This window comes from Stomoxys calcitrans, chromosome 3 (assembly GCF_963082655.1).
Source record: "Stomoxys calcitrans chromosome 3, idStoCalc2.1, whole genome shotgun sequence".
NCBI lineage: Eukaryota > Metazoa > Arthropoda > Insecta > Diptera > Muscidae > Stomoxys > Stomoxys calcitrans.
Genome location: NC_081554.1, coordinates 189,561,742 through 189,705,920, shown reverse-complemented (window position 1 = coordinate 189,705,920; position 144,179 = coordinate 189,561,742). Strand labels below are relative to the sequence as shown.

Here is a 144,179-nt window from a genome sequence, read left to right as displayed (position 1 = left end):
GCAAAATTTCAGCCAAATCGGACAAAAATTGCAGCTTCCATGGCCCAAGAAGTCAAATCGGGAGATCAGTTTATATGGGAGCTATATCATCATCTTGCTTAGCACAGTTGTTAAGACCCATAACAGAACACCTCATGAGAAGTTTCAGCCATATGGGACAAAAATTACGGCAGATAAGGGCTCAAGAAGTCAAATCGGGAGATGGGTTTATATGGGAGCTATATCTACCGTACTTAGCACAGATATTGGAAGTCATAACAGAACAAAATTTCAAACAAATCGGGAGATGGGTTTATATGGGAGCTACATCTGGTTATGAACCGATTTAGACCGTACTTAGCACAGTTATTGGAAGTCATAAGAGAACAAAATTTCAGACAAATCGGACAAAAATTGCGGCTTTCAAGGGCACAAGAAGTCAAATCGGGAGATTGGTTTATGTGGGAGCTATACCGAAATCCCAACCGATATGATCAATTTGCAATCCCCAACGACTTACATCAGTTAGAAGTATATGTGCAAAATTTCAAGCGACTAGCTTTAAGCGTTCGAACGCTATCGCGATTTCGATAGACGGACGGACGGACATTGCTATTAGATCAACTTAGATTGTTAAAATGATCAAGAATATATATACCTAACTAGCTGACCCGAGCCCGCTCTGCTATGCCTTCTTTTACTTTATATGAAACAAAGGTTTCCTTGGATTATTCATTTTCGACAATTAAAGAGCTTTCAGTGAAATACCATGCTACGAAAATAGTATATCGCTTGACTAACAGTTTAACAACATAAGTGCCTTTATCTGAATCCCATATGATCTTTATTGGTCTACGAATTAATGTTTGGATGTAAGGTGTACTCCTTTCTTAAAATACTTTATTTCAGCCCGATATTCTCATGATATCTGATTTATGGGTGTTTTCGGTGGGGAGGTGGGCCTTCAGACACTTGGCCCTGAAAGTGCCATTTATTTAGATACCATTTATCTTCTTTTTAAATATGGTCCCACATTTGGATATCAGATTCGTATTCTACTCGCAAATACCTTTCATTTGAGTCCCATATTACCATGGCCGGTAAATATGTCCTATTAAGGGGTGTTTTGGGGGTTGGGGGTCCTCCTAACACTTGGTCCGACAATTGGATATCAGATACGTTTTCTTATTCTAAATACCTTTCATTTGAATCCCATATTATCGTGATTGGTTTAAATATATGTTTGGTAGATTTTAGGGAGGACCAAATTTTTATTTTTAGAGTACTATACGAGAGCACATAAAATTTCGCTTAAATCGCACAACCCATCTCCGAGATCTCGCGTTTCTGAAAATTAGGGTAAGGGGGAAGGTCCAAATGGTGTTTATCCCCTCCTAATTCTGGCGACGCTTGTGAGCTGCTATGCCATATAAAAACTTGTCCCCAAAAAGTTGTCACACTGCAGCACGTCGTACGGACTCGGCTATAAAAAGTCCCTTTATTATTGAACTTTGACATGTATCAAACAGCACTCATTGATATGTGAGAGGTTTACCCCTGTGCCTTAATCCATCAACGACGAAGAGGTAGAAAAATACCCAAAAATAGAGCAGCCTTTAAAAAAAATTCTAGCTCGAGATGGGAAAGTGTTATCCTTATGAAATTTGCTTTTGCGTAAAGTGGATGAATTAAACTTGTTAAAAAAATTGTTACCGTCATATATAGTCATGTTTTAGGGGAGAATTGGCTTATCGAAAACCTGCTTGTCGAAGTGCTTTCGTTTTATTGACCTTTCAAATAAGTAAGTTACTCTGTCGCAACCTGTATATCGGAAATGGTGGGTTTACAAAGTTCAGCCCAAACGAGCTTATTGCGTTATTACTTGTTACATTTATAGGAGACCAACGTAGCGCAGAGGTTAGCATTTCCGCCTTTGACGCTGAACTCCTAGGCTTGAATCCTGGTGAGAACATTTAGACTTAAGTGACTTGCTACTTGAGTTGTCAATTAATTTTTGTTTGCTTTTCTATCCATTCATCGTAAACGAATTTAAATTGTATGTGTAATGGCAATAGTACATGCACCACCAAAGGCCATCAAAATTGTTACAATATTAAATCATTTTAAAATCTATGACAAAACCCTTATAAAATTTGATTTATTCAGAAGATCAATTTTTTTTTACCTTTTCCCTCATTTTCTTCCAATTGATTTTATTCAGTAATTTTTGTATGTTCCCTAATGATGCAGCATTGAAAAAATAAAGGTTTTAAATAAAAATAAATTATTCAATTTTCATTACCAATGTCATTTCCTCAATAACGAATCCAATGCCATTGCAATTTTCATAGCATACATTTAGGCGTACTGCTTTAAAACGGGATGGGGTAGATCTCGTTGAGTATACCCTCCCTCATTCTCGCTATTAAACTCAAAATCATTTGCATCTGCTATCTGGCCATTCAATTGTCATGGCCCATCAGCGAAACCGAAATTATTTGCAATCAAGCGTAAACCATAGAAACCACAGGAAAAAATGCAATAATGCAAAACTAATTTGCCAATCGTTAAACATTACCAACACAAGCTCATATGCACACCAAATAGAAAAAGGAAGAGTGTGCTTATGGTAAACTATGGCCAAACGCCTCACCTATACATTTACCATTAGAAGGACACAATGGGCCTATAGCACTCATGGGTTTGGCTAATCGCTCGAAATCGTAATGTTGCAAAAAGTTAACTTCATATATTTTTGGCTTTTGCTTGACCAAAACAAAGCAATTACTATAAGTAATAAAAACTCTAAAAGCTTTTTAGGGCTTAAATATTGTACTTTCGTTTTTTTGGGGGATTTTTAAATTTTGTAGTGAAAAACATTTTACCAAATGTTATTTTCGTTTGATTACAGGATTTTATAGAAATAACATGTTACTTTTTTGCAAAAGGATTTGTGTTCAATTAGCATTTATTAGCCATTGGTTGGTTTTTTTTTCTTAATTAAATACGTGAAAAAAAATTATTGAAATATTAACTTAATAAAGAGCAAATAAAGCAAATTAAGTCTAATCAAAAACGTTTATTAGTAATCATTTTGGGGGATTTGAACTTGTTTCATGCATTGATTGTATGACTGTTGTCAGATCTTTAATGCTATATGGTATTGCGAACTGGCGGACGGAGTTTCAAAAATTCACCTTCAGTTCTATTCTCAGTCATGTTAGATGTACTCCATTCTTGAAAGATTTTATTTCAGCCCGATATTCTCATGATGTCCAATTTAGGGATGTTTTTGGGGGTGAGGTGGTCTCCCAAACACTTGATCATGAAAAAATATCAGCATCGTGCTCTTCTCTCAAATACACCTTTATTAAAACCCCATATTGCCATTGGTTTAAGGAGAGTTTATAAGATGAGGCGTCCCCCAAACACTTGACCCCAAAATTGGTTATCAAATGCATCTTCTAATTTCAAATACCTTTCATTTGAGCCACAAACTGGCATGGTCGATAAATTTTTTACCCTTTGGGGGGGATTTTGGGTAAAGCGCGGTGCCCCAAATGGTCCCACATTTGGATATTCGTATTCTACTCCCAAATGCCTTTTTCAGCCTCATATTGCAATGGTTAGTAAATAATTGCTGTTTGTGAGGTATTTTGGGAAAGGGGTAGATGCCCAGAAAATTGGTTCCGAAATTGGGTATCAATTTCGAACTCTGCTTTCCTATACCTTTCATTTGAGCACCACATTGACATGGAGGGTAAATGTGCCTGATGTAGGGGTGTTTTGAGGAGTGGGATGCTCCCCCGAACACCTAGACCTAAAAATATATCATCATCGTGCTCTATTCTCATATATCAATATATCATTTGGAAATCAAATTCATTTTATAATCTCAAACCCCTTATTGCAAAAGTTAGCAAAAATATGTCCAGTTTGGGGTATGGTCCCTAAAAACTATTAATATCGAGCTCCACTGTCTTGTAGACCCAAATTGTCTTGGCGGGCAAATACGTCCTATTTGGGGGTTGTTATGATATTGGGACGACCCCAAGACAGTTGGTCCCAAACGTTGATATCAAATTCGTGGTCAGCTTCCATATACATTTCCTTTGAACCCTATGGGTTTGCCATAGTCGGCAAACATGACCGGTTTGGGGGGTGTTTTGGGGGAATCGGCGGCCACTGAGTGTCTTGGCCCTGAAAATATATATCGGATTCCTGTTTTACTCTAAAATACCTCTTATTTAAGCCCCATATTGCAAAGGTCAGTAAATACTACATATTTGGGTGGTGTTATGGGGGTGGGGTGGCTCCACAGACACCTTTTCCCGAATATTGATATCAGATTCGTGATTTACTCCTTTGAGCCCGATATTGCTATGGTCGTAAGTTTGTCCTCTTTGGGGTATGTTTTTGGGGAGGGGCGGCCCTCACAACCCTTGGTCACACATTTGGATACATGATTCGTATTGTACCCTCAAATGCCTTTTATTTAAAGCCCATATTGCCATGGTCAGTACAAAAGACCTGTTTGGGGGGTGTTTTGAGGAAGGGATGGACCCCCAGAAACTTTGCCGCACATTTGGATATCAAATTCGTATTCTACTCGCAAATACCTTTCATTTGAGTTCCATATTGTCTCAATCGGTAAGCATGTCCATTTAGGTGGGCTTTGGGGTAGAGAGTCCCCCATGGTTATTTGACCTAAAAATTTATAAAAAGTTTGTGTTACCATATGGTGGCGCACTAAATTTCGCTTAAATCGATGCGTAGATCCCCGAGATGTAACGTTTTTCAAAATTTTGGGTTATGTTGAGGGTCCGCTCCTCTCGCGGATATTACAATATGAAGTGCCAAACTTTCATGGCGGTGTCCAAAATCTACCATCTGTGAAATTTTCATGAAAATCGGTTCAGCCGTTTTTGAGTCTACTGGAAAAAAACAAACAAAGCTTAGCACATTGATTATAATACCCTCCACCAAAAGAGGGGGGTCTACGAATTTTGTCATTCCGTTTGTAACACCTCGAAATATTGATCTGCGACCCCATAAAATATTTGGTCGTCTTGACATTCTGAGTCGATTAAGCCAGGACCATACGTCTGTCTTTCGAAAACATGCTAACTTTCGAAGCAGTTAAGCTAGGCGCTTAAAAGTTTGCACAAATACTTCTTATTAGTGTAGGTCAGTTGGGATTGTAAATGGGCTATATCGGTCCATGTTTTGATAAAGCTGCCGTATAAACCAAACTTTGATCATGACTTCTTGAGCCGCTAGAGGGCGCAATTATTATCAGATTTGGCTGAAATTTTCCACGAAGTGTTTTGTTTTAACTTCCAATAATGAAACTAGGTATGGTCTAATTCGGTTCATTGCCTGACATAGCCATATAAACCGATCTCCCGATTATACTTCTTGAGCCTATAGAGGGCGCAATTCTTAACCGATTTGTCTAAAATTTTGTATGAAATGTTTTGTTATGGCTTCCCAGAGCTGCGTTAATTATGGTCAAAACCGGTTCATAACCTGTCATAGTTCCCTTATAAACCGATCTCGGTTTCGATTCGATTTGTATAAAATTTTGTATGAGGTGTTTTGTTATGACTTCAAACAATTGTGCCAAGTATAGTCTATATCGGTTTATAACCTGGCATAGCACCTTCATAAACCGATCTTGGATCTTAAATTCTTAAGCATCTAGAGGGCGCCATTCTTTTTCAAATTGGCTGAAATTTTGAATGAGATGGTTCGTTATTACTTCCAACAACTGTGCCAAGTATGTTCTATATCGGTTTATAACCTGACATAGCTGTCATGTATACCGATATAGGATCTTTAGTTCTTGAGGTTCTAGAGGGTGCAATTATTATCCGATTTGTCTAAAATTGCGTGAAGTGTTTTGTTTTACCTTTCAACAACTGTACCAAGAATGGTCAAAATCGGGTTATAACCTGATATTGCTCCCATATACACCGATCTCGGATCTTTACTTCTTGGGGTTCCAAAGGGTGCAATTATTATCGGATTTGATTAAAGTTATGTGTGAGGTGTTTAGTTTTGCCTTTCAACAACTGTGCCAAGTATGGTCTAAATCGGTTCATAACCTGATGTAGCTCCCATATAAACCAATTATATATCTTGAGCCTCTAAAGGGCGCATTCTTATTCGATTTGTCTAAAATTTTGCATGTGGTGTTTTGTTATGAATTCCACCAGCTGCTTTAAGTATGGTCAACATCGGCTAATAACCTGATAGCCTGAGCTCCCATATACACCGATCTCAGATTTTGACTTCTTGAGCTTATAGAGGGCGCAAATTATTATCTGATCTGGCTGAAATTTTAAAAAAAGTGTTTTGTTTGACTTCCAGCAAATATTCTAAGAATGGTCTAGATCGGTTTATAACTTGATATAGCTCCCATATAAACCGGTCATTCTTGATCCTCAGAGGGCGCAGTTCTTTTCCACTTTTTGCTTAAATTTTGCACAATAACTTCTTCTATGGGTTCCAATATCCAAACCCAGTATGCTCCGAATCGGTCAAAAACTTGATATTCATATCTCCACTCTTAACAATTATACTTTGTTTGTCCATAAAGAGATACCGGTTAAAGAACTTGTTATATAATTTATTTGACTGAAATTTGGTCTTCAAAGAAATTTGCTTTAGAGAAAACGTTTCTTTTATTTTGTCTTTGGAGAAATTTCTTTTTAGTTTTATTTTTAGATAAAATTTTACCTTGAGAGAATATTGGTGCATATTTTGTAATATCTGATTGTCATCCTAAGTTCTTTGACCTTGATTTGCTAAATTGAAAAACAGTTTATTTACATTTAAAATTCAGCCGTAAGGTATGCAACATAATTTCAACCTTATGAGTAATAATCTCTCATCCCATAGGTATATTATGCAGTATGTCAAACTTCAATTTCAATTTGTACCAGTATTATTTTATGAAAACACATTGGGATTAGGTTCTTAAAAAAATATGACCATATTTCCTCCTTTGTGCGTCATCAAATTTCCTTTCTTCTCTTGAAAATTGGACAATCATGAGTAAATATATTTTTATACTTCTCTCACAAGTTATGACTTGAGTGTGTGTGTGCACGGCATAAATCATGCATAACTTTACCTTCAAGGCATTTCAAACAAAAGAAAAAAAAAATAATAAACAAACACTGACACACATACAAAAATATGCCAAAAAGCCTAAGAATAAAGGTCTTATGAGTGTGAAAATCTCTCAAACATATTGTGAATAAATGATCAAACTCCATAAAAAGCCAGGCTGCTGTCGGTATGTAGGAAAAGGAAAATTTTTCAGCATTAACCGATTTTATGGACTTATGAAACCTAAAGCCAGCCAAGAAGACGAGATTCAAAAAAGAGCGAAGCATTCGAAAGAAGGCAAAAACACACACACACACAAAACAACAAAGCAACGCAAATTGACACAAGCTACACCACCAATTACGTTCACACTACACTCTAGACCTTTTTCGAGCGAGAAGTAGCGAACGAACTTGAGTATTACACGATTGCAGGCGGAAACGGAAATTGGCATGTGTGTGACAAGAGTATGCCAGAGTGTTTGTTAGTAGTATGTGCTGTTGAGTAAGTTGACATAAACAACCATCGAGGCGAATGAACATCGATGCTTTGAAAATTGCAAACCTCCCAAAAAAAAGAAAAAAACCAGAACAGAAAACACAGACTGAAAATGGCAAAAAAAAACTCAAACCCTGTTTTTCCTCAGCCTGCCCTAAGACCAAGGCAAACGTTTCGACTTAAAACGTACAACAATGAAAGTAGGATATCGAAATACTTAGGCTTTCGTTCCAGCCTCCAGTTTTTTTTTTCGGGCACCAAGTCATTGTCATCGTCGTGTTATAACAACGCTACACTTCAGAAGTGTACAAGGCCGGAAACAAAACAGGCATCGGAGCAAGCATAAAGGATTTCTAATGATTTTTCTTCCCATAACCTTCACTTGCTATGGCTTAGGTATTATACGTTAGGTATTGAAACAGAGTTGCCAAGGTGAAAATTTACCAAAAACAAGGTTAAGAAACATTGACGATGATTGTTTTTTTTTTTCGCAAAAATTATTTTTTTAAAATGTGTTCACTAGAACATAGCTGCCAAGGAAAAAAAATAATATAGAAACAAAACAAGTAAAAGCACATTAAGTTCGGCCGGGACGAATCTCATATTCTTTTCCCCATGGATCGCAAGTCACTAGTTCTGTGAGTGACCTTTTCAATTATACAGGAGCTATATCAAGTTTTCGACCGATTTGGTCCTTCCTTTTTTTTCTATCAACCAACACGCAGGGGATGTCCCCTATATATGCAGTGCATTGCATTGGAGAGGATAGTTAAGGATAAGAGGGGGGAAAGAGGGAGTAGTGTTTATTGATACTTGCTTTAAATTTATGGATGGCGCAAGTAGCGTGAAAAACATCAGCCGGAAGTCGATTCCACATACGAACCGTCCTTACGAAAAAAGAATTGTCTCGGTAGTGCATGGTTCGATCAGCTGGCCAGTCGATTACAAAAAATAACTCATGCAAAATTTCAGCCAAATCGAATAATAAATACACCCTCAGGGGACTCAAGAAATTAAGACCAGATATCGGTCTATATGGCAGCTATATAAAAACAAGGACTGGGCATATCACTCCAATCTACACTAATAGGAAATATTTGTGCAAAATTTCAAGCCCTTGGCTTTACTCCTACGAAAGTTAGCGTGCTTTCGACAGACAGACGGACGGACGGACAGTCGGACGAAAATCAGAAATCGACTTACGTCAGGTAAGGTTGGAAAGAGGGTGCAGATATTAATCCGCCCCATGCCACTATGGACATACACCTAAGCCAGTAATTGGCTTGTTTTGCGTTCTAAAAACAATAGAGTAACCTCTTAAAAGAAAATTTTAAGTTAGGAATTCCGTGCTACTTACAAAATCCTTAATTGTTTTCAATACCACTTCCCTAAGTTGGTTGGTATTGTGTCTCCACCTAAGTGCCGGCATCTGTTAGACGCGAAAGCCGGGCAATGACAAAGAAAATGCTCCATCGTCTCACCATCTTCCCCGCATACCCTACACATGCTATCACTTGCAGCACCGATTTTACAAAAGTGACCTCGTAACCCTGTGTGTCCCGTGATATGATACCAATAGCTATACTGACCTCCTTTTTACTTCCTTTCAGCAATAGCCTCGCCTTCTCACGATCTGGATCTCTCATAGGATTTTCGCCGTCCTACCGACCGTTTCGCTGTTTCACAATGTTGCATGTGCATCCGTCGCCCACTCCTTTAACTCGGACTGCGTCGACCTGAAAGGCTTCGTGTTAACGAAGTTTATTGACGGCGGTCCTCTGGCCTTCAACGCCAAATCGTCTGCCCTTTCATTTTTTCTTACTCCGTTGTGGCCCGGTACCATACGATGTGGATTTTGCCATCCTCAGAGAAGGCGTTAATCTCCTTCTTATACTGCAAGACTGTTCGTGACCTTACCGTCCTGATTGTTATTGCCCTTATGGCAATTTTACTGTCGGTAAAGATGTTCACACTCGACGTCTTCGCGTTAGCACCGCACCACTTCACGCGTACCGAGATCGCCCGGATCTCCGCCTGCAGGACCGTATTATGGTCAGGCAGTCTAAATCAGATCTCAGTCCCTGGGTTCTCAATGTAAACCCCCAAGCCCACTCTGTCCTCTAGTTTTAATCCATCCGTGTAACATTGTCTGCCAGATGGCAATACTAGGGTTCCGTCACTCCAAGACAGTGTCGATGGCGGCAGTCCCTCCCTCTCGACTTCAAGGTTCATCTCCGGTATCCTATCGGAAACCTCTTCCCTTCCTTCCAGGTTTCCTATCGTCGCCACGATTATACCGCGATGGTATGAGCTGCTCTCATCCTCAATCCATTCTCCCATCGCCTTAAGTCTCATAGCCGCAAAAGGCTGCCTCACACTTAATCTGTATGTCAATGGGTCGGATATCTAGAATAATCTCCATTGCCCTAATGGGCGTGGTCCTCATTGCTCCGCCTAAGCCAAGACAACATGTTCTCTGAAACTGTTGTATGGTCCTTATGTTGCACTTTTTCTCCTTCGCAGTCCACCAAACTACTGAGGCGAAAGTAAGTGTTGGTCTTATTACGCTCCTGTAGAGCCAGTGGACTATCCTCGGACTCAGGCCCTATTTCGAGCCTGCGACCCGTCTACCTAGTGCCCAACATCTGTGAGCCTTCTCAGTACGCTCCTAAATGTGACACCTCCAATTCAGTTTCGAGTCCAAGATCACACCTAAGTATTTGACTTTATCAGATATCGAAATCGTCTTATTAAGGAAACGTGGTGAGTTGAATTGACCCACCTTTGTCTTCCTCGTGAACAGGCATGTTTCTTCTCTGGGTTAACATTGAGACCTCTAGGTCTAGCCCAGTCATATGCCATATGCAAAAACCTATCGGCCCTTCTGCATAGCTTGTTCGGATCCTTACCCCTTAGAGGTATTGCAACATTGTCTGCGTAGCAGACGGGTTCAAATCCCTCCTCAGTCGGCATCCGTAATAGGTCATTTACGCCCTGTGGCGTGCCATATGCCTTTTACTCCCTTATATTTATGCCATGGGACACACAATTTATCCACCTGTTCCTAGGCATACGATTTATCCAGTCTCTAAGGACCGGGTCCACCCGTTACTGGTCTAAGGATTGGATCAGTGTTTCGGTCCGTTTGTATTTGAGCAGTTCGCTGGATGTCCTACTCTTTATCATGGTGTCCACAATACGTTCCATGATTTTGATTAGAAAGGACGTAAGGCTTATGGGTCTGTTGGCCTTTGGTGTCGCATAATTTGCCTTGTCGGGCTTGAATATAAACCCCACCCGCCAGGCTTGCGGAGTATATACAAGTCCTAGGCACGCTGTGAAATGATGGCCAGATGAGGCGCCAGATAGTCTGCCTGTTTCTGTAGTAACGCCGGGAATATTCCATCAGGTCCGGGTGATTTAAATAGTTTGAAGCTCCTCAAGAATTCCTTCACCATAAATTTCGTTATTATAAACCTTCGATATTCCGGTGTCTCCGTGAGTCCCGTCGTATCCTGTGGAAAATTGGTTTTCATCAAAAGCCCCAATATGTCCTCCGTTGTCTCTGCTCTCTTTCCCATGCAACTTTTTTATCTTGGCGGCGACATTAACGCTATTGACCCTTTCGCAGAAAAGCTTTCTGGAGGCACGTTTTGCCGCCCAGGTTATCTCATTCTATTCCTTGAGCCGTGTGTAATACACATCCCAATAAACTGCCGCTTTTTTACGACGTGCTCTGTTGAAAAGTCTGCGGACCTCCTTCCCAATATTGCGAATCTCCACGGTCATCCAGGGTTTTTCTTGGGTTGATTTCGTTTCCCGAAGAGGACAACTATCTTCGAAGGACCCCACCAGTGCAGTTGTAATCCTGTTGACATTTTCGTCAATGTCTAGTATGCTTGGACAATCTAAATTATCTTGCCCAAGTCTTTTTCTGAATATCCTTCCAAATTTTGTCAATTTATATGCCAATTGTTAGTATCTGTGTAGAATTTCAGGCGGCGTTCGAGCGACATCGTGATTTCGAAAGACGGACGGAGCTAGATCGATTGAAAATGTCGAGGCCATCTAGGTCTATATAAACTCTATGGGGTCTTTGTAAAATTTTTTGGCTGTATTACAAACGGAATGACTAGATTAATTTACCCCCATCCTGTGGTGGTGGTTATAAAAATGAGTCTGATATCTAATTGTGTGGCCAAGTGTTTGGGGGTCGCCCCACACCCCAAACACACCCCAAACCGGACATATTTCTGGACCATGGAAATAAGGGGCTTAAAGGAAAGGTATTTGGGAGTGGTTTACGAATTTGATATCCACTTTTTGGGGCAAATTGGTTGGTGGGTCGCCCCACCCCCATAACATCCACCAAATAGTACTTATTTACTGACCATGACAGCATTGGGCTGAAATAAAAGGTGTAAAAGGCTAAAATAAAGGAGTAGAGCCTGAATCTGAAGTCCACACTCAGGGCGAAATGTCTGATAGCCGTCCCACCGCCAAAGCTTCCCAAACATATTTTATTTATTATTTATGCACGGGTCTGTTCCAGCTAGTACTCATTAAAAATCCCCACAATATTTGAGTTTAAGAAATATTTTGCTGAAACAGGGTTGCCAAAGTGAAAAAAATTCAAAATTTTGTCTATAATTGGTTTTTAAGAATTTATTACGTAAACATGATTTTCATAAAAAAATCACTTAATTTCTAGTTTTAAAGTATTTTTTTTACCTATACATGAACCAGAGTTGCCAAGGGGGAAAATTAAAAAATACAAATGTTGTATTTTTAGCCTGCTTAGGTCGGCTTATTGGCTAGACTTTGGAATAGCCAGAACCAACATTCAAAGGAAAATAACGACATTTTCAACTGAAATGTGTGTGTGAATCATCGAAAATTGGGTCCAATGCATTGACAAAAGAAAACGTGCTTGCGGTGGCCATATAAACCAAATTGAGTTTCATTCATAAATGTATTAATTCATAATCTCAAGCCGATAGAAAAATTTTTGAAATTTTGAAATAAAAAAATTTTTTATAAAAAATCTTTATTAAGTTAATATTCATAAAAAAAATTTTTCCCTTGTTTTTCAAGAAAATACCACAAAAAATAGGGAAACACTATCCCCGATGTTAAACGCAAGATGGCCGACATTTTAGTTTCTTTTTTGCGTTATGTGACATAACTTTACATGTGTGTTAACGTGTTAGTGGGATACTTGGAAAAAGCATGACATTGTAGCAGAGTGTTTGTGTATTTGGCCCAAATTGATCACTGGGCCCTTCATTTTGTCATAGCCAAGTGCTGAAAATAGGGCCAGTGAGATAGATGCATACAAAAAAAAAACGTTGTTGGCTTTTCGTTGATTTGTTTTTCTTGTGTGGTTTTCATTTTTTTGTTCTCTCCACACAGTCTATATGCGGCTTATCTTTTACTTCTTCATCGTCGATTTCGACGTCTTTAATGCTGTTGTTGCTGCTGGTGCTGCTGCTGCAGCTATAAAAGCTATTTCGAGTGTTTAAGCTGTGTTTTTTGTAAAGGGGTGTGAAAATTGAAAAAGTTTTTGACAGTTTTTGGCGTAAACATAAAATACGGTTTTTTTTCTGTTGGCAACTACGTTGTCGTAGTACTCGGCTTAATTTTTTGGTACCGCGAATTTACCCACCTCCCACTAACTTGTATTGCCACAGACTGAAGTCTAAGGCCGATGTTCATGCAGCTGCCATTGAAGAGGATTTTAAGTGTGTTTTCATTTGAGATTACAAACCCGCAGCAACACCAACACCATCACCACCACCACCACCACCATACACAAGTGTTGGGTTCCAGCGAAAGTATATGGGAAACGTTTTTTGCGGTTTTTGTTGTTTTTTTTTTGTTTCTTAAGATTTATGGCATTTTAATGGATTTCTATAAGGAGTTTCATTATTTATTTTAAAAACAGATTTTTATAGGAGCTCATTGTCACTGGCATCTGTGATAAAAATTATGCCCAAAACTAGGAAAAGATTTTCTAGTTATCACTAAAAGAGATGGTACAAAAATAACAATGGGCCCATGAATGTAGGATAATTGGAATTTATTTATAAGAAAATTATTTAAAAAAAAATTGAAAAATTGAGGATGGTACAAAAAAAATACGAATTTGACCTCATTTGTTGGATAATAAAACAGAAGTCAAATCAAATAAGAATTGCGACTTTCAGAGGCCCAAGAAGTCAAATCTGTTTTTTTGATAGCTGTTAGGATTTAGAGGTCATCTTAGTACAGTGGTTAGCATGTCCGCCTATGACTCTCAAAGCATAGGTTCGAATCCTGACAAGAACATCAAAAAATATGTTCAGCGGTGGTTATCCCCTCCTAATGCTGGCGACATTTGCGAGGTACTTTGTCATGCTAAGACTTCACCTCAAAGAGGTGTCGCACTGGGACACGCTATTCGAACTCGGCTATAAGAAGGAGGCCCTTAATCATTGAGCTTAAACCTTCAAACGGACTGCACTTATTGATAAGTGAGAATTTTGTCCCTGTTCCCTGAGCTTAAACCTAGAATCGGACAGCACTCATTGATATGCTAAAAGTTTGCCCCTGTTCCTTAATGGAAAGTTAATTTTTAATTTTTTTCAAAACTTTTTTCCTAGGAATATTTAATCAAAATTTTATTAAAAGAAATGGAATGTTCAACGGCAAATTTGCATTTCGTTAAAATTTTATTTCTACTAAAAATGTTCACGAAAAAGTAATTTTTTAAAGAAAAAATTTGTCAAATTTAATATCTTACCGGAATCCGATGTGGAGTCGGTTACTGAGTGCCTTAAAGAAGCTTTGCTCAAAACTTATCCAAAACAGGTTAGGTTAGGTTTCAGTGGCAGTCTGCCATCAGACTCACTTAGACGTTTTCGTCCATTGTGATACCACAGGAACAGAAGATGGAAGATGCCTTCTAGTTCCTAGCGATGAACCATCCAGATCGCTTTAAAAAGCTAACAACTTGCCAACAAGTTGCGAATGTTCATTTCCGCTAAATCAGACAGGTTCTCAAAAAAATGAGAAACTAAAGTTGAACTCCTTCTGACTGCTAGTGCGGTACACACACACATAAGGTGTGCTTCTGCAAAAGTCGTCTGTCAATCTGTCAGCATGTTTTCCGATTAGACAGTGGCCTTCAGTCCGTCAGCAAGTTTTCCGATTAGACAGTGGCCTGTCATGACGGACACCATGACTGAGACGTCTGTTCTAGCCAATGAAAGCACAGCAGTGGACCTCTTCAAGTCTAGATTAGGCCAAATAGTTTTGGAATGCTCACAGCTCCCTCTTTGTGACCATCTATCATTCATTGTCCTTCGAGTCTGGTCCTGAAAACTTAGCTTACATGTCGCTAGAGGCATACCCTCCGATTCCAGTTTCCCTGGAATGTGTAGGGTAGATCCCAGTCTCGCAAGCTTGTCCGTTTTACAACTCCCTGGGATATCTCTGTGGCCCGGCACCCAGAACATGTGCATTTGGAACTGTTCAGCCATCTCATTGAGAGATCTGCGACAGTCGAGGGCGATTTTTGTGTTCAGAAATTCGTTCTCCAAGGACTTGACGGCTATCTGGCTGTCTATCTTAGCCATTCCACCACTTCCTTAATTGCAAGGATTTCTGCTTGATACACACTGCAGTGGTCGGGCAAACTTTTCGATATAACTAGTTCTAAATCTTTCGTGAGCACCCCAAAGCCCACCTAGTCAGTTAGTTTGGAACCATCCGTAAAGAAGTCTATGTAACTTCTGTTGCCAGGGATATCGTAGTTCCAATCGGTTCTATCAGAAATAGTGGTACAGTACTTTTTATCAAAAAGCGGCTCAGGTAGGATGTAATCCACACTGCCTGGAACATTGGATATTGTATCAAGGATAACACAGTGTCCGTAGCCGCCACATGAGAAGGCTCCCTTAACCTTACGGTAGTGGTCGCTAAAATTTGGGTAGCCACAATGTCCATAAGATGTAGCATTATATTCAGTGCATCAGATGGTGTCATCTTCAGTGCGGCTGTGATGCACAAACAAGCCGTCCTTTGGATCCGGTTAAGTATTTAGCGGTAGGTGGACTTTTGAAGCGCCGTCCACCAGACACAACACACTTATAGCGTTATAGGTCCTAAAAACTAAAGCATTTACCAGCATACATCAAAAAGACGTACCTGTGCCAAATTTCGGTTCAATATCTCAATTTTTGTAAGGCTGTAGAGTGATTACAATAGACGAACGGACAGACACACGGACATCGTTAAATCGTCTTAGAATATTACGACGATCCGAAATATATATACTTTGTAGGGTCGGAAACGGATATTTCGATGTGTTGCAAACGGAATGACTACGTGAATATGCACCCTATCCTGTGATGGTGCGTTTAATAAAGAAAGGTCATAAAACCCAATGAGCGTTCTGAACAATTTTTGGGCGGCCATAATACCCAAACATCAGAGTAGGTCATAACACCCAAAATGTTTATGGGCGTTATAACCGGTCACTCCTATGTATCGCAGCGCCCCTTTCTTACGCTTTGTGCCATCTTTTAACGTGACGGTGATCATTCTGGGTGATCGGTCATAACGCCCACTTTTTTGGGTGTTAGGTTCTCTTGTATTAGAGTCGCAATAACCACATTTTTTTGGGCGTTTTGTCTTACCTGTAGGCAGAAATAACGCCGAAAACAATGGGCGTTATGACTCATCACTTAGAATGACTACCGTCAGCTTAAAATCAACCTGAAGTGTTGGACACTGGAGCCGAAGGTACTCTGGAAGGAAATTGGAAGGATTTTTAATAAGGCAAAAATAGAGGACAGAGAACTGACGAATATCGTAAGGCCCTGAATAGGTTCAAGAAAAAAATTAAGAAAGCAAATTTCGGTTCAATATCCTTTGGATCCGGCTGTGTATTGAATAGTAGGTGGACTTTTGAAGCGTCCTCCACCAGACCACAACACCATCGCTGAACATCGGAAAAATTTGTCAGCGATGGTTATCCCTTTACTAATGATGGCGAAATTTGTGAGGTATCCAGCCAAGTAAAACTTTTCTACGAAGTGGTGTCGGTATGTTATGCCTTTCGGACTCGCGTATATAAAAAAGAAGATCGCTTATCATTGAGCTTGGACGAAAATCATTGGAGAATTAGAAGGTACTAGTGGGGCATTTAATTTAGGTTGCGCAAAATGCTATATAAGGTTCCCAGCACGCCTGGCTCTCTGACGAGGGAGAACAAAACTTAGACCGAGAGCAACCAGGAGACCGTGGAGCTTATGATGGAAATGCTGAGAACCTTGGAGGGAAACCACGCGCAAGCCAATTAGGATGGCCCTTCACAAAGTGGTACGTGAGGTCGATATATCTATCCCACTAAAGGAATATGCCTTGCCGGACTTTCATTCAACATTTTATCGATTTTTATAACCACACTACAATAGGATAGGGGTATATTCATTTAGTCAATACGTTTCTAACACATCAAATTTGTATTTCCGACCCTACAATACGACAAATATTCTTGATCATCATAAAATGCTAACAATTTAAAGATGTTCATGTCGGTCCGTCTGGCCTTCCGTCTTTTGAAACCTCGCTACTTGCAAATTTTGCCCATGAACATTCCACTAAGGAACTGGGGCAAACTTATCACATATCAGAAAGTGCTGTCCGTTTCAAATTTTAAGCTCCTTTTTATTGCCGAATCCGAACGGCGTGTCGGAGTGTGACCCCTCTTTGGGGAGAAGTTTTAACATGGCATAGTATCTCACAAATGTCGCCCGCACTTGGAGGAGAAAACCACCGCTGAAATTTTTTTCTAGTGTTCTCGCCAGGATTCGAACCCGTGCGTTCGGCATTATAGGCGGACATGCTAACCTCTGCGCTACGGTGGCCTTCACACCTCGCTACTGTCTTCTTAAAATGAGATACTGAGCTGAAATTTAGTAAAGATCCATATTTTGAAGAAGGTTGAGGTTCTTGAACTTAGTATCTTAAGCCCATAAAAGCAATATTTATCAGGTTTTCCAATAAGGTCATGATAAAACGCAAACCATTTGAAGCCCAAAAGTAGGCAATGCCTTTGGTTTTTCGTAGCCTAAATTAAATAAATTTAAAAAAATTATTTTAACATTTTTTTTCAATTTCATTAAATTGCTTAGTTACGATATTAACCCAATACCAAAGCTTACGTAACTTTCCTCTCCTATTTAAAATCTAAAAGTTATAGTCATCAATGCCCTAGCGTCCAAGGCCTTTACAAGATACAACTTTTCAATAATCATGATATTTATCCGAATGACCAAAAATTGTTTACTATATTGTAGCCATAATTCAAATTTGTTGTGTTGGTCAAACTTTAGGTCACAACTAAGTTTTGGCTAAACAATAACCAGCAACCTGCAACTAACAACTCCTCCTACAGCAGCAATGCATATGCCAAGAATATTTTATAAATGATGATATTTAAATTGAAGGTTTTTTTCATAATCAAGCTATAAATTTCGATATTGTTTTTATTTGGCAATGTATAATAGAAATTATATAAATATTAATAACTTATACCCAAAAGTAGGCAACATTATTTGATAAAACTAAAAGCAATTAGCAAAAAAACATTTGTGTACTATTTATGGTAGTTGGCAATAACTTTATGGAAAAAGTCTCCAAAAAAACTGATGGCCAAAAAACTATTTGGCCCAAAATATTTTTTGACATATTTTATGAAATTTAGAATGCATTGAAATCGAATTTTTGAAATAAATTGCAATTGCAATACAAATCCATTTGGCTTTTGGCCACAAAACATGTTGAGCAGACGAAATAAATCATAAAAATGTGTCAATGATTTGCAAATATAACAACAGTTTGCAAAAGAAATTGGTGGTGGTTTGCAAATGTAGAAAAATTGGTGGTGGTGGCGCCGTCAAACTATTGTTGGGTTACTGGAAAATCTTTAATCAAAAACTTTATTTGAGGCAACGCCTAAACATATGCTTTAATTTTTATTCTAATAGCCTACATATTGTTTTGTTAATATAAATTGAGTCCTTTTTTGGATCATTGAAGTGTAGACTATTGATTAAATTATTTTGATTTCCTTCACTATAACTTAAAGATTCCGAGAAATTCAATCGACACGTCTATCAAAAAAGGAAAAATAGTGGCCAAATTCATTACCCACCTAAAATGGCATCTGTGTAAACTAACACATATGGGCAAACAAGTGTGAGTTAAATATAGCAAGCTTTTCGTTTCCCTCCCTCCTTCTCTTCCATTCTTGATAGTATATACGCAGATGTTTATGATATGGACATATACTAGAAAACATTTCATAGTGGAAATGGAAAAGGAAGTGAGAGTGGTTCAGGCAGTTGGTTTTTTTTTTGCTTTTCCTACAAATTTTCATTTACAATTCCTTGTGTTGAAAAGTATAAATGAAAATTAATACGGAATGTTGGCTGCAACGGAAACGCCTTGCAATCAATCATGGTTGGCTTACATTTCAGTTAACTTAGTGAACTCTGATAGAGCCCAATATGGAATACGCGAATATATGCCAATACCAATGCACCACCACCACTGCAAACCGGGTTAGCATGGCGAGGAAAGGATGAAACATCCAACGAAACCTCCAATTTCCTCTACGATTCTCGCATATATATATACATGGATATGAATGTACATCATATGGAATGACATGCAATCATAGATTGATTTTCATACCAAAAAATACAAAAAAAGAACAGAAAACAGCAGCATGAAACTACCCTTTTCCATTTCACTTTAGCAATGAATAAAGTGTGATTTTTTAAGAGCTATAGGAAAGTTTAAAAAGAAAAAAAAACACACATAAAATTCAGAAAAATCCCATATAATTTAATGTTTGAATATTATTTCATGCTAATGTTAATCGTGACTGGTCCATGTGCTTAGACCAATTTGGCATATTCTTTCCAAAAATTCGGCAGGCATCTCATGAATAAATGCTTCAATGTTGTCTTTCAATGCATCAATTGAAGCGGGCTTGTCTGTATAGACGTGAGCTTCAACATAGACCCTCAAAAAATAATCTAAAGGCATTAAGTCGCACGATTTATGCAGCCAATTGACCGCTCCCGCAAGTGAAATAAAATGTTCACCGAACTCGCCTCTCAATAAGTCAATATTTAAGGGTGCTGTGTGGCATGTGGCACCGTCTTGTTGAAACCACAAGACCGTGCCATGCAAGCTCTTACATTTTGGGCAAAAAAAAAAGTTTGATATCATATCACGATAGCGCTCACCATTCACAGTTACGTTATGATTCTCATCATCTTTGGAGAAGTACGGTCCAATGATGCCACCAGCCCATAAACCGCACCAAACTGTGACTTTTTCTGGTTGCCTTGGTAGCTCTTGCAATGCTCCTGGCTGATCTTCACTCCAAAATCGACAATTCTGCTTACTTACGTATCCATTGAGCCAAAAATTAACTGCGTCATAAAATTGAGGGAGTGCTCTTTGAGCTTTCTTAACAGAGCACTCATTTTGATAATAAAATTCAACAATTTGCCAGCGTTGTTCATTTGTAGGATGATTCATGGTTAAATTATAGACCAAACTGAAGATGTTTGCTAGTGAAACAAAACACAAAACGTGCGTATGCTGTTTAAACCAGTGTTGCCAAAAAAATAATAGCTAAAAAATCACCCTAATATATGCATTGTCTGCTACAAATTGCTCTAAAATGGGTAAAAAATCTATACCCCTCCAAAAAAATACGATAAAAGAGTATTTGAAAATTGTACAAAAACATTTCTATTTGAAATGTAGCCATTTTTTTTTTTTTAAAGGCCACCATTGTTAGAAATCAATTTCCGTAATGGTATGTAAATGTTAACAATGCAATTCGTTTAACTATATTATAAAAAGGTTTCGTTACAATCAACATAAAATGTTCTCAATTCCATTCCACCATTAGCAATAAATGTTTGCCAGGAGGGATGACCAATCTTTTAAGGGAAATTAAAAAGAAGAAGTTTAGGATCATTAAAATTGATTTTTCTAAAAAAACTCTACATTTTTATAACTTCAATAATCATAAGATGGGGTATATCAACGTCGTCATTTTCTGGCGTAACCTGTAACGGTGAAGTGGGTACTATATAGTTGGCTCCGCCCGACTTTCGCCTTTCCTTACTGGTTTTTAATTTTTAATGTAATACCTAAAAGTATGCTACACTTTTTCTAAGAGTTAAGACAATGCATTTGAATATACCTTTCATATTTCACAAATTCAATGGAGATAATAAAACAATAGGAAATGGCTCTGACGTTTCTTTATTTCTCATAGTTATTAAGTGTGGTTGTGGCAAAGCTCATAAAAGGGTTGGAGAAGGGAAAACCTGAAGGTATGCAATGAAAAATACATTGAGCACAACTCTGTGCTTATATATATTACACGTTAAGTGTATACAACGCATACTCAGAATGGCTAATAGAAAATAATTAAGAAATGGTATATTATGCTGAGCAATCCTAAATGTATACTACAAATTTAACGTGGAGCAAATTACTGGTAAACCTTTTAAATCCACTATAGTTATAGCTATGGTTGAAACCCTCTCTATATTGCGGTTTTACAAAGATGAAGATATATTTTCCTTGACTAATTAGTTTTTTTTTATTTTATAATTGTTTTGGTAGTGTATGATAATAGTGCCGCATAGAAGGTTTTGTATTATGCCTCAAACTTTTTAACAAGAATATGAGTTTTAAAATTTTTTAATCTTTGTGGCATTTTTGTTATGGACAAAAAGCACGATTACTTACCTGGATGCACAGAAAAGAGCTCCACAAACAGCAAGACGCCCTCTGATTTTGTTAAAATTTTGACTCGTGTCAAAATATAAATTTGTTTTCATTTCCCCCACCAGATTTTAAGTTCCCCTTAAAGTATGCAAACTATTTTCTTTAATATTTACCACATTCTCCTTGCAAACAAATCGCATAAGTTTGAATGTCTTGAAAAGTGTCAACTAACTATAAAGAGCCTATTCAACTATTACCCCCCTATTCTTGGGTGCCAATACGAAATGAGACATAAGAAAAAGTTTTCAATCTCACATCCACAGTAAAACTCTTGGAAACTTCAATCATGCAACTTTATCAAATCCTTGTTTCCTCTAATCATCATGACTCAGCTTGGTTGAGCTCTGAAGAGGCCTAACACTAAGGATAACATACCATTTTGAGGAAACACGCAAAACTTTATAACAAACACAAAGCAAACAAGAAGGAAAAAAATCGATTGCCTACTTTGAGGCTTATTGTAAGTTAAAATTATCTCTTTGCCGCTGTGGTTAAAAGGCTCTTGACTAGATTTTCCAAACAGAAAAAGTCAATCTTTAGTCATGACTTTTGGGTCATGTGAGGCCTATGAGGTTAATATGAAAGAAGGAGCAGACAGACAGACTTTGCGAGAGTTGTTATCATCTTCCTTACCAGCACCCCAAAACTAGGCAATAGATTATAGTTTTGCTTTGTTTGAAAGAGATTTCAAATGGTTAAAATGAAAGGAGGGTTAAGTAGACTGAAGCGGCTGAAGATGGATGGCTGTCAATTCCCTTACCACTATGAAAAAAGATAAGATTTCAAAGGAAGCCCTGAAATTGAAATGAAAATTTTAATTAAAATTGACAACATTGGTTATGTTTAAAAACCAACCCCAAGAAGCCCTTATATATCGCAGTAAATAGAATGTTAAATGATTAATGAATGACATTCAAAGATATATTCGTCAATCACTTTCAAGTCATATGAATTTGAAACGAGAAAATTATTTCATTTCTGGTCTACATTGGTTGTCAAAAAAGGGCCTGGTCACAGCTGGCAGTTGTGGCTTGCTATTTAGATAATGATTGAACTGCAAGGGAATTATTTATTTCATGCCTGAAAAAGAATCAGGGAAGACAATATGTTAGACTATTAAAAACAAGAAACAAAACACAGAAAATTTAAAAAAAATCAAACCAAAATTGAGCCTTAAATTGAAACAGCATAAAAAAAAAGAAAAATTTTTATACTTGTGATTTACATTAAATTGATCGATTATGCTCCTACTCCCCAAAACACACACAAAACATACCATATGTACCAACAATTTTGCATTTTCTTGAATAAATACAAATTATAGCATACTTCAAGGGTGTCATGTGTATGAAAATGATACAGGGTGCGCCAGAAAATCTTACTGATTTGAAAAAAACTCCCTAAGTGGGAGGTTGGGGGTGGGGTAGAATCAGCAAGATTGTTTCTCTATCCAGTCATTTTTCATCATGCTCTGGTCTAGCGAGCAGCGGGTCTTCGCTGTCGAGAGCTTTTTGGATATTTAAATCGTTGGGTGCTATCAAATACCTATTATTTGAGCCCCTTATTGCCATAGTAGGCAAACACGGCCGGTTTGAAGGGACCCTGAAGTAATAACACCATCGTGCTAGAGCACGATTTTGTTTGAGCCCCATAATGTCAATCATTTTGCCTTCATATATTTTTTTAACCCTTTTTTTCTGGGTAGAATAAGGGGAGGGGGATTGCATTCTGGCATATCCTTGCATTTGAGCACAATATATTGTTGTTTCTATTGGAAGGAGGGGTCGGTCCCCCGACGCTAAGACCCAAAAGACAACTTATTTGAGTCCTTTATTGTTACGATCTAAATGTCCTGCTGAACGGCGAACATCTTTAATTTGACAGTAGGGTGGTTTTTGGGTGGTGGGGAGGCCCCTCAGACACATAGGAATATATTTTTTGTCAGGTTTGTACTCTGCTTTTAAATACCTTTGATTTGATACCCATATTGCCCATAGCGGTGAAAGTGTGCTGTTGGGTGGGTTTTTTTTGGGGTGGTGGACATCCCCAACACTACTCTTAAATACCTTTCGTTTGATACCCATATTGTCTCAATCGGTAAACATGTCCGTTCGGGCGGGTTTTAAGATGGGGCGTCCCCCGAGGGTATTTGACCCCAAAATGTTATTAAAATTTCGTGTTTTTGGGGTACCATAAGGTGCACTCGCTTAAATTGGTGCATCCATTATATTATAATTTTATTATCAATAAAACTTTATCGTTTATATAATTATCAAAATTTACAGCATACTTCTAGGATGACATACGCTTTTAGATGTACATAAAATATCATTATCCTTAAAGTGTCAAGGACCCTGTTTTTTGTGAACAACAATTCAACATTTTCCTTTATTTTCAAAAATTTTTGGCCATTTTTGTCTTTGGCTTAAGCTGCCATTTGTTTTTGTTCGAAACTCATAAATTTTATAAATTGAATGAGTTCTCTTAATTGTTATTTTTAAATTGAGAATGCCATTTTCTTCTAAAGGGTAAAAACTATATGCAAATTTTTTGAGTATTTTTTTCATGAAAGCCATGTTTTTTTGTTGCATTAAGTCATAAATATTTATTTTGCCTCAGCTTTTAGCACAGACAGACTTTACAAATTGCTCACTTTTGCGGTGAATTTGGAAACTGGGTTTATTCGAGCTCCCCATATGCAAGTCATGGCAGAGGGAGAAGGTGGACTTTTATATCCTTTCAGCAATTTATATGTTTGTCTATTACACTACATTTGCTGGTTAAATCTACCCAACAGAATAACTGCCATTATTAACAGTCATAAAAAAGACTAACAAAAAACGGGCATTTGCACAAGTGACCACTAGAAATAAGGGTCGAAAAAAATATTTCGGTCAAACCAAAACAGGGGCAAGCAAAGTATCAGACACCGAACATAGAAGTATCAACTACGAACAGTGTAAAAAAAATGTGTCACCAAAAGACAAACTCTACAATATATTTTCATTTGTACATTTTGGAGGGCAAAAGAAAGGAAAAATAATAAAAAGAAACTTACATATATAAATTGTTACAATACAAAGAAAAGAAAGTTAAAAAAAGGTAGTTTAAAACATTTAAAAAATGTATTTGTGGAGCATAATGTTGGATGTTATAAAACACCACAAAACCATTAGCACACTTTTGGGGGAAATGGTAATAATGGTAGTACACCCACTGAATAACTATGAAAGCGAATGCATTTTATTTTCTTTTTATATATGTATTCTTGAAATAATATACATTTTAAGGCATACACTTATGTCATCTCTAAAGCATTATAAATTTTCTCAAATGATGTGTAACAGTAAAAACAAAATTGCACACCCAAGACATTTTCACGCACAAAAAAAAAAAAAAAAAGAAGAACGAAAATACCACCCAACCCAGTCACCAAGTACCAATGAGAATACATTCATTTACTTGAATAATGGCATTTGAATTTGGAAGACAGTGACGCCACCACACAAAAAATTGTCACTAAAAAGATGCTTTTTAATATTACTGAAATGAGTTGGCCTTAAAGTATGCTGTAAAAAATTTTCTCTCAAGTTTTAAATAAAAGTAAAATTTTTGTAAAAATTTTTCTGTTTAACCGAATAAAAATGCATCTTCCTTTTCCTATCTTAGTCGGATGGCAGACTACCCCTTAAACTTAACCTTTTGCAAATGTTAAATTTTTTATAAAATAAAATTTTGAGGAAATTGTCTAGAAAATTTTATTGTAACAAAATTTTCTATTCAAATTAAATTTTGACATAGTTTTTTATGAAAATAATTTATCCACAATTTCTACTATTAAATTAAAATTTTTACTCAATTTTTTATGAAAATAGATTTAAAAAAAAATTAAAACTTCTTAAAATTTTCTTGCCTTTCAAACTTTGACCAAATTTTTTACGAAAATACAATTTTTACAAAATTTTCTATCAAAGTAAGATTTTGAAAAAAATTAATGTAATTTTTACAAAATTTTCAAAAAAATAATCAATTTGCAATGGAAATAAAGTATTGGAAGTATCGATTCCTTCATCGGCTGCAGTTACTACTTCCGGTGACCGACCTATGATGTCGATGTCGTCGGCGTAGGCGAGTAGAATGTGTTCTCTTGCGATGAGTGTGCCATATCTATTCACATCTGCATCTCGTATAATCTTCTCCAGCAGGATATTAAAGAGATCACACTGTAGGCTGTCTCTCTGTCTAAAACCTCGTTTGATGTAGCATGGTTCCGATAGATTCTTTCCTATTCTTTCTGAGAAAAGGTTACCGCAAGTGTCATCCTGCAGAGTCTTTTCATTTTGCAGAGATACCAAACTCAGACATGGCTTGAGATACTTTTGAACGTATTCCGCTGTCGTAGGCGGCTTTGTAGTCAACTAAGAGATGGTTGGTGATGATATGTCCTTCTCGGGTCTTTTCCAGGTTTTGGCGCGGTGTAAATATCTGGTCTATGTTGAATTTACCAGGTCTAAAGCCACACAGATAGGACCCAATTATTTCGTTGACTTTAGGCTTTATCTTTCACAAAGTACGCTCAATAGTATATTGTATGTGATGGGGTGGAGACTTATTCCTCTGTAGTTGGCGCATACTGTCTTGTCCCCCTTCTTGTGTCCGGAATACAGTATGCTGAGGTTCCAATCATCGGGTGAGCGTTATACAAGCCAGATTGCGTGCTGATGCAAACGCTTTATCAGCGTGTCGGCTCCGTTATTAAACCGTTCAGCCGGCAAACCATCGGCTCCTGCTGCCTTATTGTTTTTTAGCTAGGTTACTGCTAGGTGGACCTCATTCTGAGTAGGTGGAACAAATTCTGCACCATCATCAGAGTTTCATTCTGTTGTATAATCATGGTTGTCCTTATCATATACCAGCAGCTGGGAAAAAAGTTCCTGCTATATTCTAAGCACACTATCTGCATCATTTAGCAGATTTCCTTATTTCTCTCTGCAAGAGGATTCTTTTCTTTTGTAGGATTTTCGTGCTTCATTCTGGCTTCTGAACACATCGATTCGCTCACACTCACGTCTTTCCCTCTTCTTCCTGCGGAAGTGACGTGCTCCTCTCCCCTTTTCTCCCGATATCTCTCCTTCATCTCGTACGTTGCTACTGACTGTAATGTTGCCCTGTATACCGCATTCTTGGCGTTAGTAGCTGTTTGGCACTCCTGGTTGTACAATGCGTTCCTTGGTGTAGGCTTTTGGCATCCAAAGTATGGATGTAGCGGCTCTTTTCATGGAGTGGGCAAAGGTTGGCCATTGCGCTGCTATACTATCGGGACAGTGAGTGCTTGCAAACATAAAAGATGCCGTTGCCATCTGTTGTGTTTGCAGCTTTCCGATGCCCAGCTCCGTACAATGTCAGATATACAGTTTCTCGCCACACTAACACGTGTGCGAACCTTTGCGGCATCAAAGGTATTATCCGAACCGATGTTCGACCCTCGGATCGATCGTACATCTAACACGCAGGTTGAATGCCATCCATCTGTCTCAACTTGATCTATTTGGTTATATCTTGTTTTGATGGGGTGACAGCCATGTGGCCGTGTGAATCCTTCAATAAAGAAATCTGGTGATGCTAATTTGACCTCAATGTGTAGGCTAAATTTCCTGACTGTTGGGCCTAAGATATTTTTCTTTCCGTATTTTCGCATTAAAATCTCCCAGAGCGATTTTAATATCATGGGCGGGACAGCGTTCATATTCTCTTTCTAGGCGCTCGTAGAACAAATTCTTGGTATGTTCGCCCTTATCTTTCGTCGGGGCATGGGCGCAAATAAGGTTGATGTTAACAAATTTGGCTTTTATGCGGATTGTGGCTATCCTCTCATCCACCGGCATAAGCCTTGAGACAAGGTGTTTTAGTCTCCGACAAGGCACAAATCCACAGCCAAATTCATTCCTACGACCTCCATAAAAGTTTTAAGTGTATCTCAATCTACCCAAAACCTGTTATAGCTCCCTTATAAACCGATCTTTCGAAAATACTTCTTAAACTGCTAGGGGGCTCAATTTTTATCGATTTGACTGAAAATTTGCGCGATGATTTTCCTATGAACTGTAATAGATGTACCAAATATTTTCCAAATCGTACGAAAACCTGATATAGCTCCCACATAAATCCATTGTAAGTCCACTGGGATTGTAAATGGGCCAAATCGCTCCATGTTCAAATATTACTCCCATATAAACTGATCTCCCGAATATTCTTCTTGACCCTCTAGAGGGCGCAATTCTTATCTGATTAAGCTGAAATTCTGAACGATGACTCCTCCAATGATCTCCAACAGATGTACGAAGTAAACCGGTCTCCCGAATATACTACTTGAGACTCTAGATGGCGCAATTTTTATCAGATTTGGCACAATGAGTTTTCTTATGACCTCTAGCAGATATACCAATTATGTTTTGTATCGGTCTATAACCTGATATAGCTCCCATATGGATCGACCTCTCGAATATACTTCTTGGGTCTCTAGATGGCGCAATTGTAATTCAATTTGGCTGAAATTTTACACGTGGCGTGTTGTTATCACTTCCAACGACTGTGCCAGATATGGTTCAAATTAGTCCATAGCCCGTAAGCTCCCATATAAACAGATCTCCCGAATATACTTCTTGAGGTTCTACACAGATAAAAATAATTTTGGAAAACAACAACTATGGTCGAAAAAACACCGACGAAATTTGTTATTTCTCCAGCAACAATTTATTGTGAATCTCAGCGACCGAAAGTAAAAATTTGTTGTTAAAAGGCACTCCTTGCAAACCAACATAAAACAACAACAAAAAACCAGCTACGACATATGCTTTGCTGCACTCCAACATAAGTGCCAAGTATGACACGAATTGATCCATAAACTTGGATATCCGCCTTATAACCCTATATCTCGATTTGGCGCCTTGAGTACGTAAAGGAGCCAACTCCTGTTCAAACATATAAAAAAAAGTCTATTAGATTTCTTGATTCACATCTCATTATTATTTTTTAGTTTCTGTCTTAGAAAACCCGTTCAAAGAACTTCCCACATGCGACCCATGATGGAGGACATATAAGTTTCGTCCTGGCCGAACTAAGCACATTTTAACTTGTTTTCATTTCCAATTACTCATATTAAAATAAATGTTAACATCCAATTACTTTTCTCATGGGAGTGTGCTGTGTGTTTTGTGTTGCAAATATTTGTCATTTATTTAATTGTGGGTGTGTCTGTGTGTGTGTGTTTTTTCTCGAATATTCAATTTGAAATTTATTTTCCACGGTATTGCACATAACATTCGATTTAGTTAAACCATAAACAAATTCCTTTTTTGCCTTGGACGAACGTTGCTGTAATAAAAATGCCTAAAACGGGTGCTTCATTTTAGTGCCAAGTAATAAACTTGAGCCTACGTTTCGGTTACTTTTGGGAGCAATGTAAATATACATCCACACACACACACACATACACTCAAATCCACCCCCAAACATACAGTCACACCGATTATGGGATGTCAGGACATATGGCTTGAAACGAATTTCAATTTACTTTCTAACCCAATTCATACTCATATGCTGAAAATTCACATTGCCAAACAACAGTGGCAACGAGCTACATGGGCTCGATGGGTAGGTTCGATCTGATGGAACTTATTTGGGTAAAACGAACCACGAATCAACAGCACGAATACGAGTATGTGGAAGCCAAATCCACTTTCAGTAAAAATAAGAAGTAATAGCTGCAGTAACAGTACGTGGTGTTGAAAGTGTACGTGGGTGTGTATGCTTGAAAAAAGATGATTGCGCCTGGGAATGTGTAAGAAATGTAGTTTTTTCTGTTGCATACTTTGGGGCTGTCATAGGCAAGAAGGTCCCCAAACGACCTCAAATACAAACGAATAGTTCGTTCCTTCATTTCTACATATTGGGGGCAGGAAGGTGGCCCCTTGTTTCTGATATTTGTTCTAGTTTTCTTGTTTTTTGCTTGAGAAAAGTTCCTTTCGAAGAATGCTATGTCAGTTACCCGCATATTTGCATACATACATATGTATGTTGTATGTTCACTGACTAACCTCTGTGTTGCTGGTTCTAGGGGTTTAACGATAAACCCGCACCAGACATTGCAGCACTTCCGAAATATAAAAAAAAAATAATAATAAAATAGTAAGGGAAAGGAATCCCATATGCAAATAAACCTAATAATAGGCAACAAATATGCATGAAACAGAACCTCGAAAGGGATTCCGTTCTTTGCCATGAAGATGACAACCTTGTCTAGAGAGAGGATATCAATAAATGGTATGCCCCCAAAAGAATTTGCTACTCGTCAACTAAATGCCTTGTGGCCCCCACTTAACTTCGAATTGCAATCAAAATATTCAACATTTTTGCTATGCATCCTTGTTATGGTATGAAGCATGGGAAATTCTTTTGGCAAATCTGCCATGAATAGCCAAATAAATGTTAGCTAATTGATAACATATGTACGAAATATGTGTAACGATAAAACACACACACACACATTGGCAAACACTGTTTTATACAGGCCACTATATAAACAACCATGAAATATACACTACCAGCACAGGCCCATAGGCAATGTAAGGCAATGAATATATAAATTTAAAATATTTAAAGAATTTAACAAAATTGACTTGTATTCAAACAAAATTCATTATAAATAATTTAAAATTAAAATTATTAATTGAATTTTTATTTTTTTTTTCTTTGCAGGTAATCATTTAATTGGATGTTGTTGAACAAAATTGTAAATGTGAATAAGAAATTTTGGTATTTAAGCGGGTCTTTGTATTACCCTACACCATAAGATGGAGGTATACTAATTTCGCCATTCTCTTTGTAACACCTTAAGATATTCATCTAAGACCTGCATAAAGTATTCTTGATCATCATGACATATTTTGAACCCCATGACATTTTAAGTAGATCTAGTCATGTCGCACAGTGGGAGAAAATCGAAAAAGTTTGTAAAAAATATGCCGTGTGAGAAAGTCTCTTTGAAATTTGGATCCAGAATCGCCTAGGGCCTTGAAATTTGGGACACGATTTCGCTACCACCTCAACTCTAACCATTCCAAGCTTCAAAGAGATATCTCTACATGTTCTCACACGGCATATTTGTTACTATTTTTTTCCATTTTCTCCCACTGTGTGTCGGTCGGAACATTCGTCTGTCGAAAACTCACTAACTTTTGAAGGAGTATTTTATTTCTTATTAGTGTAGGTCGCGGATTGTAAATAGGCCAAATCGGTTCAAGTTAAGTTATAGCTCCCATACAAGCCGATCTCCAGTTTATACTTCTTGAGCTTTTCGAGAGCGCAATCCTCAAGAAGATGTTTCCAAAGACATCTATTAGATGTACCAAGAACGGTTTTACTCGGTCGATCCTCTAGAGGGCAAAATTCTTATGCAAGCATTTAAAAAATCCATGGGGATGTCTTGTAATAGCCTCAACCTGTCCTTTTTATAGCCTCCAGCACAAGATTTTTTTTGCGGGTCACGATTGGGAAAATGCTTTGTGCATATGACGAGTACGTCTCTCGTCATATGGCGGACTCCGTTATCAACGGTGCCGGCTAAAAACATAACCTATGTCACCCTTAGGTGACATTGTGTCTGCGTCCAAACCCCCGCATTCATACTCTACGCCGCTGCATCCTGATCAACCTTCTTCCTGGCCACAGCATGGGATATGCTAATTTCGACATTCCGTTCGTAACACCTCGAAATATTGATCAAGCTTTATTCTATATAGAGCAAAATTCTTACCCGATTTGGTTGAAATTTTGTAGAAGGTGTTTTTTTATGCCTCCCAACAACTTTGCCAGGTATGGTCTAAATCGGTTAATGACCAGATAAAGCTGCCATATAAACCTATATTGCATCTTGACTTCTCGATCCTCTATGGGGCGCCATTTTTATCCGATTGGGCTGAAATTTCGCACAATACCTTCTTTCACCTTCTACCTTGGAGGCCACTGTAGCGCAGAGGTTAACTTGTTCGCCTATGAAGTTCAACGCCTGGGTTCGAATCCTGGCGAGAACAGCAGAAAAATAATTTTCAGCGGTGGTTATCCCCTCCAAGTGCTGGCGACATTTGTGAGATACAATGCCATGTAAAACTTCTCCCTAAAGAGGTGTCGCACTGCGGCACGTCTTTCGGACTCGACTATAAAAAGCAGGCCCCTTATCATTGAGCTTCCTCAGTAATATGTGGGAAGTTTGCCCCAGTTCCTTAGTGGAATGTTCATGAGCAATGACGTAGGAAATTCTCCACATGCTATCACTAGCCGCACCGATTTTGCATAAGTGAGCTCGTAGCCCCATGTGTCGCGTTGTGATACCAAAAGCAATACTGACCTACTTCTTACTTCCTTTCAGGAAGTAAGGATTTTCACCGTCCTACCGACCATTTTTCTGTTCCACAGTGTTACATGGTCGTTCGTAGCCCACGCTCTTAACTCGGACTGCATCGCCCGAAAGACTACGGGTTAACCCAGCTTGTTGATGGCAGTCCCCCTTACTCCGCTATGGCCCGACAACGAAACGAAGTGGATTTTGCCATCCTCAGAGAAGGCGTTAATCTCCTTCTTACACTGCAAGACGGTTCGTTACCGTCCTGATTGTTATTGCCCTTATTGTCCGTAAAGATGTTCAGACTCAACGTCCTGGCGTTAGCGCCACACCACCTCACGAATTCCGTGATCGCCCGGATCTCTGTCTGCAGGATGGTATTATGGTCAGGCAATCGAAAACAGATCTCAGTCCCTGGGTTCTCAATGTAGACCCCAGGCCCACTCTGTCCTCCAGCTTTGATCAGTCTGTATAGCATGATATCCCAGATGGCAATACCAGAGTTCCGTCAAGCCAAGACTGTGCCTCGCACTTGACCTCAAGTGTCATCATCTATCAGATCGAAACCTCTTCCAATTGATCCGGGTTTCCTATCACGGCTTTATTTGTTGTTTTTTTTTATGAATTTTAGCTTTGAACATAAGAGGTTCACAAAAAACAATATAATACGCCAATTTAACAGCCCATTTACAATAGTCACTGTATGCTGAATGTTTGTATAGTATCAGAAATAGCTTTTTTCCACAGCTTTTTTTATGCACTTCTTTTATTTACGTCTCAATTTCCCGGTTGTTTAAATTAAAAATGTTTTGGTATTGTTTACATTACGAACATGTTTTATACACACCTAAAAATATGCTTCAATTTAACTCATTTCCAATCCGTTACTCACCGCAGGCAATGGTTTTTTTCAAATCAATTAAACTGCATTTGTTTGTAAACACAAAACTGTTTACATGGTAAATACCAGAACATACCAAGCATGTCATGAAATATATCAGCGATGGGCATTCACATAAGCACATACTCCAGCGCCTTATGTTCCCATGCCGCTGGCTTGTGTTAGCAATGACACAAACACGCGGGCTTAGGAAATAATGTGCAATTAAGTGCGTGTGGTGGTCATCGATGAATTGCATGATTGTTTTGATGAAACAGTGGAAAACATAGTGTGGTAATTTTTGTTTGCTAATTTGATTAAATTAAAAAGCACGCTTTTACTTGTTTAAGATCTATGATACGAACCTTCTTTTTATAGCCGCGTCCAAACGAAGCAGTGCATAGTGCCTTACAAATAACGATAGCATTAGGAGGGTATATCCACCGCTGACAATTTTCTTTGATTTTTTCGCCAGGATTCGAACCCATGTTTTCGATGTCATGGTCAGACATGCAATCCTCTGCGCCACTGTATACTCCGCCAAGTATGGTCCAGATCGGACAATATTTGGATATAGCTGCCATGTATACCGACCTCGCGAATTAGAGTCTTGTGTCGATAAAATAAACCGATCTCCCGATAGGCAGAACTTTTGTACTTAAAGTACACATGCGCCATTCAACTAAGTATATTTGTGTAAATTTTTATAAAATCCATTGTGGTGAACTCCCAAGATTCGACCCGGTAGAATTAAGCACGTTTTTACTTGTTAATTGACATTATCTCCTTCAAATTTAGTTTTTTGTAGCTTTTTTTTTCTCATACAAAGCTTTTTTAAGGCTTATGGATATCAATTGTCCCTTATGACTTAATTGGGGCCCTTATGACTGAGCTAAAAAATGTCCCTCTATTATTATTTGTATGATGTTCCTTAAAAAAATTGTTTTGCAAAAATTTTTTGCAATTTTTTTATGCATTTTTAAAATAAACGCCTGAAGGTATACTTCAAATTAATTAAATTAAGGATTGCACCACATATGCAATATTTGTTCAAATGTTCTGTTTCTGTTTGAATTCTGCTTTTTAGATTATTAAATATTGAATTCTTTGTGACATTCTTTAAGGTTTTACATATTTTATGAGCAACATTATTTGAATGATTATTCATGAGATAAATTGGTTTACACATATTTTTTAATAGTTCGTTCCCACGCCACACACACCCGATCATACCCGATCACCAAGGGCGAACACAATCGATTTTAAACAAAAATCATCATTAAGGTCTGGATTTTTAAGCAAAATCGAAATTTTGCCATCAATAATTTGGGATATGTGCATGTAGAATCGAAGTTGTGAAGCCATTACAAAATTAAGTTTATTACGAAATATCACTGCGTTTGTAAAATAAAGGATGTCAAAATTTCGATTTCGCATTCAAATCCGGCCTCTAATCATCATATCATATATATCTAGACATTTCCATTAAAGAACACCAATAATACACCTCTGATATCAGAGTATACTGTCCGATTAAAGTTAAAGTTCAATGATAAGCCTTCTTCTTGGGATTATCAAATTCGAACGGTCTGTCATCTCTCAAGCTGTGGCGTTCAGTGTCATAGGAGGACATGCTAGCCTCTGCAACACTATGGCCTCCTATTTAGTTCCACAGTATTTTCAAAAAAAAAAAAAAACCTTCTACCATATGAACTTCCTTGCATTCAAATGCCATTTGATTTATTCCAATGAATTTGAAATTTACAATCCCATCAAAAGACACTTTACCCTTCAAAAGTTTTTATTGCAACGCTGAATCCTTTTATCTGAGAACTTTTTCTGACTTTTTTTCTCCCACACTCATGCAATAAATTTTTGCCTGCATATCGCAATTTCAGCATAGATTTGCAGTTAATTTAGAATTTTAAATAAAATCGTTATGCAAATGATTAGACTTTTGCCAAAGAGCAAAAAAACCATACAACCAAAGGACCCACCTATGCTTGCAGCTAACAATGAGTGCAAAAAAGTTGAGAGAGATATAGGGGAAATGAATCCCATAATGCCCAAGAATTGTAGCAATTTTCAAAGAATAGAAAAAAATGCATTGAATACGCCCTCACTCACTGTTTAGATTCTACTCACACACTGTTGCCAATAGTGTAAACCACACATACATATATTCCAAATACACTCACATATAGCCCATAAGCAGGATTAAAAGTAGTGCAAGAACTGTAAGAGCATCAGCAATAGCAAATCCTTTTGGCTGATAAGGATAATAATAATAATAATAATAATACGTGGAGAGTACATTTATGTAATGTACAGCAATGACGACGACAACAACAACGGCAATGGCAATGGCAGCGAGTAATGTTTTCATACCATGGCTAAAATAAAAACTATCAAAGCTTAATTTGTGTTTATTTAATGCAAAAGATAAAATAAAATCATCCTTCTTGCCATTAGGTCCCCTGCTGGTTACCCCTGCTAACATTCCGCAGATAGTTGAGGCTGCCAAAAAATATCTTTTTGGAATACTGCACTGCTCATGTGGTGTGGCACTCTCTATATATCTCTGCACACATGCTGACATATACTGATTTCTCTTATATTTAGTTATGGTCACTCTGGCTTATTAAGCATCCTTGCATTAGATGTTGGCTAACAGCTTTTAAAATATCATAAATTTTTTAACACATTGGCAGTGTAATTGTTTTTTCGTTTTCCCTTTTTTGTTTGACCCAAAAATGGGTGGGGAGCTTTGAAATAATTTTATACCGTGTGTGTATGGGTGGAAAGGGGAATTTTATATAGTAAAATGTGTAATATGGTGTTACTTAAATATAGTGACAAAGGATTATTATAATCAAAATGGTTTTTGGCATTGCATACCTTTAGGCGCCGTTTTTAGCTTTATTATCTTTATCAAACAAAAATTACAATTTAAGGTCAAAGGGCAGAGAAAAAATGTAAATGAGTTAAGCCTAGTACTGACTTCGACGACTTTTTGCCCAAAAAACTGTCAAAACGCATTGTAAAAAAATGGTGACGAAGAAAATGCGAATATATTCCGTAGAATTGGAACAGAATTCTATGATCATAATACATGTGGCATGTCCCTACGTCAGTATACATTTCAATTCAATTAATTGCAAATGCAATTAAATCCTCATGAAATGGGTCAAAAACAACTCTTTTTTTGTTGTGTATCGTTGTATGATTTTTATACCCACCACCGAAGGAGGGGGGGTTTATTCATTTTGTCATTCCTTTTGCAATACATCAAAATATCCATTTCCGACCCTATAAAGTATATATATTCTTGATCACTGTAAAAATCTAAGACGATCTAGCCGTGTCCGTCTGTCTATCCGTCTGTCTGTTGAAATCAGGCTACAGTCTTTAAAAATGAGGATATTGAGCTGAAACTTTGCACAGATTCTTTTTTGTCCATGCAGGTTAAGTTCGAAGATGGGCTATATCGGACTACTCATTTTCCGATGTCACCGAAATTTGGTACAGAGAGTTAAGTTAGGCGCCCCGACATCTTTCTGCAATATGGTCCAGATCGGTCCAGATTTTGATATAACTGCCATATAGACCGATCTCTCGATATGAGGTTTTGGGCCCATAAAAGGCGCATTTATAGTCCGATTTCGTCGAAATTTGGGACAGTGAGTTGCGTTAGGCGCCTCGACGTCTTTTTTGCAATATGGTCCAGATTGATCGAGATTTGGATATAGCTGCCATATAGACCGATCTCTCGATTTAAGGTCTTGGGCCCATATAAGGCGCATTTATTGCCCGATTTATTTAAGGTTTTGGACCCATAAAAGGTTTAGGTTTTGGACCCACATTTATTGTACGATTTCGCCGAAATTTGGGACAGTGAGTTGTGTTAGGTCCTGCTTCAGCCCTCTTCAATTTGGCCCAGATCGTTGGGCCATATAAACCGATCTCTCGTTTTTAAGTCTTGGCCCAATAAAAGGCGCATTTATAATCCAATTTCGCTGAAATTTGACACAGTGACTTATGTTAGACTTTCCGTCATCCGTGTCGTATATGGTTCATATCGGTCTATATTACCAAAAAAAAAACAAAATTTGGTGCTACAAAATTGAACAATGACTTGTACTTATTAGACCACTCAATATCCCTGTCGAATTTGGTCCAAATCGGACCATATTTCGATAAAGCTGCTACGGGGGCATAAATTATGCATTTTTCATCGGATTATGACGAAAGGTGGTTTACATATATATCTGAGGTGGAGGGTATCCAAAGTTCGGCCCGGCTGAACTTACCGCCTTTTTACTTGTTTGTAACTATTTTTGTTCAAGAATTTAGGCGTTAAACATAATAATAATTTTTTTTTAATATTTGTCCTAAATTAATATTTGTCTAAAAAAATTATTTAGGGAATCCCCAATTTTTGCATAAACTTTTATTTACACGTTTTTTTGTGTTTTATTATTAAATAGCCGAACCGGGCCCGCCCCACTGCGCCTTCTTTAACTCTCTAATATCTTTTTAGGGTGGGGACGCTTCGCCCTGAATGCGGATATCGAATTCGTGCCATTGTTGCCAATAACGCTGAACGCCTTCGAATCCTGCCGAGAACATCGGACAAAGCGGTGTTTATCCCTTCTTAATGTTGACGACATTTGCGAGACACAATAATATGCATGGTCATTTAAAAAATGCGGGACGGCGTTCGGACTCGGCTCAAAAAAAAAATCCCTTATCATTGAGTTTAAACTTGAATCGAATGAAATTCAGTTTATGGAGTGCTTTAGGGCGTACCCCTAAACACTTGGCTCTAAAATTGGATATCAAACTCGTTTTCTACTCTCAAATAGCCTTCATTTGAGTCCCATATTGTCATAATGGGTCAAATAATCCATTTGACGTATCTTTTGGAGGAAAAGCGCCACCTATCAGAAATTTCAAATATAGCCACATAAAATTTTGCACAAATACTTTTCGTTAGTGTAGGTCGGTTGGGATTGTAAATGGGCCAAACCGGTCCATGTTTTGATATAGCTTCCATATAAACCGATCTTGGGTCTTGACTTCTTGAGCCTCTAGAGGGCGCAATTCTCTTCCGATTTGACTGAAATTTTGCATGTGGTGTTTTGGTATCACTTCCAACAACTGTGCTAAGTATAGTTCAAATCGGTCCGGGTTTTGATATAGCTGCCATATAAACCGATTTCAGTCAAATCGAACGACAATTGCGCCCTCTAGAGGCCCAAAAAGCCAAGACCCAAGGGCTTTTTGAGCCTTTAGAGGGCGCAGTTCTCGTCCGATTTAACTGAAATTTTGCCCGTGGTGTTTTGGCATCACTTCCAATTACTGTTTTAAGTATGATTCAAATCGGTTCATAATCTGGTATAGCTGCCAAAGAAACTGATTTTGGGTCTTGACTTCTTGAGTCTCTAGAGGGCGCAATTGCCATCCGATTTGGCAGACATTTTGTACAACGGCTTCTCTCATCACCTTCAACATACGTGTCTAATATGGTCTGAATCGATCTGTAGCTTGATACAACTCCCAAACAAACCTATCTCCCAATTTAGCTTCTTGAGCCCCTACAAGGCGCAATTCTTATCCGAATGAACGGAAATATTACACAATGACTTCTACAATGTTCAGTATTCATTTATGATCCGAATCGGACTATAACTTGATATAGCTCCAATAGCATAACAGTTTTTTCATACTTCTTTGTTTGCCTTAAAAGAGATACCACGCATAGAACTCGACAAATGCGATCCATGGTGGAGGGTATATAAGATTCGGTCCGGAAGAACTTAGCACGCTCTTATTTGTTCTTTTTTCTGTGGTGTAGATATTGCTGATCAAAAGATTAGCTGCTACTCCTTAAAACGCAAAACAAATCGATGGCCAACTGTTGTATTTGCAAATTGGCTGGACATATCCGCCTTGTATATGGACGGAAATAAATGTATCATGAGAACCAATTAATGGGAAAAGAAAGAGACCGGAGTTTTTGCTGCAACTAGCACTTGAATTAGCTAAGCCGTATATGACAAAACGGTCTAGATTACCTCAACAAGGATTCTCAGCCCAGTTATTATCAGATATACTACATGCATAGCTTCGGGGGCTTCCACAAGTAATACAACTTTCCATTCTGGTATTCGGTAGCGTGAAAATTATTCTTGCTACAGATCAAAGTGTGACGTAAAATGCTCCGTTTGCAGAAAATTAATTTGCAAAACTTACCGAATAAGATTGTACTTAACTTGAATTGAAAAATATGTACAAAAAAATTATAAAGTTTTTAAATAAATATCAATTAAAACGTACTATGGACCAAATGGTCCACTAACCTATGATTCGTGATTTTGTGTTTTTCTCAGTACTGGAGAAAGTAAGAAAATTTTATTTTTGTATATACTATTGTTGTATACAATAACTCCATCAGCAGAAATTTTTTTGTCCTAACCTAACAGCAGGGTTAAGTTAACAAATGTAACAAACCTGGATACTTTGTATTCAACAATAATTCCATACCAATTGATTCCCAGAAATAGTTTTCAAATGTATACACCAACATAGCATCTTTTACCACACAAGAGACTTTATTATGTTTGTTTTCACTATTTCCGCTTTCGAGTGTTTAAACACTTTTTACGCATATAAATTGTACTAAAACTTTTTATGGTATCAAATTGATACCAAATGGTATTAAAAATATTTGCCAATAATACCAGACTATATTGACAATGTACCGTCCTTATTCTATCAGTGCATGGTCTAGATGGAGGTTATAATATAGTCAGCACTAACCGAATTTTGCCTTTCCTTACATGTTTGATTTTGTATTAGCAGCAAAGTAAAGTGGAAATCAGTCATCACTACTTACTGGAATATAAAAAGCCCACATATTCAAGTCACATTTGCGAAAAATGCACTTCCATGAATTAATACTCCCACGTTCTCCACAATAAGAATGTAAAGGTAGATTTTTATAAAGGTCATAATACATTTGCATACGTATTATTATAATTAAAATGTATGTTAACTAAGCCTAATTAGAACACACACAGAAAATTTTACTTTCCTTTGAATTTCTGTTTAAGCTTTGCTAAAATAAGGGTTACAACTCAAGGCATACTTTTGGGCATTGCATTATTAAGGAACCAACTGCAAAAAGCTGGTTGCAATACTGTTCACATGATTCTCTTCCATTTTGATCCTAAGTAATCCCTGCTTTATAGCAATTACGTATGCAAAAACTTTTGTTAGAGTTTTTATAACATTGAGTCATTAACATGGCATTATTTTCCATTGCAATAAAGTTAATAGCCAATATGCTTATTGGCTGTAAAAGTTGATAATATGTATAGTATGGATGAAGTATGCCAAAAATTGGTAGCATTATTGCACAATTTACCATAAATGGTAAGTTAGCAAAGCTCTTCAGTGTTTTACAGCTGGTTTGATTGATGTTAATGTCGCATTGTACTTGTTGTGGACATTGAATGCCATATATATAGTTTATTTGCTAAATTTTAGCCAAAAAAAAGCGAATCGAAGAATGGGTATAAAGTGTCCTAGTTGTTCTCTCCAAAGAGATATCGCACTGCGGCGTGCCGTTTAGACTCCGGTATAAAAAGGAGGTCTCTAATCATTAAGCTTAAACTTGAATAGGACATTTGCCCATGTGACCTAATGGAATATCCATGGGCAAATTTGCAGTTGTGCAAATGTTGGAATAAAAAAATGTTCTTAAGATAACCAAACAAAAACAGTGTTTTAAAATATCACTATTATGATATTTTATCGAATATTTTTAAGGCAACACTAAAGATTATTTACCTTTGGATATTGTTGCATACTTTTAGGCAAGTATTTTTCAAACATTTTTTCCATTATTATTGTCTATGTTTCGGTCGAAATAATATGTTCGATATTATGCAGCATATTTTAAGGCATCGACCAAAAAGTCTAACTTTACATGGTTCTGTTCGGTTTTTCAGAACCGCCTCCATCATCGGTCCGTGCCGGTGAGGTGTATCCAGTGCATGGAGTGAGTGTATTTCCGATATTGTCCTGGCCTTACGGCACTACGGGAGTATAGTCGCACTGAATATGTTGCAAGGTGCTGTGCGCACATAGACAGCAGTGGATCACAAGCGTAGTCGTTGTCGCCTTCTGCGTTCTCGTTGTTGTTGTAGCCACATGTTTATATATGGAGGTGGCGATCCTCGTCTAGCTCCTATAGGTGAGCAAGCTCGTTCCGGTCCAAAGGACCGATCGCCACGGGAACATGATGGCCATTGGTTATTTAAAGGCGCCAATAACTCGCCTTACCATATCGAGCATCAAAGGCACTCAGTATTTATGCAAGAGTCGGTGCCGCCTTGCCTCTCAATGAGACTCTCCGCCCGATAACACTGATTGTCAGCGATTGCTGTTGCAGCCAAAGAGTATAAGATCTAATACAAGAGAGGGTTTCTGCTTTGTCTTCCCCGTACCGTAAAATAACTCGCATTAAAGACACAACATTTTTATTGTATTCCAATTGGATTCACATTGAGGGTTGCAATATTTTCGAGTTATTCTGTTTTGATTCGGTCATTCGTTCGAATTTTTTTTTCGTATTTTGCTTTGTTTCTTTGCAACCGAAATTTGGAATAAAGGAAAAACGAAATATCGCAAGCAATTCAAATATGTTGTGTCTTTAAATTTTGTCACTCGTCATCCCGTATTGCTCTCCAACGCCAGCTCTTGTTCTTTCTTACGCTCTTTGGTTGCAGCTACTCAGTATCGAGCATTCCACTATCCGCTACCTGTGGACGCGCCCGGTAGCTCGCAGCTAAGCTTCTCGTGATCACAGTGAACACCAAAAAGATCGGAGCTCAAAGTTCCAGCCTATGTGGTGCTTATAGTAATTTCAGGCGTGCCCTTCGTCGGACTATGTGACCCCAACGAACTCTCCCTTGCGGTAACATACCTAATAGCAGCACCCCAGTCCCAATATTGCCGGGAAGTGTATATTTCCTGCAATTGAATTGCTATGGTCTGCGAGGCAAGATCGATGAGATAGTGGATTTTATGAGTCGGAAGAGCATATTGGCTGTAGCCATCCAGGAGACAAAGCTGACCTACACCTGCTGACTGTACAGTTGTCACGGATACAATGTGCTACGCAAGGATCGCTTAAGGCATAGAGATGTGAATTGGCCTTCGTGATACACCATTCCGTGAAGTATAGACCCATCCGCAACATGGAGTTCATGGGAAAAGCAGTCAGGTCAGGTACTGCCAAGATAGAGTTATGCAACGTCTATATACCGGCGTTTGATAGTTATGACCCAGTTAATGGCAAAGCTTACAAGACCGACATAAGTGGGCTACTGTCTTGACCTAATCGTCAGGTTCTAGGAGACTTTAATGGGGATCACGTTTCATAGCATTCTACCCTAGGTAACGACCAGAAGGCATAGCCTTGGCAGAGCAGATTGAAGGCTCCACATTATGCACGCTGAATGAGGATGCTCATAAAGATTGCGAGGAGATGCAGCAGCTCGCCAGACATTTCCATTGCATCATTTGATCTCCTGAGTGACATAGCCTGGCAAGCCGCCATTTGTTTGGGATCAGACCACCTCTCATAATTCTAACCATCGACTGACTTCATAACCCCTGAGCGCTGGACGTTTATCTATCAGAAGAAGGCCGATTGGGTTAGCTTCAAAGAATACACCAATCGCCACTTCAGTGAAAGTGCTACTTGCCGAGAGGAATTTCCGAGACATCATTAACACTGCATCCGCTGGCTTTATAGCAGCCGGTCGAATACCCAAAGTGCGGCCCAATTTCCCGGCACAGGCGGTGGTATTAGCAGATGGGATTCGATGTACGGACCCCACTAACCCATAAATCAGCCAGCTGAATCTGGAAATTAACAGGGCAGTCAACGAACATAAGCGGATTTTGTGGCTGGAACACTTGGATCAATGTAACTTAGGTAACGGTTTAGGCAAGCAGGGTCCCGAGTAAGGGGCAGTAGTATAGACAGGCCTAAATCCCTTCTTCCACATAATGGCCAATACGTTTTAGCGACTACTCCTCCCGAGCTTCGATGGAGAATTTTCATACACCGAGCATCAGCATGGATTTCGAAGACTACATAGCACAACAACTGCTTTGCATGCGATCACCACACTTATTTGCCATGGCTTCAATCTGCCCAGGCCATGTGATGGGAGGGTCATCGTGCCACTGGACCTACTGAAGACATTCAGCCATGGTCAGCCATGCCAAACTATTTGAGCACATCGCCAATACGTCCCTCCAGACATGCCTGAAAGGATGAGTCGCGAATTATCTATGAGGTCGCCAGTCATTAGCGGAATTTGGGGATAAGAGATCGAAACACTGCAGTTTGAAACAGGGAGTTCCCCGAGGCGGATTTATATCTCCGGCACTATTTGACCTCTACCTATCCAACCCCCCAGACGGCATAGAGATTATATCATATGCGAACGATTGTACGATCATGACATCAGGTTTCCCACCCATTGATGACTTTTGCGATTCACCTCAACAAACTTGTCTCTTATTACGCTGCAAGGGATCCGAAGATATCAGCCACATAGCTCACTAAATCCACGCATGAGGTGCTTAGGGAGCTAAAAGTGATGGTCGATGGAGTAACAATTCCGATTATCAAGTGTCCCAAAATACTTGGTGTCACATTTGACAGCTCTTACAAATTCTCCCCACATGCCACAGCAATTTCCGATAAAGACAAAAGTAGAAACAAGGTCCACAAGTCAATTGCCGGCAGCATTTGGGGTGATGACAAAGAAACCATGTTGACCACGTACTAAGCAATTGGCCTGTCTGTGGTAAGCTAGGCAGCGCCAGTGTGGTCTCGTCAGCTTTGTGACACGCAGTTGAATAATATTCAGATCTGTCAGAATGTCGCTCTTCGAAATGCAATGGGCTGTCTCCTCAGTTCTAATGTGGACCACCTCCGTCAGGATACAAAAATCCTAACCGTGCGAAGACATAACTACATGCTGTCTAAGATATACCTTCTGGGATGTCATCGCAGTGACCATCCCAATCTTCATCCTGTGGATAGGTATCCACCGCCCAGAAGTCTTAAGGTTGATTCTACATGATCTAGTGCGAGAGGTCCAGCGCTACAAGGAAGAACCTGTAGATCATGATGACACGGTAGCAGATGCGGTGAATAGCTACCGGGTGAATGTTGTCCTTGGAGAACGAACGGCTTCCATTGCACACGAAGAAATTGACATCCCCCGACAAACCAGAGTAGTTCTGCCTCAATTGCGGCAGATGCATCCGACTCAATACAACGACCAAGTATTGATGCCAATGGGCAGGATGGATGTCCCGATGATGACTCGGGACCACACGACACATGTCACCTCTTTATCTGCCCAGCCAGACCCAGATCCCTATGGGCGCACCCCATCTTAGTCGCTGAGTATCAAGCAGACGGAAGATAGAACGCAACACACTGCTAAAACAACAACAACCAAGACTTTCCACGAAGAACCCACGACCCCCGATCTGTCAATACGAGCAAGCTTTCAACTCGGCTACTGGGCGCCTATAAAAAAAGTTAAATTTACTAAAAAAATCAAGACCATCAGGAATCATATCGCAGATCGAACAGAATTTGGAAATTTCCAGGTGTTGCCGGTCTAATAAAAGTTGAGGGTTTAAGATCCCACTATCTTTCTATCAATTTTCACGGCATAATTTTAGGTAACGCTTTAGAATGCCTATCTTTTGAAAATGTTGCATGCTTTTAGGTATGCTTTAGGTATTCGCATATCTGTACCATTTTAATTCTAAAATTCCTTCATATCATATCCTACTAAACAAACATAAGAAGCATAAGGTGGAAGTTCAAAATATCAACTATGGTCTTTATATGGTAAATTTAACGACCATTGTTTTTATTTTAGTTCCCCTTGCGTACTGCATTCATCAATTTATATGATTTTTTTCGATCACTGTTTCATAACCAAATAACAATGGTTTAAAACTCAGTTTTTGAATTTTTTATCTTTAAATGCTACATGAATTCTTTATATCTTTTTGTAACGCCCTGCTTAGAAATGAGATAAGAACAAATGTTCAGCGTCATGAAGTTCCCCATATGTTTCTAAATACAAAGGATGAGTGCATATGACATATCTAAATTTGGGTTGAAAACTTTAAAAATCCAAAATTGTACGGGTAGCATATGTGTACAACATGTTGTTGTACATACATAGATGCATGTATATGTCCACCATGCAACCACAATTGTATGTATGTGTATGTGCTTAAAACATTTACTAGCACAAGATATCTATACAAGGTAAATTGTCCATTACAACCATTTAAACTAATGTGCCATAAAGTGGATGTGCAAGTGTGAGTGTGGTTAAATTTTACATCCTTACCAAAAATTTGTACTCGAACCAGCTTTGATAGTGAAGATTAAAGATCCATTTCAATGGAAACAGGTGGTGCACACGTAATGCAATAACACTCGACAAGGTTATAGCCAAAATTTTATGAAACGTAAGGGCTTTGCAGTACTTTGCCTACAACTAAATCACCTATTTTGGCATCATGACTGTATGTGTCCACATGTCTGTAGCCTAATGCATTCATCTACATATGCAGTGTCTATTGTTATAAAATCCCGTAGAATTTTGCAATTGGTTTGAAAGATTGGAAGCGCTCCACCTTCCATTTTCAATGACAACCTTCAGGTAGATACAATACATGTCATGACAAATTAATTAAACTAATGACACAGAATGTGTGACGAATATTTGCCCGAAAGAACATCATTTTGCACCTTGTGTTGGTACCACAAATGCACACTCAAACATTTATGATTTTTTAATTTAACCCAAAGGTATACTTTACATAAGGTTTTCAATGAACATATGTCTATTCTAAAGGTCTCGCTTAACAAGTGATGGAAATGTGATTTATGACAACATTGTTGTACATGCCCATCTTATGGCTGATTAGGATATTTTTAGATGACACCATATGAGTAACCTCTAACTAAACAAACAAGACTGACATCGCTTTCCAACAGCCTAAAAGTAGGCAGAATTTTTTAAAAAATATATAATTAAATAACCACATATTAAGTTATCCACGATGTAAAAGAGATATCCTCATTGTCCATTTTCACAAAATGTGAATAAAGATATGCACGATATGGACAAGGACATCCATAGTATGGATAGGGATATCCACGACATGGACAAGAATATCCACAATATGGGCAAGTATATTCACGATGTTCATAAAGATATACATCCACTGTGTGGATGAAGTTATCCACTACGTGGATACTACCACTACGTGGATACTACCACTACGTGGATACTACCACTACGTGAAAAAAGTAACCCATAATGTGGCTAAGTCTATTAACGCTGTCATATCCGATGTGAATAAAGGTATTCACAAAGTGGAGGTGAATAAAGTTACCCACGATGAGGATACTGTCACCCACGATGTGATTAATGTTGTCCACGATGTGCAAAATGTTATACACGATGTGGATTATGATATCCATGTCATTAACGAGGTGGTTAATGATATCCATGATTTCCACCATGTGCATAACGATATCCACGATGTGGATAATGATATCCACGATGTGGATAATGATATCCACGATGTGGATAACGATATCCACGATGTGGATAATGATATCCACGATGTGGATAATGATATCCACGATGTGGATAATGATATCCACGATGTGGATAATGATATCCACGATGTGGATAATGATATCCACGATGTGGATAATGATATTCACGATGTGGATAATGATATTCACGATGTGGATAATGATATCCACTATGTGGATAATGATATCCACGATGTGGATAATGATATCAACGATGTGGATAATAATATCCACGATGTGGATAATGATATCCACGATGAGGATAATGATATCCACGATGTGTATAAAGATATCCACGATGTGGATAAAGATATCCACGATGTGGATAAAGATATCCACGAAGTGGGTAATGATATCTACGATGTGGATTAGGTTATCCATTATATGGATTATGTTATCCATTATATGGAAAACGTTATCCACGATGTGGATTATGTTATCCATTATGTGGATAATGTTATCCATGATGTGGATAATGATATCCACGATCTGGAAAATGATTTCCACGATGTGGATAATGATATCCACGATGTGGATAATGATATCCACGATGTGGATAATGATATCCACGATGTGAATAATGATATCCGCGATCTGGAAAATGATTTCCACGATGTGGATAATGATATCCACGATGTGGATAATTATATCCACGATGTGGATAATGATATCCACGATGTGGATAATGATATCCACCATATGGATAATGATATTCATGATGTGGATAGTGATATCCACGATGTGGATAATGATATCCACGATGTGGATAATGATTTTTACGATGTGCATTAACATATCAACTTTGCGGATAAAGCTATCAATGGTGTATTTAATCAAACCAACATTGTGCATGAAAACATTCACGGAGTAAAAACTCATATGCTTGATAGTAAGTATTCCACATATGGGTTTAGGTTTAGGTTAAAGGATAATTGTTGTCAAAAGATAAGCACGATGTATAGAAAAGATATTCACTTTGTAGAAAGCTATTATTTTTCCCCCATTTTGAAACTTCTTTTAAATAGTTTGGAACTTATTATTCATTTCTCTAACTTCCAATTTAACCTCTCAAAAGTATGTTTTCTTCTTTATCGCTGTTATTGTATAATTTCATTTTGCGCTTACGCCTTAGAAACTTTCAACGATTAAAATTGCATATTTTTTTGTTTGGTTTAAACTCTCTTAGACTCGAGTACACTTTTCTAGGCACGTGTTTCAAGTACTTTATTTCTCTTTCTTAAACCATTTACCATTAGGTAGTCAAAGAGATTTGTTTGTTACCTAAAATGTTTCAATTAGAAATCCTCTTTTCAAAGAGATTATCATATTTGTTTAAAGCTGCTGCTGACCCCAATTTTGCCTAAAGGTAAAGAAAGTTTTGATGGGAATATTACCTACCTAGGTCAAGATAACCCATTAAAAATGCAGTTAGGAATATATATTTGTTTTATATTTTTTTAGGCAGGCCCCCACAAAACGACAATCTGAAAATTTTTTTATGGGCTTTGCCTAAAAGTATGCAATATTATTTTATGTGCTTATATTTTGCACAACAGTAAAAATTTTTCTTCGAATACATATTTAACGACTTTGTTTTTTTTTTTTTTTGTGTGTGTTTTAAGAAGTTTTTTTGTCCATTTTTTGTTTTGTTTCTTATTCTCCTTTTCCACGTGAGTATATTTGAAACCAACCTTAACGTTTTGTGGAGACTTTGCTGAAATTGTTTTCTGCTCACAAGTGCAGATGGCTGTGTGTTTGATGCTTGACCTTAGTGTCCATCTATTGTTGTTGCAATTGTATTTCATGATAGTAGACAACAACTACGACTGCAACATTTTGAGAGCAAGACAGCTCTCATCTCTTGTCATTTTATTTTTACTACTATCACTGTTCAGCGTGACAAAGTTTTTCATCTCTTTTGTGCCCCCTTATTCTTCCATATGCTCTGTGTTACCAAAAGCAACTAAAACAGCCAAAAGCCTTGCTTGACGTTTCGCTTTTTGTTTTTTCAAGTCCATCGTTGTTGTTGATTTTTCTTTACCATATTTTTGTTCTTATTGTAGTTCATATTTGTTTAAGCCTTAGAGGGCAATGCTGCAGAACAGCATTGGGTGGTTGAAATAAAAATAAATAAAGGGCCATAGGTAGGGTTATTATTGCTCAAATTAAATTCAAAAGCAAACACAAGGAGTGTTGCAGATGTTACGCGAAAATATGCTAATATGGCTTAGAGATATTTCTGACAGATGGTGACTTTAAAATGCATAGACATACAAGGCCAACAATTAGTTTAGCTGTAACCATCATCAAGCAGAACATTGGACATCTAAGGCTGTTGGGCATTCAAATGTAGCCCCTTGAGATATCATGGAATGACAGACGATCCATGCGCAAGAGGTAAACTTAAATGAACTTCTAAGACTGACCGGGGCCCTTAATTTTTTGACCAAGAAATCCAAATCTTAAATATTGATTCATTTACCTTATGCTGTCTGCATACATGTCACACAAATCTAGAGTTACTGTTCACATATGTATATAAATTTTGTTCGTTCATTTGTATTTCTTGGCCCTGCATCTCAAAAAAATACCCAAACATATACAAAACCCAAAAAAAAAACAAAACGAAACAAAAATCCGCCTTCAGAATGAAAGAAAGAAAACAAAAAGAAAAGAAATACTAACGCATCTGTTATGCCATCCATGCTCATTCGGTAGTCAAAGTTTTTTAATCTCATGTTAAACGAAAGTTTTCTGTTCTTTGTGAGAATACTTTAAATTGTCTTGTCAAAGTGTTACATGACACATACTATGCTGTAATGTAATGTGTTGCGTTGTTGGTTTTGTATTACTAACAGTAAATGTTTTTGCAGGAAGAAGCACGAACAAAGGCTGAAAGCACGTTTCAACATGTAAATAAAATTAAGTGGAATCGGCAAGAAATCATTGCATACATTAAGGTATCAAATATTGGTGAACATTATGTGATGCATATTTTTGGGCGTTGTCTTAAAAAAACAATGGAAGACGTGATAGAATCTTTCACGATGTAGATTGTAAGGTTAGAAAAACCACAATTGTGTGAGATTTTTTAGATACATTTTTGGTTACATAATGTAAAACAGCGGATATTGTCACAAAGGCAGGAAACATTTTATTGAGAGGAAGCAGATAATAATTTTTATGTAACGCAGATGAAGAGTAGAAAAAATGGGCCAGCTTAGGATAATGATATTCCCAAGTTTCTTTAGATAAAAAGCTCCAAACTGTGGCAAGACTTTAGTTTCGGTTTGAGCTGTCTTCAAACTCGGAAATTGTCAACCGATGTCATAAAAACGTCTTAATATCCCATTATGGTCATGCACTAATACACCAGTTCAAAACTTGGTCGGTTATCATAACTAGCTGAATGAGAAATATCATCCCTAGAGAAGACACTTGTAAACTTGAAACTTGGTAAACAATTTGGCTACATCGAGCATTATTTGAATAAATCCCACATAACGATTCTCTTAATAATGTTGAGAAAAGAAATCAGAGAGGTGTCTTGATAAAAATTTTAAGCATAATAGCCTTTGAAACACAGTGGGATAGAATCGAAAAAACTAGCAAAAAATATGCTATATAAGTGTATTGAAATCATTTTGAAATTAAAATGGTTAAAGCTGAGGTGTTAACGAGATTATGTGCAAAATGTAAAGGCTCTATTGTCAGGCCCCCAAAAGTTGGTCAGCTCGGCGTTTCGTAAATTTGTAAAAAATTGCAAATTTTGCCCATGAACATTCCATTAAGGAACAGGGAACACTTCTCAATTATACATTCGGGCGGTGCTGAATGTATAATACGCTACACCTTCACTTTAAGTACAATGTGGGAGCCATATCCAATTCTGAACCAATGTTTTTAAACGGGTTATTTAACAATCCGTTTAAAATTTCGAGAAAATATGTTCAAAGTGTAATAACTATGGTTGACAAATGACAACATTATTGCAAGTTACCCAAAATCTGAGGAACTTATGTATGGGAGCTATATCTAAATCTGAACCGATTTCGAGAAAACTTCTCAGATATTGTGGTAGTTGTCGAGAAAAGCGTTGTACAAAATTTTGACCAAGATTGGTCAATAAATGCGCTTGCTGTGACTCTAGAAGTTAAAATTGGGCGAAATACATATTTGACAGCTATATCTGAATCTGGACCGAATTATATGAAATTCATCAATAATATTAAGAATCATAAGAAAATCACTCCCGCTAAATTTCGAGAGAATCGGTTAATAAATGGGCATTTTATCGCAATATTACTCAAAATCGGACGAACATGTGTATGGGAGCTACATCTAAATCGGAACTGATTTCAACCAAGCTTCCCAGATATTGCGGTATGTGTCGAGGAAAGCGATGTACAAAATCTTGGCCAGATTGGTCAAAAAATGCGCTTGCTGAAACTCTAGAAGTAAGAATCGGGCGATATACATACATGATACCTATGTCTAAATCTGATTTCCGATTTCCATGAAATTCACCTGTAATATTGGGAGTTAAGAGAAAAACCTTCCTACCAAACTTCAAGAGAATCGGTTAACAAATTACCATTTTAATACATTATTACTACAAATCGGACGAACATATACATGGGAGCTATATCCAAATCTGAACCGATTTTTTCCAATTTCAATACGCTTCGTCTTTAGGCCGAAAAATTGGTACAGTCATACCAAATTTCAACACGATCGGATAAAAATTGCGATCTGTGGTTTGTACACAAATTAACATGGATAGAAGGACAGACAGGCAGACGAACATAGCTAAATCGAATCAGAAAGTGATTCCGAGTTGATCGGTATACTTTTCAATGGGTCTCTTCCCTATGGGTGTTACAAACAAGTGCACTAAGTTTTAATACTCTGTACCACAGTAGTGAAGTAGGGTATAAAAATTCACCTTTTATGGTCATACCTTAAATCGGGAGATTTGAACATGCAGAGCCTTATACAGCCCACTGTCTCAAATTTCAAATCGCGTAATAAACGTAATTTTATTGTCCCAAGAAAAAAAATCGACAGATCGGTATATATGGCAGCTATAACCATGAGAAAATAATGAGCCTAGTATGGGCCCATGGCCTTAAATCGCGAGATCGATCTATATGACAGTTACATTGAAATATAGGTCCATCTTAACCATACTCGGTACGAATGTCGAAGGAATGTAACGCAACTCATAGTGCCTAATTTCAGAAAAATCGGTTAATAAATTCATCTTTTATGGGTAGCATTAATCAGCAGATCGATATATATGGCAGTTGTATCCAAATATGGACCGATCTGAGCCATATTGAACAGGGATGGCGAAAGCTCTAACTCAACTCGCTATAACCAATTTCAGTGGACAATAAATGCACCTATTGTGGGCCCAAGACTTTAAATCAGGAGGTCGGTATACATGGCTGCTATATCCAAATCTGGACCGATCTGAGCCAAATTGGCGAGGGACCTAATATAACTTACCGTCCCAAATTGCAGTGAAATCGGACAACAGACCCAAAACCCAAAATCGAGAGATCGGTCAATATAGTAGCTATATCTAAATCTGGACCGATCTGTGCCGTAGTGAACAAGGATGTCAAGAGGCCAAACACAACTCACTGTCCCAAGTTTTAGCGAAATCAGATAAAGATTGTGGCTTTAATGGACCTAAGATGTTAAATCGTCAAATCGGTATATATGGGGGCTATTTTAAGATATAGTCCGATATAGACCGATATAGCCCATCTTCGGGACCCGTATAAAAAAAAACTTCTCCGCGGGTCCTTGAGAAATTTCGGGCGTCTGGTATGGGTGCCCTATAGATTTGATGTTTTTTTTTTTTGAGATTTTGTTGTGCACTGAGGCTGCAGCGTTGGCCGATGAAGGGCTCCATCGGGTTAATCCGGCACGTAAAACTGGCTGCCATGGTATTGCTTTAAAATCTCTTACCCATTAAATTGCAGAGGACAAAATAGCCTTTAATTGAATTCACTTAGCAAGATATTTGAAAAATTTTTGAGATTTGATTTAAAAATTATTGAATCAATTAATTTTTTAATTGAAAATTACAATTATTCGAATCCTGGCGAGATCAACAGAAAAAATATTCAGCGGTGGTTTTAATTTTATTAAAAAAAAAAACAACATACAATGGTGGACCACTGTCATACATAATTTGGATAAATTGGCGCTTAGATGCTTCAATTGATTAGTATTAAAAAAATAACTTTAAATCTGTCACATATGTTTACATATTGTCTTTATATTCACTTTTGTAGCATACTTTTAGAAAAGTATTAAACCTCGGCAATTAAAATTTTAAATTCGTAGCATACTTTCAGGATGACTTTTCTAGCCGAGTTAACTTTTCTTAACAGATTTGAATTAAATTAAACAAAAAAAACTGAAAAACTTTAAAAAATCACCTAACTCAGTAATGGAAACGGCAAGCTTAATATATTTGCATTTGTAGCATACTTTGAGTATGAAATTAAAGCAATACATCCTGAACATACAGTTTCTTTTGAATTTCAATCAAAAGAAATAGAAAATATTTCCTAGAATATTTCAATGATATTGTGCTTATTGTTTGGGCAAAAACAGAGAGGTATAACATATACAGTAAAGTTTCTGGAATGCAAATATAACAAGGACTACACTACACCAGAAAGAAAAAAGTACTTTTCCAATAAATGAACTGAACTATGCTATGAAGTATAGATATGAAAATATTTGTTTATTGGATTTGAGTACTCTTTTTATATTCGTATATTAAACAAGCAAAAAGTCATGAACCAACTATTCAATGAAAAATAAAATAAAAACAAGTGAATGCATGCTAAGTTGAGCCGGCTCGAATTTTATAAACCCTCCAACATTGATCGCATTTGTCAAGTTATTTGCTCGGTATCTCTTTAAAGGCAAACAGAGGATAAGGGATAAGAATTTCTATGATGTTGGAGCTACCTATATCAGGTTATAGACCGATTCGGGCCATACTTGGCTGAGATGTCGGGGAGTAAAGTAGACTTCATTGTGCAATTTCAGCCAAATCGAATATAAGAATTACGACCTCTAGAGGCTCTATAAGTAAATTCGGAAGATCGGCATATATGGGACCTATATATGGGAGCTATATTTGGTTCTAGACTGATTCAGACCATATTTTACAAGCATGTTAAAGGTCTCAGAAAAAATCATTAAGAAAAATTTCAGCCAAATCGGATAAGAATTGCGCCCTCTAGAGGCCCAAAAAGTAACATCGGGAGACCGGTTTATATGGGAGCTATATCAGGTTATGGATCGATTTGAGAGGTATGATAGAGGTCATAAATACAGCGACTCTGCAAAATTTCAGCTGAATCGCTCAAGAATTACGCCCTCTAGAGGCTCAAGAGGTAAAATCGGGAGATCGGTTTAGATGGGAGCTATATCAGGTTATGGATCGTTTCAGATTATATTTGCCAAGTATGATAGAGGTCATAAATACATTGTCTGTGCAAAATTTCAGCCAAAACATATAATAATTACGCCCTCTAGAGGCTCAAAAAGTAAGATCGGGAGATCGGTTTATATGGGAGCTATATCAGGTTATGGATCGATTCAGACCATATTTGCAAGGTATAATATAAGTCTAACAAACCACGACTCTTCAAAATTTCAGCCAAATTGGATGAGAATTACGCCCTCTAGAGGCACAAGAAGTAAAATCGGAAAATCGGTTTATATGGGAGCTATACCAAGTTATAAACCGATTTAGACCATTTTTGGCACGTATATTTAAGGTCATAAACACATTGTCTTTGCAAAATTTCAGCCAAATCGGATAAGAATTACGCCCTATGGCCACTCATGCTTATTTTAGCCAAAAGCTTAGTATGATCACTTCCATATTTGTTTCCACTTCTTATGTGTTACTACTATTTTGACAAAAACCGTCTTATTAACATGTTGAAGCCTTTTTTGGCACCGCTAACCTATTTAATTTTAGCTTATAATCCATAAAGCAATACCCGAACTAGAAACACAGCATACTTTTAGGGTCAAAGCAAAATTTTGCTATGCTTCTATTTACAATAAGTAATGAATAAATTCTTAGCTTCTTCAAACAATCCCAATCCAATCCCAACCTATTATTAAATTTAAGATTCTTAGAAGCTTAAATTTTCTAATTAAATATACTGTAGTTAAGAATGAGTTGAATTTCACTTAAATATTAACCAAAATTTTATGTGGTTAAAAGGTTTATTTTTTTCCTCCCATCAAAAATATGTTTATTGGCATGTGTTGGGAATCTTAGAAATTGAATTGAGTGCTAAGGAATAGAAAAACGTGCAAATATTTCACCTAATCATATTTTAAGAGCTTAGAGGCTGCAACCCACAAACACGCCACTTATAATTCCAAAGGCTTTTGCACAATAATCCCCATATTATGGTGTGTTAAAGATTCCGCACTTCCCTTCATGGCATAGTTTCAGCCTCAATCCCACAATCCTTTTATCCACAACAGTTTGGTGTTCAAACATGGTTCTTAAGATCAATTTTCCTAACATTTCTATTAGAAATTCTTGCCACATCATAAAATATTGCAAAAAAATTACTTCTCTAGGGTAACAACAGAGAAACATTTCCAATGATTTAAATCGAATCAATTGAAAGCAACACAAACATCAGCCAGCCATCTATTCTCGTTTTCACTCTTGGTCCCCTCTCATAAGCGTTGAGAGTTGCTCTAATCAAATCGTTAGCAGCAAGTGTTGCCTATCTTAAGGCGTTGTATTACAGAATGGAAATCAATGATTTAAATTGAAATGCCAGGCATAGCAAAGATAACTATGCAAAAATACATATAATACAAACGAGGGAGGTATAATAAATTATTAACAAAAACTATTAGAGATATTTAACACCAACAGATTGGCTCCTAGCAATATTTTAACATATCTAGAAAAAATTTTTCTTACATAAATATTTGACTTTCTTTCCCACATTATTAATCATACTACCTTCTCTATTTGGATTTATTCAAATATGAATAAGCAAAACCTCTTCAATTTCTCTGTGCATACATTAGCACATGTTTTGTTCGTAGTAGTGTCATCATGAATATTGTAGAACTCTATGTATATGTATGTGTGTTTGATACTGCTGTATACACGCACTCGCACACATGACTTACAGAAAGAATGATGAATACGAGTACAATACCTACACGTGTTAATGCTTTATGAAACACTAGATCCGATGACTGAGTTTTTACCCTAAGAAAGGATAACTTTCCTTGGCATAGAAGTATTGCAATACAAACAAACAACACGCACACTCAACGAATAAAAGTACTTGAAAATCATCATGTAGGTATAATAGAACAGTCAAAAGACGATGCATTATGACTACGAAATAAAAAACATTGTCCACGATAAGTATAATTGAAAAATTATCCTCAAAATGGATAAATTCTTCAATAAATGGAAAATCTATTCCCAAAGTGAATAATTTACCCACAACATTGATCATTTCTCCACAACATGAATGAATTATCCACGACATGAATGAATTATCCACGACATGAATAAATTATCCACGACATGGGTAAAGTATCTACGAAATGTATCAATTATTCACGAGACGGATAAATTATCCAAGACATGGCATAAATTATCCACGAGATGGATAAAATATCCTCGACATGGATAAATTATCCATTAGATGGACGAAATATCCACGACTTGGATAAAATGTACACGACATGGATAAATTATCCGCAACATAGATGCATTGTCCACGACGTGGATGGATTATCCAAGACATTAATAAATTGTACATGACATGGATAAATTATCCTATACATGGAAACATTATCCGCAACATGGGAAAAATTTCAACGACATGGAAAATGGTATGCGGACATAGAAAACATTATCCAGACATGGATAAACCGTTCACGGCATGAAAAACATTATCGAAGACACGGATAAATTATACACGATAATGATAACTTATCCAAGACATGAATAATTTATCCAAGACATGGATAATTTATCCAAGACATGGATAATTTATCCACGACACAGATAAATTATTCACGACATAGGTAAATTAGCCACGACATGGATGAATTATCAGCGATATGGATATATTATCCACGTCACGTATTATTTACACACGACATCGATAATTTGTCCATGACATAGATAAACTGTCCGCGACATGGAAAACATTATTCAAGACACGGATAATTTATCCACGACAAGGATAACTTATCCAAGACATGAATAATTTATCCATGATAAGGATAAATTATCTAAGACATGAATAATTTATCCATTATAAGGAATTTATCCATTATCCACGACATGGATAAATTATTCACGACATGGATAAATTATTCACAAAATGGATACGATATGGATAATTTATCCACGATACGGATAATTTATCAACGACATGGATAATTTATCAACAATATGGATAATTTATCCATGATATGGATAATTTACTCACGATATGGATAAGTTATCCACGATATGGATAATTTATCCACGATATGGATAAATTATCCACGATATGGATAAAATATCTAGGACATGGAAAACATTATCCACGATTTGAATAATTTATCCACTATATGGATAATTTATCCACTATATGGATAATTTATCCACGATATGGATAATGTATTCACGATATGGATAATTTATCCACTATATGGATATATTATAAATTATCCACGACAAGGATAAAATATCTACGACATGGAAAACATTCTCCATGACATGGGGACATTATTCACGACATCAAAAACGCTATCCAATACATGGAAAACATTATCCATGACATACATTGGAAAACATTATCCACCGCCTGGAAAACATTTTTAACGATATTGATAATTTATCTACGATATAGATAATTATCCGCGACATGGATAAATTATCCACGACATGGAAAAAGTTATCCAAGACATGGACAACATTATCTACGACATGGAAAACATTATCCATGACATGCATATGGAAATCATTATCCACCGCCTGGAAAACTTTATCCACGATTTGGATAATCTATCCACGACGTGAATAAATTATCCTCCAAATTGATAAAGAATCCACGACACCGATGTATGATCCGTGTATATATTATCCACCATATGAATAAATTATCTATTGGACATAAATAATCCATGGCAGTGGGTTTAATTCAATGACCATATGATGTATTTTATCACACATTGTTAGTCAAATTGCACGCAGTTATTCGTACTCATAGTTGAACATTCAAAATCATTCACTTCTTAGCTTTTGCTTAGATTTCATGTCGACACGTGCATCAAATGTATTGTATGTAATATTGATTTTCCCGATCTACCTCACCTCACCCTATTTCACTCTAAAACTTTCTCATCTACATACTTTAGACGTATGGCGACTTGGATGTATTACAGTCCAATTTTTAGCAAATGAATTTAGTTCATATTTTTTGCTAAAATGAGGATAATCACTTATTTGTTAATTACTAAGCTATTCGTTGTTTTGACCAAGGGAAGCAAAATCTCATACTGGCCAGACCACGCCACATGTCTGCACGTGGAATTCAATGCTATGCAAACGCATCCAAATGGAATTAACACAAAGAAGATTAAGAAAAAATACTGCTTATCATGGCATGGGTCTAATTAAAATTAACAACTGGGTCGGAATAAGTATTCCTTTGCTGGGCAACAAAACAAAAACGAACTAAAAGCAGCAGAGAAGAATGCTTTATTTCGTAGAATAGTTGATTGAAAACAAAGAGAAGAATCAAGATTTATGGCTTTCATAGAACGAATTATGGTATAGCATCCTAGGAGTGTTTCTTTCTATTTATTTACAATTTAATGGAAAGTGGCTTTTGTAATATCTGGCTACACTCAGTGATTGCAAAAAGAAAAAATTCGCATATCTTCGTTATGGATTTCAAAGGGGTAAAATTAGCTGTAAATTATAAAAAACCAACTATACTCAACTTAGAAAAAGTTATACAAGGATATGGAAGGTACCAATAAAGATACCTAAGACATCAATAAAGATATCTAATATAGCAACCATATCTAAAAACTGTTGGTTTAAATATCTGAGATAACTTCGAGAGATCCCTATGATGCAGACATATATTTAAAAATTCGATAAAAATATTAACGATATCGATAAAGACATCCATGTACGGAACAGAATATCTAGAATATCGATATCTGCAATTTCGATAAAGAAATTTATGATATCGATAAAAATATTTTCTTATATACAAAAATCAACTTGTTTGTTTTTTCGTTCCGTATATATGAAAGCACTCCCGCATTACTTTCATTATATGCCTGGAAGGAGGAATAGGAATAGAAAATTTGTTGATATCGGAAGGGGGCCGACCCTCCCCCGTTACTCCAAAAACGCCAACCAAAATCAAAAGTGGACCGATCGGGACAGTATGGGCATCATATGAAAGGTATTGGAAAGTGTAATAAGAAATTGATATTAAACTGTAAAAAAAGGCAAAAGTCGGGCGAAGCCAACTAAATAATACCCTACCCCTACCCTACAATTATACATTTGGACATAAATGTATAAGAGAGCTATATCTAAATCTGAACCGACAGTTTTCGAGCAGATCGTTTGAAAGGCGTAGTTACTTCGACCATTAAAGTGCAAATCAGGCGATTCGTATATATGGGAGCTATATCTAAATCTGAACCGATTTTGATGAAATATTGCAAATATGTTTAGACCAGTAACAAAACAATCCATGCCAAATTTTCAGCAGATCGGTTTAAATTGTAGTTACTACAACCATTAAAGTGCAAATCGGGCGATGCATATATAAATGGGAGCTATATCTAAATCTGAACCGATTTTTACCAACATCAATAGTGTTCGTCCATGAGCCAAAAAAGTGGCACATGGAAAATTTCGTGACAATTGGGCAACAAATACGATCTGTACCTTGATTACAAGAAAACATGGACTCACAGATGGACATGGCTAAATCGAATCAGAAATTTATTCTGAGTCGATCGGTATTCTAATCAATGGGTCTAGTTCTTTTCACTCTTAGCGTTGCAAACAAATGCACCTAGTTACTATACTCTGTTCCACAGTGGTGGTGTAGGGTATAAAAATTGGGTCCAAGTACCCAGAAGGCCACCCCAACCCCAAAACCCATTCAAATAAACATATTGGGCGATTATGACAATGTGGGACTCAAATGAAATGGTATTCGGGAATAGAGTATGAATATGGCATACAAAATGAGTTCAAAGTAATTGGGAGTCGCCGCCAACGTATTTGGGAGTAGAGTATGAGTATGACATTAAAATTTGTGTCCAAGTTTCTAGGTGGCGCTTTACCTCCTAAAAACACCTCAAATAGGTCAATTACTATATTGTGGTTAAAAAACCACTTGGCTTTGATAATGAACTGTAACTACTTTCTTGTTCAGTAACCACATTGTGGTTAACTAACTAACATGTGGTTAAGTAACTAACTTGTGGTTAAGTAACCACCTTTTGGTTAATTAACCATCTTTTAGTTAAGTAACCACCTTCTGGTTAGGTAACCACATTGTGGTTAAGTAACCACCTTCTGGTTAAGTAACCAATTTGTGGCTAAGTAACCACCTTGTGGTTAAGTAACCACATTGTGACTAAGTAACCACATTGTGTCTAAGTAAGTTACCACCTTGTAGTTAAGTTACCACCTTGTAGTTAAGTAACCATTTTGTGGTTAAGTAACCACTTGTATTTAAGTAACCACCTTGTGGTTAAGTAATCACCTTGTGGTTAAGTAACCACCTTGTGGTTAAGTAACCACCTTGTGGTTATGTAACCACCTTGTGGTTAAGTAACCACCTTGTGGTTAAGTAACCACCTTGTGGTTAAGTAACCACCTTGTGGTTAAGTAACCACCTTGTGGTTAAGTAACCACCTTGTGGTTAAGTAACCACCGTGTGTCTAAGTAACCACCTTGTGGGTAAGTAACCACCTTGTGGTTAAATTACCACCTTCTGGGTAAGTAACCACCTTGTGGATAAATTACCACCTTGTGGTTAAGTAACCACCTTGTGGTTAAGTAACCACCTTGTGGTTAAGTAACCACCTAGTGTTTAAGTAAACACCTAGTGGTTAAGTAACCACTTTATTGTTAAGTATCCACCTTGTTGTTAAGTAACCACCTAGTGGTAAAGTAAACACCTTGTGGACAAATATCCATTTTGTAGATAACTGTAGTACACCTTCTTATAATGTATCCACCTTTTTTTTTTTTTTTTTTTTTGTTGACTTTGATACTAAGCTGTCTACCCAAATGCTTTTTCAGTTCTTGCGTTAATCCCTTATGGACCTTATTCTGTATTTAGCATACCCTAATTTGCTGCTGTCACTCGCATGCCTTGAGTAAGTTTAAAGTCGAGTTCGTTTTCACCACATCCTTAGTAATTTTGTCATTTTATTTTCGCCAATAACAAATTGTCCGCATTTCGATGACAAATTATGAAGACTTATGGAAGTTGTAAAATGAATTTTGAAAATCCTTAAAGTATGCTTACAACTTTTTAAAACCCACAATAATATTCTTCGTTTATACTTGGAGTAAAGTATTGTTTACGATTCCCTTTTTGACATGAACACAGAAGTGTTAGCAGTAAAGAAAAAATAAAATTTACAGGGATTTGCATATACATACATACGAATTCAGAGTTCAAACATAGCTTTGCAAGAAAATGAAGAAAATTTAAATAGGCTTTTAAAGCCATCTGACTTGTTTTGCAGACCAAAAATTAATGTTGCTCCGGCATTTTTGTTTGGTTGTTTTTTTCTTGTTCATTTTTTTTATTAATATTTGCCTTTTATGAGCACGCTTTTGCATTAGGTTCCATAAATTACCCCAAGTGCTGAAGTAGCACTGGACTCTTACGAATTGTCAAGCAACCAGCCGCCTGAATGTAGGCAATGGTCCGTTTTTAATATATATGTGTATGAGCAAGTTGCCATAAATATACTTTCATAAATACACATAAATTTTGTTAAGCAAACAAATCGGCGTAGATGAAAAAGCGAACAAAACATTGTGATGGCCGCAAAAGGAGGAAGGAAGGAGGAAGAAGCAGAACCGCTCGCAAACAATGATTGGGTCTTGAAATGCGGAAGCTAAAGGAAATGGCGGAGCAGAAGGAGGATATGATGGTAGGAAGACGAAAAGTCGAAGTAAATTTCCCCATAAAATGCAGACAGTTCTATAAGCTGAGTGACAACAAAAACAAAAAAAATAAAAACCAGGAGTGAGTAGCAACAAGGAAAAAAAGAATCTAGCCACTTTTTGTTGTTATGTTTTCTCACATTTAAGGTCCCCCAGTAGTAACAGCATCATGGCAACATAGCCATAAAAAGATGGCAAATTTAACGACAAGGCAAAAAATCATGGTTACAAGGAAACGTTTAGGTTTACAAATACCAGCACAAAATGTTAACAAACAAACGAACAAAAAACAGTGCACAGGCACTCACCTAGACTGCTCACATTCACCTTCATATACAAGGTGAGATGAAAACCTTTATTGCACACTGCAATGGGTTGATGTATTGAAACAGCCAAAAACATTTTTTTAAAATTATTCTGAATTTGATCGAAATTGGATTTTCCTTAAAAAATACGATATAATTTGATTTTTATAGAATGTTTAAACGAAATTTAATTTTCAATTTATAATGTCAAAATTAAATTTAAAAAAAAATTTCATTGATTTTAATAAAAAAAAAGTTGTAAAACTTCATTTTCTAACAACATTTCTTCAAAGTTGGATTTATTTAAACAAAATTTTATAAAAAAATTGTTTTTAATTTAAATTTTTGTAAAAATTCAAAAACATAATTTAATAATATAGGATTTCCATAGAAATCTCATAAAGACTTTGCCAAAATTGGATTTAAAAAAAGATCAATATTCAATTTTTAAAGAAAATTTTATCAAAATTAGATTTTCCTAGAATTTTTTCAAAGTATTTCTTTTAGAAAATTTTGTCAATTTTAGATTTTTCATATAAAACAAATCCTCCCTCACTTTATTGCTATGCCTATTCAATGACCCTTTATAGTGAACTTTCATCACTGAATTAGCCCTCCAAACCAACACACATTCGCATAAAAACGCATTCATCGACAGAGAGCGGAGGCACAAATCCTCGTACACTTCGGATTACATTCACATTGGCATTGTAGATATTTATACTTAAAACGCATCGCAAGAGCGCGACATTGCTATGTCCGCCCTTCCGTGCAAACGAGCATCTCATATTTTTTTCGCTCTGTGATATTGAACTTTTTGGAATTGAGGAGGCTTTTAAAAGTGATTTATCGTTTAGCAACTGAAAGTGCATATGAAAAAGGAAAGACGAGCAAGCATGGTAGGATGGATGCTACGATGAATATCGTCAGGCATGCATGTTGGTGTTCTGGCCTAGCGGCGTTCATCATAAATACTCCTATCATGAATAACATTGCCTTTTGCCATTTCACCAAAAAAAGTGATTTATTTTTTTTCCCAGTTGGCCTTTTTTCCAATTTGTTGGCTGGGCATTCATTTCATTTATTTGTTGAAAATGCCAAAGATTATGATGTTTTTTTTTTTTTTTTGGAAAAAAAAAACATCTATTCTAGTTGTGGTAGTTCCATATAGTGAGGTGGTGTCGACTTATAACAGGTAATATCCATACCAAATGTAGTCCAAATGTATACATAAGCAGATTCGAGTTCAGTCCCAATATAGTATACCGATACACCGATTTGGAGCTTATCCACGCATGTTATCCATGCAATGTTAAAAATCAACAATGATATCGAGGCTGCGAATGAAATACACAATGTAATTTAATCTTGGGATAAAGTTAAAACAATTGGATAGTTTTAACCGATTTCGGATAAAATGCAAATATTAATCAATCTTTGTTTAGGATAAGATACAGACAGTTATCTATGCTGCGAATAAAATGCATAATCTTATCCCAGATTTAGATAAAATCCAAAATACTTATGCTTCTCACAACACTTCCTCCATTATCTACGCTATACATAAAACGTTATGATGGTCCTCTTTTCGCATAATATCCATAATATTACTTAGGCTTCAAGTAAAATATCTAGCTTCGGATAGGTTAGGTTTAAAATAGGGTGCCTACGTTGCTATAGGCATACACCCAAGCTAGTTGTGCGCTCCAAAAACTAAAAAGTAAATTCGAAAAAGAAAATTTTAAGTTAGGAGTTCCGTGCAACTTACAAAATCCTTTGTTGTTTTCCATTCCATTCCCCTAAGTTGGTTCAAGTCTGGTATCATCATGTTCCCCACAAGCCCAACACATGCCGTCACTTGCCGCACCGTTTTAGCATAAGAAACGCGTAGCCCAGTGTGTCCCGTTATAACACCAAAAGCTATACTGACATCTTTTTTACTTCATTTCAGTAATAGCCTTGTCCTCTCACGATCCAGATCACCCCATAGGAATTTCGCCGTCCTACCGACTGTTTCGCTGTTCCACATCATTACAAGCGTTTGTCGCTCATGCCCTTAAATACCACTGCGTCGACCCGAAAGCCGTTGGGATAACCAAGTTTATCGACGGCAGTTCCCTGGCTCTCACTGCCAAATCGTCTGCCCTTTCATTCCCCCTTACTCCTTTATCGCCCTGCACCCAAACAATGCGGATTATGTCATTGTTTGGGTGCACGAACTCCAAGACTGTTCGTGAACTTACCGTCCTGGTTGTTATTGCCCTTATGGCCATTTTGCTATCCTTAAAGATGTTCACACCCGACGTCCTCGTTAGTACCACACCACCTCACGCATTCCGTGATCGCCCGGATCTCAGCCTGCAGGATCGTATTATGGCCAGGCAGTTGCTGGGTTCTCAATGTAGAACTGCAGGCCCACTCTTTCCCCTAGCTTTGATCCATCCGTGGAACATAATCTTCCAGACGGCAATACCAAGATTCCGTCAGTCCAAGACTATGCCGATGGCAGCAGTGCTTCGCAATCGACCTCAAGTGTCGTCTAAGGCATCCTATCGAAAACCTCTTTTCTTTCTTCCTTCCACATTTCCTATCGTCGACTCGATTATATCGCGATAGTATTAGCTGCTCCCTTCCTGAATCCAGCCGCAGTGGATGCCTCACTTTTAATCTGTATGTCAATGGGTCGGATATCTAGAATAGTCTCCAATGCCCTAGTGGGCGTGGTCCTCATCGATCCGCCTACGCCAAGACAACATGTTCTTTGAACTTGTTGTATGGTCCTAACTCTGCACTCTTTCTCCATAGCAGTCCACCGAACTACTGTGGCGCAAATAAGTATTGGTCTAATCTCTAAAGCCAGTGGACCATCCTCGAATTCATGCCCCATTTCGAGCCTACGACCCGTCTACATGGTGCCCAACATCTGTGAGCCTTTTCAGTACGCTCCTGAATGTCCAAGATCACTCCTAGGTTTTTGACCTTGTCATATATCGAAATCGTTTTATTGAGGAAACGTGGCGCGTCAAATGCAAATTTGCCCATGAACATTCCATTAAGGAACAGGGGCAACTTCTTACATATCAATGGGTGCAGATTCAAGTTTAAGCTCAACAATAAGGGACTTCCTTTTTAAAGCCGAGTCCAGACGGCGTGCCGCAGTGTTTGTTTTTTGGCATAGTACCTTTACATGGCATAGTACCTCTCGAATGTCGCCATCATTAGGAGGCGATAACCACCGCTGAAAGTCTTATTATGATATCGCCAGGATATGAACCCAGGCGTTCAGCGTCATAGACGGACATGCTAACCTCTGCGCCACGGTGGGCTCCTATACATGCTTCGGATAAAATTGTAATAATAATCCACGCTTTGGATAAAATTATAATAATTATCCACGCTTCGGATAAAATTATAGTAATAGTCCACGCTTCGGATAAAATTTAAATAATAATACAGTCATAAAATCCTAATAATTATCCACGCTTTGGATAAATTGTAATAATTATCCACGCTTCGGAAAAAATTCATATAATAATTATCCACGCTTCGGAAAAAATTCATATAATAATCCACGCTTAAAATCCTAAAAATAATCCACGCTTCGGATAAAAAAGTAATAATAATCCACGCTTTGGAAAAATTTTATTAATTATCCAAGCTTCATATAAATTCTAATAGTTATCCACGCTCCGGATAAAATTCCTAAATCCTTTGGATAAATTCTAATTATACTCCACGCTTTGGATAAATTCTAATAATTATCCACGCTTGGGATAACATTTTAATAATAATCCACGCTTTGGATAAAATTCTAACAATTATCCACGCTTCGGATAAAATTCGAACCATCTAATATTTATCCACCCTTCGGATAAAATTTTAATAATAATCCACGCTTCCGATAAAATAATAAATAAGTTGTAATAATTATCCAGCCTTCGAATAAATTCTAATAATACGCTTCGGATAAAATTCTAATAACTATCTACGCTTCGGATAAAGTTCTAATAATTTTCCAAGCTTCGGACAAAATCTAGATAGTTATCCACCCTTTGTATAAAATACATAAATTTATCCACGATTCGGATGAAATCCTAAAAATTATCCGCCCATCATTAAAATCCTTATAATTATAAACGCTTGCGATAAAATTCTAATAATTACAAACCCAGTAGAATAAAATCCTAACAATTATTCACCCTTTGGATAAGACCTAATTATCATGTACTCTTCGGAAAATTTCCTGTTTGTTATTCACCATTATTTATGCTTGAGGCAAACTCGAATAATTATCCACGCTTGGACAAACTAAACGCTAAGGATGAAATCCTAATAAATAATTAACCATGTTTCGGATAAAATTCGAATTAATAATAATCTATGCTTCGGAAAGTACCATAATAAATAAGCCACGCTTGGGATATAATCCTTATAAAGAATAATCCACGCTTCGGATAAAATCCTAATAGTTTTTAATTCATCGGATAAATTCCATATAATTATCCACGATTCGGAAAAAATCCTAATTCATCTACGCTTCATATAAAATCCTCATAATTATCCAAGCTTCAGATAAAATCCTAATTAATTATTATCCACGCTTCGGATAAAATGCTAATAGTTATCCTCTTTAGGAAAAAAGTACTTATAATTATCCTATAAATCCTAACTCATATGTTTAGGATAAATCCTAACTCATATTTTTCCATGCTTCGGATAAAATCCTTATTTTTAATTATATGCAAATCGGATAAAATCCTTGTTATTTATTATCCACGATTCGCATAGAATCCTAATTTGTAATTATGAGCGCTTTGCATAAAATTCTTATACTTATCCACGTTTCGGATAAAATTCTTATAATTATCCACGCTTCGGATAAATACTTCACTCGTTGGATAAAATTCTTATGTTGTGATCAAATTCTTATAATTATCCACGCTTCGGATGAATTCTCCACCCGTTGGATAAAATCCTTGCGTTTATCTACTTAATTTCTTGATTAAATCCGTAAATTTATCCACGCTACAAATAAAATTTTAATATTTGTCCACTCTTTGAGTATATTATCTACGCTTCGGATAAAATCTTCTCTACGCTATGCTTTTTATACAATCCTAATAATCATCGAAACTTCGAATAAAATCCTAATAATTATATAGCTTTCGGATGAAATCCTAGGAATTATCCATTAATTATGCACGCTTTGGATAAAGTTCTAATCATTTTCCATGCTTCGGATATAATCCCAATAATTATCATCGCTTCGTATAACATGCTAATAGTTATCCAACCTTGGGATAAAATCCTAATAATTATCCACGCTTCGGAATAATTCCTAATAGTTATATACCCTTCGAATAAAACCCATGTTATTATCCACGCTTTGAATAAAATCCTTACAATTATCCACTCTGCGGATAAATCCCTAATAGTAATTCACCGTTTGGATAAAATTTATGTAATTTTCTACACTTTGGATAAAATCTTAATATTTATCCACTCTTCGGATTGAATCTTAATATTTATACACTCTTCGGATAAAATCTAAATATTTAACCACTCTTCGATTAGATTTAGAATAATTTTCTACGCTTCGGATAAAATTCGCTATCTAACTATCCACGATTCTAATACAATCCTAATAATCATCCACACTTCGAATAAAATGATAACAACCCTAAAGGACGAAATTCTAATTATTATCCACGCTTAGGTAAATTCCTTAAAATTATCCGCTCGTGTTGAGATTTTATCCCCCCTTTGCCCAAAATCCCAATAATTTTCCATGAATCGACGAAAATCCTTATAGTTTTCACCGCTTCCAATAAAATCCTAATAATTGCTTGCGTTCGGCTGAAATCATTATAACTATAGATTCTTCGGATAAATTCCTAATATGTATTCATAAAATCCTTATGATTGTTCACGCTTTGGATAAAATACTAATAATAATCAACGTTTCCGGAAAAATCAAAATTATTATCCATAATTTGTATTAAACCCCAAAATAAATTCGTATAAAATAAAAATTATCCAAACTTTAGATAAATTCGAAAAAAATATCCATAAATTGGATAAATTCCATTAATTTTTACACGCTCCCATAAAATTAAGAAATACAAATTTTTATTCATACTTGGCACAAAATACAAATAATTATCCTCACTACTAGTAAAATCGTTATAATTATACACGCTTCAGATGAAATCCAAGTATTTATCCACTCTCGGAATAAGATTAAAGTAACTATCCGCTCTTCCGTAAAAGTCTAAATTAATTTAAAAGTTTTCACGCTTTTGCTGAAATCCAAACAATTATTAAGATTTGGGTATAATCCAGCTTATTATCGCCCACAATGTGGATAAAAATTATTACTCAGATTTTGCATAAAATTCTAAAAAAATCCGTGTGATTTTCCACACTGTGGATAAAATGCACCAAACTATCCAAATTTGCATTGAGACTCAAATAACTATTCACTATCCTTATATAATCCAAAATTGTATCCATGATTTGGATACTCTCCAAATAATAATCCTCTTTTGGCTTAAAATTCAAATATTTATCTACTTATCTATAATTTTCCCCTCACTGTATTCCTTTTTTTCTCTGGCGCTCAATTTAATTTGTGCTTGCATTTTCGGCATTTCTCACGAAACGAGGTTGCCAATTTCTGCATTTATTAAATGACAAAAAATCAAAATATCAAAAACTAATTAAGTCATTTATGTACCGTCTTGTGATCTGATAAAAAAATTCATTGAATAAAAGTATGAACGAAGTGATTGGCATATGCATGAATGAAAAATCGCAAGAAGATATATTTTTCCCACAGATGGACGTCGAGACGTCCATTGAAATGCCGTTGAAGTTTTTATTGCAATTGAAATCCATAGATACAGGCGGCAAAAGAACTCACCGATTCGGGGTCGTTGATATTTGTATGGGGTCGTCAATTTAATTCAATGCAAGTATTTGACTACGACCAGCAGACGTTGGGAAATGGAAAAACGACATAATTCAACACAATAAGAGGTTCATTGTCATTGGTAGCAGTGACGTCGGCAAGGGGGGCAAGGGTTTTAATATAGGAAAAATTAATTTTTAACAAGTAAGAGCGTGTTAAGTTCGGCCGGGCCAAATCTTATATACCCTCCACCATGGATCGCATCTGTTGAGTTCTTTGCGCAATATCTGTTTTTAGGCAAACAAAAAATAATGAATACGGACGAAGGAGGAGGAGGAGCTATATCAAGTTATAGTCCGATTCGTGGCTCAAGAAGAAAATCGGGAGATCTGTTTATATGGGACCTGTATCAAGCTATAGGTCGATTCAGACCATATTACACACGTATGTTGAAGGCCATGGGAGAAGCCGTTGCACAAAATTTGTGCCAAATCGGATGAGAATTGCGCTCTCAAGAAATCAAGATCCCAGATCAGTTTATATGACAGCTATATCAGGTTATGTACCGATTTGCGCCATACTTATCACAGTTTTTGGAAGTCATATCAAAACACCTCATGCGAAATTTTAGCCAAATCGGATAAGAATTGCGCCCTCTAGCGGCTAAATAAGTTAAGATCCAAGATCGGTTTATATGGCACCTATACCAGGTTATGGACCGATTTGGACCATACCTCGTGCAAATGCTGAAAGTGATACCAAAACACCACATGCAAAATTACAGCCAAATCGGATAAGAATTGCGCCTTCTTAAAGCTCAAGAAGTCAAGACCCAAGATCGGTTTATATGGCAGCTATATCAGGTTATGAACCGATTTGAATCATACTTAGCACAGTTGTTGGAAGTGATATCAAAATTGCAAAATTTCAGTCAAATCGGACGAGAATTGTGCCTTTTAGAGGCTCAAGAAGTCAAGACCATAACGATTTTCATCCCAATAAAATTTTTTCCTAGACTGTTTGGCTACACCCCTGTTTATCAAACTCACGTTGACAATTGAAAGGCAAATACCATTGATGAGTTGTTAATGGTGAACAACGAGAAAAATCTCAAAACATATTTGATAAGATCAAATATAAAGCTTTTTCTGTTTATATATAATTTTTAATAATGGCTTCAATGGGGGTTCTCATGTCAGTGATAATCGGCATAATATTCAAAAAAAAATGTCTTAAGAAACACAATGTTTAAAGTTTTTCAATTACATTTGGAACATTTAACTAACTTATAATGGTGTTTATCAACTTTGTTAACAAACAAAAAAAAAACAATCTCTTCGTTGTTCAGCCTAACATTATGCTTTAATTTTTCTTTGCTGTCCTCTTCATGTTCATAAGCAATTTATGCAAACGTCCCACTTGTGTAGTGGCTGTTGGTTGACCACTTTCAATTTATGGGACACCCAAACATTTTACAGCATATTTTTGGGCTGTTTGGAATTACTTTGAAAATGTGTTGCCTACTTTTAGTAGCTGCCATGAACGTTTTAATTTTAATATTTTTTTTGTTTTCTTTATACTTATTTACTTTCTTTTGTAAATTGCTTCCGTTTGTTCTCATTCTGAATTTAATTATTATGCTCAAATTCACAGAAGTGGTAGTAGTAGTAGGAAAAGTGCAGGAACTTTGTTTTTATTTTCTTCTTGGAATAACATTTTTTTTTTTTTGTGTCCAGTACACCACTATGCTAATTTTAAAAAGGATATTACAAAGTATTCTCACTACTGGCCATACGGCATGGGTGTGAAGCGGTTACATTTATGAGAATCTACATGTTGACCTTCTTTACTCATGGCAAGGAAAGGCTGGTTAAAAATTATCTGCGGAATAAAAAACTCAGATTCTCAAACTTTAATTGGATTACACAACTGACAAAGTATGAAATGTTTCTATGTGCACAAGAGAGAAGACCAATTAAAATTTGCACTAGATAGATTTTCCAAGAATCAAGCCGCTATGGTCAGCTCGGAAATAACGAATAAAAAAAAATATCTCAGAATGGGAAAACAATGATCCATTTATGTAAAAAACTCCGTAGCATTGACTTAAATTGGATACTGGAATTGTTGCATTTTTAACAATAAAAGGTAATCGCTTGTTAATTAGCAAAACCCAAGGGATAGGAATAAAAGTCGTTTAACTATCACAAAAAAAACTATGAACATGTGACAAAAATTTATTAATGAGAATCCTGGAAAGTTTTTCAACAATATTTCATAACAACCACCACAGGATGGAGAAATCTAATTTAGGCGATAGGGTTTGTAACACCTCGAAATGTTGATTTGCGACCCTATGAAGTACATAAATGTCTTAACATTCGAAGTAGGAATATACATGACCGTCCGTCCGTCTGTGCAAATCAACACAGAATCGAACGCATAAAAAAATCCATTTGAAAATTTAGACAGTCACTTCTTGTTGATGTAGGTCTTATTATTGATATAGGATTGCAAATAGGTCATAAGTTTTTATTTGATTTGAATTTGGAGCCTCCAGAAGCTTAATTTTTTTCGATTTGGCTGAAGTGAAATCCATTTACAGAGGCCTCCGTAGCGTATAGGTTAGCATGTCCGCCTTTGACGCTGAACACCTGGGTTCCTGGCGAGAACATCAGGAAACAAGTAAAACATGCAAAGTTCGGATAAACTAACTATCCTCTTTTATAACAACTCCTCTACCATATCCATTGTGATATGCAAATCGGGGCTGGTCTGGGTCATATTTGATTTAGGTCCCGAAAACTCGGGCAACAAATCCGTTTTTTATGCGATTAAGACCCTAAATTCGAAGGTCGGTCTATACGGCAGCTATTACTAGATATTTTAGCAGAATCCATGGTGGTGGGTTCCCAAGATTCGGCCCGGCCGAACTTAGCACGCTTTTACTTGTTATTAAATCGATTTCATTTTATTTTTAATTTTTTATATTACTGTGATTTTTTTTATTTTGTTTTATTTTATTCAATTATATTCAATTTTTCCCCCAACGAAATCTCTAAAATTGGACTTTGTTCATCTCCATGTTTCCTTTAATGGAATTTTAAAAGTTATGCAAATTCATACTAAAATTCACTTTATTCAGCAATGCTTAAATCAATTGTGTGAAAAGGCACGAAATTGTGTCGTCTTCCTGTCCATTATTTACAGATGTTGCAAAACTGGAAAGACAAATTGACTCGACAAACTCTCAGTGTCTCACCTCTTCCACGGTGGTAAACTGTGCAGAACTTTGTTATTCTACGCCAAACCTACCATGACGACGGCGGTGGCACAGGCATAAAGTTTTCGATGAGAAGCATTTTTTAAAAAAGTATTAACACTCCCCAACACCGCCCCATGGTCGAAGAAGGAAGACCCAAATGGGGGGAGACTCCAATGACTGAAGTTGGCTATGGCCATATTTCCATAGCTACATAGTATAAGTACGCAACGTGTTCGGTGTGTTTAAGTTTATTGCATACACTTAGGGGCCATACAAGTGTGTAGCATCTTGAGAGAAGTGCTGAATACTTGAGTGTATACACACGCGAGTAAGAAAACGTGTTTCTCATTAAGCATACTAAATTAAACAGTTTTAATAAATCAAGCAAAGAAATTTGCCTAATGACACATTGACAGTTTGACAATAGTTTTAAGTATACTTTTGGGCTGGACATAAGGCACAAAGCCGGCCATATCTGAAGTGTATTGCTATGGCGTTAATTTTGCACAAGGACCAAATAACTAAAAATAATGTTTGCGAAGATATTCTGCTAAGCTCGAAAAAGGGCATAAAATAAAAAGAAGTCCACCTATGAAGTTGAATGCCTGGGTACGAATCCTGGAAAAAATTTTTTTTTTCGACAGTGGTTATCGCCTCCTAATGCTTGCGACATTTACAAAAACTTCTCCCTATGGAGGTGTCGGACTGCAGCACTCCGTTCGAACTCGGATATAAAAAGGGGGCCCCTTATCATTGAACTTAAAAATTTGATTCGGACAACACTCAAGCTATGTGGAAAATAAAATAAAATAAAAAAAAATATAAATTTCAATGAAATTTTCACTAAAGATAAAATTTCAATGAAATTTTCACTAAAGATAAAATTTCAGTGAAATTTTCTCTAAAGACAGAATTTCAATGTATTTTCTCTAGAGACCTAATTTCAATGAAATTTTCTCTTAAGACTGAATTTCAATAAAATTTTCTCTAAAGACAAAATGTTAATGAAATTTTCTCTAAAGATACAATTTCAATGAAATTTTCTCTAAAAATACAACTTCAATGAAATTTTCTCTAAAAATACAATTTCAATGAAATTTTCTCTAAATATAAAATTTCAATGAAATTTTCTCTAAATATAAAATTTCAATGAAATTTTCTCAAAAGATAAAATTTCAATGAAATTTTCTCTAAAGACAAAATTTCAATGAAATTTTCTCTAAAGACAAAATTTCAATGAAATTTTCTCTAAAGACAAAATTTCAATGAAATTTTCTCTAAAGACAAAATTTCAATGAAATTTTATCTAAAGACAAAATTTCAATGAAATTTTCTCTAAAGACAAAATTTCAATGAAATTTTCACTAAAGACAAAATTTCAATGAAATTTTCTCTAAAGACAAAATTTCAATGAAATTTTCTCTAAAGACAAAATTTCAATGAAATTTTCTCTAAAGACAAAATTTCAATGAAATTTTCTCTAAAGACAAAATTTCAATGAAATTTTCTCTAAAAACAAAATTTCAATTTCAATTTTCTCTAAAGACAAAATTTCAATTTCAATTTTCTCTAAAAACCAAATTTCAATGAAATTTTCTCTAAAGATAAAATTTCAATGAAATTTTCTCTAAAAACAAAATTTCAATTTAAATTTTCTCTAAAGACAAAATTTCAATGAAATTTTCTCTAAAGATAAAAATTCAATGAAATTTTCTCTAAAGATAGAATTTCGAAGAAATTTTCTCTAAAGAAAAAATTTCAATGAAATTTTATCTAAAGACAAAATTTTAATGAAATATTCTTTAAAGGTAAAATTTCAATGAAATATATGTCTACTAACCACTTAATAAAATATAAAAGAAAGTATTGAAAAAAAGCAAAAACAAAACAAAAAATACTAATACGTTTTTTAAACTGTTTACTTATTTAAAATAAAATAAAAAATATTTCGCAAAAAATACACATGCCCCGAGTGAGGCTCGAACTCACGACCTTAAGATTATGAGACTTACGCGCTGCCTACTGCGCCATCGAGGCACTCTGCCGACGTTGTGCCAATTCGGTGTTTTGTTCTTATACATTGCCTAACACACACAAACATTTTCGTTTAACAAGCAAGGAATGAGTTCGCAACAGCAGCAGCACACTCACCCTGTGAGCACACGATCCACATGTTTTTGTTGTTTTTATTTTCGTATATACTGCCCTCATCACACAAATCGTTGTTCTAATTCTGTTACGGTATGCTTGGCTGTCGCTGTTTCGGGTTGTTGCTGTTTGTGCTGTTATCTTTACGCAATGTTATTGTTGTTGTTTGGTGCTCTGTTCCCCTTGGTACTGTTGACAACAGTCTCTGTGGCTGTCACAGTGATTCTTACTGCTACTGGTAGTCGCTGTTACAATGAATCTTACCACTACTGGTGGGGGCATTTGGTTTAAGATTTATTTTTAGAATGGTTATACATAATTGGAAGAGTACATAACTATGAATTAATGACAATATGATAATTTTCGCTGACATAATTGAATGGCTATAATGTTATTGACCATAGAATGGCGGCCAATCAGCATTTATTTTAAATTGATACAATGATTTCTTACATACCCATGTAAATACATATGTATGTATGTATATATGCAATCATATAATGGCATTATGGGATATTTAAATTTAGGAGCTGTGCCAATCGGTAGCAATCTCCTATGATGAAATGTAAAAATGCTCAGTGTGTGTTTTTTACACAGATGAGTAAAAATGTATATCTTGCTGGGCCAAACGGTAACTTTCTCACTACCTATACAAATTTTTGACATTTCTGCTGGAGCAAAAACGGGTCAAGCTTTCAATCGAAATTGATTGAAAATCACCCATGACTTGCTCAAAAACAATTGTTAAGTAAACTTGCAATAAGAATAATTAAATACTTGGGAACTTTTTATAGATAAAAGTCTCTTTTAATTAAGATTTTATTAACATGTAAAAGTCGAATAGTTGCTTATTAGAGCTGGCAAACTATCGATAATTAAAACATTCGATATTTTCGATAGTTTTAATAATAAATATCGATAGTATCGATACTATCTTTTATTTCCCATCATCTTTATTTCAAACGAAAATGAGAAGTAAAAATCAGGAAATAGATTTATATAGAAGCAATATCAATGCATAGACCAGTCAGTTGGAAGTCATGAGAGAAATCATGTTAGCCTAATCAGATGAAAATTGCGCCCTGTGTAGGCGCAATGTATATTTAAGGATACATTGGGTGTAGGATTGCTTAGTTTTGTTTGGTTTTACAATAAGTTAAACTTTTGCGATAGTATCCATCGGAAAAATATCGATTAATATTGAGTAAAAAAATTAAATATGGATAGTGCCATCGGTATTTCGGAAATGCCTCAAATAAAAATATTTTGTTTTGCCAATTTCTTTCAACAGTGAAGCATTTATCATCAATTTTCAAAAGGTGATGTCAAAATATAATATTTTTAATAAAACCACCAAGTAAGTGACTTGCAAATTGAATTTGACCTGCGTATCTATTCACAACAAGCAGCATGGAACTTTTCTCTATAATCGTAAAAATTTGCTTTGTTTCTGTCAAAAATCTTTCTAGCCCCTGGGCTTCTCAAAAATTATTCACCAAAAATTTTTGCCGCTCCAGAAAATTATTTCCTACCAAAATTTATGAAAAATCCTATCAAACCCGACTAAAACCCAGCAAATGTTAGACCAGCCATAAATAGGTATATTCTTTGAAGTTTGACCCCAAAAAATTAAACCCCAAATCCAAAATAAAACTAGTCTACGTACTAATTTTAATATATAGAAATCATTTCCAAGTCTAGTCGGACTATAATTTTGCACACCTCTTGGAATATCGAATAAAACCTTGTACAATTATCTTACGATAGAACAAAGATTCTGGATATCTACAGCCTTAAAAAGTCTTATCGGATAAACGATATATATGGGAGCAAAATCTAACTCTAGGCCGTCAGATATAACATCTCTCACCCAATATTAACCAAAATTGTGGCTTCTACTGCCTTAAAAGTTTATATCGGATAAAATATATATATATGGGAGCTGTACCAAAATCAGGACCGATTTTATTGAAATTTTGCGCATGTATTGGGATGCCAAATAAAATAACTCATCCTAAACTACGTTAAGATCGAATCAAAATTATGGATTCCACAGTCTTAAAAGGCTATATCGGATGAAAGATATATATGGGAGCTATATCTAAGTCTGATACGATTTTCATGAAATTTCGCACAGATATTAGGACGCCATATAAAACACATTGTGCTTCGTTTTGTAGAGATAAGATCAAAATTGTGGCTATTAAAGCCTTAAAATTTCATATCGGATGAAAGATATATGGGAGCTTTATCTAAATCTGGACCGATTTGACGAAATTTTGCGCACATATGTAGACGTCAATTAAAACACTTCAAGCTAAATTTTGTTAAGATGGTACAAAAATTGTGGCTTCTACAGCCTTAAAATTCCATATCGGATAAAAGATATATATGGGAGCTATAACTACATCTGAATCCATTTTCATGAAATTTTACACACATATGTAGACGCCATATAAAACACTTCGTGCCACCATATAAAACACTTTGGTAAAGATTGAACCAAAGTTGTGGCTGCTACAGCCTTAAAATTCCATATCGGATTAAAGATATATATGGGAGCTATATCTAAATCTGAACCGATTTTTTCAAAATCATTAGCGCTCGTCCTTGGGTAAAAAAAGTGGCATATGCAAAATTTCGTGATAATCGGAGTATAAATGCGACCAGTACCTTGATCACAAGAATACATGAACAGAAAGACAGGCAGACGCACATAGCTAAATCGAATCACGAAGTGATTCTAAGCCGATCGGTATACTTAACAAAGGGTGTAGCTCTTCTCCTTCTTAACGTTGGAAACAAATGCACAAACTTATAATACCCTGTACCACAGTGGTGGTGTAGGGTATAAATATCCCCCAAACAGGTGTATGGAGAACAACAACAAAACTTTTGGGTCCAATTTCCGTTTTTTTGTGCCCTTTTTCATGAACTTTTGCAATTAAATTGGGAGTAAATAATATTGGGCACATTTTCCTTTTACTTTGGGGTCTAATGTCACCATTTTGGGGATCACACGTGGTTTTTGCTTTTAAAAAAAAATAATTAATTAAATATTATAAAAAATTGCTCGAGTATCGACCAGATCTGATCATATTAGTTCCGATTGTAAGTATTGAACGCACATTACCCTTATTTCCTACACAGAATTAACGAAATTCGGAAGATATTCCTTAACACTCGCACAAGGTCACAGTCAATATCAGAACTTACGCCCATTTTCCTTGCAACAGTACTTGGCCCATCGACGTCCATGGTTTTGTTGTGCCCTCTTAACGAATACACAGAAACAACAAGAAGTGAAATAATTTTTAGTTATCCCCGGCAAATTTTTCAGTAATAAACTTGGTACTTATATGTTGCGAAAAACCTACCAATTTTGGTAGGAACCTACCACAAATGGCAACACTGTTCACCACACCAAACGTCACATATTTACAAACCCTACAACTTTGCTATCAATTGGCACACAACCTTAATAAATAAACTTTTAATTAGATCTAACAGATTTTTCTATTTTTAATTTAGTCACTTCGACCCTGTGAAATTTTGTTTTGGCTATGAAATGTTTATATTTCGTAGGTGGGCCCACCAATAGCCCCACCGAACTTCTAAATAAAATGCAGAAATTTGAATTTCATAGAAAATTTTATGGGGTGTTTTTACTTGTAGAAATGAAATTTCACAAACTTTTTGGAACAAAATTTCAACTTTTCTATATCTATAAAAGTTGATGTACCTACTGTGCGATATATATTTATTTGTATACCTATAACACCTATCTACTAAACATGACTTTATATACTCGAAAATTCGTCTGTTATATTTTGAAATTTTTTTATACATAATTTTAGTTGCTGTTTATCATTTGCCTTCTTACATTAGACTGATTATTTTTATCCCTTTCTATATCATTCCAGGTACCCGCTCATTTTTGTGTCCACTGATTTTCTATAGCCTCGATGGCGCAGTAGGCAGCGCGTAAGTCTCATAATCTTAAGGTCGTGAGTTCGAGCCTCACTCGGGGCAAAGTTTTTTTTCCGTGTTTGTCCAGTTCGTTGCATGATTTCTATTAGGGTGTACACTGTACACTCGATTATTTGTGACCTTTGAAATAAACGAACAATTGAAAATGACAAATAAACAAATAATCGAACTCTTTAGGACGGTTAATCGATTAATCGTTTGGATGTTAAAAAACAAGCTCAAAAACATTTGATTTGTGGGTCACTTACCTATTCAAGTGTGATAACATGGTGTTATCGCAAACAACACTTTGTCATCACTCTAAACACTATGAATAATCTCATGTTGGATACGTCTTGAGCAGGCCTTTTAGTCAGACAATTACAAGTTTTAAGAATCATACCAACTCATGTGGGATGGTTGAGTGTTATTGAATGTCATCATGTCATCGCATATGTTTATAATAAATTTCTCTTCCTTTCTACTCGAATGGGAGAGCGTTCATTGATATGAAGAAAATTTCACTTTAATGTTGTTTGTGTAAAAAATCTAATTACGATAATTTTCTAACACATTATTCGAGTGCCATAATACGAGTATCTGCGTACCAAAAGTGCCCATCATGCAAAATTTTCTAGTTTGTAGATTCAGCCGTTTCGTCTGGATGATTATCGGTCAGTCAGACGACTACACAAGTGGAAAATTGTTTAGTTTGTAACTGATGTTATCACTTAATTGAGTTTTGAAAAAATATTTAGCCTTTTCTAAAAATAGTGCGCTGGAAAATTATAGTAATTAGATTTTTTCCGCAAACAACATTAAAGTTAACTTTTTTTCATATCAATAAACTCTCTCCGATTCGAGTAGAATGAAAGAGATATCTATAAAAGGCTAGCCCCCAGGGGGGATTAAATATTGCAAGTTTTTTTTTTGCAATAAAATGAGCAAATTTTGCCGAAAAGAATAAATTTTTTTCAATAAATCAACTTTTTTGACAAAAAAAAAAAAAAAAATCCAAAAATATAAGGTTTTTTAAAGTTTTTTACTTCCAACGTGCATAACTTTTAACTGAATACTCGGATGTGGACCCTTTTTCGTTGTAAATTTTGTCACAAATTCAAATCATTCATAACAAGTAAAAACGTGCTAAGTTTGGCCGGGCCAAATCTTGGGAGCCCACCACCATGGATTCTGCTAAAATATAGGAGCCAAATCGGACAAAAGTTGTGGCTTCCAGGGGTTCAAGAAGACAAATCGGGAGATCTGTTTATATGGGAGCTATATCATGTTCTTGACCGATTTTGACCGTACTTGGCACAGCTATTGGAAGTCATAACTGAACACTATGTGCCAAATTTCAGCCAAATCTGACAAAAATTGCGGCTTCCGGGGACTCAAGGAGTTATATCGGGAGATCGGTTTATATGGAAGCTACAATATATCAGGTTATCAACCGATTTAGACAGTAACAGTTATTGAAAAAATAAAACGACATATGCCAAATTTCAAGCATATTGGCCCTCTAGAAGCCCAAGAAGTCTAATCGTGTGATCGGTTTATATGGCGGCTACATTACTGGGAATCATACCAAAACACTTCATGGGAAATTTCACCCAAATCGAATAAGAATTGCGCCTTCTAGAAGTCAAGACCCAAGGTCGGTTTATATGGCAGCTATATCATATATATGGCAGCTTTATTTGGTTATCAACCGATTTAGACCATACTAAGCTCAGTTTTTTGAAGTGATATCGGTACACCACGTTCAGCCAAATCGGATAAGAATTTCGCCCTCTAGTGGATCCAGAAGTCGAGATCCAAGTAATCGGTTAATATGGCAGCTATATCAAAACATGGATCGATATGACCCATTACACTCCTAACCGACCTACACTAATAAGAAGTATTTGTGCAAAAATTTCAAGCCATATATTCCGATCTGCCGAAAAAGGGTCTGAAGCGCATAAAAGCTTTATTTATTACCCGATTTCACTGAAATTTGAAACAAGGGGTTATTTTCTGAACCAAATATGGTTCAGATCGGAATATATTTAGAAATAGCTGTGATATAGACCGATCTCCCGATAAAGGGTCTTAAGCACATAAAAGCTTTATTTATTACCCGACTATGCTGAAATTTGAAACAGTGAGTTATTTTAAGCCTCCCGACATCGGACCCAAGTATGCTTCAGATCGGACTATATTTAGATATAGCTGTCATATAGACCGATCTGTCGATAACGGGTCTGAAGCCCATAAAAGCTTTATTTTTCTACCGATTTCGCTGAAATTTGAAACATTGAGTAGTTTTACTTCTCTTAACATAGGACCTAAATATGGTTCAGATCGGACTATATTTAGATATAGCTGTCATATAGACCGATCTACCGATAAGGGGACTGAAGCCCATAAAAGCTTTATTTATTACCTGGTTTTGTTGAAATTTGAAATACAAAATTCAACTGTGACTTATATTTATTAGCCCACTCAATATCCGTATCGAATTTGAGTGCCTAAGTTATCCAATTTTCACCGGATTGTGACGAAAGGGGATTTTCATAAATACCCGAGGTGGTCGGGTATTCAGATGCCTGTTTACTTGTTTTTTCAATGTGGGTGTTTTTGGAAAACTTTCAGATCAAATAATAATACCAAGAAAGATTTTTTTCATTCATTTCATTTTTTCATTTTTCATTTAATTTTTTTCAAATGTTCCATTTAAATCACATTTTTCTAGATTTTGTCTTCTTAAAAAATTCCCAAAGATCACTTGTGGTCAAATATGAGACTATTTCACTCTTCCACTCGTTTTTGACACCTAAACGCAGTTTGAACATGTAATCACCGCCCGGCAGAGGCGCAAGGGCAAGCATATCCTCTCTCATAACCATATCCTTAACTATCATATCATGCTAGAAAATAAATAGGAAATTCAAAAAATGCAACCTTTTCTTAGTTTAAAAATCCCTAAGGATATCTTGTTCAACACTTACATTGTATGGACATGTGTGATTGACATTTGAAAATGGCATTATGGCGTTCATGTAAATGGCAAACACGGGATACCTTTTGCGATTGCGCATAAAATCGCATGCATCCACGGAGATGTTGTATAGAAAAGGTCGATAGCCATTATTGCCCTTTTTAAAGGTGGACAAAAGAATCTTAAAATTAAAATAAAATTATTAACGGCTTTTTTCAAAAAAATTCTAATTATGTCTATAAAGATCAGGCCTATTTCGGTTTTCGAAAACGTATAACGAAAGATTTTCTTTGCTTTATTTCTTGCAAACCTTAGCACATATAAGTTTGAATATATACTTTAATCAAATTTTCTTTTTAGCAAGAGAAACCTCAAGTGATTTCAAGCCTTAAAAGTTTAAGGTTTGCAAAATATACGAAAATCTATTTTTCTTTTTCGTTTGGCGAATTCGAAAACCGAAAACAGTCCTGTATATGTTATGTACGTACGGTGACATTGTTAACCGGAACTTTGTGTAATTTCATATGGGCTGTTAATGCAATGATACCACGACCCTGGACTTTTAAGTTACACGTCTCGAATGTGAAGAAAGTCGGATCAAGTGTGTTACATTTTAGGTTAGTATATCGTATTAAATTTTCCACGGGCTGAGTGGCCAACAATATCAAAATTAGAAACTTAAGTTGATGAGACATTTTTGTCAACGAATTAGCACAGAAACGTTGTCATTCGTAGTTTTACCAGGTTTATATATGGGGCTTTGCAGTTTAGTTTAGTGAAAATCATTTTTTAATTATTACTGTATATGCTTGATAGAGAATTGTTTGCTTAATGGCTGATATTATCGCTTAATTGATTTTTGAAATATTATGAATATCTAAATATATATAAAATATATAATGGGAAATTCAATATATTAACTTTCCATTAACGCCGGTATTATTTTCGTGATTCTCAATGGAAATTCCATGTTTAACACCATTACGAGTTATATATTGGTAAACTTTTATCATAAGTAATTAAGGATTGGTCTATTTAATGACATTAGCAAATTGTGCTGCTTTAAAAAATATTATTTAAAAAAAATTGAATCATGAAAAATATTGATTTTCATCGCGAAAAGCGAATATTATACCAGCCTTGAGATATATATTGTCAACAAACGTGAAAGAAGGTGTCAAGTCTAAAAGGCTTGCGCCAGAATATCAATGCAAATTTTGCCCATGAACATTTCACTAAGGAACAGAGGCAAACTTCTGACATATCAATGAGTGCAGTCCGATTTAAGTTAAAGCTTAATGATAAGGGATATAGTCCGAACGGCGTGCCGCAGTGTGACAACTCTTTGGAGAGAAGTTTTACATGACATATTATCTCACAAATGTTGCCAACATTAAGAGGGGAAAACCACCGCTGAAAATTTTTTCTGATGTCTTCGCCAGGATTCTGCGCTACGGTGGCTTCCGCCCCAGTATATCATGTGCATCAAATTCAATTGATTCTATTTGGCTGACTAAAGGCCCCTGCTCAGAACATTTTAAAATACATCAGTGTGTATAATTGAATCGCACCCAATGGGCTGACTAAAAACCTGCTCAAAAATCAATAAACCTTAGTAACATACACATGTGAAGGATGCCATTGTAGATTAGTACGTCCGCCTATGACACTGAACGACTGGTTCTCGAATCCTGGCGAGAACATCAGAAAAGATGTTCCGATAGTAAATATTGTATATTTTCTATTCGAACTGAAGTTTTCAAGTCATTATAAGTTTACTAATGGAGTGAGGCTGCCATTTAGGTGTATTCTGATAAAAAAGGCCAGCTACATTCAATTCCTTTCCCACATCCATCGTGGTGCATCCTGGAAACCTGAGCAACCTAAATAAAGATAACGCTATCAACTCCAATGGGGTTTAGGGTCACGGATAACTGGAAAGGGAGTTCCTATTGGGTAATTTTTGAAATGATCAACCTAATGGCTCATTGGAATAGGTGTCAGAAGAACCCAACTAGCAGTTTATGTCTAAATTGGGCGGCTGCTAACAGCGTCTGTATTCTAAAGGTGCGGCTGGAAACTAAATTGAGGGAAAACTGGAAGCCCTTCAGAAGGCAACGGGAAACCACTGAAGTAACATTCCTCGAAAATCTAACAATATGAGCAGAACATACAGCCCCCAGTCTCCGACCAAACGTGGGTGCTAAGAATCCCCGGAGGTAAAACCAAACGAAAAACTTAATAATGAAACGTGAGATGTCAGAAGTCTTATGAATCGGGAAAAAATAACAACACGATCAGAGACTTATAAAGACTTCAAGTGGATATTTTAAGTGCTTGCGAGACATAGTGGACCGATGTAAAAGTTTATTACTCGGCAAATTGACGGGTAATCCATAGATGCAATTATTGTAACAGAACAAGTAGGACAAGTAAAAGCGTGCTAAGTTCGGCCGGGCCGAATCTTATATACACTCCACCATCGCATTTGTCGAGTTCTTTTCCCGATATCTCCTTTTAGGCAAACAAAGGATAACTGAAAATGATTGATTCAATATTGGAGCTATATCATGTTATACTAGGATTCGGACCATAATTGAATTGAATGTTGGAGACCATAGTAGAAGTCATTGTGTAAAGTTTCAGTCATTGTGTACGACTTGCGCCCTTTAGGGGCTCAAGAAGTAAAATAGAGAGATCGGTTTATATGGGAGCTGTATTAGGCTATAGACTGATTCAGACCATATTTGATAAGTATTTCAGCCAAATCGGATAATAATTACGCCCTCTTGAGGCTCAAGAAGTCAAGATCCCAGATCGGTTTATATGGCAGCTATATCAGGTTATGGATCTATTTGAACCATATTTGACATTGTTGTTAGAAGTCATAACAAAACATCTCATGCAAAATTTCAGGCAAAACGGATAAGAATTGCCCCCTCTAGTGCCTCAAGAAGTCAATATTCAAGATCGGTTTATATGGCAGCTATTTCAGGCTAAAGACCGATTAAAGGCATACTTAGCACAGATGTTGGAAGTCACATAGAAACAAAATTTCAGCCAAATCGGATAGGAATTGCGCCCTCTAGACGCTCAAGAAGTCAAGATCCCAGGTAGGTTTATATGACAGCTATATCAGGTTATGGAACCATATTAGCATAGTTGTTGGAAGTCATAATAAAACACATCATGCAAAATTTCAGCCAAATCGGATAAGAATTGTGCTCTCTAGTGGCTCAAGAAGTCAAGATCCAAGATCGGTTTATAAGGCAGCTATATCAAAACATGGGCCGATATAGCCCATTTTCAATCCCATGAGCTACACTAATAAGAAGTATTTGTGCAAAATTTAAAGCGGCTAGCTTTACTCCATCGAAAGTTAGCATGCTTTTGACAGACAGGCGGACGGACGGACATGGCTAGATCGACTTAAAATGACATGACGATTCAGAATAATATACTTTATGGGGTCTCAGACGCATATTTAGAGATGTTACAAACGGAATGACGAAATTGGTATACCCCCATCCTATAGTGGAGGGTATAACAAGTAAAATGGCTTTAAGTTCGGCCGGACCGAACTTTGGATACCCACCACCTCGGGTATATATGTAAACCCCCTTTCGTCACAATCTGGTGAAAATTGGATAACTCATGCACCCGAATACGCACGGACATAGAGTGGTCTAATAACTATAAGTCACTGGTGAATTTTGTATTTCAAATTTCAACAATATCGGATAATATATAAAGCTTATGTGAGCTTCAGACCCTTAGTCGGCATATCGGTCCATGTGACAGCTATATCTGAATACAGTCCGATCTTTACTTTATTTAGATCAGGTGGCGGGTGGCCTAAAACGACTTACTGTTTCAAATTTCAGCAAAATCGGATAAAAAAGATGTTTTTGTGGGTCTATATGGCAACTATATATAAATATAGTCCGATCCGAACCAAATTCGGACGGATGTCTGGAAACCTTAAACTACCCACTGTTTCAAATTTCAGCGAAATCGAATAAAAAATAAAGATTTAATGGGCTTGAGATCCTTAATCGGCAGATCGGTCTATATGACGACTATATCTAGATATATTCCGATATGAACCATAATAGGGTCCTATATTGGGAGGCCTATAGCTACTCGCCGTTTGAAATTTCAGCGAAATCGGTTAATAAATGAAGCTTTTATGGGCTTCAGATCCATTATCGGCAGATCGGTCTATAAAGCAGCTATATCTAAATATAGTCCGATCTCAACCATATCAAAAGCTCGGATATCGGGAGGCTCAAAGCAACTCACTGTTTCAAATTTCAGCGAAATGGGGTAACAAATAAAGCTTTTATGGGCTTCAGACCCTTTATCGGCAGATCGGCATATATGGCAGCTATATCCAAATATGGTCCGTTCAAAAACTTAACCAGCGTGCATCAAAAAGATGTATATGTGCCAAATTTCAGCTCAATATCTCAATTTTTGAAGGCTGTAGAGTGATTACAACAGACGGACGGACATCGTTGAATCGTCTTAGATCCGAAATATATATACTTTGTAGGGTCGGAAATTGATATTTCGATGTGTTGCATACGGAATAACCCCCTATCCTACGGTGGTGGGTATAAAAATCCAATGCTTTAATGTCACTCTGTAACAGAAATCAAAACGAACATTTCTCTTAGGATATGTCAATGCAATTCTTATGGCAACGAAAATTTCGTTTTAGGTGCTTACCGTCTCGGTAAGGTAGCATTAGCGGGAGCTTCATCCTCCGCTTACAAAGCATATGGAAGCATTGTTTTCGTATTTTGCAGTGATTGATTTTGTTCTTGAATTTCTTACTTATACCATTGGGTGTAAAACGCCGACGAAAATTTTGTATTTCAAAAATTTTTTATAACACATAGACGGTAAGATAGTGTAGCCTCGATGGCGCAGTAGGCAGCGCGTAAGTCTCATAATCTTAAGGTCGTGAGTTCGAGCCTCACTCGGGGCAAAGGTTTTTTAATTAAACCTAACAGATTTTATTCAGTAGAATCCTGCTTGGGTAAGAACACACGCAAAACTTATGTCAAAGAAGGTGTTCAGGAGAAAGGAGGCAAAATCGTTGCAAAATGGTCTTTCTGTTGTGTCTTCATTATGCTATGTTGTGTCATCAAGTTTCATTCAAATAAAGAAAACAATTTAATTTATTCTAATAATAATTAAATAAATCTTTTTTTGGCTTGCGCTTGTTGCTTTTTCTACTAAACCATAGAAACAATTTTGCCACCGCCGTGATTTGAACTCATAATCTCATGTTTGGCAGTATTCTACGCATCCTCTAGCCTACCGACATCATCCGCATTATGATGAAATAGCTCAATAAGTATGACCGCACAGTAATAAGTGTCTTAATTAATTAAATATAAAACAAGTAAAATGGCATTAAGTTCGGCCGGGCCGAACTTTGGATACCCACCCTCTCGGGTATATATGTTAATCCCATTTCGTCACAATCCGGTGAAAATTGGATAACCAAATTCGGCACGGACAAAGAGACCAAAATTGAATAATTTTGGTCTCTTTGGCAGATATATCCAATTATAAACCGATCTGAAGCATATTAAGGTCGGATATCGTGAGGCTCAGAAAAACTCGATGTCTCAAATTACAGCGAAATCTAGTAATAAATAAAGCTTTTATGGGCTTCAGCCCCTTTATCGCAAGATCGGTCTATATGGCAGCTATATCTAAATATAGTCCGATCTGAACCATATTTAGGTCGGATGTTGGGAGAGGTTAACCTACTCACTGTTTCAAATTTCTGGGGAATCGGGTAATAAATAAAGCTTTTATTGGCTTCAGACCTCTTATCGGCAGATCGGTCTATATGGCAGCTGTATCTAACTATAGTCCGATCTGAACCATATTTAAGTCGAGTATCAGGAGGCTAAAAATAACTCACTTTTTCAATTTTTTGCGAAATCAGTAAAAAAATAGGCTTCAGACCCTTTATCTGCAGATCGGTGTATATGACAGCTGTGCCTAAATATAGTCCGATCTGTACCGTATTTGGATCGAATGTTGGAAGGCTTAAAACTGCGCACTATTCCAAATTTCAACGAAATCGGATAAAAAAATAAAGCTTATATGGCCTTCTGACCCTTTACTTGAAGATCGGCTGCTATATCTAAATATAGTCCGACCTCAACCATATTAAGCTCGGATATCGGGAGGCTCAAAGCAACTCACAGTTTCAAATTTCAGCGAAATGGGGTAATAAATAAAGCTTTTAAGAGCTTCAGACCCTTTATCGGCAGATCGGCATATACCATGGACCATATTTGGGTCAGATGTCGGGAGACCTAAAAATACTCACTATTTCCAATTTCAGCGAAATCGGTTAAATAATAATGCTTTTATGGGCTTCAGACCCTTTATGCGTAGATCGGTCCGATTTGGCCCGTTCATGAACTTAACCAGCGTGCATCAAAAAGTCGTATCTGTGCCAAATTTCAGATCACTATCTTAATTTTTGAAGGCTGTAAAGTGATTACAACAGACCGACGGAAAGACGGATAGACAGACAAACACATGGACATCGTTAAATCGTCTTAGAATTTTACGACGATCCGAAATATATATACTTTGTAGGGTCGGAAATTGATATTTCAATGTGTTGCAAACGGAATGACTAAATTAATATAGCCCCTATCCTACGGTAGTAGGTCTAACAAGTAAAAGCGTGCTAAGTTCGGCCGGGCCGAATCTTATATGCCCTCCACCATTTGTCATATGTCAAGTTATATGGATGACATTTTCGAATAGAAAAACACCACCTCCAAAATTTCAGACAAATCGAGTAATAATTGCGCCCTCTAGAGGCTCAAAAAGTCAAACTGGGAGATCGGTTTGTATGGCTGCTATATCAGATTATATATCAATTTAGACCATACTTGGAACAGTTGTTGGATGTCATACCAAAACGACATACGCAAAATTTCAAACATATGGATTAGAATTGCGCCCTCTAGAAGTCCAGGAAGTCTAATAGGGAGATCGGTTTATATGGCGCCTAAATCAGGGTATGGACTGATTAAGACCATATTTGACACACTTGAAATCAAAATAAAACACTTAATGCAAATTTTCGGCCAAATCGGATAAGAATTGCGCCCACTTGAAGCTCAAGGAGTCAGGGCCCAAGATCGGTTCATATGTCAGCTATATCAGGTTATGGACCGATGTAAACCATACATAGCACAGCTGTTGGAAGTCATAACAAAACACGCAAAGCAAAATTTCATTCATATCGGAAAGGAATTGCGCCCTCTAGAGGCTGAAGAAGTTTAATCGGTATTATATGGCGGCTATATCACGTTATGGACTGATTTGGACTTTACTTAGCACATTTGTGGGGAGTCATACCAGAACACTAAATGCAAAATTTCAGCCGAATCGGTTAAGAATTGTGCCCTCTAGAAGTCAAGACCCAAGGTCGGTTTATATGCCAGCTATATCAGATTATCAGCCGATTTAAACCATACCTAGCACAGTTGTCGAAACATTACGTGCGAAATTTCAGCCAAATCGAATAAGAATTGTGCCCTCTAGAATCTCAAGAAGTTAAGACCCAAAATCGGTTTATATGGCAGCTATATCCAAACATGAACCGATTTGACCCACTTACAATCCTAACTGATCTACACTAATAAGAAGTATTTGTGCAAAATTTCAAGCGCCTAGCTTTACTCCTTCGAAAGTTAGCGTGTTTTCGACAGACAAACGGGCGGACAGACGGACGTACATGGCTAGATCGATTTAAAATGTCATGACGATCAAGAATATATATACTTTATGGGGTCCTAGATCAATACTTCGAGGTGTTACAAACGGGATGACTAGATAAGTATACCCCCATCCCATAGTGATGGGTACAAAAGCATTAGTGGATTTCGTTTTAAAGGCTCAAACCCTAAATTTATAATCTCTCCATCCTACAAAGACAGGTAAAGTATTTATACTTTATACGGTCTCAAACCAATATTTCGAGGTATTTGAAACGGAAAAAGTGCACCCTTATCTCATGATGAAGGGTAAAAAAGTTTCTAATCCATAGTCTTATAAAAGTTCAAAACAGTTTTTTCTTCAAAATTTCAACATTACAGTATTCCTGCATTTGACTTTAAACTTCAAGGAATATCTTTAATATATATCTACTACCACTTTGCAAGACCATCTCTTTGTTTACGGCACAAAGGTAGCTTTATGATACTTGGGTACTTTCGGTTCACTGCTTTAGTTTAGCTATGAATCTGTTCATCATCTAAATGAAGTTCATAAAAAATTCTTTATCGAGTAATTTTTCCGTGTTGGAAGAATTGCAAAAATGTTACACCACCAGAGTCCAAACACATAGAGCAAATATTGTATTTGAGTCAGTGTGTGGGAAGTAGATTTAACCAGACTTGTCACCTATAGCTAGCTGTATGCATGTGTAGCTGTAGTTCAACCAGAGCCAAGTTCGAGCACATGGTTACACAGAGTTGTTGTTTTCGTTAAAGGATATCTGGGTGTATTTACTACAATGTCCTTTACAAATCGAATATAAGGTGGAAATGATTTGTAAAAAAGGATTTAAATGTAAAAAAAATTCTAAAAATATAATAGTATAAAGATAAAAATTAATATTTAAATAAATGATTTTAAATAAAATAACAAGAAAAAATAACAAAATATTAATTTAAAAAAGTAATATAATTTTTATTTTCAGTTATTTATTGTGTAAAAATCTTATATTATTAATTAAATTTCAATTTTACATAATCTTGCCTTTTTGTAACACAGTGGTGAATGCCTACTAAATTTTCTTTAAACGTTTTTTTCTCTCTCCCACCTAATGCATACATGTTTGCACATAAAACTATTGAGAGACTCCAAAGCTTCCTGTTTACACAAAAATTGTAAACAAATGTGTACACAAACATTAACGCATGAATAGAAACAAAAACTGCATTGACGACGTTGTCGTCAACATTGCCATCCACATCGCCATGTCAGCCACCATCGCCAGCATCATTGCCATCATCATAAATGTCAATAAGGACGATGAGTATGTTTATGTTTATGAATATAATAATGTCAGTGAATGTTGTTGTTCTCATCGCATCGCACTACACGATAACTCTCCCCCAGCATAGGGGGCGTGTCCCCCCCTCTGAAAAAACCACACATTTTGCATTACAAACGATGAATGTTATATCGTTTGACAGCACCATAGCAAGCATTGTTGTAGCACAAATATTCTGTTAGCAGCAGTGGTAGCTGTCATCGTCGACATTTAAGCTCAACGCTGTGGCGATGTGAGTATTTAGTCGTCGTGCTGTGTGATTATGTTGAAATACAAACTCTCATGCACACATATTCATAGACACAACATGCATTCCATTGAGTGGTGTTAAGTGTTGCCAGAAAAAAGAAGGTATACAAAAAATAAAACAAAAAATAAATAAATAAAATAGAATAAAATAAAATAAAGTAAAATAAAATAAAATAAAATAAAATAAAATAAAATAAAATAAAATAAAAAAAAAAAATAAAATAAAATAAACTATAACAAAACAAAATAAAATAAAATAAAATAAAATAAAATAAAATAAAATGAAATGAAATGAAATAAAATAAAATAAAATAAAATAAAATAAAATAAAATAAAATAAAATAAAATAAAAAAAAATAAAATAAAATAAACTATAACAAAACAAAATAAAATAAAATAAAATAAAATGAAATGAAATGAAATGAAATGAAATAAAATAAAATAAAATTAAGTAAAATAAAATAAAATAAAATAAAATAAAATAAAATGAAATGAAATAAAATAAAATAAAATAAAATAAAATAAAATAAAATAAAATAAAATAAAATAAAATAAAATAAAATAAAATAAAATAAAATAAAATAAAATAAAATAAAATAAAATAAAATAAAATAAAATAAAATAAAATAAAATAAAATAAAATAAAATAAAATAAAATGAAATAAAATAAAATAAAATAAAATAAAATAAAATAAAATAAAATAAAATAAAATAAAATAAAATAAAATTAAGTAAAATAAAATAAAATAAAATAAAATAAAATGAAATGAAATAAAATAAAATAAAATAAAATAAAATAAAATAAAATAAAATAAAATAAACTAAAATAAAATAAAATAAAATAAAATAAAATAAAATAAAATAAAATAAAATAAAATAAAATAAAATAAAATAAAATAAAATAAAATAAAATAAAATAAAATAAAATAAAATAAAATAAAATAAAATAAAATAAAATAAAATAAAATAAAATAAAATAAAATAAAATAAAATTTATAAAGCTCAAGAAGCCAAATCGACAAATCGGTTTATAGGGAAGGCATACCAGGTTATAGGCAGATTTGGACTTTACTTAGTACAGTTGTTGAAAGTCATAACAGAACATTATATCCAAAATTTCTGCCAGACCGGTCAAAAAGTGAGGCTTGTAAGGAAGAAGTCAAAGTCGGCAGTTTATATAGCAGGTTATACACCGATTTGGACCGTATTAGGCACAGCTGTTGGAAGTCAGGGGCTCAAGAAGTCAAATCGGGAGATTGATTTATATACCCACATTCGAACCGATATGGCCGGATGGGTGGACATAGATGGACTTAGAATGTCGAGACGGTCAAGAATATATATACTCTATGGGGTCTTAGGTCAATATTTCGAGGTGTTACAAACGGAATGACTAGATTAGTGTAGTGGTAGGTATAAAAATCAAATAAATAGAATAAATACAAAAATGCAAACCAAGAAACACAAAATAAAATAAAATAAAAACAAGTAAAAGCATGCTAAGTTCGTCCAGGCCGAATCTTGGATATCCACCACCATGGCTTCCGCAAAAATGGACCTTTATTAACTGAGTTTGTATTTGAATTATTTTGGTCTCATGAAGTCATATGGGGTTATCGGTACTTAGGGGGGACTATATCACCATACTGACCGATTCGGATAAAACTTGGCACTGATGTTGTAAGTCAAAAGATAGTGGATGAATATTTAGGCTTCTATGGGCTCAAGAAGTCAAGTTCGGTGATCGGTTTATATGGTGGCTATACCTGTTTTTAGACTGATTGGGATCATACTTGGCATGGATGTTGCAAGTATAAACTCAAGTTTTTGTTCGAAATTTCAGCGAAATCGGATGAAAATTGAGGCTTCTGGGGCTGAAGAAATCATATCCGGGGATCGGTTTAAATTGGGGCTATATCCAAATCTGAACCGATAAGGTTCATTTGCAATCCCCAACGACATACATCAAAAATAAGTGTATGTGCAAAATGTCAAGCGGCTGGCTTAGCGCGTTCGACCGCTATCGTGACTTCGACTGACGGACGGATGGACATGACTAGTTAGACTCAGTATGTCAAGACGAACAAGAATATATGGGGTCGTAGATCATTATTTCTTATAATATTAGGGTATAAAAATAGAATCACATAAAATAAAAAAAAAAATATTTTATTTTGCAAATGCAAATTTGTCATCAAGATTTCATTTAGGAACTGGGACAAAAACTTCTCACATATCACTGAGTACTCTCTGATAAAAATGTTAAGCTCAGTAACAAGGGGCCTCCTTTTTATAGTCGAGTCCAAACGACGTGCCGCAGTGTGACACCTCTTTGAGGAGAAGTTTCAACATGGCATAGTACCTGGCAGAAGTCGCCAGCATTACGAGGGAATTGTACCCAGGCGTTCAGTATCATAGGCGGGCATGGTAACCTTCGAGCTAAATAAAATATTTTTTTTTCTATTTTTTTTTTATTGTATATAATTTGATTTTGTTTTATTCAGTTTCATGTAATTTTATTTTATACTAGCTGAACCGGTCCCGCTTCCCTGCGCCTTCTTTTACTTTATATGAAATAAAATTATACTTTGAATATGTTTTTTCGACAATTAAAGAGCCTTTAGTGAAATACCATGCTACGAAAATAGTATGTGTATATCTCTTGACTAACAGTATAACAATATAGGGAGGAGGGTTTAGCGTCATTAACGTCATTAAACATTATTTGTTTAAGGGGAGTTTATGGGATGAGGCCTCCTCAGACACTTGGCCCCAAAATGTGTACTCTTTGGGTGGTGTTTTGCAAAAGGGGCGGTGAGCCACATGCATGGTTCCACATTTGGATTCGTATTCTACTCCCAAATATCTTTATTTGAAACCCATATTGTGATGATCGGTAAAAAGTTGCTGTTTGTGGGGCGTTTTTGGTCCCGAAAGTGGGTATCAATTTCGTACTCTTCTGATGCCCGATTTAGGGGTGTTTTGGGGTGTGGGATGGTCCCCCAAACACTTAGCCCTGAATATATATCAGCATCGTGCTCTACTCTCAAATATCATTTGAACCCCATATAGCCATTGGCCTCAAAATTGGATATCAAATTGGTTTTTTAATCTCAAATACAAAAGACATATTGGCTGACTTTAGGGTTAGGGTATGGGGCCTAAAAACTATCAATATCTAGATCGACTCCCTTTAAGACCCAAATTGTCATGGTGAGCAAATACGTCCAATTTGGGGGTTGTTATGGGGGTGGGCGTCCCCTAGGCAGTTGGTCCCGAATTTTGGTATCAGATTCGTGGTCTATTCCCGGTTTGGGGGTGTTTTGTGGGATGGGGAGTCCACTCAGTGACTTGGCCTTGAGAATATATATCAGATTCGTGTTCTACTCTAAAATACCTCTTATTACAGCCCCATATTGGAATGGTCAGCAAATACGTCCTATATGGGTGGTGTTATGGGGGTGGGGTGGCCCCATTGACATTTTTTCCCGAATATTGATACCAAATTCTTGCTTTACTCCTAAAGGCCTTTCATTTGAGGCCCATATTACTATGGTCGTAAAACTTGTCCTCTTTGGGGGGTGTTTTTGGGAGGGGCGGCCCCCCAAACATTTGGCCCCACATTTGGATATCAGATAGGTTTTCTTATCCTAAATACCTTCCATTTGAGCCCACCCTTAAACCTTCCAAATATATATTTAGACCAATCACGAACCCCGACCCCTCTAGGTACCCCATCCGAAATTTGGATACCAAATTTTTATTTTATAAGAGAGCACACAAAATTTCGCTTAAATCGTATCCATCATCACCGAGATCTGGTGTTTCTGAAAGTTATGGTAGGGGGAAGGTCCGCACCCCCTTCAGATATCTAAAAATTTAGTACCCTTTTTCAACACGGTATCATTATGAACCATCAGTGAAAATTTCATGAAAATCGGTTCAGCCGTTTTTGAGGGTATAAGGAACACACAAACAAGTCGACAAACAAACACAAAATAATTTTTATATGTATGATTTTTTATATTATTAAATTTTTTGAATTTTTTCTTATTTTTATTTTTTTTTTAATTAATTTTTTTTTTTTTTTTACTTCATTTCGGCAACACTGGTGTCTTTTGTATTTGAATGTATATTCATATGCCACTCTACACCCCGGTTTGCTTGGCAGTTCTCGTAAGTGTAAGTGAGTCTGTGTTTTATTACATGTTTCCATGATGTTGTACAAAAATACCTACTTGAACACAATTCTGTTGGCCATAGTTAATGCCAGAAAAAGATTGAATTTTTCCCCCCCTTTTAGAGAGAAAAAAAAACGCACACACAAAAACTGTCAAACAACGACCAAATAACCAACCAACAGCAACGACAACATTACCACAAGCACATATACCTACACACACTCCCTTTTACACATGGCCATTTTTGCAAAATGACATTCATGACAATTTCAACATTTTTTTTCCAACGTAAAATGTTGGTTTTATGCTCTCGTCGCACCTCTCAGCTGCTATCATCTGTGCCATCGTTTTGTTTTGCGGTGTCAGCACATTTTTACGCGTTTGTGGTTGATGACGGTCAGCTGCAACATTTAACAGAAATTAGTATAATTTTGTGATGGTAATGGTGTTGGTGGGTGTTAAATGGGCGTCATGTCTAAGGTTGTCATAAAATCATGGCTCTGGGCTATGTGATAGACATTAATTTAGAGTTCAAGCATAGGCGTATGATGAACATGGTACCAAAATTGCATAAATAACTCATACGTGCATGGCAAGACCAATCAATTCCGAAAGCCCAGAAGACCAGAGTCTATTATTGTGGGTTAATTATTGGAAAGCCTTAACAAATTATTTTTAAAAAAATATGCAATAGTGAATATATTTCGATTAATTTTGAATTTATGTCAATCATATTATGTTTTCTTCATGCTGCGCACCCTGGAGTCAAGCTTCATAGGTGCACCGGCTGGTCACGGTGGCCCCTAAAAATAGACTTCGTAGTTTTCTAATAAATCTTCTTTACGCTTTGGTGACCCAATTTCTTCGTCAATTTTTTTTTTCGCTCAAAACTCATACGTCTTGGCGGCCAAATAATTAAAATTGTTCATACGCCATGAATGCCTTTCAAACAAGCAAAGCTATGCCTGCCTGTATTCGTGTGGTTTTGACCTAATGTTTTTGTTTTCAACACATTTCCCCTAGATTGTTTTTATGTGAGGAAACAATTAAAACGTTTTAATTAAAATAAAGCAAAAATGTTTTCAACACCACACACATGTGCATTGTGCTCAGACATTCTAGTTGTTCGCTGGTGTATATGCGGTTTTTTAGTCTAAGAAAGTAGGTAACCCAGTGCATTAGCAAGCAAAAAAAAAGTAGCACGTGAGAATTTCAACGTATTGTCATAAATTCAGCGGAAATATTTAAACCTACCAACAAAGAAGGGAACTTTTTATTCTATACTCTAAGCAAGATACTAAAGAAATGCAAAAACAATCCATAACATAACAACAAAAGAATAGTGGAGAGAGAGAGAAAAATATTACATGATAACAACAAAAAATGTGCTGAGTTCGGCCGGGCCGAATCTTGGGAACCCGCTCCCATGGATACGGCTAAAAATTTAGCTTAAGGGGCACAATTTTGCTTAACGTACCAAAGCAGGCAAAAAATTAAGCTTCAAGGAGCAGTAGAAGACTAATCGGAAGAGGGGCTATATCAGATTATCGACTGATGTGGACAATACTAACCACGGATGTTGGAAGTCTTAACAAAACATTATGTAAAAAATATCAGCCAATTCTTCCAACAACTGCGGATTCTAGGGGATCAGGAATTCATAATGGAATATCGGTTCATATGGTAGCTATATCAGTTTATAAACCGTTTCGGACCATACTTGGTCGCAATTGCGGGAAATCATTGAAATCATAACAGATAAATACGAGCAAAATTTCAGCCAAATCGGATAAAAATTGCAGTACCTAGAGTCTCAAGATGTCAAAACGGGAGATCGGTTTATATGGAACTTTTATTTGTTTATAAGCCCCATAAGACCATATTTGGCACGATCATTGGAATTCGTAATAGAATACCAGGTCCAAAATGTCAACCAAATTGGATAAAAATTGCGGCTTTTAGGGTCTCGTGAAGTCAAATCAGTAAATCGGTTTATATAGGAGCTATATCTATATCTGAACCGATATGGCTTATTTTCAATCCCCAAAGACCGCCGTAGCGCAAAGGTTAGCATGTCGGCCTACAACGCTGAACGCCTGGGTTCGAATCCTGGCGAGACCATCATGAAATTTTCGGCGGTGGTTATTCCCTCCTAATACTGGCGACATTCGAGAGGTACTATGCTATGTAAAAACTTCTCTCCAAAAGAGGTGTCGCACTACGTCACGCTGTTCGAACTCGGCTATAAAAAGGAGGACCCTTATCATTGAGCTTAAACTTGAATTGGACTGCACTCATTGATATGTAAGAAGTTTGCCCCTCTTACTTTATGGAATGTTCATGGGCAAATTTGCATTTGCAAGGCTAGGCTAGGTTTAGGTGGCAGTCTGCCATCAGACCCACTTAGACGTTTTCGTCCATTTTGATACCACAGGAATAGAAAATAAAGATGCCTTCTAGTCTATACCGTTGAACCATCAAGATCGCTTTAAAAAGCCCAACAACTTGCGAATGTTCACAACCGCTAAATCAGACAAGTTCTCAAAGAAAAGAGAACCTAAAGTGGAACTCTTTCTGACTGCTAGAGCGAGACACACACACAGAAGGTGTTCTATAGTCTCTTCTTCTTCGATGTCCTCACAGCTTCTGCAAAAGTCGTTACTGGCAACCTTCAGTCTGTCAGCATGTTTCCCGATTAAACAGTGACCTGTCATGAGACGTTTGTTCTAGCCAATGACAGCAAAGCGGTAGACCACTTCAAGTCTAGATTAGGCCACATAGTTTTGAAATGCTCATAGTCCCCTCTTTGTGACAATCTATCTTTCGTTGTCCTTCGGGCCTGGTCCTGAAAACTTAGCTTACATGTCGCTAGAGGCATACCCACAGATCCCAGTATCCCTGGAATGTGTAGGGTAGTACCTAGTCTCGCAAGCTCGTCCGCTTTACAATTTCCTGGGATATCTCTGTGGCCCGGCACCGAGAACAGTTGAATTTTGAACTGTTCAGCCATCTCGTTGAGAGATCTGAGACAGTCGAGGGTGGTTTTTGTGTTCAGAAATACGTTTTCCAGGGATTTAATGGCTGCCTGGCTACCTGGCTGTCTGTGAAGATATTTACGCCAATCGTCGTAATGAAATTATATCTCAGCCATTCCACCACTTCCTTAATTGCAAGGATCTCCACTTGATACACATTGCAGTGGTCGGGTAACCTTTTCGATATGACCAGTTCTAGGTCTTTAGAGTACACCCCAAAGCCCATCCTGGTCGTTTAATTTGGAACCATCCGTATAGAAGTCTATGTAACTTCGGTTACCAGGGATATCGTCGTTCCAATCGGTTCTATCAGGATTAGTGGTACAGTACTTTTTATCAAAAAGCGGCTCAGGTTGGGTGTAATCTACACTGCCTGGAACATGGGATATTGTATAAAGGATAAAACAGTGCCCATAGCTGCCACATGAGCAATGAGAAAGCTCCTTTAACCCCACGGAAGCGGTCGCTGCAATTTGAGTAGCCACAATGTCCAGAGGCATAAGATGTAGCATTAAATTCAGTGCATCAGATGGTGTCATCCTCAGTGCAGCAGTGGTGCACAATCAAGCCATCCTTTGGATTCGGTTATGTATTGAGCAGTAGATGGACTTTTGAAGCGCCGTCCACCAGACTACAACACCATATAGCATTATAGGTCTGACAACTGCAGTATATACCCAATGCACGACACGCGGCCAAAGACGGAGGGACGGACGGACATGGCTAGATGGACTTAGCATGTCAATATTAACAAGGATATTTGTACTTTATGGGGACCCAGATCATTATTTCCAGGTGTTACAAACGTAATGACTACATTGGTATACCTACACCCCATCCCCTATGATGGTGAGCATAAACATTTAATATTTGTTCACAGAAATGCATTTAAATTCTAATATTCATGTATGTTTGACCTCTTGCCACAAAATTGTGTGGCAAATTTTTCATCGAATAAAGGGGCTTTTGAAAATGTCCATGGTATTTTGGCCGTTTGGAAAGGTTTTTAGCGCTGCCATTCAAAATTCGCTACAAATGTAAATTTTTTTTTTTCGTAGTGGTCACCTTTGAGCTTGTCAAATTGCATTGCTTGTTGAAATGTTTGATGAAAGTTTTGGCCGCCGTCATGTCAAACTTCTCCTACAAGAGACCACTGAAAATTTGGCGCCCACAAAATGTGATTTTCAATGGGTTTTTGGTTTAGTGGGAATTTGTGTGCAATTATATTTTGGCATGCTGTTGTGTGAGTAGTTGAGGAGGTCATTTGATTATAAAAATAATTGCATACTTTTAGGTTACACACAAAGCACAATCGAGTCATATGCAGATTTTGGTCAACACTTCCAATTAACCACTAATGACAATTGCAATGACCATGACAATGAGTTTTTAGAGATTTCGTATATTGCGAATGAGCATAATGATTGTTCAGTGGCAATGTGGTTGTATTATGTTCATGGGGGTGTATGATTGATAATATGATTTATATGTTTATGGCAATTGGTGACGTATGATTCATATTAAAGTTGATAATGTATACACCAAAGGGTTATTGCTAAATTCTGAATAGAAATAAAATTTTGGCAAAATGTTTTCTGTAGCAAGAATATATTGACAAAAATTGTATAGAAAAAAAATTATAAAAATTAATAAAACAATTAAAAGGGCATGAAAATTGGCTGGTCCGAGCTTTGGATACCCACAACCTCGGGTATACATTTAAACCAACTTTCATCATAATCCGGTGAAAAATGCACTACTTATGCACCCATATCAGCTATATCCAAATATGGTCCGATTTGGACAATATTCGTTGCGGACATTGAGTGGTTTAATAAATACAAGTCACTGTTAATTGTGTACAACAAAATATTTGTCTTTTTGGCAGCTATATCCAAGTATAGACCGATCTGAACCATACAGGACACGGATGTCGAAAAGCCTAACATAAGTCACTGTGTTAAATTTCAGCGAAATCCTATAATAAATGCGCCTTTTATAGTTCCACTACTTTTATATCCAAATCTGGTCCAATCTGGGCCAAATTAAAACCAGTAAGGAAAGGCAAAATCGGGTGGCCGAACTTAGCACGCTTTTTGTTGGTAATTATTTTTTTTTTTAATTTTCTGGCTCCGCACGAATGGTGCTTACTATAAGTTATAGAAAAGAAGCGTGTTTAAATGAATGAGCGTATTACTTTAGAAATGTTTTCCAAACAAAGATCGTTCGCACTGGGAAAATTAAAAAAAAAATCACATTTTTAATTACAAATAATTTTTTTTAATAAACTTTTTTTTAATGTTTTTGTTGAATTTTAAATGTTTTTTCTTCCTTACGACACTTTAGGCACCATTTATAATAAATTATTCCAATAAAGGGGTTTCAACTGGGACGCTACAAAAGTAGACCGATTGGGACAGCGCAACGTCCAATTTTATGATGAGACTCATTTCTGGCGTTATTGCGTTATTGAGACAGCAATCCACACGTACTCCATGTGTCATCATTGCATCCCAAAAAATTTACGGTTTGGTGCGGTTTATGGGGCGGCAGCGTCATTGGGCCGTACTTCTTCCGTGATGAATGGGAAGCGCTACCGTTTCATGATAACCGAATATTTTTGGCCCCAATTGGATGATACGATCTTGGATGCCATGTGGTTCCAACAGGACTGCGCCACAAGCCACACAGCGAATGTCAAAATCAATTTATTGGAAACCAAGTTTGGAGAACGTGTTATCTCACGAAATGGTTCAATCGACTGACCGCCTCGGTCGTGCGATTTGATGATGTTATAGAAAATTTGTAGCTGTGCAGCACCACCACGTCACGTCATTAGTTTATGCCAATAAGCCAGTGACGATTGCTGAACTTCGTACGAATATCGAACACGAACTTGCAGCAGTATCGGCCGATTTATGCTTGAAAAGAGTCGAAAATTAGATTCAGCGTCTGGAATTCGGCAAGCGTTCCCGTGGTGGCCATCCAAAAGAAATCGAGTTCCATACATAATGGCATCGAACGTACTTTCACAGAAATAAAGAAATTCATTGACATCCAAAACCGCTTTTGTTTTATTAAAAAAACAACTTTTGTAGCGCTCTTATTGAAAAATCCTATATTTTTTTTGTGATGGAGAATTTTCTTTTCTTTTCTGCTTCCTTTTCTTTGTAGCGAGAGAAAAAAGGATAGGAGCACCTTTTCGATAGGTAATGACTCCCTACCAATTAAGAGTCCAATTCGTTTGGGTGCCACACATAAATACTGTATGGAGAATCTTATCGGCAACCTGTCAGATCAATGAGAAGACCTTTTACGGAGCTCCAACACTCGTTCTAAGTCACACTCGTTCTGGTCAGAATAGGCACAAAACCTGACATAGCTCCCAACCTATTTCTTAATTTAACTTCTTGAGCAACTACGTAAAGCAATTCTTATCTATTTACTGTCTATCGTGCAAAAATTGAGGAATACGATGCATAGTGGAGGCTATATAAGATTCGGCAAGGCCAAACTTAGCACGCTTTTACAAGTTTTATGTTAGTACTTATACCCCAAAGTGGTGAATCTATTACAGTTAGTCATACCGCCCGAAAGACCACTGATTCTATTTCATTCTAATCATTTAACAATCCTTTGCTAGCTGCAATTTTGCTCAACTTAATTTTTTTCTAACTTGTAATCTAACAACACATAATTTAAGTTACACAACGTGCCACATGATGACAAAATTTGCTTTTACAACTTTTTTTTCCTTGGAGAATATTAAACAAACTGTTTCGAGGACAATTGCATTTCCACGAAACAATTTTTCAAAACAAGCTATCCAAACACTGTTAAAACAGAAGAAATTTTTGTAAAAAAATTCTAGTGAAATTCGTCACAATGTGTGTAAATAAATCATCATTACTTTTACAGAATACCAAAGAGAATTGTGTTTGTTTTTACAAAGGTTACCAGGGTAGTAACCAGAAACAGAAGTAAAAATAAAGAAAGTCAAACCTTTACAGTTTTCTGTGGCAAACATCCTAATTAAAATGTAAATTTTTTATTATTTACTAACCGCACGTGCTGTGTACCAACATAGGACATGCCATAAAAAGGGGAGTAATGCAAGGGCAATATATAAAGTGGGATTATATTATGGAAAGAAATTTGCAAAAAGGAAATCTGAGCATGGAAATTTTAAGAACAGCTTAACTAATTGAGTTCGCTTATATGTGTACGGTAAGAGTACATTAAAGATTTTTCTTTAGAACATGTTATTAAATGACAGAGGACACTTCACTCAATCGATTCATCTTTTAAAGCCAACACCACCACAATTTTTATACCCTCCACTATAGGATGTAGGTATACTAATTTCGTCATTCCGTTTGTAACACCTCGAAATATTCGTCTAAGACCCCATAAAGTACATATATTCTTGATCGTCATGAAAATTTAAGTCAATCTAGCCATGTCCGTCCGTCTGTCCGTGCGTCCGTCCGTCCATCCATGTGAACCGACTGGGCTTGTCTGTCGAAAGCACCGACCTTAGGTCTTGACTTCTTGAGCTTCTAGAGGGCGCAATTTGGCTGACATTTTGCACATATCGTTGAGGAATAACTTTCAACAACTTTGCCAAGTATGTTTCAAATCGGTTGATAACCCATATAAACCGAACGCCCAATTTGACACTCTGATCCACCTTAGGTCTTGACTTCTTGAGCCTCTAGAGGGCGCAATTTGGCTGACATTTTGCACATATCGTTAAGGAATAAATTTCAACAACTTTGCCAAGTATGTTCTAAATCGGTTGTTAACCTGTTATAACTCCCATATAAACCCCAATTTGACACTCGATCCACTGGAGAGCGCAAACTTTACTCGAGTTGTCTGAAATTTTTGAGGTGGTATTTTTCTATGACCTCTTACAGCCATGGCAAGTACGGTCCATATCGGTCAAAGAACTCGACAAACGCGATCCAACATTCGGCTCGGCCTAATTGAGCACTCTTTTACTTGGTTGATTAAAATTCTCATTAGGATTTGATCAAACCCTAATGAACTTCCACAAGTATTGTCTACACAAAAAAAAATATAAAATTTTTTGTTTCAATTATTGTTATTATTGATTTCTTCATTTCTTTTCAATCAAACTCGTAATAAGAATTAAAATGTAATCTTCTACCGATAGTCTTTTCAGTGATATTCTCTCATAAAGGTACCCTCTCCCACGTATACTCATTTAAAGATGCTCTCTCATAGAAGTTTCTATTACGGATATCTTGTCCTTCGTACCAATATACATAGATGTGAGTCCTAAATAAACCGATGCCTGTAGAAAATACAATATATATTGATCTATAGTTATCTATCTAGGGCTTGAGCCCCTAGAGGTCCCAATTTTCATCCAATTTGACTAAAATACATGCCAAGTATGATCCGAATCGATCTATTAACTGGTATATCCGTCAGATAAACCCATTCCACAATTTGACTTCTTGATCCTCTAGAAGCCTCAATTTTCATCTAATTTGGCAGAAATGTGGCACAAAGAATTCAGCTTTGAGTTCCAACATCCAATATAAACCGATTCCCGGATTTGACTTCTTGAGCCCCTAGAGGTCTCAATTTTCATCTAACTTGGCTGAAATTTGGCACAAAGGCCTCTGTTATGACTTCCAACATCCATGTCAAATATAATCTGATCTGGTCTATATACTGATATAGTCCCCATATAACCCTATCCCCGGATTTGACTTCTTGAGCCCCTAGAGGTCTCAATTTTCACCTGAGTTGTCTGAAATTTGACACAAAGCCTTCTGCTTTGACTTCCAACATCCATGTCAAGTAAAATCCCAATAGGTCTGTATAGTGATATAGCCCCATATAATCCTATCCACCGATTTGACTTCTTGAGCTCATAGAGGCCTCAATTTGGCTGAAATTTCATACAAAAACTTCTGCTATGACTTCCAGTGTCCGTGCCAAGTATAATTCGAATCGATTTATATACTGATACTGACTGCTTGCGACCATAATAGCTGCAACCAATTCACGATTTATTTGTTGTAAAACAATTCAAATAATAAACGCAAAATCTATGTTGGTGGGTACCCAAGATTCAGGCCGGCCGAACTTGGCACATTTTTATACCCTCCACCATAGAATGGGGGTATACTTATTTCGTCATTCTGTTTGTAACACCTCGAAATATGCGTCTAAGACCCCATAAAGTATATATTTTCTTGATCGTCGCGACATTTTAAGTCGAATTAGCCATGTCCGTCCGTCCATCTGTCGAAAGCACGCTAACTATTGAAGGAGTAGAGCTAGCCGCTTGAAATTTTGCACAAATACTTCTTATTAGTGTAGGTCGGTTAGGATTGTAAATGGGCCTAATAGGTTCATGTTTTGATATAGCTGCCATATAAACCGATCTTGGGTCTTGACTTCTTGAGCCTCTAGAGGGCGCAATTCTCGTTCGATTTGACTGAAATTTTGCATGAGGTGTTTTATTATGACTTTCAACTGTATTAAGTATGGTTCAAATCGGTTCGTAACCTGATATAGCTGTCATATAAACCGATATTGGGTCTTGACTTCTTGAGCTTTTAGAAGGCGGAATTCTTATCCGATTTGACTAAAAATTTGCACATAGTGTTTTCATATCACTACCAACAATTGTGCTAAGAATGGCTCAAATCGGTCCATAACCTGATATAGCTGCCATATAAACCGATCTTGGGTCTTGACTTCTTGAGCTTTTAGAAGGCTGAATTCTTATCCGATTTGACTGAAATTTTGCACATAGTGTTTTCATATCACTACCAACAATTGTGCGAATAATGGTTTAAATCGGTCTATAACCTGATATAGCTTCCATATAAACCGATCTTGGGTCTTGACTTTTTGTCAAGACGCGATTCTCGTCCGATTTGACTGAAATCTTGTACGTGGTGTTTTGGTATCACTTCCACCAACTGCGCTCAGTATGGTGAAATTTGGTGCATAACCTGATATAGCTGCCATTTAAACCGATCTTGGGTTTAAATGGCAGCTATATCTTAAGGATAGCATAACAAAACACGTCATGCAAAATTTCATTCCAATCGGATAAGAAGTGCGCCCTTTAGAGGGTCAAGAAGTCAAGACCCAAGATCGGTTTATATGGCAGCTATATCAAAACATGCGCCGATTTGGCCCATTTACAATCCCAACCGACCTAAACTAATAAGAAGTATTTGTGCAAAATTTGAAGCGGCTAGCTTTACTCCTTCGAAAGGTAGCATGCTTTCGACAGATACACAGACGGACGAACGGACAGACGGACGGACAGACGGATGGACGGACGGACATGGCTAGGTCGATATAAAATGTCACGACGATCAAGAACATATATACTTTATGGGGTCTCAGACGAATATTTCGAGTAATTACAAACAGAATGACGAAATTAGTATACCCCCATCCTATGGTGGAGGGTATAATAGAACCAAATTCAAAAATCTTTGAGGTGATTTGCCCCCAACCTTACAGTTTCTTTACAACTGCTCTTTTGGATTCTGGACTTATAAGATGCAATTTCTTCACTGTTATACTTCCAAGAAGTTCATCAAAGACCTTGAACAACGCCAGGATACAGCCTCGATGGCGCAGTAGGCAGCGCGTAAGTCTCATAATCTTAAGGTCGTGAGTTCGAGCCTCACTCGGGGCAGTGATTTTTTGTTATATCTCAAAAAAAAACTGTTTTCCATTTCAATAATAAAATAATAATTAACGGAAGAAAATAAGAATAGCAAAGTGTAAACCAAATAATATTTAACTCAGAATTGTCCTAAATACTCAAGTTTATTGTCTTTCTTTGTTGTTCCCCCTTCGTTGGCTTATAAATGTGTCCGCATAGACAATTGTTCATAACGAAACACAGCTACATGTATGTGTTTGGACTTTTACCACAGTACAGCCTCGATGGCGCAGTAGGCAGCGCGTAAGTCTCATAATCTTAAGGTCGTGAGTTCGAGCCTCACTCGGGGCAGAAGTTTTTTACGAATAATAATAATCTTAAAGGTAAAAAAATTGCCTTAAAATTAATAAAAAAAATAATAATAATAAAATAAAAAATGATAAACAAAAACCAAAAAATTAATAAAAAAATTTTAAATTAAACAACAACCGCTTACTGGCCAATAATAAAAAAAAATGGGAAGGGTGGGAAAATTTGATGTGAATGGGGATTTCTTAAAGGGTACCCCAAGGTGGAGGAGAGGAGGGCGGCCGCCGGTCCTCTTCTCATGAAAGATTTTTTTAAATTTTTCTTTCCTCACCAACTGTTTGATCTTTGAGCTTATGAAAAAAGCAAATGCGAATCATTTTAATTTACTTCTGCCAGCCACTAACACGGAAGTGCCACATCTCCTTATAGCCTCGATGGCGCAGTAGGCAGCGCGTAAGTCTCATAATCTTAAGGTCGTGAGTTCGAGCCTCACTCGGGGCAGTAGATTTTTTATTCTTTTGAAAAAAGAAAATAAATTTAAACAATTTAAAATAAATTATGTCTTCTACAGCTTTAAAAAGCCATATCGGATGAAAAATATATATGGGAGCTATATCTAAATCTGAACCGATTTTTTTCAAAATCAGTAGTGTTCGTCCTTGGGACAAAGAAGTGACATGTGTGTAAAATTCTAAGACGATTTAACGATGTACGTGTGTCTGTCCGTCCGTCTGTTGTAATCACTCTAGAGCCTTCAAAAATTGAGATATTGAGCTGAAATTTGGCACAGATACGTATTTTTGATGCACGCTGGTTAAGTTCTTGAACGGGCAAAATCGGACCATATTTGGATATAGCTGCTATATAGACCGATTTTCGGACGATGGGTCTAATACCCATAAATGCGTTATTTTTCATTCGATTTTGCTGAAATTTGAAACGGTGAGTAGTTTAAGGCTTCCCGACAACTGATCTTAATATGGTTCAGATCGGACTATATTTAAATATAGCTGGCATATAGACCGATCTGCCGATAAAGGGTCTGAATCCCATAGAAGCTTTATTTTTTAACCGATTTCGCTAAAATTGGAAATAGTGAGTAGGCTAAGACCCCCCAACATCCGACATAAATATTGTCCAGATCGGACTATAGAGATATATAGATATAGCTTTCATATAGACCGATCTGCAGATAAGGGGTCTGAAGCCAATAAAACCTTTATTTATTACCCGATTTCGCTAAAATTTGAAACAGTGAGTTGTTCTGAGCTTCCCGAGGTCCGACCTTAATATGGTTCAGATCGATTTATAATTGGATATCTGCCAAAGAGACCAATATTTTGTTCTACAAATTGAATAGTGACATATTTATTAGACCACTCAATGTTCGTGCCAAATTTGGTTGCTTAAGTTATCCAATTTTCACCGAATTGTGACGAAATGGGATTTACACGTATACCCATGGTGGTGGGTACTTGTTTTTTTTTTAATTTTTAATTAATTTAATATATATATCAATAAAAAAGTTTTTTGCCAATCCCATGAATTTTCTTTTCCTCACCATAACAAGGCATTTTGTATAAACTAAAAAAAATATTGCTTGTTCAAAGAATTTAGAAAAGTTCTATCATTGTCTGGCCTTGACAAAGAATATGCCAAGTGGACATAGCCTCGATGGCGCAGTAGGCAGCGCGTAAGTCTCATAATCTTAAGGTCGTGAGTTCGAGCCTCACTCGGGGCAATGATTTTTTTCTTTTTATTTTAAAACATAATTTAATAAAGAATTTTATTGAATAAGAAAAAAATTTGACAAATATGATTAATGTTAAAATTGTCCAAAAACGTGGATACTCATGTAGTTAAGCCAACCGTGATATTCGCTTGGGTAATATAATGGACTTCTATTTTCATAGAAAAATTGCCAACATTTTATTTTTCTTTTTTATTAAAAAGTTTGGCAAAAAAAAGGTTATGAGACGTTTTTTATATGTATTCTCAAGCCAAACTAAAAAAAATATTTTTAAAAGTACATTCAATGACTTTTTTTCATTTGTTCCTTTTTCTTGATAACGTTCTAAAAATTTCTCCCGTCCTCTTTTACTGCTAGTCAGAAATCTATCGTACATACCTCTGTTAGTATTCATGAATTTAACTTTAAACTACCCTAAATGTATGCCATAATTGGAATTCTTTAAATGCCACTCCTAAAAATATGCTTTAATTAATGGCAACATTGTGCATATAATTAGATACAAAAATAACACATATATATACACACACACACACACAGACTGTCACCTGATTCCAAGAGTAAATACAATGTTAATAGAGTTTGTGGCAAATTCCAAAAATGATGATAGGCAATTTATTCACCCCCTTAGCATATTGCCTGCAACCCTTTTTCTCGCAAAACCTTGTGTCATGTATGTGGCAACTGGAGATGTTATTGTTGCCTGCTGCTTTCTGGTACACAACTCATTTACCGAACTAATTGCCATTCATTTATGCCACAATAGCCGCAAAACAAACACACACATTATTAACAAGCACCGTTAACATATCAATCATTATCTCTTTGCTACTCTCTCTGTGTCTTGTCCTCCCATTTACTCTATCAATCTTGAACAATGCAGCATTTGTTTGTATTAGTTTTTCTACGTAAATGTTGTTGCTGTTCTTGTTGTCAATTTGTGATCTTTTGTGTGTTGCAAAAACAGCATCAGCTATTCAATTGGAAAGTGCCCCTTAGCATATGCTACAATACACAGGCATAGATACACACTCGTATATATACTTGATTATAATATTTATCTGGGCACATAGGCTTATGCCTATAACAATTGTGTAAATATAATTATTGCTTTGGCTAATCAGTGCTGCCACAAGTAAAATATATTTGCCGAGATTCTATTTTATGTAAATAAATTTTTAATATAGTTTTTAAATATATTTTTAGAAGTAATTATAGTATTTTTATTTAGAAAGATTTAATATATAAAAATAAAATTAATGTTTATTTTAAGAATTAACATTAAAAAAATTAGTTTAGCTTGAGAATAAATTAAAAAAGTGTCACAATCGTTAAATTTATTTTACGTTTGTTTCTCTTTCGAGACCAACACAATGATCGGATATTTCTGCAATATGGCACAGATCGGTTCGATTTAAGGTTATGAGCCCATAAAATGTGCATTTATTGTCCGATTTTGACGAAATCTGGGACAGTCAGTTGTGTTAGGACCTTCGATATCCTTTTCCAATTTGGTCCAGATCGGTTCAGATTTAGATATAGCTACCATATAGACCGATCTCACGATTTAAGTTCTTGCGCCCATAAAAGGCGGATTTATTGTCCGATTTTGCCAAAATTTGGGACAGTGAGTTAAGTTAGGCCCTTCGATATCCTTATTCAAGTTGGCTCAGATCGGTTCAGATTTGGATATAGTTGCCATATAGACCGATCACTCGATTTAATGTTTTGGGCCCGTAAAAGGCGCATTTATTGTCCGATGTCGCCCAAATTTGGGACAGTGGGTTAAGTAAAGCCCCTCGATATGTTTCTGCAATATGACACAGATCGGTTCAGATTTGGATATATCTGCCATATAGACCGATCTCACAATTTAAATTCTTGCGCCCATAAAAGGCGCATTTATTGTCCGATTTTTCCAAACTTTGGGACAGTGAGTTGTGTTAGGCCCTTCGATGTCCTTCTTCAAGTTGGTTCAGATCGGTCCAGATTTGGATATAGCTGCCATATACACCGATCTCACGATTTAAGTTCTTGCGCCCATAAAAGGCGCATTTATTGTCCGATTTTGCCAAAATTTGAGACAGTGAGTTGTGTTAGGCCTTTCGATATCCTTCTTCAAGTTGGCTCAGATCGGTCCAGATTTCGATATAGCTGTCATATAGACCGATCTCTCGATTTAAGGTTTTGGGGTCATAAAAGGCGCATTTATTGTCTGATTTTGCCGAAATTTGGGACAGTGAGTTAAGTTATGCCCTTCGACATTATTCTGCAGCTGGGCCTAAATCGGTCCAGATTTGGATATAGCTGCCATATAGACTGATACAAGGCGAATGAAAGGCGCATTTTTAATCCGATTTCACTGAAATGTGACACAGTGACTTATGTTAGGCTTTTCGACATCCGTGTTGTAAATGGTTTAGATCGGTTTATTTTTACATATAGACCACTATTTTGTTATACAGAATTGAACAATGACTTGTACTTACTACTATTTGGTCCAAATCGGAACATATTTCGATATAGCTGCTATGGGGCATAAGGTATGAATTTTTCACCGGATTTTGACGAAAGGTGGTTTACATATATACCCGAGATGTTGGGTATCCAAAGTTCGGCCCGGCCGAACTTAATGCATTTTTACTTCTTTTATTTTATTTTATTTAATTTTTTTTTATTTTATTTTATTTTATTTTAATTGATTTTATTTTATTTTTTTTTTTTTTATTTTATTTTATTTTATTTTATTTAATTTTATTATATTTACTTTTAGTTTCTCCCTTCGTAGCTATTCTCACCTTCGCCACTCAAGTTTACATATTCACCCCTTCGTTTTTACCATACCCACGACACCCGACTCTAGCTTATATGTTGATATTGTTTTTGTTTACCTCTTCGCTAGAGATAAGACCTGGTATGTTCAATGATAACACCCTCATACACCTTCAAGTGGCTTTGCTAAGAGAATGAAATGAGTGAATGAGTGTATTTGAATGCCATAGATCTGATCTATTGATGCCAACTAATTAGTCATTTACAAAAACACACAAACACTCCCACATATCGTTCTCATCATTCTCGGCCCCACCACGTACACTGCTATTGTTACCACAATAGCTATTGTTGTTTGTATGTTAAATGTAATTTATACATTTATTGGCGCTTGTTTCAATTATTTCCACTTCAGTGTATCACACATCGTCTATAACATTCAATTAAATATTAATTATGTTTTTTAATTGAAACAAGTGTTTGCGGCCAACAGTAACTGGGCCAAACAATTGCAAAATTTAATCGAATCTCCTGTGATTAGTTAAGTGATGGCAATAGATAAAGAAATAATGCCATTATTGTTCTATACATGGCCACAAAAACGCATACAAACATGGCTTGTGGGTTAGTGTATAGGTAAATTAAATGAAATAATCAAATCTAAAATTGAATTGTTTAACATTGTTTCCCCCTATAGGTATGGTTTATGGGCTTAAATGATGATATGTTTACTTGTTTTTTTTTTCAGAGTTACTAAAGAGGATTATGATTTCCAATTTTGGAAAGGGCTGCAATGAGCCAATAAGGGTATATTCTTACAAAAGTTTGGATAGTGTGAAGATAGGAATGCTGTGCCTAGAAAATATATATGTGATGTATGATTACGACACTGTGAGCGAAACTAGTACTAAATATGTCCTTGGAAATACTGTTTGCTCGTGGTTAGTTGATATCGTCTGTCGAAAGCTTCCATTTTAACGCAACAATTTTCTCCATAGCAAAGCTTGTGTGATAGGAGCTGGTGATATGGGCTCCCTTAGATATCCACCTGTAATGTAAACCCTCTAGTGGCGATTGGCTGACTCGAAAACCGTACTAAACCTGTTCTAAGGAGATATCTGACTTGCGCTGGATGTCCGAGATGTATCGTATAGCATAGTAATATTGCCTTAGGTCGAAAGAAGATGGTTTCTTGTCAGAAAATGGGCATGTAAACCTTTTTGCTTGTGTGTAGCAATGTTATAGCTGTTCTATAAGTCTTCCAACTTCTATAGGTCATCCACCTTTCTATACACGTGCTACAGAATGATTTGACACTATGTCCGACCTGTGCTTAATGTCTGTATTGACGTCTGTCCATTTCTTTGAGTCCTTTTGTTCTGCATTGTTTTTCGGCGGGCATTTCTTATCCGATTTTGCTGAAATTTTGTATAATGACTTCTTCTATAACCTACAACATACTTGCCAAGCATGGTCTCAATCGGTCTATAATCTGATATAGCTAACATATAAAACTATTTCCCGATTTCCTTTCCGGAGCCTCTAGAAGGCTGAAATTTTGCACAAGGACTTCTCCCTCAACGTATCAGTTCATAATCTTATACAGCTCCCATAAAACCGATTTAACGATTTTAATTCTTGAGTCTCAATAGGGTACAATTCTTATCCGATTTGCCTGAAATATGGCAAAATGGCTTCCACCATGATATCCAACTTCCAATTCAAGTATGGCCTGTAGAAAATTTTCTTAAAATTCGATTTCCTTAGAAAAATTTGTAAAACGTTTAATTTTATAGAAAATTTTCTTGTTATAGAAAATAGCTGTAACCGGCCCTATCAGCTGCGCCTTCATTAGCACCACGCGATCAATAAGTTTCTTACTTACTACCATATGGATCTCCCCAGTACAATTTGTAAATCTACTACCAAATTCTTTGTATTAAACCCCATATAGCCATGATTGCCAAATATTCAAATTTTGGGAGGTGATTTTTTGGGGAGTAGGCAACCACCTATCACTTGAACCTCATTTTTAATACCACATTCGTAATCTACTCCCGAAAACCTTTTATTTGAGTTCCATATTGGCATGATTGTCTAATATGCCCACTTGGGACGGTTTTGATTTTGGGGCGGCCCTCTTGGTAATTGCACCCAATTTTTAATATTCGTTAATCATACTCGTACTCCCCTCTCGAATACCTTTCATTGGAGTCCCATATTGTCCCGATCGGTCCACTTTTGATTTGCGACGGCGGTTTTGGGCTTGAGACGGCTCTCTAGATACTTGGATCCAATTATTAATATCATATTCATACATAACCTGATATAGATCTTAAACAATACCAGTTCTAATCCATTATCTTTTGTTTGCCTATAAAGAGACAACTATGGAGGGTATATTAAATTCGACCCGGCCGAACTTGGCATGCGTTTACTTATCATAGAAGATATGGCCAGAATTAGATTTTCATTGGAATTTGGTCAAAATTAAATTTCCATAGAAAATTTTATAAAAATTTGCTTATCATAGAAAAAATTAAATTTTCATAGAAAACATCGGCAAAATTTTATTTTCATAAAAAAAAATTGTTTTTAAAAATCTAATTGTGTCAAATTAGATTTTCATAGAAAATTTTGTCAAAATTTGATTTTCATAGAAAATTTGTCAAAATTTGATTGTCATAGAAAATTTTGTCAAAATTAGATATATGAGCCCCATAATGGCATGATCGGTAATAAGTTCTGTATGAAAATGGGGTGAACCCCAGTGTGTTTGTCCCGAAAATGAGAATAAATGTCCCGAAAATCAATCAATAACCACCCCAAATAGCTTACCAAGGTCTGTAAATACGTGCTTTTAGGGAGGCATTTTGGGGTGGGGCTGCAAACCAAACACATGGCTTTCAATTTTTTTTCTCTGATCACCTTTTGTTTGAGCTCTATATTTTCTTTGCCTCCGAGGCACCCGACCCCAATAATAGAAACTATATTTTGTTGTGCAAAATAGTTTCGAACGAATCACATTACCAATCTCCGAAATCTGGTGTTTTTGAAAATAAGTGTAATGAGAAGTGCTTTTTAGGGGAGGGATGACACCTCATACATTTCGAATCAAAAATTTACATCAAATTTGTGCTCCACTCCCAAATCCCTTACATTTGAGCCCCATATTGCCATGGTTGGTTAATATGAACCGTTTGGAGGGTGATTTGGGGTTAGGGCGGCCACCGGTACTTTGCCCTGAGAATAGATATCAAATTCGTTCTTTACTCCCAAATACCGTTGATTTGTGCTCCATATTGCCATAACCGGAAATGAAGTTCAGTTTGGGGCGTACCCCCTAACACTTGGCTCCAAAATGGGGTTGAGACGGCGGAGGAGTACGAAATTCGTACTCTACTCCTGAATACCTTTCGTTTGAGTCCCATAATGTCCCGATCGGTCCACTTTTCTTTTTGGGTGGTACTTTAAAGGTAAGGGTGAGGGTCCGCCCCTTGAGATATCAAAAGTTTATATAGCCTATAGCTCCTTCGGGACCACTCACCACAATCTGTAAAAATTTCATATGGATATATAGATTTTGTCAAAATTTGATTTTCAAGAAACTTTTGTCAAAATTCGATTTTCCTAGAAAATATCAAAATTGCCATCTGAACCGGATCTTGTTGAGTAACTATTACAACGACTCAATTTAATGACCCAATGCTGTGTATGTATAATAGCAGTATTATTTCAACAGGAAATGGGTCATTTAATTTTGCAAGTCTATGCATCTCTGCTCCCATGGCCCTTTAATACATTTGCATACACTGCTCTTTTTCGATATGACTCAATTGTCCTGCTGCCTAACGAGACCACAATGATGTGTCCTGTCGCATGCCTGCGTGTATGTGTGCGTGTGTATGCGTTTCCATGTGGTTTATGGCTTTTTCACAATATGTTAACCCAGCCATGCATAGCGTTGTTGGTCTGGCAAATTGAAAACAAAAACGTCTCTATGGCTAAGGAGTTTGGTTTTGGTTTTCCTGTTCGCTTTTTCAGCCATCCGGTAATAGCGCTGTGACCATACAAATTGTATGCGAGCAACATTGTTCCTTAAGGAACAAAGCTTAGTGCTTTTGTTATTAGTTGCCATTTGCCATTAATGCAGTATTCTGTGGATTATTACTTTTGCTCCAGTTATTTCCACCCTCTCTACATCTAAGGGGTTACTTGAAAAACAATTGTTTTAATTATGAATTTATAAGTATGGCTTTTTGGGTTATTTTCCACGTTCGCTTCCAACAAAGAATAAAGTGCATTAGAGCAAAAGTGCAGTTTAGATTAAATTTTGTTGCATACTTACTGGGGCATGCTTTGAAAATTAAATAAATTAATTTTTTCAGGAGTCTTTATAGACAAAAAGTTCATGGTTTGGTGACAGTTATCACAGTTTTACTTTGAGTAAAGAATAGAGTGCTATGATAAGTGATAATTTAAAAATTATTGAATATTTTTGAGGGTTTAAATGTTTTAGACACCCATCCAGCAAAGAAAAAACTTAGACATTGACTTAAAACAGCACAGCTGTATTTTTCATATAAAAATAATTTGAATATTCAAAAGCTTCAGAATTTTTGGGGGAATTTTTCATTGGTGATGGATGTTAAATAGTTATACATCTGCTATAAATTTTTATGCATTTTTAAACTATTGCATACTTTCAGGATGTCGCCAAAAAACATTTATTAAAGCTGGTAACATTTTTTTTTGTCTTTTCTCATAAAATATTCCCCATTTTTAATTTTCCCCTCTATTTTTTTTTTCTTCGAATAAAGAAGCACGTGCTGGGAATTCCCATCCAAAATTATGTTGGTTCGCTTTGCGCCGTGTCATTATCTACACAAATTAAATGTCAAAAAACTATACCCCGCCTTTTTTTGCCCTCTAAAAGTCTTTTGCTTTGATGTCCTTTCGTTCAATCACTGTCGTATTCTGTGAATGAATTTTTTGCAATATTTCAAATTTCGTTGCCTATTTGAAGAAAAAAAAAAAACTCAACAGCGACAACAGATACCAAACGAATGGTAGAAATCTTTCTCATCACAACTATAGTGAAAAGAAATATTTTGCCATACCTATCTGTATAGCGCACGAGCTACAACCATTCATCTTTTGTTTCTCTTAACAAAACAAAAAAACGGAAACTAAAAAAGGAAACCCCACTGAGGCCCATGAAACTTGTGGTAGGTCAAACAATCGTTTGGTCCTTCGATTGTGTTGAGTTGTGTTGTGCTACAAGCAAACAGCAACAATGAACAACCAAATGGAATGCTGTAACCTATCAAATGACAAACATTTGATTTCATACAGATTTTACTTGGACAAAAAGGTGCCGCTTGGACAAACACTCATTCCTTTGGTCACATGCCATTATTTCACATCAAATGTTGGGGTTTTTTTTTGAATTCCATTTAAACAATGACTTTGAGCAGTAGATGGATTTTCTATATGTTTGTTGCAAAAATAAAAAACAACAAAACAAAAAACTATAGCAACAACAGCCATAGACCACGGGAAGCCGACTATGCTACCTTTTGTTTGTTTTGTTGTTTGTTATGGCTGTGCAAAGGAATTCTATATCAAATAAATTTTATTTACATTTACAAAAAAATTTGAAAATTAAAAACAGTTTAAACAATGACAAAGGGTGTGCCAAAAAGAATGTTAGCAATCAAAATTATATTCCAAAAATAAACAAATGTCTTAATTTTTTTAAAACTTTTATGCTAATGAAATTTTTTTTTAACATATTTATTTTTATAGAAGTTTTTTAAAAATTTTATTTCTATACAAAATTGTGTAAATATCCTTTTACTTGTATTAAGAAAACAAAATGTGAAAATCGAAAACAGTTTAAACAATGGTAAAATGTGTGGTTAAAAGGATGTTACCACCTACCATTTCGTTACCATTTTATTACGAAATAACTTTTTGTCAAAATTATAGTTTTTAAACAATTTTGTCATAATTTTTTTTTAATTTTATTTCTATTGATTTCTGTTTTTAAATTTTATATCTTTTGAAATTTTTCAAAATTTTTTTTACTGAAGAAAATTTTCTAAAAATTTGATTTCCTTAGAAAATTTTGTAAAAATTTTAATTTTATAGAAAATTTTGTTTTATAGAAAATAGCTGTACCCTATCCGCTCTGCTGCACTTTCATTATTAGCACCACTCGAAAAATAAGTTTCTTACTTACTACCATATGTATCTCCCCAGTACAATTTGTTTATCTATTACCAAATTCCTAGGATTGAACCCCCTATAGCCATGATTGACAAATATTCACATTTTGGGAGCTATTTTTTTGGGGGGTAGGCAACTTTCTATCACTTGAATCTCATTTTCAATACCATCTACAATCTACTCCCGAAACCTTTTATTTGAGTCCCATATTGTCATGATGGTCTAATATGCCCACTTGGGACGGTTTTGGGGCGGCCCCCTTGGTAATAACACCCAATTCTTAATATTCGATAATCATATTCGTACTCTACTTTCGAATACCTTTCATTGGAGTTCCATATGGTCCCAATCGGCCCTCTTTCGATTTTGGGCTTGGGACGACTCTCTAGATACTTGGATCCAATTTTTAATACCATATTCATACTCTACTCTCGAATACATTTCATTGGGATCCTATACTGTCCCGATTGATCTACTTTTTATTTTGGGCTGAACTCTTGGGCCGACGCCCTAATTATATGGATCCAATTTTTGACACCATATTCGTATTCTACTCCCGAAAACCTTTCATTTGAGTCCCATATTGTCCCGATCAGTCCACTTTGATTTTTGGTGGTATTTTTGAGTGGTTGTGTTCTTTGGGCGGCACGTTAGGTACTTCGACCCAAGTTTAAATATCATATTCATACTCTACCCCCAAATACCTTTTATTTGAGTCTCATATTGTCCCGATCGGTTAACTTTTGATTTTGGGCGCTTCTTTTGAGCGGTTTGGTTGGGGGAGGGGGGTTTTTCTGGGGCGGCCTCCTTAGTGCTTGGACCCTTTTTTTAATACCATATTCGTATTAAACTCCCACCTACCTTTCATTTGAGTGCCATATTGCCCCAATCGCTAAATATGGCCTGCTGGGGGGTTTGGAGGGGGAGGCCATTCAGACACCAAGGAATACATTTGTGTGTCCGATTTGTACTCTTCTTTTCAATACTTTTCATTTGAAGTCCATATTACCCAAAGCGGCAAAAGTGTCCTGTTGGATGGTATTTTTGGGAGTGGGTGACACGACCGACACCTGGGTAAAATTTTTGTGCCAAATTCTTACCCTACTCTTAAATACCTTTCATTTGATACCCATATCGTCCCAATCGGTAAACGTGTCCGTTTGGGTGGGTTTTGGGATAGGGCGTCCCCCCAGGTTATTTGACCCCATAAATAAGCATACAAAATTTCGCCTAAATTGGTGCACCCATCTCCAAGATCTGGCGTTTTTGAAAATGGGGGTAAGGGAGAGGGTAAAAATTTCATATCTATTTCTATAGAAAATTTTGTCAAAATTTTATTTCTATAGAAAATTTTGTCAAAATTTTATTTCTATAGAAAATTTTGTCGAAATTTTATTTCTATTGAAAATTTTGTCAAAATTTCATATCTATACAAAATTTCGTCAAAATTTTATTTCTATAGAAAATTTTGTCAAAATTTTATTTCTATAGTAAATTTTGTCAATATTTTATTTCTATAGAAAATTTTGTCAAAATTTTATTTCTATAGAAAATTTTGTCAAAATTTTATTTCTATAGAAAATTTTGTCAAAATTTTATTTCTATAGAAAATTTTGTCAAAATTTTATTTCTATAGAAAATTTTGTCAAAATTTTATTTCTATAGAAAATTTTGTCAAAATTTTATTTCTATAGAAAATTTTGTCAAAATTTTATTTCTATAGAAAATTTTGTCAAAATTTTATTTCTATAGAAAATTTTGTCAAAATTTTATTTCTACAGAAAATTTTGTCTAAATTTTATTTCTATAGAAAATTTTGTCAAAATTTTGTTTCTATAGAAAATTTTGTCAAAATTTTATTTCTATAGAAAATTTTGTCAAAATTTTATTTCTATAGAAAATTTTGTCAAAATTTTATTTCTACAGAAAATTTTGTCAACATTTTATTTCTATAGAAAATTTTGTCAAAATTTTATTTCTATAGAAAATTTTGTCAAAATTTTATTTCTATAGAAAATTTTATTTCTATCGAAAATTTTGTCAAAATTTAATTTCTATAGAAAATTTTGTCAAAATTTTATTTCTATAGAAAGTTTTGTCAAAATTTAATTTCTATAGAAAATTTTGTCAAAATTTTATTTCTACAGAAAATTTTGTCAAAATTTTATTTCTATAGAAAATTTTGTCAAAATTTTATTTCTATAGAAAATTTTGTCAAAATTTTATTTCCATAGAAAATTTTGTTAAAATTTAATTTCTATAGAAAATTTTGTCAAAATTTTATTTCCATAGAAAATTTTGTTAAAATTTAATTTCTATAGAAAATTTTGTCAAAATTTTATTTCTATAGAAAATTTTGTGAAAACTTTATTTCTAAAAAAAATATTGTCAACATTTGTTTTCGTACAAAATTTTTTAAAAATTTAATTTTTAAGAAAATTTTGTAAAAACCTTATATGTTTGGAAAATTTTGTCATATTTTATTTTGTGATTCGTCGAAAATGTTCCAGCTCGATATCATATTCAATGCTATCTATCAGAATAGAACTTAAAAAAGTTGGGAAGTTTATGCTGTTTTCAAAACACTTTGACTGCCATGGTGGATCGCGATTTCTCATACGCCATGTATCTTTATCAACACCTTTTTCAAATTGATGAAGTTGCTCTACATACCCAACGACTATTGAGTACTGTGTAGAACACGGTTTTGTTTTGAAACACGGTTTGGATTGAAAATGGACCATATCGGTTGGTTAGATTTAGAAATGGGCCATATCGTTCCTTTTTTCAAATTGATTAAGGTGCTCTACATACCCAACGACAATTGAGTACTGTGTAGAGCACGGTTTTGTTTTGAAACACGGTTTGGATTGTAAATAAGCCATATCGGTTGGTTGGGATTGTTATCATATATCATTCCATGTTTTGATATATCATTCCATGTTTTGATATAGCTGCCATATAAACCGATCTTGGATTTTGACTTCTTGAGCCTCTAGAGGGCGCAATTCTTTTCCGATATGGCTGAAATTTTGTATAAAGTGTTTTGTTTTGACTTTCAGCAACTATGCCAAGTATGGTCTAAATCGATTTATAACGTGATGTAGCTCCCATATAAACCGATCTAGGATCTTGACTTCTTGAGCCACTAGGGGGCGCAATTCTTTATCCCATTTGGTTGAAAGTTTGTACAACGACTTCTGCTATGACCTTCAACACTCGGGGCAAATAAGGTCTGAGTTGGTCCATGACTTCATATAGGCATCATATACACCTGATTTTACTCCTTGATCCCTTATTGGACGCAAGTCCTGTCCGTTTAGGCTGAAATTTTTCACAATGCGTTGCCCAAAAAGTTATTGCGGATTTTTTAAAAGAAAGTAAATGCATTTTTAATAAAACTTAGAATGAACTTTAATCAAATATACTTTTTTACACTTTTTTTCTAAAGCAAGCTAAAAGTAACAGCTAATAACTGACAGAAGAAAGAATGCAATTACAGAGTCACAAGCTGTGAAAAAATTTGTCAACGCCGACTATATGAAAAATCCGCAATTACTTTTTGGGCTACCCAATACTATAGTCTTCAACTTTCTACCCAAATATGACCCGAATAGGTCTATAAGCTGATATAGCTCCAAAAGCATAGCAATTCTTGTACATCATGCTTTGTTTGCCTATAAAGAAATACTTGGCAAAGAACTTGACAAATGCTATCCATGGTGGAGGTGTATATAAAATCCTGCCCGACCGAACTTTGTACGCTTTTGCTTGTTGAAGTCATAAGTCTTTAAATTTTTCTCTTTTATCATTCCAAAAATACCCACCCCATTTAGCCATTGTTTACATTTGCAATATTTATTTCTCATTTGAAGGGCCAACAGGAAAACGGAAAAAGGTCACTTTCGTATCACATTCTCTGCAACTGACCATCATCATTACCATCTTACTCATCATTGTCATCAACAACATCATTGTCATTGCCGTACTCGAATTCGTTAAATAAAAATGGTTTTCTACATGACTGAATGAAATACACATATGAATGAGTGGCCATACAAACGAACCGACGGACAGACATATGAATGAACATTTGGTAGAATAACAAACCAGCTCAGAATCACTGTAGTGCTTGTTGGTTGCGAAGAGATGAATACAAACTAAAAAAAAAAGAATAATTTAATTTAAAATTTAATAGAACAAAAACACAACCAAAACAGAGCAAAATCTAACAACAAACCTCATTGACAAAACCAAAATACAAAAGTGTTAATGGAGGTCATACAAATACGGCTGTCAAAGAACGTGAGGGTTCGCATGGGCATAATTGACGTAAACAACATACACACACTTAGACATATGTAACATATATAGTCGAACAAAATCTCATATGCTGGCACACGTTTAAGGTTCATATATCAAAAGATTTCTGGAAATTTATTTGGGTTAGATTAGATTATACAGAACCAAGTCATTTTTTAAAAAAGGTCTTTTGTAGCATGAAAATATCTGTTTGCTGGAAGGGGTTATACGTTTTGTATAAGTATTGGTAACAATTGTGACGTCATTTTGCCATCGTATGGCGTTCAGTGAATTTTATTATACCCTCCACCATAGGATGGGGAGTATACTAATTTTGTCATTCCGTTTGTAACACCTCGAAATATGCGTCTAAGACTCCATATAGTATATATATTCTTGATCATCATGACATTTTAAGTCGATCTAGCCATGTCCATCTGTCTGCCCATCCGTCCGTCCGTCTGTTGGAAACACACTAACATTCGAAAAAAATAAGCTAGGCGCTTAAAATTTTGCACAAATACTTCTTATTAGTGTAGTTCGGTTGGGATTGTAAATGGGCCAAATCGGTCCATGTTTTGATATAGCTACCATATAAACCGATCTTGGCTATTGACTTTTTGAGCCACTAGAGGGTGCAATTCTCATCCGATTTTGCTAAAATTTGTTTTGTTATAACTCTCTGCAACTACGCTAAGTATGGTTCAAATCGGTTCATAACCTGATATAGCTGCCATATAAACCAATCTTGGGTCTTGACTTCTTGAGCCGCTAGAGGGCGCAATTCCTATCCGATTTGGCTGAAATTGAGCACGAAGTTGTTTTTTATGACTTCCAACAACTGTGTTAAGCATGGTATAAATCAGTTTATAACCTGATATTGACTACTTGAGCCACTAGAGGGCGCAATTCTCATACGATTTAACTGAAATTTTGCACAAAGTGCTTTGTTATTACTTCCAACAACTGTGTTAAGTATGGTTTAAATCGGTATATAACCTGATATAGCTGCCATATAAACCAATCTTGGATCTTGACTTCTTGAGCCACTAGAGGACGCAATTCCTATCCGATTTGGCTGAAATTTTGCATGCAGATGTTCGTTATTACATCCAACAATTGTGCCAAGTGTGCTTCAAATCGGTCCATAACCTGATATAACTGGTAATAAACCGATCTTGGGTCTTGACATCTTGAGCCACTAGAGGGCGCCATTCTCATCCGATTTGGCTGAAATTTTACATAAGGTGTTTTTTATGACTTCCAACAACTGTGCTAGGTATGGTTCAAATCGGTTCATAACCTTATATAGCTGCCATATAAACCTATCTTGGATCTTGATTTCTTGAGCCGCTAGAAGGCGCAATTCTCATCCGATTTAGCTGAAATTTTGCACAAAGTGTTTTGTTATGACTTTCAGCAACGACGCTAATTATGGTTTAAATCGGTCCATAACCTTATAAGCTACCACACAAATTGGTCTTGGATATTGACTTCTTGAACTACTAGAGGGTGCAATTCTCATCCGATTTGGCTGAAATTTTGCATAAAGTGTTTTGTTATGCCTTTCAACAAATATGCTAAGTATGGTTTAAACCGATTCATAACCTAATATAACTGCCATATATACCGATTTTGGATCTTGATTTATTGAGCCACTAGAGGGCGCAATTCTCAACCGATTTGGCTGAATTTTTGGCACGAAATGTTTTTTAAGACTTTCAACAACTGTTCATAACCTGATATAGCTGCCATATAAACCGATCTTGGATCTTGACTTCTTGAACTACCAGAAGCCGCAATTCTCATCCGATTTGGCTGAAATTTTGCATAAGATGTATTGTTATGACTTCCAATAACTGTGCTAAGTATGGTTTATATTGGTCCCTAACCTGATAAAGGGTGATTTTTTTGAGGTTAGGATTTTCATGCATTAGTATTTGACAGATCACGTGGGATTTCAGACATGGTGTCAAAGAGAAAGATGCTCAGTATGCTTTGACATTTCATCATGAATAGACTTACTAACGAGCAACGCTTGCAAATCATTGAATTTTATTACCAAAATCAGTGTTCGGTTCGAAATGTGTTCATTCACCGTAACGTTGCGTCCAACAGCATCTTTGAAAAAATACGGTCCAATGATTCCACCAGCGTACAAACCACACCAAAACAGTGCATTTTTCGGGATGCATGGGCAGTTCTTGAACGGCTTCTGGTTGCTCTTCACTCCAAATGCGGCAATTTTGCTTATTTACGTAGCCATTCAACCAGAAATGAGCCTCATCGCTGAACGGTGAATGAACACATTTCGAACCGAACACTGATTTTGGTAATAAAATTCAATGATTTGCAAGCGTTGCTCGTTAGTAAGTCTATTCATGATGAAATGTCAAAGCATACTGAGCATCTTTCTCTTTGACACCATGTCTGAAATCCCACGTGATCTGTCAAATACTAATGCATGAAAATCCTAACCTCAAAAAAATCACCCTTTATAACTGCCACATAAACCAGCCTGGGATCTTGAATTCTTAAGCCGCTAGTGGCCGCAATTCTTATCAGATTTTGCTGACATTTTGTACAATGGCTTCTCCCATTACCTTCAATATACATTTTCAATATTGTCTTAATCGATCTATAGCCTGATACAGCTCCCATATAAACCGGTATCCCGATTATGCTTCTTGAGCCCCTACAAGTCGCAATTCTAATCTGAATGGACAGAAATTTTTCCCAATGACTTCTACTATGGTCTCCAACATTCAATTCATTCAATCGGACCATAACTTGATATAGCTCCAATATTATAGCAATTCTTTTCTTTTATCCTTTGTTTGCCTTAGAAGAGATACCGCTCAAAAAACTCGACAAATGCGATCCATGGTGGAGGGTATATAAGATTCGTCCCGGCCGAACTTGGCACTCTCTTACTTGTTATACCCACCACCCAAGGATGTGGGTATATTCCTTTTGTCATTCCGTTTGCAACACATCGAAATATCCATTTTCGACCCTATAAAGTATATATGTATCCTTGATCAGCGTAAAAATCTAAGACTATCTAGCCATGTCCGTCCGTCTGTCTGTTGAAATCACGCTACAGTCTTTAAAAATAGAGATATTGAGCCGAAACTTTGCATAGATTCTTTTTTTGACCATAAGCATGTTAAGTTCGAAGATGGGCTAAATCGGACTATATCTTGATATAGCTCCCATATAGACCGATCCGCCGATTGAGGGTCTTGGGCCCATAAAAGCCATATTTATTATCTGATTTTGCTAAAATTTGGGACAGTGAATTGCGGTAGGCCTTTGGACATCCTTCTTCAATTTGACCCAAATCGGTCCAGATTTGGATATAGCTGCCATATACACCGATCCGCCGATTTAGAGGCTTAGGCCCATAAAAGCCATATTTATTATCCGATTTTGCTAAAATTTGGGACAGTGAGTTGCGTTCGGCCCTTCGACATCTTTCTTCAATTTGACCCAGATCGGCCCAGATTTGGATATAGCTGCCATATAAACCGATCTCTCGATTTAAGGTGCATTTAGAGGGGCATTTATTTTCGGATGTCGCCGAAATTTGGGAGAGTGAGTTGTGTTAGGCCCTTTGATATCCTTTTTCAATTTTGTCTAGATTGGTCCAGATTTGTATATAGCTGCCATATAGACCGATCTCTCGATTTAAGGTTTTGAGCCCATAAAAGGCGCATTTATTGTCCGATGTCGCCGAAATTCGGGACAGTGAGTTGTGTTAGACCCTTCGATATCCTTTTTCAATTTTGTCTAGATTGGTCCAGATTTGAATATAGCTGCCATATAGACCGATCTCTCGATTTAAGGTTTTGAGCCCGAAAATGGCGCATTTATAATTCGATTTCAATGAAATTTATTTTTATTTTATTTTATTTTATTTTATTTTGTTTAATTTTATTTTTGTTTTATTTTATTTATTATATTTTATTTTATTGTATTTTATTTTATTTTATTTTATTTTATTTTATTTTATTTTATTTTATTTTATTTTATTTTATTTTATTTTATTTTATTTTATTTTATTTTATTTTATTTTATTTTATTTTATTTTATTTTATTTTATTTTATTTTATTTTATTTTATTTTATTTTATTTTATTTTATTTTATTTTATTTTATTTTATTTTATTTTATTTTATTTTATTTTATTTTATTTTATTTTATTTTATTTTATTTTATTTTATTTTATTTTATTTTATTTTATTTTATTTTATTTTATTTTATTTTATTTTATTTTATTTTATTTTATTTTATTTTATTTTATTTTATTTTATATTATTTTATTTTATTTTATTTAATTTTATTTTTTTTTTTATTTTTTTTTATTTTAATTTATTTTATTTTTATTTTATTTTATTTTATTTTATTTTTTCCTTTTTTTATTTTTTTAAGCTTTTTTTATTGAATCTTAGTTAGTCAAGATTTTACATAACAAACAACATAACTTTAATGTTAATATCCCTAGCTTAATCTTCTGAAGCTATTAAGGGCAATATTTCTGAACTTGAAGATAATATTATCTTTATTTTACCTTTCGTAGAAGAACTTGGAAAAATGACTTTGCCATTACAAACAGATAAACACCCAAGGCAAAATAGCTGTGCTAGTCACAGTCATATGGCGCCTTGCTAGCGAAGTGTCTTTCTGCCTGTATGCTGAAAGAAAGCTTTGCTATTCTTCTTGTCTATTGTTAGGGGCTTTAACGTTTTAATTGTGCCATAATCTCGCCTACTCTTCGATGACAATTTATAGATTTAACTTTGTTGTGGTGCCTGAATAGAAGCCAGACCCCTCTTCCCACACCCCCTGGTTGGGTTTTGCTTGTGGTTGGGTCGCAGCTTGCCATGCGAATGCTTGAATAATGTGGCGAATGTAGGAGAGTGTATTTAATGTCTGATTGCAGATTAGAATATGAAACTCTTAATTAAATTTCCTTTAATCATTCAAGCCTAAGAAGAAGGGGGGGAATAAAGAAGATTTTCCTTCTAACCCCCTAAACTGCCACATTTGAATGTCACTCAGCAAGGAAGGCAATTTTCTCAGCTGCTCATCAACACAGAGCACACAACTACAATAACAACAACGACAACAACAACAACAACAATTGAAATGATAATAATCAAGCTTTGCGTTGTGGTTTTATCATCAAGTTTTTTTTTTTTTTTTTTTTGCCTATGGAAAAATCAGTCCTATGTTCTAGTGCCATAGTGGTGGTTATGATGCCAAGCCGATATGGTGGAGTAAGCCTATGACAGCAGTATTAGTGGTTTATGGCTTGACGATAGGACCATAAATTTCCTTGTAAAGGACTAAACCGCAAATGTGATTTGTGTTTATGAATGACAAACAAATCAGAATCAGATAACATTGCCATTTTCAAAGGGGAATTTAATTTGCCATCAATGAAATGTTAATCAGTTGATAATGATTGTAAAGGGGTTAGAAATTAAAAGTGTAAATTCCAAGAAATTTACCTTGAAATAAAACTTAAATGAAGACAATGTTCCCTAATGACCAAAGACCATCGTTATATTGTCTCAGATAAAGTTGACAACATTGCACACTTCCATTCTGTTATCGTTAGTTTCTTAAATGGAATATTGAAAAATAGAAATTTTAGTTTTTTCTTTAATTTTTTTTGTTTAACAATCCTACATGCCAAACATCTATGTCCTCGGCCTTGTTCAATCAAAACATTTTGCTCATGCTGCTAATCAAAGGGCAATGTTGTTTGCTTTGTTGATAAATTCCTTGAATTTTGCATGAATTGTGACCTTTCTGTGGCTTTTTAGTGTTACACCTGAATTCGTACAACTAATTAAAACATTTTTCCACAAAAAAAAACCTTGGCTCCGACTCAGTTTTGTAATTGTAATGAATAGTCAATGTCTCTATGGACATTTTGGCAGATCATTTTCCATGTTCATAGGTTAAAAGTCAATTGATGGTGTTATTAGAAGCAACAAAATAGAGAAGAGAGTGAGAAAAAGTTATTTGTTATTCGTATGTGAACGTACTGCTTCTTTGCTAGTGACAACACACCATAAACTGGTCTAGCATATATGTCTTAGAAAAAAGTAAAGCATATTTGTAGGCTGCTGGTTGGTTTCTGTTACTTTTTCCTGGGTTAACCAGCAGCTTCTAATAAAGTTATATGTAACAAAGAGAGTTATAAGTATGGATTATTTCTTCCCAAATGGTACACGGTGGACAAAAAAGTCTTACTCAACAAACGGAAATTATTTACAGTTGAGTCAGTTGAGACACAACAAAAGAAATAACAAAAAAGACGATTTTTGAATATTTACATATCACCATATGTTTTACCACCGTTTGATTTACGTTGAAGCATTCCTAAACACTGTGTTTTTATAAGAAACTTATCTCAAATTTGATTTTCGCCACATATAGATTTTCAATAATTTTTCAATATTTTATTCTAAATAATTTTGAACAAGTAAAAGCGTGTTAAGTTCGGCCAGGCCGAATCTTATAAACCCTCAACGATGGATCGCAATCTCCGAGTTCTTTTCCCGATGTCTCTTTTTAGGCAAACAAAGGAAAGAAAAGGATAAAAGAAAAGAATTGCTATGCTATTGGAGCTATATCAAGTTGTGGTCCAATTCGAACCATAGTTGAAGTCATTGTGTAAAATTTCAGTCAAATCGAATAAGAATTGTGCCCTTTAGGGGCTCAAAACGTAAAATAGGGAGATCGTTTTATAGGGGAGCTGTATTAGGCTATAGACCGATTCAGACCATATTTGAGAAGCCGTTGTACAACATTTCAGCCAAATCGGATAATTGTTGCGCTTTTTAGAGGCTCAAGAAGTCAAGATCCCAGATCGATTTATATGGCAGCTATATCAGGTTATGGACCGATTTGAACCATACTTTCCCCAGTTGTTGGAAGTCGCAACAAAGAACGTAGTGTAAAATTTCAGCCAAATCGGACAAAAATTTAAAAATTACACCTATAAGAAGTATTTGTGCAAAATTTCAAGCGGCTAGCTTTACTCCATCGAAAGTAAGCGTGCTTTCGACAGACAGACAGACGGACGGACATGGCTAGATCCACATAAAATGTTATGACGACCAAGAATATAAATACTTAATGGGGTCTGAGACGAATATTTCGAGGAGTAACAAACAGAATGACGAAACTAGTATACCCCCATCCTATGGTGTAGGGTATAAAAATTGTATTTGCAATAATCAATTCTTATTAATTTTCAATATTTTATTTTCTGTATTTTTATACCCACCACCGAAGGATGGGGGTATATTCATTTTGTCAATTCCATTTGCAACACATCGAAATATCCATTTCCGACTCTATAGAGTATATATATTCTTGATCAGCGTTAAAATCTAAGACGATCTAGCAATGTGCGTTTGTCTGGGACGGTGAGGTGTAATTTGGCACGGTAAGTTGTAACTTGGGACGGCGAGTTGTGTTACCCCCTTCGAGGTCCATTTTAAATTTGACTCAGATCGGTCCAGATTTGGATATAGCTGACATATAGACATATATCTCGATTTAAGATTTTGGGCCCATAAAAGGCACATTTATTGTCCGATGTCGCCGAAATTTGGGACAGTGAGTTATGTTAGGCCCCTCAACATCTTTTTACAATATGGCACAGATTGGTTCAGATTTAGATATAGCTGCCATATAGACCGATCTCACGATTTAAGTTCTTGCGCCCCTAAAAGGCGTATTTATTGTCCGATTTTGTCAAAATTGGGAACAGTGAGTTGTGTTCCATTTGGCCCAGATCGGTTCTGGTCTGGATAGAGTTGCCTTATAGACCGATCTCTCGATTTAAAGTCTTGGGTCCATAAAAGGCGCACTTATTGTCCGTTTTCGCCGCAATATGGGACAGTGAGTTATGTTAGGCTTTTAGATATCCTTCTTCAATTTGGCCCAGATCGATCCGGATTTGGATATAGCTGCCATATAGACCGATCTCTCGACTTAAGGTCTTGGGCCCATAAAAGGCGCATTTATTGTCCTATTTCGCCGAAATTTGGAACAGTGAGTTGTGTTAGGGCCATAGACATCCATCTTCAATTTAGCCCAGATCGGTTCTGGTTTGGATATATCTGCCATATAGATCGACATCTCGATTTAAGGTCTTGGGCCCATAAAAAGCGCATTTATTGTCCGCTTTAGCCAAAATTTGGGACAGTGGGTTGTGTTAGACCCTTCGACATCCTTCTTTAATTAGTGCAGATTGGTTCAGATTTGGATATAGCTGCCATATAGACCGATCCTTTTTAAAGCCGAGTTCGAACGGCGTGCCGCAGTGCGACACCTCTTTCGAGAGAAGTTTTACATGGCATAGTACCTCACAAATGCCAACATTAGGAGGGGAAAACCACCGCTGAAATTCTTTTTCTAATGGTCTCGCCAGGATTTGCACCCAGGCGTTCAGCGTCATAGGCGGACATGCTAACCTCTGCTCTACAGTGTCCTCCACCATATCGATATCCTTCTTTAATATGGCCCAGATCGGTCCAGTTTTGGATATAGCTGCCATATAGACCGACCTCTCGATTTAAAGTCTTGGGCTCATAAAAGGCGCATATATAATCCGATTTCGCTGAAATTTGATACAGTGACTTATGTTAGGCTTTTCGACATCCGTGTCGTATATGGTTCAGATGGGTCTTTATTTGGATATAGCTACCAAAAAGACCAATATTTTTTTCTACAAAATTGAACAATGACTTGTACTTATTAGATAATGAGTGAATATCCGTGCCGAATTTAGTCCAAATCGGACCATATCTCGATAAAGCTGCTATGGGGCCATAAATTATGAATTTTTCACCGGATTATGACGAAAGGTGGATTACACTTATAACCGAGGTGGTGGGTATCCACAGTTCGGCCAGACCGAACTAAACGCCTTTTTACTTATTTTTGTTCAACCTCTAGATATCAAATTTTTTATAATTTTAGCATCCTGTGCTCTAACAATTTCTAGTTTTAGTGAAGTCCTTTTATAGCGGGAATTATAGACACTATTGCTGGTCTCTGTGTTGTTAATGAAGCTATCAAAGATAATTACCTTACCCTATTTTGATTCTAATAGAAAATTTTGTTAAAATAAAATTATTCAAAATAAGTAAAAGCGTGCTAAGTTCGGCCGGGCCGAATCTTATATACCATGGATCGCATTTGTCGAGTTCTTTTCCCGGCATCTCTTCTTAGGCAAAAAAGGATATAAGAAAAGAGTTGCTCTGCTATTAAAACGATATCAAGATATGATCCGGTTCGGACCACAATTAAATTATATGTTGGAGACCTGTGTAAAATTTCAGCCAATTCATATAAGAATTGCGCCCATTGGGGCTCACGAAGTAAAATAGAGAGAACGATTTATATGGGATCTGTATCGGGCTATAGACCGATTCAGACCATAATAAACACGGTTGTTGATGATCATGAGAGGATCCATCGTACAAAATTTCAGGCATATCGGATAATAATTGCGACCTCTAGGGGTCAAGAAGTCAAGATCCCAGATCGGTTTATATGGCAGCTATATTAGGTTATGAACCGATTTGAACCTTATTTGACACAGTTGTTGGGTATCATAACAAAACACGTCGTGCGAAATTCCATTCTAATCGGATAAGAATTGCGCCCTCTAGAGGCTCAAGAAGTCAATACCCAAGATCGGATTATATGGCAGCTATATCAGGTTATGGACCGATTTGAACCATACTTGGCACAGTTGTTGGATATAACAACAAAACACGTCGTGTAAAATTTCATTTCAATCGGATAAGAATTGCGCACTCTAGAGGCTCAAGAAGTCAAGACCCAAGATCGGTTTATATGGCAGCTATATCAGGTTATTAACCGATTTGAACCATACTTGGCACAGTTGTTGGATATCATAACAAAACACGTCGTTCAATATTTCATTCTGATCGGATAAGAATTGCGCACGCTAGAGGCTCAAGAAGTCAAGACCCAAGATCGGTTTATATGGCAGCTATATCAGGTTATGGACCGATTTGAACTATACTTAGCACAGTTGTTGGATATCATAACAAAACACGTCGTGCCAAAATTCATTCCAATCGGATAAGAATTGCGCACTCTAGAGGCTCAAGAAGTCAAGACCCAAGATCGGTTTATATGGCAGCTATATCAAAACATGGACCGATATGGCCCATTTACAATACCAACCGAACTACACTAATAAGAAGTATTTGTGCAAAATTTCAAGCGACTAGCTTTACTCCTTCGGAAGTGAGCGTGCTTTCGACAGACGGACGGACGGACGGACGGACGGACAGATGGACGGACATGGCTAGATCGACATAAAATGTCGCGACTATCAAGAATATATATACTTTATGGGGTCTCAGACGAATATTTCGAGTAGTTACAAACAGAATGACGAAATTAGTATACCCCCCATCTTATGGTGGAGGGTATAAAAATCATTCATATAACCGTGGCGCAGAGATGTCCGCTTGGGTGAATCCTGGCGGGAACATCAGAAACATTTGCAGCGGTGTTTATCCCCTCCCAATGCTGGCGACATTTGTGAGCTACTGTACCATTTGTTGTCGCAGCCATGTAAAAATTCTTTCTAAAAGAGGTGTCCCACTGCGCACTCCGTTCGGACTCGGCTATAAAAAGGAGGCCCCTTATCTTATAGCTTAAACTTGAATCGGACATTACACATTGATATGTGACAAGTTTGCCCTTGTTTCTTGATGAAATAAATGTTCATAGAAAATTTAAAGAATTAAATTTTAAGGAAGATTTAGTTTGGAAACAAAAATAAAATTAGCAAAGAAAATTTAATTTTCATAAAAAATGTTTATTGATTCAAAAAAAAAAAGTATTCAAAGAAATTTATTTTTATCTACAAATGACTTTCATTTCCATCTCATTCCTTGAATTGCATTGAAAATTTTAACAAATTATTAAACTCATACGACAACTTTCACTATTTCGCCCCACTGTTCTCTTGACATTGTACCAACAACAATCTCAAGAGATATAATATATTGTTGTTTTTTTTTTACGATGTCCTTTTAATGGTCTCCATTGTAGACACTGTTGTTGTTAGTCTCTGCGTTGTTTATGAAGCCACCAAGGATATTTATCTACACGTTCTGTTGTTTTTTAAGGTCTGGTATTTTTCCTTTATCTTCTCCAAGAAATATGGCCGTCATGCCATGCCATAGGTGTTTACCTAATTTTGTTTAGGCTCTATAACAATATAGCTTGTGGGGATTTTTTGGAGTGTGCTCCGCGTTGTATGGAGAAATATGGAGAAGAGACCATGAGAAAGATAATGATGACATTGTTTATTTTGCCATTTTTTTCTATGCATGTATTGTCCAAATTTGCTATTGTGAGTAGCTACTTTTTGACATGTTTTTTTTCGTAGCCTACTTTAAGGATAAGTTATTAAAGTGTGTTCGATATATAGGCGAGATTGTGATAAAACTTAATTTTAATGTAGAAACAAATGACTCAATTGTCATACCAAAAGGGAAGCACCAAAATTTGTGTACACAAAATTTACCATATATAAGAGGCCAAGATATGCTAGTCCCTTATACATCTTTAAACATTATACAGAGAATTAAAAAAAAAAACTGGGAAAAATTAAATTATTGTTAAATTAATATTTTAAAGCAATTTTTTATCATTGTTACTCTTTTGTTTTAATGATATTCTTTGTCATAGCTCATGGATCGTCATAGAATTCTAAGACGATTAAACCATGTTGTTGTGTCTGTCCGTCCATCTGTTGTAATCACGCTACAACCTTTAAAAGTTAAGTTTTTGCGTTGAAATTCGGTACTGTCTGCTATTTTTTCTATACGCAGGTTAAGTTCTTAAATGTGCCAAATCTGACTATATTCAGATATAGCTCTCATATAGACCGATCTGACGATTTAGGGTCTTAAGCCCATAAAAGACGCATTTTTTCCTATTTCGCTGATATTTGAAACAGTGAGTTGTCCCAGGGGCACCGCCATTTGACCCTTATATGTCCTATATCGAGCTAAAGTTACAAATAGCTGCCTTATAGACCAATAGGCCTATTTATGGTCTTAAACCCATAACAAATTGCCAATTTGCCCATGAACATTCCATTAAGTAACAGGGGCACTCTTCTCAATTATCAACGAGTGCTGTGCAGTCAAGTTTAAGCTTAATGATAAGGGGCCTGCTTCTTCTGCTAAAGCCGAATCTGAACGTCATGTCGCAATGCGAAATCTTTTTGGAAAGAAGTTTTTACAAGGCGTAGTACCTCACAAATGTCGCCAGCATCAGGAAGGGATAACTACCGCTGAATATTTTTTTCTGATGTTCTCGCCAGGATTCGAACCCAAGCGATCAGCGTCATAGGCGGACATGCTAATCTCTGCGCTACGGTGGCCTTCCCACCATAACAGGGTCATTTAATACCCTATGTCGCTGAAATTTGCGACAGTGAGTTTTATTAGGCCCGTCGATATCCGTACAACATCTGGTCCAGGTCGGACCCTCCCTTACCCTTACTTTCAGAAACTCCAGATCTCGGAGATGGGTGGTGTGATTTAAGCGAAATTTTGTGTGCTCTCTTACAGTAAACTAAAAACAAAAATTTGGTATCAAAATTTCAGATGGGGTACCTAGGGGGGACTCCCACCCCAAAACCTACCAAATATATATATAGAGCAATCACGACAATATGGGACTCAAATGAAAGGTATTTAAGAGTAGAAAACGAATCTGATGCCCAAATGTGGAATCAAGTGTTTGGGGGACCACCCCAACCCCAAAACACCCCTAAATCGGACATATTTACCGAGCATGGCAATATGGGACTGAACTAAAAGGTATTTACGAGTAGAATACGAAATGGGGGCCGCTCCTCCCTAAAACACCCCCAAACAGGACTTATTTACTGACCATCGCAATATGGGGCTCAAATAGAAGGTATTTCAGTGTACAATACAAATAAGATATCCAAATTTGGAACCAAGTGTTTTGGAGGCCGCCCTTCCCCAAAAACACCCCACAAATTTACGAGCATAGCAATATGGGGCTCAAATGAAATGTCTTTGGAAGTACTCCATAAATCTGATATCAATATTCCGGAAAAAGTTTCTATGGGGCCCACCATAGAAATCACTCAAATGGGAAGTATTTGCTGACCATTGCAATATGAGGCTCAAATAAGAGGTTGTTTATGGTAGAATATGAAGCTGATACATATTTTTAGAGAAAATCAATGAATGGCCGCCCCATCCTCGAAAACACCCCCGTTTGCCAACTATGCAAATATGGGGCGCAAATGAAAGGTATTTGGGAGTAAACCACGAATCTGATATCAATATTCGGGACCAACCGTCTAGGGGACGTCTCTTTGTTATGGGGTAATAACCCCCAAATAGGAAGTATTTGCTCACCATGACAATTTGCGTCTTAAAGAGAGTGGAGCTCTCCACAAAGTAGACAAATTTGCTGACTTTTGCAATAAAGGGTTTAAATAAAAGTTATTTGAGGTTAGAAAGCAAATTTGATGTCCAACTTTGGGGTTCAAATAAATGATATTTGAGAGTAGAGCACGATGCTGACTTATTTGCAGGGCTAAGTGTTTGGGGGACAAACCCACTCCCCAAAACGCACCTAAATCGGACATATTTACCAATCAAGTCAATGTGGGGTTCAAATGAAAAGTATTTGGGAGTGAACCACGAAATTGATACCCATTTTCGGGACCAATTTTCTGGCTGTCTACACTTTCCCAAAAACACCCCACAAACATCATTTATTTATTGACCATCGTAATATGGGGCTCAACTAAAGGTATTTGGGAGTAGAATACGAATCTGATATCCAATTGTGGGATATTTTTTTCAGGGCCAAGTGTCTGGGCACCAACTCACCCCAAAAACACCCATAAAACGCACATACATAGTTACGGGTCAAGTCAATATGGGACCCAAATGAAAAGTATTTGGGAATAGATCACGAAATTCATACCCACTTTCGGGTCCACGTTTCTGGGGGTCCACACCACCCCCTAAACCATCAACCGCCCCCCTGGGAGCCTTCTTACTCCCAAAATCCACATGAGAATATCGGGCTCAAATAAAGTCTCTTAAGAATGGAGTACATCTAACATCATCTAAAATCAGTAAAGATCATATGGGATTCAGATAAAGGCATTTAAATAGTTTAACTCTTAGCCAAGCGATATACATACAAATACTATTTTCGTAGCATGGTATTTCACTAAAAGCTAGTTAATCGTCGAAAATAAATGTTTGAAGGATAATTTTGTTCCATATAAAGTAAAAGAAGGCGCAGCGGAGCATTTCAGCTAGTTTGGATATAAATGCCATATTGACCGATCTGGCAATTTAAGGTCTTAAGCCCATAAAAGCGGCGTTTACTGTACGATTTAACTGAAATTTGGAACAGTCGAACCGAATATGGTCCATATCGGGCCATATTTACATATAGCTCCCATTAAGCTGTCACATGGATCAAGCAGCGGAATGGACCCGGTCCAGCTAATTTAATTGGCTGCACTTTCATAGTCAAATAAATTAACTAGACCAACTCCACTCTGCTGCGCTTGCTTTCCCTTAATAATACCTTCTTTTTCAGCCCTAAAATGCCATGGTCGGCAATTAAGTTCTCTTAGGGTTAGCTTAATTTAAATAGTTTTCTATTAAAAATATTTTTTTTTTTGAATATTCAATAAAAATTTAAATTTGACTATGGAAATAAGTCCATAACTCCCAAACTCTTTATTTGACTCTTGTGGTTTATCGACATCCTAAAAGTATGCAATCATTTTTATTGCTTTAGGTAATTTAAATAAATGTAATTTTATATTCACCAAAATAAATAACTTCTTTAATTAGCAATAGCCCATTAAAAATAAATTAGAAATTTAATTAAATAACTATTTCGTTCTTTATTTACCTTTTTTAATTGATTTAAATACCAATATGCCACCTGTACCCTTCTATCCCTAAAAATATGCAATTTTTTTTATATAAACATTCATTCATTTGTTTATAGGAGCTAAGAAACACTCAATGAGATTTAAAAGTATTTATTTACTTTTCCAAACACAAAAAGAGAGAAATAAAAAATAAAGTGTCATGGTCGGCAATTAAATTCTCTTAGGGTGTGTTTTAGTTAGTTTTCTATAGAAAATATTTTTTTAATAATTTTCAACAAAAAATTTAACTTTGACTAATAACTGGGGAAATAAGTCAACAACTCTCAAACTCGTTATTTGACTCTTGGGGTTTATGGGCATCCTAAAAATATGCACTCATTTTTATTGCTTTGGCCAAATTAAACAAATTTAATTTTATATTCACCAAAATAAACAACTTCTTTGATTAGATATATCCCATTAAAAATAAATTAGAAATTTAATTAAATAACTATTTCGTTCTGTATTTACCTTTTTTAATTGATTTAAATCCCAATATGCCACCTGTACTTATATATCCCCAAAAATATGCAACTTTTTTATATAAATATTCTTTTATTTGTTTAAAGCAGCTAGCAAACACTCAATGAGATTTAAAGGAATTTCTTTACTTTTCCAAACACAAAAAAAGAGAAAAAATAAAATCCTTCGTACAAATGTAGAATCCTAAAGCCCTTCAAAAAAAAAATGTTGTAATAACAATGCAACGAAAACACACAAATGAACATACAAAACGGTGTATATGTTGGTTTGTAAGCATGAAATGGTCTTGAAGTTGTTAAGTATTTTTAATAAAAACCCATTATCAATGAAATTCAAGAGCAGGAAACAGTGTTGATAAAAATTCACGGTTATAGTAATTCAACTGCCACTAAAAAAACAGTATGGTTGACCTTACAGGTTAGAGAGGAGCACAAAAGTCTGAAAAATGCAAAAACAAATTTCAAGTGCTTAGGGCATTATTCAATTCATTGAATCGAAAATATTAAATAAAGTTGTTTTCGTTTTTATAATTTTTTAATATTATTATTTTTTTTTTATTTTATTTTTTAGGCCCACTTCATTAGCCCCTTCAAGGAGCCTCATTTATCCCCTGGTTTTCGTTAATGTTTAGAAGAAGCCAAAGTTCTGGATATCCAAGGTTAGTGCCACCCGTCCTTATCTTGTTTTGAACTCTTCTCAACAGTCGTTTATTTGTTTTTAAGGGATTAGATTCCACATACATAAATTTAATTTACTAACAGCCTTGTGTGTGTCAGTAGACTCTTCCTTAATATCAAACTCAAATGTTTGTAACTATATTCATACTGAGATGCCCTTATTTAAGCTTTGTCCCACTCAACTTCACTGTGTGCTATGCAGGCAATGGTTGGTTGCTCTTCTTTCTAATCTCAAACACGTGTCAAAAATCACATGGTCTACCACTCTCTAACGACTTCCTCCTCCCAAAGCCTTCTAATCACCCTTTCTCCATATTTTATTGTCTTTCTTGGTTTCACTTACACAATGGTATAAAGGTTGTAAAAGTATTCTTTGAAAGAAATGTGTTTTTTCCATAGCATATTTTTGGGCATTTGTTAATACCATGCATCACATATCCTCTGCAAGTCATGAATGATATCTATCTTGAAGATATCATTGTATTACTGGCATTTCTGTTTGAAAATGTGAGATTGTGTGTGTTTGTGTAAGAGTGTAGCTATGCTGTTAGTATATTTCTGTTAATAATGTATTTAATGTTTTCATTTATATTGCAAATTTACAACTCTCCAGCGAGCTTGTAATTACTTTGCTGTATCTTGGCAAAAATAAAGCAAAGTAATGTTTTTTGTTGTGACTTTTTTGCTTTATACTAAGGAATTTTTTGTTATAAATTGTCGCGTTAAGCTTGTTCAATTTTAACATCATTACATTTTTATTATACATTGTGTGACAGGAAGTACGTATCTATCATTGTGACACAGGACTAGGCGTCGTATGACTTATAAAAATTATATGGTACACTGAGCGTATGAGTTATAAGTTAAATAAAAGACATCAAATTTAACAATAAAAATAAACAAACAAAACACTTCATGAAAATTCCAGCTAAATTTGATTGTAATTGCGCCCTCTAGCGGCTCAAAAAGTCAAGATTAAAAATCGGTCTATATGGCAGCTATACCAGGTTATGAACCCGTTTGGACGATACATGGCGCAGTTGTTCGAAGTTTAAACAAAACTCCTCAGACAAATTTCAGTCAAATCGGATATGTATAGCGCCCTCTAGAGCCGTAAGAAGTCAAGAACCGTTATGGACCACACTTGGCACGGATGTTGGTAGCCATAACCAATCTTTACATGAAACATTTGGACCATATTTGGCACGGATGTTGAAAGCCATAGCGAAACTCTAAGTTATACATTTCAAATCGGGTGGTAATTGCGCCTTCTAAAGGCTCAAGAAGTCAAATCTGAAGCTGCTATATAGGATATAAAGTGCGCCCTCTAGAGGCTCAGGAATTCAAATCCGAATTCTTGATTATTAGCCTACTTGAACCATTCTTGGTACAGTTGTTGGAAATTAAAACAAAACATTTCATGCAAAATTCCACACACACTTGATTATAATTGCGCCCTCTAGCGGCTCAAGAAGTCAAGACCCAAAATCGGTTTATATGGCAACTGTATCAGGCTATGAACCGATTTGGACCATCCATGACGCAGTTGTTGGAAGTTAAAACACAACACCTCATGAAAAATTTCTGTCATATCATCTGCGCCCTCTAGAGACGTAATACTTAAATATCTGTCCCATTATTGGTACAGCAATTTAAAGTAAAAAAAGACCTCATGTAAAATTTCGGCAAAATCGGAAATAATTGCGCCCTCTATCGGCTCAAGAAGTCAAGATCCGACATCGGTTCATATGGGAGCTATACCAGGTTGTGAACCGATTTGGAATTTCAACTGCATCGTATAAGAATTGCGCCATCTAGAACATAAAAATGTCAAGATCCAGGATCGGTTTATATGGCAGCTATATCAAAACATGGACCGATATAGCCAATTTCCAACCCCAACTGACCTACACCAACAAAAGGTGAATTGCAAATTTTGCCCATGAACATTCCACTAAGGAACAGGGGCAAACTTCTCACATGTCAAGAAGTTCAGTCCGATTCAAGTTTAAGCTCAATGGTATGGGGCCTCCTTTTTATAGCCAAGTCCGAAAGGCGTGCCGCAGTGCGACACCTCTTTGGAGAGAAGTTTTACATGGCTTAGTACCTCAAAAATGTTGCCAGCATTAGGAGGGGAAAACCAACGCTGAAAATTTTTTCTGATGGTCTCGCCAGGATTCGAACCCAGGCGTTCAGCGTCATAGACGGAAATGCTAACCTCTGCGCTACGGTGGCCTCCACCAACAAAAGGTATTTGTGTAAAATTTCAAGTACAAGGGTGGACAAACGGATGGACAGATGGATGGACATGGCTAAATCGACTTTTAATGTCAAGAGGATCAAGAACTTAAATACTTTGTAGGGTCTCAGATCAATATAGCAACATAATCCATTTGAGGAATCCCGCAGATTAATGGCAATTCAGAAATCTCGATACGGGTTACCGGTCTAATGCATTTTAGCAGCATCACACAGTTTGCCTTAGGTTAAGTTAGGTTAGGTTGAAAAAGAGGGTGCGAATATTAATCCGCCCCATCTAAGTACTGGAGTCTTTTAGCCGCGGAAGCCGGGCAATGACATAAGAAATGCGCCAACGTCGCATCATCTTCCCCTACATGCGCTAAACATGGTATCCCTTGCTGCACCAATTTTGCATAAATCAGCTCGTAGTCCTATGTGTCCCGTTATGATACCAAAAGCTGTATTGACCTCCTTCTTACCTCCTTTCAGTAATAGCCTCGTCCTCTCACGATCCGGATCACCCCATAGGATTTTCGCCGTCCTACCGACTCTTTCGCTGTTTCACAATGTCACATGCGCGTTCATAGCCCACGCACTTAACTCGAACTGCGTTGAGCCGAAAGGCTTCGGGTAAATCAAGTTTATTGACGGCGGTCCTCTGGCCATCACCGCCAAATCGTCTGCTCTTTGATTCCCCCTTACTACGTTTTGGCCCGGCACCCGAACAATACGGATTGTGCCATACTCAGAGAAGGCGTTAATTTCATTCTTACACTGCAAGACTGTTCGTGACATTACCGTCCTAGTTGTTGTTGCCCTTATGGAAATTTTACTGTCCGTAAAATATGTTCACATTCGCCGTCCTCGCGTCAGCACAACACCATCTCACGCATTCCTCTATCGCCCGCCACCATCCGATATCTAAAAATTATATAACCTTTGTTTCCTTCCACAAAAACCTACGCAATTTGTGAAAATTTTATGAAAATCGGTTCATCCGTTTTTGATTCTAAGGAACAAACAAACCGAGTCTCATATAGTCATGATGGGTCATAGACCCATTTGGGGCGTTTTTAGGGGGTGGGGTGACCTCCTACACTTTCATCTGATTTTATATGCCAGATTCGTAATCTACTACCGAATATCTTTCGTCTGAGCCCCATATTGATATGGACGTTCAATTTGTCTGCTTTCAGAAGTTTTTGGGGTAAGAGCGACTTCCTGGGTGCTTGGACCTAATTTTTAATAACATATTCGTATTCTACTCTTCAATACTTTTCATTTGATATCTATATTGTCCTTACTGGTCCTCTTTTGATTTTGGGTGGTGTTTTTGGGGTAACAGGGGAGGGTCCGCCCCCTTCCGATATCAATAAATTATAGAGCCTATTCCTTTTTTCTGACTATATTCGTAATCTACTCCCGAATATCTTTCATTTGAGTCCCATATTGTCATGCTCGTCCAATAAACCTTCTTTTGGGAGGTTTTTGGGTCGGGTCGGCCCCCCAGTTTTTTGGATCCAACTTTTGATATCAAATTTGTATTCTACTCCCGAATACCTTTCACTTAAGTCCCATATTGTTACGATCGGTCTACTTTTATTTTTGGGTGGTGTTTTTGTGGTAAAGGGGAGGGTCCGCTCCTCATTTCGATATCAACAAATTATAAAGCCTATCCCTTCTTTCTGACCATATTCGTAATCTACTACCGAATACTTTTCCTTTGAGTCCCATTTTGTCATGCTCTTCCAATAAACCTATTTTTTTTCTTGAATCCAACTTTTGATATCAAATTTGTATTCTGCTCACGAATACCTTTCACTTGAGACCCATATTGTCACGATCGGTCTACTTTTATTTTTGGGGGGTGTTTTTGTGGTAAGGGGGCGGGTCCGCTCCCCCTTCCGATTTCAACAAATTATAAAGCCTATCCCTTCTTTCTGACTACATTGGTAATCTACTCCCAAATACCTTTCATTTGAGTCCCATATGGTCATGCTCGTCCAATAAACCAATTTTTGGGGGGATTTGGGATCGGACGTCCCCCCAGTTCTTCTCCCGAATACCTTTCATTTGAGTTCCATATTGTCACTATCGGTCTACTATTATTTTTGGGTAGTACTTTTGGGAAAGGAGGGAGAGTCCGCACCCCTTGCGATATCAAAAAAATTATATAACCTATTTGTCCTTCCGCACCACTCCCCACAATCTGTGAATATTTCAAAGAAATAGGTTTAGCCATTTTTGAGTCTGCACGGAACAAACAAATTTACAAACCCGCAAACAAACATTTTTATGTAAAATTTTTAATTTTTATAAAATTTGTTAAAGTCTTTTAATAATGTTGTAAAAAATCTACTTTTAAGGAATTTTTGTCGAAATTTAATTTTATAGAAAATTTCCGCACAATTTAATTTTCTCTTAGTGTTTGTTCTGCTAATTGTTCTGCTTTTTGACATATTTGCCTAAGATAAGTTTTCTCCTAAACCATATATGCCAGCAGCCGACTTTGGCCTAACTTAGCGGAGCAAATATAATTAATAATAACCACTTTTACGAATGAATTTGAATTGATTTTACGATTTTCCATCACTCATAATTCGCCTAAATGACAATCACTTTTCAGCAGAAAGACAAAAAATAATCATACTCTATTTGGAAAATGTTGCAAAATATTTTTATGTATATGCCATCGCTTTTGTTATTCTGTCCGTCCTTCTGTTTGTCCGCCTGCATGTGGTGTGCTGTTTTGAATGCGATAGCAGCTGTTGTTGCTGTGGTATCACGATATCCTTTTGAATGCTCTATCCTTGGCGCGTGTATCAACATAAAACCAATGTTACCGCGACAACGGATAACATGGGGTTTTAATGGAGACTTGGCAAATGTAAAATACTCGCAGTACTACATTAGACTGATATTTCATCTTTATCCATTTACATTTGCATTCCAATTCGTTCGTTCGTTCGCACGTTTGCTTTACGTTATCTTTGCTTTTTGCCAAGGATGGCTCAAATATGAATGCTTTGCTATGGCGCAACACGGAGAAGGAAATGCAGGCATTGCATTCTTACCTATACCAAGGGTGTGTACTTGCATACATCTTTAAATGCTAGGGTATTTGTGTAAGCATAGACATACATACATTGGAAAGATGGCTTTGTACGTATGTATACAAATTCAAGCCATGATTTGAGAGAATGCCATTTGTTAAATACAAGAATTGATAGCTTCTTTCTTTTGTAGGCTTAAGAGAAAAATGTAGATAATTGGCAAAACTTCTACCTTAAACGTTATGTTGGCCGAGTCTGAACTTATGTAATATCTACCATTGCCTATTTGGAAAAAGCGGGGAGTATATTTTCATAGTAATGAGATCTGTCTGACTCGATTTACATGGCTCAATGATAAGGCAAATTCTTTAGTCCTGAAGCGTATTATTAAATTTCATAAACGGGCATACCTACTTGGCATAGGCACCAAAACACTGTTCCCCTACAAAAAGTAATTTCTGATATCTAAAGAGCGTTGGGCCCTCCTCTTTGCCACAATTTTCAAAAATCTCATATTGTGGAGATGGCTGCTCGGATTTATCAAAAATTTGTTTATAAACCCTAACAGCAATCTAACGAATCTCATATGTAGTTTTGCCTTTATTAAAAGTTCTTAACATTCCGGTTTACGATGAAACACCACTTAAGAAGAACGCCTACTCTATGTTTGAAACCTCTGCGGAATATGTCCAGTGCTATAGAGAGTCCCTTTACCATAACTTTCGCAACGATCATGCAAACAAGCTCAAGAAAAAATCTAAAAAATCTTTCACAAAACAGCTTGAAACGCCATCTCTCGACGTTTTCATTTTCTTCTTAGTTTCGAACGCTTCAAAAGGAAATTAAATTTTCTTTAGAGCTCTTATGGCCATCCAATGCTCCCCATGTATGATGTTACATTGTCAGGGTGTGTGAGTGTGTATTTACATTTTTCCCATAATGTCCATGTCCATTATTTCGTCTGTACCATGTAGCGTATGATAATTAGGAAATTGTGTTAACATAATTCATACGCTCCATAGTACAGTGTGAATTATCATAACGTATACGCTCTCTGTACTGATAGTAGATAATGGCAACGAAATGAAGCTGATTCATTATCACACAAACACATTCAAGAGCAGTGTCAGCATACATATTACATTCTCCTGATGTTGTTGTTGTTCCTTGTTATGAATGTGTCCTAGCAAAGAGCGAGATACACCATGAAAGAAATGCATTTTAAATTAATGGCAAATATTTAATTGGCAATTTTAAAGAAAGCAAACACATCCATTGAAAATGCCATTTCATTTATAATGGACAAGCAATGTTGGCATTGGCTTTTTTCGTGTGCCTCAAAAAGGACAAACGCAAGCTGGGTAATATGCCATATGAAGAAAAGTAAGCGACATAAACTTGGCTTCCCATGAGTTCAAATCCAAGAGCATAGGTTAATCTAAAAGTTATAGACAAGAGAAGGATCTTTTTTTATACCCATCACCGAAGGATGGGAGTATATTCATTTTGTCATTTCGTTTGCAACACATCGAAATATCCATTTCAGACCCTATAAAGTATATAAATTCTTGATCGTCCTAAAAATCTAAGACGATCTAGCCATGTCCGTCCGTCTGTCTGTTGAAATTACGCTACAGTCTTTAAAAATAGAGTTATTGAGCTGAAACTTTGCACAGATTCTTTGCTTGTCCATAGGCAGATTAAGTTCGATGATGGTTCGAAGTTCGAAGCTATATAGGACTATACCTTGATATGGCCCCCATATAGACCGAT

The 144,179-nt window shown here is 36.2% G+C and overlaps 1 protein-coding gene and 7 non-coding genes across 8 annotated transcripts; 6 read left to right on the top strand and 2 right to left on the bottom strand.

Annotated features, from left to right (window-relative positions):
• Positions 1 to 74,173: 74,173 nt before the first annotated feature.
• Trnam-cau (transfer RNA methionine (anticodon CAU)) lies at positions 74,174 to 74,246 on the bottom strand. The gene has a single exon. It is a non-coding gene; the product is annotated as a tRNA-Met (tRNA).
• A 4,070-nt stretch (positions 74,247 to 78,316) lies between these two features.
• Trnam-cau (transfer RNA methionine (anticodon CAU)) lies at positions 78,317 to 78,389 on the top strand. The gene has a single exon. It is a non-coding gene; the product is annotated as a tRNA-Met (tRNA).
• A 2,660-nt stretch (positions 78,390 to 81,049) lies between these two features.
• On the bottom strand, positions 81,050 to 143,626 carry LOC106082033 (uncharacterized). The gene is made up of 3 exons (XM_059365746.1): positions 143,549 to 143,626; positions 81,320 to 81,466; positions 81,050 to 81,238 (listed from the first exon to the last, which is right to left on the bottom strand). The coding sequence occupies exons 1-3, from the start codon at positions 143,624 to 143,626 to the stop codon at positions 81,050 to 81,052; spliced, it is 414 nt and encodes a 137-aa protein (XP_059221729.1).
• On the top strand, positions 86,230 to 86,302 carry Trnam-cau (transfer RNA methionine (anticodon CAU)). Its single transcript has one exon. It is a non-coding gene; the product is annotated as a tRNA-Met (tRNA).
• On the top strand, positions 105,513 to 105,585 carry Trnam-cau (transfer RNA methionine (anticodon CAU)). The gene has a single exon. It is a non-coding gene; the product is annotated as a tRNA-Met (tRNA).
• On the top strand, positions 105,834 to 105,906 carry Trnam-cau (transfer RNA methionine (anticodon CAU)). Its single transcript has one exon. It is a non-coding gene; the product is annotated as a tRNA-Met (tRNA).
• Trnam-cau (transfer RNA methionine (anticodon CAU)) lies at positions 106,293 to 106,365 on the top strand. Its single transcript has one exon. It is a non-coding gene; the product is annotated as a tRNA-Met (tRNA).
• On the top strand, positions 107,533 to 107,605 carry Trnam-cau (transfer RNA methionine (anticodon CAU)). Its single transcript has one exon. It is a non-coding gene; the product is annotated as a tRNA-Met (tRNA).
• Positions 143,627 to 144,179: the final 553 nt, after the last annotated feature.

Coding starts and splice junctions, on each gene's coding strand:
- LOC106082033 (XM_059365746.1), bottom strand. CDS start 143,626: ATGCATTTCTTTCATGGTGTATCTCGCTCTTTGCTAGGACACATTCAT. Junction 81,467..143,548: donor AACAACAACATCAGGAGAAT/GTAATATGTATG, acceptor ACCTTTAAAAAG/GGCAATAATGGCTATCGACC. Junction 81,239..81,319: donor ATCACACATGTCCATACAAT/GTAAGTGTTGAA, acceptor TTTATTTTCTAG/CATGATATGATAGTTAAGGA.